Source organism: Cibotium barometz, chromosome 60 (genome assembly GCF_041138505.1).
Source record: "Cibotium barometz isolate CiBa-2024 chromosome 60, ASM4113850v1, whole genome shotgun sequence".
NCBI lineage: Eukaryota > Viridiplantae > Streptophyta > Polypodiopsida > Cyatheales > Cibotiaceae > Cibotium > Cibotium barometz.
The window spans coordinates 2,685,107-2,812,500 of NC_141105.1; the positions used below are offsets into that span (position 1 = coordinate 2,685,107).

Consider the following 127,394-nt stretch of genomic DNA (forward strand, 5'->3'; position numbering starts at 1 on the left):
AGTTGGTTAGTTAGAGACCTAATTAGAGTGATTAATTAGGGATAATTATATCATTGGATTAGCCTAAACATTGCTAATCCACCTATCAAATCCCCACCTCTAAACTCCTCATCATTAGGGAATAATTAGAGAGCAAAGATGAGGATTAAAAAGTGATTTAACAATGGGATTAAGAAGGATTAATCTTTAGTTAAGTTAGAGTGACTCTAAATTAGTTAAAAACCACTAATTTAGAGTTAACCTCTAACTTTAGTAGCCTTTTCCCACCTACCTTGCATTAATGAGGGGATCTTAGTTGTCCCCCACTCAACAATCACCTCCCTCCAAATTTAAATTCGCGCGGCGTACAGACATACCCGAAAAAAAAACTTACCAACGACTGCTCGCACCTAAAGCCATGGGCATAAGCGTCTAGGTGTTTAAAAAAATCAGGAAAAAAAATTCAAAAAAAAGCTTGCCATGGCTGTTCACACCTAAAGGCATGGGCGTACGCTCATAAGCATCCGAGTGGACCTTCCCAGAAAAAAATAATAAAAAAACAACCTTGCCACATGACCGTTCATACCTAAAACCATGGGCGTACGCTCCTAAGCGTTCGGACGGACCTTCCCTGAAAAAAAATTATCGCTGTTGTTCACACCTAAAGCCACGGGCGTATGCTCATAAGCATCCGGGCAAACCTTCTTGAAAAAAAAAATTTGTCATGGCCGTTCACACCTAAAGCCATGGGCATACGCTCATAAGCATTCGGGCGGACCTTCTGGATTTTTTTTTCAAAATTTCCAAATCTTTAAAGGTGCTTATGGTCTCCCTCCCCAACTCACTAGAGTCATTTTTACAAGCACAAAACCCCTCAAAAGACCATTTTCACCTTAAGGGTGCGTTCACACGCGAGGCAAAAGATAGCCAAAATCCTATTTCAGGTCTGTACGCACACTGCACACCATGGAAACCTTTCGGTCATAGTTGCATGCCTTAAGTTGGCCGTGAGGGCAAAACGATTTATGAAGAGCCCTCATCCCACTGGTGCACCTCCATACATGCACCCCGACGTGAATAGATGCCCCACGCACACCCATGTATCTCCCCCTCTAATAGCGGATCTATTCCCACCCCCCACCCATGTACCACCTCCCCTTGAGCTACAACTTGACATTCCAAGTTTAGCACAAGCTCTAGGAAGGGGAGGGTTCCAACAATTACACCCACAAACATCACATACACAACCCATGTGGGCAAAAACTTTCAAACTTATGCTGAAATTCCACGGAGTTGGAGACCTCGTATTACACCTAGAGGTCTTTAACCAAATTTGTCAGGCATTTAAATTTTTTTATGATGCAACCAAAGTCCATCTCCTTGGACTCAGCCTTGAAGGCAAGGTAGTGTAATGGTTCCAATCCTTGGACCCTAGGCACAAAGGCACTTTCAAAGTTAGAGAGGCCTTCATTCTTGGGTTTACACCCTACGGGCCCAAATGGAGCCCTGTAATCCAACTGTTCTAATTGGAACAAAAACTAGAGGAAACCTTACGCGACTATATCGCACACATCAAGTACCAAGCTTGATTCACATTGCAAAGCAAGGCAAAATTGAGTGACAAGCACTTAATGAATCGTTTTCTCTTGGGCTTACACAATCCAAGGCTTCACGACCACATGTTGGTCAAGGATCCCTCCACCTGTTGGTCAAGGATCCCTCCACCTTTGATCAAGCCTGCAAAATGGTGGGTGATCTTTCTTGATGCCATTCCACGCAATTGGCCACCATGCCAATGCCAACCCAAAGCTCATTTGTAAACAATACTCTCCTCTCCTCCTAGCAGGCACCATGCATTACTAGTGGCACCACCCCCAACTAAACACCCCCACATAGTGTGCCCATACGAACTTCTCTAGTACCCATCTTTTCATCTTGACCGTTGTCTCTCAAGGCTAACCCCATTGATCATGGAAAGATTCAAACTGGGTCCATTGCTAAACCCCTGGAGCCCATGTGCTCGCCACCCCTGTAACACCCTTAACACATCATCTCCCTTTATCAGTGGCTCCCATGGACCCTAACCCAATTGTGCACACGATAGGTGCACCTCCAAGGAAACCACCTCTTCAGTTTTTCCTCTGCCAGGGACCCCATAGAGTGGTTAAATGCCCTCAAAATAAAATCCTTCCAATGACACCACAATGTAACAGCTGTGGATTCGACCATTACTTCAAGGATTTCCCTTTGCAAATCAGTTTCTCACTCCACAGCCGAAGGCATACCATCCCTCAATGTGTTGACCATTCAACATGGTAAGATATCTGTTGTCCCATTGAATGTCATCACATGGTTATAGGCCAAACTCAAGAAGGCTAATAAACCCAAGCAATTCAACACCTTAGCTACTGAATGTGCCCCATCTAAAAAGAAACAACATTCTAAGCACATTGGCCAAGGTGACGATCAAGTTAGCATCCACATTGGCTCCACACAAACCACATCCTCTTCCTTTGTGAGCAATGATCGTGCCGAAATGTCACCCCTCAAAAACTCACCAAACGGTAAAAACAACTAGCTATAACAACATTTTTCTAAGATTTATTAAGTTCAGCATACCAAAGGTCACTATTCACTAGAGAGTGACTTTTCACATCCCAACTTATAAAAAGACATGCCCTTTACAAATTTTGGAGACTCGTGAATGTGCCAAGGAGAGAACAAGAGCACCATAGCCTGCCCTACAGCCTCATACATCCACAAGAGCCCATACATAGCCTATATACCCTCATGCTATGAGGAATACACGTGCATGTACGTGAATACATGCATAAAACACATTCATTTAATATAAGAGAGAAGCAAAAGATTAGGTTTTGTTATCATTTGTCTGTTATAATTGATGATTAAAATGAGCTTGTTGATTCTATGATGATTGTTATGATTAATTATGCAACTTGTCATGGTTTGTGTGTATAAATCCGTGGGAGGATAAACCTTGAAATGATAAATATTTTCCTTGTGTTTTTGTCTCTCAAATCTAAACTCTTTGATTGATTAATAAGATATAAGATATATTTTCTTGCATAAGTTCCCCTTGTTTAGTGGGTCCTCGAGAGGGTGCCATTTTTGGTGCGTAGCTAGGGAATATGCACTCATCAACCAATCAAAGAGGAGAAGACAAAGCATAAGGAAGGGCTTGAACACCTAATTTGGATCAACAAAGAACAATTGGGGAAGTGATAGAATCATGCTCCATTGACAATCTCCTTTGGTAAGGTTTCCAACCCCCTCCATGGTACAAAAGCTCTTCCAAGAGCACTCTAAAGAAACAAGTGTTGGAAAGACCTAAAACATGCTTGATGGAAGAGAATTTATAGAGAATTTTGATGAATTCCTCTTCTTACTTTCCTCTTTGAAGACTCTTGAAGAGGAAAGGGAAGAATATGAAAGTAAATTCTTAACCACTTATCTTCCCCACTTTCCCCTTGAATTGTTATGATCATGATATAAAAAAGAAAGTTTGAGGTTCCCCAAGCACCCTTTCGTATAGTCAATGCACCATATTCTCAGAAATTTTCATATTTACAAAAATTAGAAGACATAGTGCACCCATGCTATCCTCAAAATAGGTTATCCCTAACCCACTTCCTTGTTGGAAGAGTTAATTACTACAAGACTTTCATTCCAAACCTTAGCCTCCTAGTTCCACCTTTGAAAAAAACTTTGCTAACTCAAACATTTGAGTTTCCTGTATGGTGGTGTAAGCTTTGCTATTACCTTCTCAAAGCATCCTTAGATGGACTTGGGTTGGGTTCATTTACTACCTCACATTGTTAAGTCAATCATAGCTAGAAAAGTGATTACTACCTGTTATGTAAGCATTCAAGAGGAGCAAAAACCTCCCTAAGAGAATCTTGTGGTTCCCTTGCCAAGCTCAAAAGAGGAGCCACCAAAGTTAAAACTAGAAGTTGATGTTTGGAACTTGGAGTATTCAAATCCTTGTATAGATGACTTAGTAGCAATTCAGTTAGCCACATAATAGGGTCTTGTCGATAGAGTAAATTTATGACAATCCATTTTCATATTTGTTCAAGGGAGTAGACCAACAAGTTTAAGGAACCATAGTTACCAACTCCTCGAAAAGTGTATTTTGACCACTTCAAGTACTTTTTCCTATGCAGTAGAGCAAGAAAATGAGCCTATGTCTTGAAACCAAAATAAGCTTGAGGAAGTGGAAGCCCTGTGGAAAACAAAATACACTCGATAAACCACTAATCAATGTAGAATCCAGAGTAAGGATAATGTATGCATAGAGTAGAGACCAAGTGAGAGCTACAGATCAACGAAGAATGCATGTTGTTTGCATGCCATAATAACTTGCTACCATCATGATGTTAAAAACCCCCCTTAACATTTATGTGGATTAACATATGAGTCGGCATTCTTCACCTTCTTTTTGTCCAAAGTCCATCATACTCATGAAAGCAGAGGGCCACAAACCTTAAAAACTATGTGAATAATTCTTAGTTTTCATGCCAAGGGATGCTACAAGAACTGGTATTCCTCCCATTTATTAACTCATTCTCCCCCCCCCCTTTTACGGAACCAAGAAAATCACTCCGTGCAAAACTAGCCTGGTTTTTCATGATAGGCTGATTTTTTCACACCATAAAAAACTTTTCTATTTCAACGAAAAATTGGTATACACATGGTCAGACTCATTCTCTTGAACTCATTTATGTATTTTTCATCCACATTCTTAACAAAAGTTCATGCATGAATAACTTGGGATATTCACACCATGTGAAACTTATCTGGTTTTTCATGCCAAGATGAAGTCTCAAGAAATGTCTGATTCACATGTCACACACCTTCTTTTGCATTTTGCATTTTCACCTAAAAACACCAATCTAACACCATCTTGCATCAAAATACTAACTTTCATTGGACGTGTTTCTCCCAAATTCATGGGTGAATACCCATCCTGCTAATTTACGTCACAATTCACTTATGTATGCATGATCCAATAACCCCCACTAGTGTAAGTTATCATAGTTATCCTCGCATGTATGAAAAGGGCCAAAATCACTCAATGTATCTTGGACGTGAATATCTCAAGATATCAGTAGTCCTCACATGCATGAAAATGGCCAAAATCACTCAATGTATCAAACATGAATGTCAAGATATTCATGTCGTGAAAAAGACCTGGTTTTTCACCCTTTCTTGTATACTAACAACAAATTATATGACTAACTAATACCTATTAATTTCTAACCTAAAAAAGGGTGGTCCAGGGAAGAAGGAGATTGGAGGAGTAACCCTACCAGCCATGTTTTGGCTAACATAAGTGGATGGTTACTTTTACATGATGACTTCATAGAAAAGGGAGGAGCAAGTAGACTCTGACTATGCAACAATTGATCCAAAATCCTTATTAGAAGACATGAGATCCATTCCAACCAAAAAGAAAGGAAAAAATAAGATATTTAAAGCATAAAAGCTAACACATTTAGGGCCTTACCTGAGGAATGTTTTTGGCCAGATTATCCACAAGGAGGTACCAACCACCAAGGGGAAGGTTTCCTTCTAGTACCATTCCCCTAAATGCCTACTATTCTTAGAGACCCCATAGGTGAAAACAAAGCTAGAGGTAATAGGAGTGGATTAATATATGCAGAATAGTTCTCACACATGATTAATGCTGGCATGTCTATAAATTTCATCAAATATTATGACAAAAGGACCAAGACATGAGAGGTCACTCTACAAGATGGGAACAAAGAAAAGAGTCATGATTAGAGAATATGAAAACCAACAAGCCATGTGACTGCCACCAGTAACAAGGACACACAGGGTAGAGGGCGCAAGGATCTACCTTTCAACACAATGTTTAAGGAAAATAGGGTCAAGTATATGAACATAAAGGATAAGGAAATGAACTAACATGGAGGGGCATATCGTGTAGGTAAAACCAATCGATCGATATAATAGAATAGGCCTCACAAGTTGCAAAAGATCCACATGAATCTTACTGATGAGATTGGGCCTATTAATTTACAAAGAGCTCAATGCTTAAGGTGGTGAACCCCTATCTTCTCACAAGAATATCAAGTAACATAATAGGTACTTTCTTTGCCTACATTAGGAAGAAGTGTTTAAAGACCCATCTAAACTCAACAATTAAGAAGCAATAGAAAATTTGGAAGAATTTGATGCCCTGATCACCAAAACACAAAAGAAATCTTAACAAGTGTGAAGAACAAAATGAAGGCATTCGCTCTCACACCAAGAAGACACCAATAAGGGCATTGTCCTTGTGATGCATGTGTGGCATGTAGAAGATAACAGATGATAAGGATGAAGAATATGAACTAGAGAACCTACATGGGTCCCCATAATTGGCATTGAATTCATATCCATGATAGAGGCACAAGCAACTCTAATAGTCACGATACCATAGCAGGTGTCCATGCTAGAATTGATACAAGAACAATTAAATAAAAAATATTTATAGGCAACAAATGAGGCTATGGTGGAGAACTTTCAAGAACTAAAAGTCCCCGTGCAACCAAAAGTTCATCACAATAAGAAAAACCTATAGAGGAAAAGATAGAGGAAGTGATGAAGGAAGAGGAGACTCCCATGATAGAACATATAATTTCCCCTGTGTCCACAGATATTGAAGTAGTAGGACCTTCAAGAACATACAAAAGAGAAGACTCTGTGAAAGAGGTTGAGTAGCGTCCAAGTAAAATGTAAACAAGGTTACCATTAAAGGATGTTAGTTTAAGAATGCCGGCACCATCTTTTCTCATAGATCTCCTACTCTTATCTCCATGCCACATCAAAGAAAAAAATTTGAGCTACATGGCTACGATATTGCATTACTACCTTGACAGATATAGAGATATAAAAGTATATATTGAGAATCCCGATAATAAGGAGGATGATGTTCATGAGTATTTAATCTCACACTGCCATATGTTAGCAAGCTACTAGACCACAACAACTAGTACCTCCACCAAAAGAAACTTAAGGTTTGTCAAGAAAAACTAGAGATGGCCTATGATGACAAGATGGTCATTGGAGAGATCCAAAAGAAGCAATGCTGAGCAAAACAACAAAACAACTACATGAGGGTAAGCTCAAAGACGATATGGATTTTTTAGCTTCTAAATATGCCTTAAATCAAAGAGAACTCCAAATATAGATTGAGGCATCCACACAACTAAAGGCCAATGTTACCCAGAAAGAGAGACACGCATATAGGAAACCAAAGCAAAACATAAAAGGAGGCTGCAAAGCTGAAGATAGAGCATTTCAATGAAGTAAAGGTACAACTACAGTAAACAAAAAAAAAGATCAAAGCCTTCAAGCAATAAACTAATTGCGTTACAAAAGGCTGAAGACATTCTCAAGCAACAAATAGCACACTTGAAAGGTGAGCATGATGAGAACTTAATAAACCTCATGCACAACCTCTTCCCTCCATGGTAAAGTACAAAAGGGCAAAGAACATATTGGATTGACAATAAAGTCACCAATAGATGGTAACCCATCTAACCCTAATACTCTCAATGAAGCAAAAGTAGAAGTTAAAGCCAAAGACAAACCCAAGTCTCCAACGAAAGCTATGCTAGTCTCCTTCAAGCAAGAGAAACATGCAAAGTGGTCATCATGGCACTTACTACTACCAAAAAAGATGCAAAGATTGTAGAGTTAGAATAAAAATTGTCACAAAAGAAAGAGACATAAGTCATTGAGCCAAATGAGAAAATGAAACAACTCATAGCTGCCTCCCTGCTAATGATTCCAAGGGCCCCTCCTCAAACCTTCACCTCATTCTTTTCATCACTAACTCTCTCTCTCTCTCTTATAGTATGACATAGATATTAGTGAAGATATAACAAGGGGGGTATAGGACTAATACAATAAAATTAGTGAAGATTTAACAAGGGGGGATATAGGACTAATACATCAAAAATTCAAATAGGGATGCAAACCTTAATGTAATCATGGCTATATTCCATAGTGATATTTTATCTTACTACCTATACAACCATGTACACTTATGTCAGTATCCAATGGTCCTTAACTTTAGATCCTAGTGTAGAATGCTCATGAACTCCACCATACTAGATGATAAGGAGAAAATGTTAGAACTCTTTATGACTCTTTATGCCACCATGTCACCTCCACACCAACCAATTTTGAAACAATAACTAAAAATTTTGCACAATTTTAGACACAAGATTAGCTCGAGGCATATGATACTCATAAGTATCTCATTTTACCTAAAAGTACCATGTATCATGCATATGGGATTCTAAAGCTCTATCAATAAAGTACCATGTATCATCCATATGGTATTCTAAAGCTATCAAAAATATGTAAAAACATATAGAGCACATCCTTATATCTGTAATATATGATTTTACTATTGAGCATATCGAATATTCATCACTAATAACCTCTAAAGAGATTGCAAATATTGATATGCTTCTTAGTACAACTAAGCCCCCACCACCACCCACTTTTGAAGAAGATAGAGAGGGCGATAATCCCTATAATTATACTTATCCATTTAATCACCCTCTCACAACTAAACTTCTCCCTTCTCATATGCCCCCAACTCAAGAGGAATGAGGTTCAATTTACTAAATTAGCGTCTTCTTCTTTTCACTTTGACTTTTCCATCGACACTCTTTCCCCCAAGGAATTACAACGCCAAGTCTAGCAGTGAGCACATCTACAGAATTACCCCCACCCTCACATGTTTTATTACTAATGCATTACTTTGATAAAGATGTTATGGAAGATCTGCATATTGTAGATTTTATGAAGATATGATCAACGTAGGTAATCCACTTCTACAACCTGAATTATGTTTTAAAGTCTTGATGCATATAACGCTATTTAATCCTAATATAAGGATCTTTCCAGAGGCCTACAGAGTGCAACGCCCTAGAAGGTACCGTACATGCTGTATCCAATAAGGGCTCCAATGCCATAATGGAAAAAACTCATGCCAATGGCAAGGGAGGGTGCATCATGGGAGAATGTAGGAGTAAGAACGAAGATTGCAAATCCATAATTGCATAACCTGCTGAAAATTTGCATGGTCACATTTATGATAGCTTACAATTACCACTGGGCCATAGTAGTGGAATAAGCCAAGTGGGATGGTAGGGATGCACAGGCACATGCATTGGTGGCACTTTCTATGAAAAAGAGAATTATTTCTCATATTCACTCATGTAAAACTACCAAGCAATCTTGGGATGCGCTTTACCAGATGCTTACTTACACAAGCAATTAGTGTCCGGGCATATGAATGAGAGAGACTTAATTAATGGATGAATTTTTCATGAGGATCAAAGATCTCAGAGAGTAGCAGCTTACATGTATTAATAAGGCCTATCTGGTGGACAGTTTATTAGTGTCTACTGTTCTCACAGCTTTACCAAATTCATACAAGGGTTTTGTATCCACACTTTGGCTCGTGTGATGAAGGGTAACCCCAATGCCCTTATGTTTAATGAGCTAGTTGCAGTGCTATTATAAGAAGAGAAATCTCGCAAAACAACTAGACTAGTATGTGTGTGAAAGATCATGCATTCGTTTTACCAGTCAAAAAGATAAAGGCAAAGCTAAAGGCTTCTAGAATCAGCCTAATCTTCTAAGAATGCCAATGAGGGGTGATCAGTCTAATAAAAGAAAGGAAAATACAAATATTATCAAAAGCCATGCCATTATATAAATGAACGTATACATGTTAGTGGTGGACAAATCAACATATCTAGTATTTTGATAGTGGTGCTAGAAGCAACCACATTACTTCTTAGCATGTGATTCATTTTGCTCCTTTGAGTCTGCTCCTTAAGGAGGGACAATCACATGTACAATATAACTCCTCATATCAAGTGTGAAAGGATTTGGTAAGGTTATGCTCATTACTACAAATGAAGTATTGTTTGTTCCAGGCATTAAAAAGAAAATTTTGTTAGTCTTAGTCATTGCCAAGGTAGGCCTAGTAGTTATATTTATTGATGAAAGGTGTACATTTCATGGCCAAAGTGATGGAGACATCACTATGGTATCTGGTACTCTAAGCCATGGGTTTTATAGGTTGGACAAGTATGAGAGATTGGCACATTATGCTTGCTCAGTTACTCTACTACATGTGCTTAAATTTTGGTAGTTTTTTGTGCCTCAAAAGGTAAGAGATGGTGCCAGAGTTGCCAAATCTTGAGGTCCCTATTAAACATGTATTTGAGGGGTGAATTTTGGGCAAATATGTCATTCCCAAAAGCAAGATTGATTAGTAAGGGCTATGTCCCAAATTACATCTTATATATAGTGATATATGTGTCCCTATCAGGACACCATCGATGAATCTACTTTGTGAATTTTATTGATGACTAATTCAAGCACACTTTGATGTACTAGTTGAAGGTAAAGTGAGAGGTTTGTACATGCTTTAAACACTTCGTTTCTATGGCTAAAAATTTCTATGTATGTAAAATTGGCACCCTTCATATAGATCACGAAGGAGAGTATATACCTTAAGGAGTTTTGTGCATATATGGTTGAAAGAGGCATAAAATGTTAATGCATGGTGCTTTACACACCTCAACAAAATGGTGCGATTGAGAGGAAGTATAGATATCTCATGAAGATGGCACATTGCATGGTTAAAAGCTAAGATTTGCCTCATGCTTCTTGGTTGGAGGAAGTTATATGTGCTACTTATGAGCTAAACAGATGCCCCACCAAGGCCTTGCAGACAATTATCCCTTATGAAACTTGGAATGGGAGGAAGCCCTCTGTGGCTCATTTGCATGTTTTTGGTTGTCTTGTTGATGCTCGCGTTCCTGAGCACAACAATGCAATAAGATAGATGATAAGGCGATAGATTGCATATTTGTGGGATACAGCTTAGAAAACAGACTCTACCATCCAATATAAGGTATATTTTGGTGAGTAAAGATGTTGTCTTTGTTGAGAACTACTTAGTTCAACCCATGCTTTTATGGAAAAAATAGAAAAATTTATGCTTAAATTACATATTTGATACACGTTTGCCTTTGTTGTACAATGTTGGACAGCCAATGTTGGACAGCCATATGTGGAGCAAATGAATACTTAATAAGGTGCCACAAATCAAACCATATCGGCTCAAAGTTTAGCCCATAGATTAGCTTATTGATGAGGAAATTATGGATGATGCAGTGGATGAGGAAAGGGCATCCATACAGGCATCCAAGAGTATGCCAAAATGGTTGGCACAAACATTGCGGAATAGTAAATTAGCTACTCCTTTACCTAGCAAGACACATATAGTTTCTCATCATACATCTTATTCTTTTGTGGATTATTCTCTCATTGCCAGTATATATGCAATGAAGAGAAACATGTTTCCTTTAAGGAAGCACATGAAAATGATCATTGGATGCAGGATGAGTAGTACGACTTAATCTTGTATAGCCTGCATATATGCAATGAAGAAGAACATGTTTCCTTTAAGGAAGCACATGAAAATGATCATTGGGATGTAGGCTATGTAGAATGAGTAAACTCAATCCTCAAAAAATGATATTTGGTATTTGGTAGATTTTTTTAATGGTTAAAAGGCCATCAATGTGAAGTGGGTTTATAAGATTTAGTGTAAAACTAATGGTAGCATTGAGACTGCTACCATCAAGGCTTCTTGAAAAGGGTTATGCTCAAGAGAAGGGCATAGATTATGATGATACCTTTTTAACAAGCCTTGTTACCACCATCAAGGCTTATTCTCAAGAGAAGGGCATAGATGATGCTGAGACCTTTGGCCCCACATCTCGGATGACTATAATCCAATGTATTATTGCATTGGCAATGCATCATTGGATAGAATATATATCAATTGGATATCAAGATTGCCATCTTGAATGATGATTTACATGAGGAGGTTTATGTATCTTAGCTTTGTGGTTTTGTTCAGAAGGGATAGGAGTCTAAAGTACATAGGTTATGAAAAGCTTTATATGGCTTTAAGGAGGCTCCCAGAGCATGGTATGAGGATTGCTTACAAGGTTTGGTCTTAAAGATTGTAAATCTAGTGCTTGGCTCTTAGTCTCTAGGATGCAGGTGAACCATTTGATGCATCAATTTATCATTAGGCTAATAGGTGTATCATCTATCTATGTAATACAAGGCCAAACATTCATCTTAGGGTCTCCCAATTGAATAAGTTTATGCACAATCCTATAAGTAAGCATTTCAATAATTATAGGGCACTCAGTCCCTTGGGTTATTCTCTACTAAGGGGGGTGATATTTAGTTGTATACTTTTATTGGGCTTGATTTTATAATATGCGAGTGTCCACACTAGTGACTTTTGCTTTTAGTGATTTTTATTGGGCTTGATTTTATAATATGGGAGTGTCCACACTAGGGACTTTTGCTTTTAGTGATTTTTATTGGGCTTGATTTTATAATATGGGAGTGTCCACACTAGTTATTCTCTACTAAGGGGGGTGATATTTAGTTGTATACTTTTATTGGGCTTGATTTTATAATATGCGAGTGTCCACACTAGTGACTTTTGCTTTTAGTGATTTTTATTGGGCTTGATTTTATAATATGGGAGTGTCCACACTAGTGACTTTTGCTTTCATCTTGGTGATTTATATATATCATGGCTCAGAAAGACGTAGCTAGATGGCGAGCTATGAAGCTGAGTATAGGGCAGCTTTTACAATGATTGTGGAGATTGTATGGCTTAGATGCCTTTTAGTAGATCTTGGTGTTGGACAACAACCTCCATCTTCACTAACAACCAAAGTGCATTGGCCATTGTCAGCTGGGCCCCCGAGGTTGACGAGCCGGATAGATGGATTGGATTGGTTGGCTATTAGGCTACTATTCAAACCCAATGTTTCATGCTCACACAAAGCACATTGAGGTGTATTATCATTATTTCCCTGGCTTATGTCTCTACACATAACAATGGGCATATATGTTCACAAAGGCTCTCTCACGAGAGAAGTTTGAGGCTTTTTGCAAAGCTCTGGGCTTATTACCATTGACTAGCTACATATGATCCCTATACATGTTCACATCATCATTTTAGGGGGATTTGTAAACCATTTGAGGATTGATCAGCCACATGATCTTTGTACATCTTAACATCATCACTAGGGGGGGTTTTAAACCATTATATAGTAGTGATGTGTGGACATAGGCTAATAATGGGTCGGGGTACTTTTTCCCTCCTTAGGAGGTCTTTTTCTCCATACTCTTATGAGTGTGTGTAGGTGACCTTATCATGTCACTTCACTTATACTTCACTCATTCTCATCAATCTACTTTGAGTGTTGTGCTTCTCTCTATCCATGCTTGCTAGCTACCTTTGTGTTGCTACCTTTGAGTGTTGTGCTTCTCTTTATCCCCACTTGTTAGCTACATTTGTGTGTGTGTTGTTATCTTTGTCCCCACTCTAACAGGAGGCAAGAAGAGAATGGCCTTCATGTTGGGTCTCTCTTACAAAAGGCAGATGAAGAGAGGGAGAAACCTACAAAAGCAAACCTATTCATGCAAGCAATCTATCTAGTATGCAAGAATGAGAGGGAGAAACCTACAAGCAAACCTATTTGTGCTGTAAGCAATCCATTTATTAGCATGCTATTAGATTCGTGCAAGCAAGAATCTAGTAGCATGCAAGCAAGCAAAAGTAAGGTAGTTTTATATGTTCCAGTTTCATCTTACAAAAGATAAGTGCTCATTCGAGCGTGTAAGATGGCAAAGCAACGTATAGTAGGACAGGAGGGCAAAACTCTATTGACTTAAGAAGTGGTTAACCTCTACCTCAATGCCTACATGCATACAAAGAGAGTGAGAGAGATGGAGAGGGAGAGGGAGAGAAGCAAGAAAGCAAACCACTCCATGCATACACCATAATCCACAAGCATGCTATAACAAAGAACAACCAAGCAAGCATGCAAGCTACTACCACGAGAGCTCAAGAGAAACTTAGACTCAATTATGATAATGAGATTGTGTCCTTTCTCATTATTGAAAATATCTTATTCACATGACAAATTTGTGGTCGCCCATGGTATATCTTGGGCCCAAAAGGTAATCAACGAAGAAGAACCAAGCAAGCATGCAAGCTACTACCAAGAGAGCTCAAGAGAAACTTAGAATCAATTATGATAATAGGATTTTGTACTTTCTCATTATTGAAAATGTCTTATACACATGTGATAAATGTCTCGTTACCCATGGTATATCTAGGGGCCCAAAAACTAATTAATGTAATATATAGGCTATGTATATACAAATTCCATTTCAGCTAGCAATACACATGCCATAGGCTTGAATAGATCCCATAATCAATTATCATTATGTGCATGTCATAGTTACAAATAGCGGTACAAAGTTCTATGCATCTTATGACCTATAAATATTGCCTCGCTCTACGTTCTTCGCTTATAATGCATTCTTTCTTGTCCTTCTATGCAAGAGAGAAGAATTTCATAGCACAGGCTCTCATTTTAAATTTCTTTACATCATTAATAAGAGATTAAAAGCGCATAAGCGTGGTTAAGGGAGATGCATGGATTTAAGTGCATAAAACAAATGAGTCATATTGAGTAGATGGGCATGTTGAGAGGAAGAGAAAAGGGGAGGGGAGAGGGTGCAAGGTTCCATGTATAATGGTGACGACCAATGTGTCCAACCAATTAGATGGATGAGGAAGAAATGAGGCTAAATAGGGACAAGAAGAGACTCGAATATTCCTTAAAAGTGCATAGGCATGGTTAAAGGAGATGCATGGATTTAAGTGCATACAACAAATGAGTCTTGTTGAGCACATGGGCATGTTGAGAGGAAGAGAGAAGGGAAGGGGAGAGGGTGCAAGCAAAGGAAAATTCCATGTATAATGGTGAGGACCAATGTGTCTAGCTAGTTAGATGGATGAGAAAGAAATGAGGCTAAGTAGGGTTCGAACTTGACACACTCTCTTCTCCCTATTAAAAATCATAGTGGGTGGAGGTATGAGAGTCTTTAATCCTCTTAGAAGCCATATAATTACATTCACAAAATGTAGAATAAAACAAGCAAGCAAGCAAGATGACAAATGAGATATCTCATGCGTGCTGAATTGCTACATAAAATAATAACATATTCTTAGCCTTGAGAAAGGCATCTTTCCTCTTATAATTTTCCACCTCTCCTAAATTAAATTCACTTAATCAAACTTCCTACGAATATTATTATAATACGTATTCAATCACACCTACTACTATTACCAAATAGATGCGATCACTAAAAGGTTTTACCCTCTTTAGAACCCATAACCTTTTTTGGTCCAACGGACTTGAACACATGGATACAATCGGGCAGATACGAGGTTGAGATCCGGAAGAGCCAGCTCACATCGCCCTGTCTTGTCTTCGCTTTTGCTTTCAAGAGAGAGAGAGAGAGAGAGAGAGAGAGAAACGCACGTTTTGCCTTGCCTGAGAGTTTCGAGCTCTGTGCATTGAGCTTGCGACAGGCAAACCCTCGTTCCATTCTGAAAACAGTAAATCCTAATTTCCTCCTCAAGCTTTCCACCTTATTTCTTCCGCAGGCTTCTCCTGTAGGATTTCTGCAAGAGGGGAGCATAAGCTATTCCGCAAGGTAACCCTAATCTCTCCTGCAGGATTTTTGCAAGGCAGGGTTTAATTTTAATCTTTTCTGCAGGATCAACAAAGAAATGGCCACGCGAAAACGAACTCTGCTGAAGGTCATCATTCTCGGAGACAGCGGGTATGTTTTTCTGTACTAATTTTTTCCTCTGCGTTTTACTTCATTTTCTTCCCACCGATCGGCTGTATTTTCGCGTGGCAGTGTGGGAAAAACGTCTCTGATGAATCAGTATCCTTTTTTGGCTTGAGAAAATTAAAGGGTTTCTTTGAAACCCACCTTTCTATCATGTGGTGTTCTCCTTGATCGCATTACCATAGATACGTGAACAAGAAATTCAGCAATCAATACAAGGCAACCATTGGAGCAGACTTTCTCACAAAGGAGGTTCAAGTAGAAGACAGGCTGGTCACCATGCAGGTATGTGGGAAACAGTACTCTGTTGAGACCAGGCTTGTTCTCAATTTGAATGCTATATCTGCTAGGGTTTTTGCATTTAGCTTAGGCTTTTTTTAATTGGGAAGTAGTTGTAGGCATTGATTTTTCAAGGTCAGGGATTGCTAATTTATGTGGGGTTTGCAGATTTGGGATACATAACCTTTTGAGATCATATTTCTCCTGTGTTTTATGTGTCTTAGGGCTTGCCGATATAGCATATAGATGGTTTGTGGAGGCATTGAGAATATAGTCCCTCACAAGGCTGAGTACGTGGAAATAGCATCATAAACTCAACATGATGATATTGCTATGAAATCTAACAACGAAAGATGACATTGCTTTACACTTGAAACTGCACCTGCCACCTACTTTGAGGCATGCTTATGTTGTGATTACGGATGAACTTTTAAACGGCTATATAACCACCCTCCCCCTAATGTGTATGTGTACACTAGAGTTTGCAGATTTTGGATACATGTCTTTTGAAGGAATTGAACTTTGAGAAAATATTCCCCAATCAGGCAAAGTGTATTTGGGTTGGCTGATGTGAGAAACACACGGTTCCTAGGCTGAGTATGGGATATTACTTCTCACTTGGGCTAATAATGCTGCAGATTTGGGATACAGCTGGACAAGAGCGGTTTCAGAGCCTTGGCGTGGCCTTCTATAGGGGTGCAGACTGCTGTGTTCTAGTGTACGATGTGAATGTCATGAAGTCGTTTGATAGCCTGGCCAATTGGCGAGACGAGTTTCTCATTCAGGTAATGAACTCCTGAGTCACCTGTCTACCCATGGGCAAGCTTTGGTCGTGTGCTGATATTCTGTCATGGCAGGCAAATCCATCTGACCCAGAGAACTTTCCATTCATGGTGCTGGGAAATAAATTAGACATTGACAGCGGGAACAGCCGGGTGGTACATATTTTCAGCATTTTTAGTTGTACAGAATTTATCTTATATGCATTTGTAAACATAAAAAGTACAATTTTGTGGCCTTCCTAGGTATCAGAAAAGAAGGCTAAAGCTTGGTGTGCAAGTAAAGGAAACATTCCTTATTTTGAAACATCAGCCAAGGAGGACCTGAATGTGGATGCGGCTTTCCAGTGTATTGCAAAGAATGCCTTGAAAAACGAGACAGATGAGGAAATGTAAGTTGAGCTTGGATTAAACAAATGCTGTTCAAGCAAACAATGAGTGTAATTGTGTGCTTTGATCTGCAGTTATCTCCCGGATACAATTGACCTTTCAACAGGAGGAACACAGCGATCTTCTACATGTTCATGCTAAATTCACCACACTGCTGGTAAAGTAACATCCTCCTCTGTGGATGGGGGAGTCATTTGGGTGGACTCCGCACTGCAAGAGCTGGATAGGTTTGATTGTTTCAGTGGAGTTTAGGCAGGCATATATTAAAAGTTTTTGTAATAGGAAGAGTCTTTTGCAGTATGGAATTGAAAGCAAGGAGAAAGACTTGTTCCCTGACAATTATTCAAAAGTTGATTGTTCTGGATCCTCTTCAACATGTGTTATCTGCTAGAATCACATATTCTTTGGAACCTGCCCCAGCTGTTATTGATATTGGTTGAGAAGATTTCAACAGATCAACTTCTATATTGCATATGTAATTTCTATTATTACATAAATTTTTGTATATGCAATAGTATGTGAAGCTCAAGTTTTATATTCTGTAATAACTTGAAAGATTTGTATTTTAGATGTACCCATCTTAAAGCATTTTTTGTGATCATCGATAGCTCATTGTATTAGAGTTCTAGCTTTGTATTTGTTTTTTAAGTCACAACATCAGCCCAAGTATAATGATGTGGTAGTTTGGATAAGTGTAAATATTATAATCATAGGCTATGGGCCAAATAAAGAGAGGACAAGGCCATCAACTTTTTAAGTTTACTAATCATCATTAATCACTATTAATTACAATTATAGCTTTCAAGCTTCCATGGCTTTCTTGGTCTGTTTTTGCTCAAGGATGGTGACCTACACCCATGCCAACTCCATGCCTTGAGTAGCCCCTCTTGCAATGGTATAGGAGCTTGCCCTTGATTCATTTTTTCTCTAGTTTAAACGAAAATTTTCACACATTTTCATGGAATTTTCAGCCCTTATTTTGTGCTTGGAAATCCTAGATATCTTGACCAAATAGCTTGAACCTCTGCACATCAACTTTTTAGGGCTTTAGATGCTTGTGATTAGGCAATATTGACATGCTTTGCACCTTCCAAAAACCCTAGAAATGGTTGGCTATCTCTCTACAAGCGGTGAAACTTGTGGATCTCCATGAATAGGAAGTTGCAAAAGCCTTCAATGCTCGCCATTGTTGTTTGCTATGGCTTCCTTGGCCTTTATTAAGGTGTAAGCAAGCTATTGTGAGCATCTACTTCCCTTATTCATAAAGAGGGAAGGGTGCCTATCATTTACCTTTCAAGGAGTTGTTCATCAATTTTCAAGCATTGAAGCTTTCCTCTTGCTTCCGATGAGTTACTACATTCATTTTTCTAAGATTTGATGGATTCTTCATGTCTGACTTGATTTGGAGTTTTTTCCAAAGAAACTCGAAAATTGGGCATTTAAACATGCTATTGGCTATGTACACTATGGAACGCTTCAATGGTGTCATAATGCATACTCATGCATCTGATAGTTGCGATGGCTACATACATGCCTTTGGAGATGTAGCATGATTGAAAACATGTCATTTGGATACTCTACAACAAAGAATAGTAGGGCATATCAGATTCTTACTGTTTTTGCATATTTAGATAGTATGCATCTAGAGCTTCCCATAGAACCAAAAAAAATCCAAAATCCAATAAGATTGAACTTTTCATGCTCTGTTTCCCATTGCAGCTTGTCATGCCAAAAGGGCGACCACACAAATAAGCCTTGGTCTTTCAAGAGCTAAAAGACACGGAGAATATGGAACATGTGGACATGATTGAGGATGGGTACACTAATCCCAAGGTTGGGAGCTCGGATCCAAATGAGGATCAAAGGGCATATCAAAGTGGTATGCCAATGTTGCTAATACACTGAATCATGGTGGGGAACCTAATGCAAATGCAACACTCCGTATGAATAGTGACATGGCACAAATGATGATGCTAATGCGTGGAATTATGGAAACAATCATGAAGCCAATGGTAGAAGAAATCAAAGGGCTTCGCAATGATTTGAAGAGTCAGTTGTCACAATGCATCAGTCAAGGTCATGTGTGCCAACCCATTCATGGATGTACTCCAATGCATGATTCCTTTATGGAAAGAACCTTTCATGACTTGTGTGGACATCATAGTCAATCAAACAATGTCGAAGGATCAAGGCAAACCAAAGGCATTATGTTTAGTGACATGGATCAAGCCGCATTTGGTAACAAGGAGAACAATCCGAACTTGCATTCTTCCCTTGGAGCCATGCGCAATTTGATGTATGCATCCACACCAAGCAATGCAAAGGGAAAAGGACATGTATACCAATCTTCTTGGGACGATGCTTGTGTACCCAACAAAGGTCATGGTCATCATCAAGGTTTCACTTCAAGGTTTCATGGATATGAAGATCATTACAAAAGATAAGATGACAATGTTAATGCTTATAGGGATTAACATGTGAATCAAGAAGAGTTTAGAGGAGTGAAAGAAAAAATTGTGCTTACCAAGTTCAATGGTAAAGCTACATCTAACAAATATTTTGAAGAGTGGATTAACAAGATGGACCTTTGCGCTTCTGATTTGACTGGCTGGAGCACGAATGAGTTGGCTATGTTGGGCTAGAAGGGTTTGGGCAATGGTTTAGCCTACAAGGAGAGGGAGCTCCTCCACTGGCTAGGGGTACAGAAAGCTTCTTGAAAATAACTAAAAAATTTTGATTATTTTTTAATTATCTACTAATCTTGATTAACTAGATGATGGGCTCATAAACTTGATGGATTCTAGGCTTGGCTCTGATACCATGTTGAAATTACAGCAATGTGATGAGCTATGGTGGATCAAATGCTAGAATCAACATTATTAACAAAGTGATTAGATGATAATTAGGACGTGATTCGTGAGTAATTAACTAATAGCTTAATGTCGGCATGGATAATAAAAAACCAGCAAATTCTCATTAGGCCAATGCCTCAATTTATAGAGTTTACATCCAAGCATCTAATCCCATTGATTTCTCCTTGATTCACTCCACCTCTTTTGCTTGATTCTCTCCATCTCTCCTAGAATATCTCCACACTTCCACTTCGAGATGAATCCTCGAAGTGAAAGGGCCAAGATATTACGCTACCTTGCACTTGGAAGGCTATGCTCATGCTTGGTGGAGGCATCTCCATTCACAAGAGTATAAAATCACAACATGAGATTCTTTCACAAGGAGGACATGAAAGATGAATTCACTTCTAAGTTGCATAAGGACAAGCTTGTTTGTGAGTGGGTTGATATCCAACAAAGATATTTAAGTGTGAAGGAGTACACTCACAAGTTCCTCAAGCTTATGCTTCACGTGAAAGGGTTTAGTGAAGATTTCAAAATCGTGAATTGAGGAACAAAGGCCTATATTACAAATGCAATGAGACGTAGCACAAGGACCATGTAAAATCATGCAAGGCACGTAATGTCACTATCAACATAGTGTTCTTTGAATTGATAATGAGGAAAATGATAAGGATGTGGAATTATTTGATGATTTCTTTGAATATGTGGATGACGACAATGTCGTAGAGCCAAATGGTTAGTTTCCATTTGACCCCGGTGTGGTGCTCTATGGAAACCTTGTGATAAAGATGATGCTTTACCCACTACTTTGTGTGCTATGGATGCATGTGCACATGATGCTACTATATGCTTAACTCATATGAAGCCTATGCCGATTGCAAGGGTGCAAATACTTTGAGGCTTAAAGTATGACCAACAGAAGAGTGACATTCGTGTTGGTGGATAGTGGTTGTACACATAGTTTTGTGAATCTACAATCATTGTGTAATCTTAAATTGTATCCGGATGCCTTGAAAATAATGTGCAAAGTTCAAGTGGCAAATGGGGATGCTATGGATTGTACAATAGTTCGTAAGCATGTGGGTGTATTGTTCTCAAAATATTACACTTGCAAAGAAAATTTACTAGTATTGGACATGGGGCCAATTGATATGGTTTTGGGTGGTTGTCCATTCTTGGGACCTTCTCCATGAATTTGTAGCAAGGCTTCATGAGCATTATGCATGGAGAAAAGAGTGTCACTTTGCATGGATTTTGTAGCTCAAAGTTGACTTTGATTAATGGCACTCAACTCAAGAGAGAGTTCAAAAAAATGGGACAAATGTATGTACTACAGCTTTGCAAAGATGAAGACCATGTGGAGGAGAGCAAGAATGCACATAAGGAAATGACAAAGCTATTAAAGGACTATGAAGATATTCTTCAAATGCCTAAGTGCTTGCCACCCAAGCGTGATGTGGATCATAGGATAGAGCTTGAGCCTAATGCTAGGCCCAAAGCCTCCATATAAATTGTCAAAAGTTGAGAAAGATAAGGTGGCAAGGCAAGTCAGAGAATTGATGGAAATGGGTTGTTGGGTGGAGCCAAGTCAATCGCTAGGTATCCAATCCCAAGGATAGATGATATTTTGGATGAGTTTAAAGGGGCCAAATTCCTCACCAAGATTGACTTACATACCCTCTTATATGTGTTTGTTATGCATGACCACCCTTCAATTTTGAGGACAAAATCATTATAGGAGGAGATCGTTTGCAATAAAGTAGTAACTTTATTAGTTAGGTCTAGGGACTATGGTTTCATAATGAAGTAGTAACTTTATTAGTTAGGTCTAGGGACTATGGTTTTATAATGAAGTTGTAACTTTATTAGTTAGGTCTAGGGACTATGGTTTTATAATGAAGTTATTTAGCATGCACATGCACATGGGGCTTAGGGAATCTTTGTGTATGTGGGATTTAGGAACATGTGGCCTTGGGACTATAAAAGGCACATGGCCTATGTACTTTGGTACCTTTTGATCTTTTAGACATATTACTTTTGGACAATCTTGGAGCCTTTGGCTTATGGAAGGCTATTTCCATCCTCTTGGTGAGAGACTAAAACAAGTTTAAATCAATGTACTTTATACTCCAATTATAGAGTACATCAATTATTAATAACACGTGCATCCAATTTTCACTAAAATTTGGAGGGAGAGACACATAAATCATATGTCCTCTTTTCCAACACCTGGAATGATTTTTAGTTTACACACTTGAATTGAAGTGGTTTAGTTAGCGGTCACAATGACACATTTCTACAGAGGTTACCCTCTATTGGATGAGTCTTCCACCTTTGTAGGTCTACCTTAACTTGGGCATCTTAGATTTTGTCGGCCCAATTATGCACCAAGCTGGCTCTCTCATGAAAGGTCTACCAAGTATAACATCATACAAATCTCTTTGGTGCAAGAAATTCATTACTAGGAGCGTGTGATGATATCAGAACAAAAAGATTTCTTTTTGAACCATTGTAAGACTCTCACTCATGGGTGTTGCTGATGTTCCATCAGCCATCTTTATGACAAGATCCATTTGATCTAAGGTAGATATTTCCCATTTTTCCAAGCATTTCTTTGTAATGATGCTCACTCTTGATCCCCCATCTAGGATTAAAGTTGTATGACATCCATTGTGGTGGATCAGAATGAAAGCAATTTGTATAAGCATTTTCATAGTAATAATGTCTTGACTGATTGACTGGAATCTGGATGAATCTAGGATTATTTTATCCTATCTGAGAGGTTATAAGACATCGAACTCTAGTTCATTTCTCGATTTAGCATGTGGTTTTGAAATTCTCTCCACCAATTCTTTCACATCCCCCTAAAGGGTAGGATTGCTACTATGGAGCAAGGTCCCTATTGGCATTTTCAGCTCTGACCACCCACAAAGAATACATTAAGCTAGCATTTTCATAGTAATGTCTTGATTGATTGACTGGAATCTAGATGAATCTAGGAGTATTATTATCCTCTTTGATAGGTTACTTAATAATGCTAATGTCAAGGCAATCAGTGATGATAGGGTCTGGGTACTATCGTGTCCAATATTATGAGGACTCTATCAATATTGATTCTATCAAGAGGATTGCACCAATTGAATGGGAAATCAAGGGGGTGCATCTGCTATTGCTGTGTGTTAGGGGTTACATGCATCTCACCTTCATCCAAGACCTATGGTGGGAGAATGGGGTGGTTAGCTTGCAAGGTTGAGGCCTTGTTGAGTCTATTGAGGATTTCCAAGAGAGAGGTTTGGTGGTGGGGCTAGCTTGAGAGACGAGGGGGGTGACAGAGGAGTTAGAGAGAGGAAGGTGGGGATATCCATGGAGGAGTGGTAGGTGGTGAAGTGAAGGCAAGAGAGGTGTAGCTAAGGTAGGGGGTGGGTCAAGGGGAAAAGGCACCAAGGATTGTTCCTTCTCTTTACCTTTGGATAGAGGGGGCCGAAGTAGGTGTACTTGAAGAGGGGATGCTTGAATGTGAAGGGCCCTAGAAGGTACATTGGGACCACCTCCTTCTTATGATGGGGGCCTTCTTGGAACATGTTTTTATTGCTGCAGATGCACAATTATCTTTGTTATCTCTAGTAGTGTCCATGGTGTCCTCTTCCTCATCCTTGACTTCAAGTGTAGACTTCATGGGGACTGAGTAAATTCCAAGGCCTCTCAGGAGTCCTTGTTAGAGATGCCCTGGCACATGTTTTTTGTTGAAAATGTGGCATTTGGTGGTACACATCAGCCTAAAATTGCTTCAAAGATGCGATGGTATAGTACAAGGATTCCAATGGGGGTGGTATAAGCAGTGCTTGCCTTGGTAGTGATATGGCAATAGACATCGTAAAAAAGCATGCTAGCCATGTCTATGCATCCATTGGATTGCATGGCTATGATATCAATGGAGGTGTGGTATGGGAATAACTATTATGGGACAAAGAGCTCTATGAAATCCCCCTTGTCCAATAGGCGGTCAAAGAAGTTGACGATGTAGCACCAAGCTTAGAGGTTGAGGCAAAGGACATAGTGAGGGAAGCAGAAGATGGTGGAGGGCTCGGTGAGGGAGCTAGAGTTTTGGAAGAAGAGCATGATGAGGCTGGTGTGGGAGGTGTAAGGGAACTTGGAGAGGATGGTGAAGAAAGTGGTGGTGGGAATCTCCTCATCAAGAAAAATGTTATGTTGGAGGAGGTTGAGTTAAAGGGTGTGGTGTTGTAGCTCTAGAGTGAGGAGGCATGAGGGTGGTTGGGTAGGGATAGTGAGGTTCAGGATTGCATCCATCAAGCAGTCCACCTTTTCTTAGTGGTTGTCATGATCTTCTGAGGTTAGGGTCCAATCTTAAGCTCTAATAAAAGGTGCTTGAATTGAGAAATGGTGGCATCCTTGGCATCTAGTGCCCTGTAGTGCTCGGACATCTGGTTGTGGACTTTGTCCATGAGCTATTGGTAGTTACGGGCCATGGTTTTAGCTTTGTGAAGTGTGATGGTGGTGTGGATGAGCTTTTCTTGGGTTTTGGCTCTTGTGGCTCAGGTCCCTTCTTCCTCTGTGTGTGTGAAGGGCTTCTAGTTCCATGCTGTAGGTGAGCGATCCTCTGGAGCCTAGACCTAGAGCGTGGACATGTAATCTATTGTTAAGAGGAATGGCCACACCTTTCTAGGTCTCCAATTGGGAGAGGTTAGTGTGTGCCGCCAGGAGGAGGGCTTGATGGGCGAGGTTGGCATCCACCAGGAGGAGGGCTTGCTATGCCGTAGTTTTCTGGGCCTCTAGTTGAGCGAGGTTGGTGTATGCTAGGAGGAGCACTTACTGTGCTACATTTGTTTGATCCTCTTGCCTAGCCATATAAGCTATCATCTTCCCTGCTAGGTTCTAGAGAGAAGAGGAGAAGGCAGTTGAGAAGTCAGGAAGGCGGCCTTGTAAATGGAAAAGGGCATGTGAAAAGCTTTCGTCCACCACCGAGTCTAGGTTGTCTTACTGGATCTAGCGGTGTGTCTCTGTGATGTTTGACACCTCATGGCCTACTTTTGAACTAGATTGTTCTCCTATTGGCACTTTCAATGATGTTGTGGGATGGGCCACTGAACGAGGCACGTCAGTACAACCATGACTAGCACTTGGCCTACACTGCCGACTTGGTAGGGGTATCCATGAGGCTGCTTCTTATGGGTTGGAGAGTCGGTGGGGTAGGGGGGTGCAAAGGGTACCTACTTCGAGTGGCTACACTTTTTGGTAACTACAAGTCTTGGGAAGCTCTTCTCAACCAGCGGCATAGTAAAGTACTTTGGTGAGGATCATAACTGCCCTAAACTTCCAGGCTGGGTTTGTGCAAATGCTATGGAACTAATGATGGATCATAGTTGCCTTGAACTTGCTGGCTGGGTTGGTGCAAATACTATGGAGCGCTGATGATGAAAGTGGTCAGCCTAGTTGACAGCTTGACCCTACTTGAGGAGGCGGGTGAGAAGGGAGAGGTTAGCGGCTATACCTGTCCATCCAGTGGAGGTTGGCCAGTAGGGTAAGGGCATGAGTAAGGGTGCATAGATCCTACCAGTAGGGGTAATATCTTCCCACTTCATGTTATCCTTGTTTATTAAGCTTTGCTTGATGATGTCACAGACCATGCCTTGTGTATGCGAGTAGCTCGAGGCAGGTGCAAGGCCTTGCGAACCACATCAAAGGTGAGGGCTAGGGTTAGGTCAGCCCTTGTGGTATCACTGACTATGTTTGTATTGAGATGTATATCATAGGAAGATATAAATCGAAAATAGGTGGTGAGGTGGGGGCCCCAAGTGGGAAGAATAGCAAGTTCTCCAAGTCCAAGCCTGTTAAGGTGCTCCATGACCTCTAGGCTCCTTGCGATCTGGTAGCACTCTTGTGTTAGTGGGTATGGTAGGTAAGTTTGTGTTTGACCTTCCTATTTGACTGGATGCGGTTCTGATCGTGTGGATAATCGACTTCTTGAAGTAGCTTCACACCAAGTGGGAAGAAGTTAGTGAGAAAGTCGCAAGTATGCGTCTTTGACTCCCACTCCTTAGTTGGAATGCCTATGATGATATTTCTAATGATGTCTACTACAAAACTCCTTTGAGTAGTTATGGAGGAGTAAGGGACTCCAACTTCTTGTTCCATATGTCTCTAAAGAAATAGGTTCCCAAGAATATGCCTCACTCAACGTAGCATCCTCGTTATCGCGCTCGAATGCTCAGTTTTTAGGGTTGTTATGGTTACTTGGCTCGTGTCGGGTTCCAAGGATTGCAAAGATTCCTCTTGATTGATCTTGATTCAGCATCGTTCATCTTAGAGCAACTCCCCCAGTTGTTTGACACAAGTCAAGGAGTGGTCTTGTATATTTTGGATTCATGTAAATTTTTTTTAAAGTTTTTGTCTCTATTGGACTTATAAATGTGCATTCTCAAGTTGAGAATGTGCATGGCTAGTGGGAACGTATGTGGCTAATAGATACATGTTTGATGAGTGGATGGATACATGTGTGACCAATTGTACGAACATGCATGGCCATTTGGGAACATGTGTGACCACAGTGGGTACATGTGTGGCCAGTACGTGTGTGGGCAGTTGGGAATGTACATTGCTAATTGGGAATATGTGTGGCCCAATATGATTTGTGCACTTGTTTCAAAATGTGAACGTGTGTGGCTAGGTGTGCTTGCAGATTTGTGAACATGTGTTCAAAAGTGAGAATGTGTGTTTCCACTTTGGCATGTGTGTACGTAATTCTAACAGATCTGACACTTGCAGTGGTGGAAATCAAGGCCACATGATGATCAGTTTTCAACCCGTTTTATCATTATAAGCATGTATGTGAAGATTATTTTTTTACCCTTTCTTAATGAGAATATTATGCAGATCTTCTTTGTTAGACTTGTAAACATGCATTCGGACTTGCAAACGTGCATACCCAGGCCAATCAAGCATGTATGTAGGCAAACCAGAGAGTTTTTAATTGCAAAGTATAGCAAGGAAGTCCTAAGCAAAGGCACTTCTCTGACAATGGCACCAAAGATATTTATATAGATAATACTCAAGCCTTGCAAGATAGAGAGAAGGAGAGGAGTCATACCGGTTTGCACCTCAAGCCACTGTTGGTGGAGTAACTCTCTCTTGTGGAGATCTAGGAATCCTTAACCTTGCCTCCTTTGCTTGTCACCACAAATGAGTTTGCAATTGGGTGGGGAGAAGAGAGAGAGAGAGAGAGAGAGAGAGAGAGAGAGAGCTATGGAAAGATCAACCTCTACTTCTATGCCACGATGACTGAAAGCATGTGAGAGTAGACAAGGGAAGGAGAGATAGAAGAAAGCATACATACTGATCCACACAATCCCATGCATGCAACAAAGAAGAAAAGAAAAGCATAGAGGCAACTTAATCACAAGAGCAAGAAGACTCCAACTCAATTGTGAGAATGGGGTTATGTCTTTTCTCATTAGTCAAAATGTCTTATATACAATACTCATTTGTATAATGTATGGCCACCCAAATAATAAGCTATTCTAGGCTAATATCCTAGCCTAAATATACATCCCTGACATTACACAAGTCGTAAGCTTGGTATTTAACTATCTTTCGATATTACACAAGTTATAAGCTCGGTGTTTGACTATCTTTCGACATTACACAAGTCGTAAGCTCAATGTTTGACCATCTTTTGGCATTACAGAAGTCGTAAGATCAGAGATTTTCCATAATCATTTTACATGAAGGCGCATTTTGTGCCATACAAAAATATGGCTTGAAGAAGTTATCACACATGGAAAAAAATGAGTGAGATGGTTAGGAAAATTAAAAGAATAATGCCAAACTTAATTTGAATTATTCACTTAAGGTACTTTGCTTAGAAAAGTTATAAATGACTAATATTGGTGCCAATGAGCCTATGTGCACATGTGCATATGTGAAGAAGCAAAGTGACATTAAATGAATTTAGTTCATATTTGAAACCAGAATGTGGAGTTTACCCTAGGGCTAAGAGCATGGACAAAAATACTGTCAATAGATTGGAAAAATAAATTAAATTGGTTTAGCCTAAGTGTGTGTACCCTTGGATAAATTAATTAAATAGTATAAAGTTTAAAGGCTTGGATAAAAACCATGGTTTAATGAAACCAAGGTGGATTAGAGGGGAGTGGAAAGTGGATTGGGCACACATGGTTTTTTGGGTAAGTGGTAAGTGTACGTGGTTTTGGCTAGTGGTTTGGTGTATGGGTGGTGTCGAGATCCTTCAACTTGAGTTATATTGGTGCATGGTGGGCTCATACTCTAATAAGCCTTAGTCTAGCCCCTTTCTGTGGAGTTAGTGGGTGTGGAGTGCATGGTGGCTGGAACTCCTACACACCACATATGGTGGATTTCTTGCATGGGGGATGGGTGAGGGCTATATAAAGGGCTCCCATTTCCTCGATTTCTCGATGTTTGCATAAATGCACCCAATTGCTAGTAAATCCACAAAGATTTATCGTATACAGACTATCTGGACCATCTAGCACATACATCCCTCTCATTAAATAAGTACCTCAAGGCATCAAACCTTCAAGCTCCCACATCCAACCATGGCATGAGTATGCTACCTTGTTATAATATGAAGTTGACGAATGAGGATCTAAAGGTCTAAGCCTCCTAGTGCGAAAGCTATGTATGGACTCGACAAAAGAAATGTTATCCAAGAGATAAAATGATAACTCGCAATAATGAGTGTAGAGCTACGATGACAAAGCATGAGAAAATCTCCTACAATCAAGATTTGACAGGGTGACAAAATGATGCCGATGATGATGATGATGGCATGTAGCATGTCGATCCAATGAAGGATAGTAGTAGTAAATCATAGCTATGTGAATATACCACCCAACACACCCGAAGTGGCCAAATCAAATGCTAAACCACTCGGAATATGAAGCACAAGTGAAAACCCTCCACAAAATACAAGGTGTGTGAACACCTAAACATGGCATGTGAACGGCCGATATAATGCAAATCTGTCCATCCACCATGAATATGGATATCAAGGAAATAGGATTTAAAAATGTGAAAGGCCGAGTGTAGACCAAAGCAAAGCTAATGGCCAAGGTGTAAATAGGCATGCCTAAAGATTGAAAGGATGGAAGATGTGAAACAGGAAAGTGTGAAAGGTTGAAGAAAGCCCTAAGAACAAGCACCCCCCCTTCTTTTTTAATCTCTCTCTCGAAAAATGTGCTTGCCTCTTCTTCTTCTTCTCATGCTAGCGACCAGCTAACTAGGCTGAGAGCTCCTAAGAATTGAGCTCAATGATGCACTGAGACCCCTAGCGCGGCCACCTACTACTACTACTACTACTACTACTACTACTACTGAGTTAAGATCTCCTTGAGCTCAATGATGCGCTTGCTTGGAGCTTGATGAAGCTTATGTTTAAATCTATTATGTGTTATGTTTGGCAATGTTGAGAGAGCACTCACTGCTTTTAGTGATGCAATGCCCTGCAAAATAGTTTTCTTTTTAAATGCGTCAACTACCTAGACCACTTTGTAAGAATTTTGTTGTCTCCTCCTCGTAGTACCATCTTGCACAGTAAACTATTTAAATCTACAAAAAAAACTATAATTGTACATAAATCTGCTCAAATCTGCAAAACAAAACTATAACCTTCACCTTAATATGCTCAAATCTGTAATAGGACTACAATTCGTATACTTTCTACACCAAGATTTGCACAGAAACCACCAATACATCCCAAATTAGCAAGGATCTAAAGAAACTAGAGTATACATAACTTGCACTATATAGCATGGAGTACACACATGTACTCCTCATCATAGAGAGTAGCCACCTAAACATGGAAATACTGCCATGATTCAAACATAATAGTTTGGGCTAGAAGCTCCAAGAAAGGTTGAGTGTATAATATGTCAAAAGGTGGTACAAAGTACATAAGCCATTCTTTTATAGTCCCAAGGCCACATATACCCTAATCCGATATGCCTAAATGTACCTAAGCTCCCATGTGCCTAGGCCATGCCCCATGTGCATGTGAATCCTAAAATCACTTTTTATAGGAATGGTTACCTTAGAGGATTGAGAGTAGAGGAAGGGTTCAAACAAGAGGGATTAACACTCCTCTTAGCTTGTTTTGCCTCTCCTATTGGGGCTTGCATGATCAAAGATAAGTGGTTTGGCCACTATATACTATGATTCCTTGTTGTAAGAGGGCAAGAAGGCTCTTTGACATGAACATGAATACACACAGACTCCTCTCTTTGAGGTGATGTCTCTGAAGGAAACAAAATGAAGTCATCAATCACTCTAAGAGAACAATGTATGCTGACCTACGACCTTCCTCTGAGTCATCCTTTTATATTCCCAAGGCCTTATATAGCCTAATCCCTGCCTAAATGTACCTAAGCTCCCATGTGCCTAGGCCATGCCCCATGTGCATGTGAATCCTAAAATCACTTTGTTATAGGAATGGTTACCTTAGAGGATTGAGAGTAGAGGAAGGGTTCAAACAAGAGGGATTAACACTCCTCTTAGCTTCTTTTGCCTCTCCTATTGGGGCTTCCATGATCAAAGATAAGTGGTTTGGCCACCACTATATCCTATGATTCCTTGTTGTAAGAGGGCAAGAAGGCTCTTTGACATGAACATGAATACACACAGACTCCTCTCTTTGAGGTGATGTCTTTGAAGGAAACAAAATGAAGTCATCAGTCACTCTCAGAGAACAATGTATGTTGACCTGTGGCCTTCCTCTGAGTCCAATTACATTAAGCATTGTTCGGTTTGATTAGATTGGTTTTAGAGCTGGAGGCTCCAAAAATTCACTCCTTTCTAGGATGATACTCCCAAGCACCAAGTAAGAGTGGTTCCTCTCAAGATGGAGAACAATGTGGCCTTTTCCTCTATGGATGTTGTGCTTGCTCTCATATAGGATTTGAGGGTATTTGGAAAGATCGTGGGTCTCTATCTCTTTGTTCAAATGAAATAAGTTTTTTGTAAGTAACTAGCCTCAATTGAGAAATTACTGTACTCTGCCCCTTTCTTTTCACTTGTGTGTGTGTGTGGTTATCCCCAAAAAAAGTTGGCTCCTTTTTAAGATCCTTCTAGGGGGAACTCACTAGTTCTCAGCATGACTAGGGCTTTAATCTAAGGTTTCTTGATTGGTTCTAGAATTGGGTCTATGATGCAAGGTTAGTGGTTTGTATTTAACCACTTGCTCAAGGATCGGTTCTTATTTAGCTTACACTTTTATTACAAGCTCTTGAGTCTATATCGATCTTTCATTTTTGATTTCTCCAACATTGGGTTGGGATATTCTTTTAAGTTTTTGGAAAGATTGATATAATCTACTCCCATTGTCAAGAACTACATTAAGTGGGAGACCTCCTACTCTCTATAGGGTTAGTGGTTTGTATTTAACCACTTGCTCAAGGATTTGCTTCTTTTATGTAGCTTACACTTTTCTTACAAGATCTTGTCTTTAATTATTTCATTTGTGATTTCTCCAACACTGTTTTGGCATATTCTTTTTAGTTTTTGGAAATATTGATTAGTCTATTCCCATTGTCGAGAGCTACATTGAGTGGGAGCCTCCTACTCTCTCACCAAAGAAGGCTATTTAAGAACTCTCATTTAAACCATTCTCTATCGTGACGATGTCATAACCCTTGACCATTTTTTAAACAATTTTTTTTTTCTTTTAGGCTTATTGTTTCTATCCTTTTTAATGATTTTGTAGCTTCTTGAGCCTTTTTTTCTTGCACTTCAAGCTTTTGAACTAGCTTGTTTGAAGTTGAAGATTAAGCTTTCTGCTTTAATGTACCCTTGGTAAATTCTTTATAGCTAATTGCCCTTGACTTTGCTCACTTATTATGGCATTAAGGAGGATTGTATGGATAAGTACTTCTTGTACACTTAGTAAGTTAAGACTCATGGTGGCACAAGCGAAGCTTCTACCACATTGGGTAAATGTCACTTTGTTATGGCAATACTTGTAAGGATGCTCAAATCTACATTTGTAGCATGTTTACCTATAAGGGATAATGTTTAAATTTGGCATAGGAGTTGGAGCGTTTGGTGCTCATAAGGTAAACTCTCTTAAGGACAACTCGGGTATACTAGAAGGAGTCCACAACTCAAAGCACTCATCAAATCTTCCACTATGCATGATGGAGCAAAATAACTAGTTGTGCATGTATTTGCGTCAATTATTTGGGCGTATTTTGAGCTAGTTGTTGCTGGGCTTCATCCAAGGCTCCTTATTAAGTGCTTCAAGGCCATAGTAAATCCCTTTCAATTTCATCTTCTATGAGCTCAATTTGAATGCCCAAATTCTATTACTATTAATCACTATTTTGAATTGTTAATCATAATCATTAAAAATTTATTAATAGAAATTGAGAAAAACGACCTTAAAAATTAAAACCTTTGGGTTGCATTAGCCTTTGTATAAGCATCAAGTCTCATCATTTGACATTTGGGATGTTTTTTTAAAGCATATTTTATTATTGTATAAGTGACTAGACACTACCTAAGTGTAAACTTGGGTAAGACCTTCACAAGTGGCATTGAAGCACAATGAGTCAAGTTGAGATATTCACTGGGAAAGGGTTCCATACTTGGACTACACAAATGAAGTATCTTCTCATACACAAAAAGCTATAGAAACTCATTGAAGAGAATGCTATCAATACATATGAGATGAGTTGAGTGAAGTGTTTGGGACTAGTAATGAATGAGTTAGTTGTAGATTCAAAATGTTCTCTTTGAGACTATAAGGATGTCCCTCTCAATGGTTATGTACACAACACATTAGCGGATTATTTGAATGATATGTCTTCATGGGATTATCGTGTCAAGATTTGAAGTGTTGTGAGTTTGACTTTGGTGTGTGGTTAATCTTTGCAATGCTCTATTTTTCCTAATAGATCTTTGCTTAATAAATAACTCAATATCACTAAGAGAGTGCTATGTGAGAATTCACTCAAGATATTGAAGCACTTTTCCTTTGGAAAACACTTGTCAAGTGATGGTCTCTATAAGATTGTTAACGAACACTTTTGCTATCAAGCGATGGTCTATATAAAGTTGTTAATGGGCTAGATGTTTTGAGATTCATATAAAATCAACTTGACAGAATCTAGACAGTGACACTTTTACATTGACTCCTTTGTTGGAGGATTTATTATTTGTAAAAACCTTGCATAGCTAGAAAACAGTTCTTCATAAATATCTTACCTTAAAATAGTTGAGTGTGTGTATCTTTGTGATCTATAATCTCGTGTATAACTATTAAGGATAGATCTTTTGATTTCGCAAATGTGTATAGAGAGTTCTATGTTAATTTCTTAGAAACAAAGTCTCGAGTTTAAATGTTTCGGAGAGAAATCTTCACAATTTATCTTTGGAGGAAGTGTATGTGCATGTGTGTGTGTGTGTGTGTGTGTGTGTGTGTGGAAGTAAAAACAGAAATACAACCCAATAGTAAGCACACAAAAAATAATGAGAGAGACGAAGAAAGAGTGACACTAAGTAAGATTAGAGATACACCACATGTATTTTAAAAATTGTATATTATTTAGCAAAAACATTTGAGATAAGAAAGATATTTCGAGAAAGCCAAGTCTAATGATTATGCATCAATTTTACAGGTAGAGTACACTTGCCACCATCCAACACCAAATAAAAAATTATATAGTATTGGGAAGGCAGGTATCAACAAAACTCTACACTTGTTATTGATGACACAAATCTCTAGCATTATGGAGATGGCATGCCCATACTCATCATGAAAACTCAATCTTCCAAGGGTGAAACCATGAGGTGTTTGCCTCTCAATCACTGGTGTAATGTCTCGACATTCTACCATGATCGTCCTTGGTTCTATTGAAGACCAAGATATCACAAGGAACACAATGATGAATGTTTCAAGAAGCTAAAAAATCCGGGCCATCATGTTGCTAAATGTGTCTACGGCATTGGTCAACCCAAAAGGTGTAATGAGAAACTCATAACAATATAAGCAAAATCTTGATGGATGCAAACCTAATCCTTGTGTGTTGATCCAACAAGTCACTAATGTAAGCAACAAGAACTTATTCTTGATAGTAAGCTTGCTCAACACCCACTAGTCCACACACACATACATACTCTGATTCTTGGTCTTGACCAAGAGAACTAGAGCTTTAAATACTGAGGAGCTCGGACAGACTAACCCTTTGCTTAACATTTTCTCTAATGATCACTTGAGTTCCATGAGCTCCGAAAGGCTCGTCTAGTTACACTACTCTTAACAAAGGCTCTACACTTGTAGATTGGCCCGCATAAGGGTCAAAAGGTCTTTGAATGGTTGGCTTCAAAATTAATAAGGAAATAACATCAATTTTGGATAGCATTGAAGTTGATCGAGGCTTATGTCAAAATTGTGACTCCATTAGCGCAGCTTTTGAAGGGGGTGAGAAGCAACAAAGGCAAGATAAGTCATCAATCATTTGGAATGAGACATTTGATCAATGTTTTCAAGCACCGTAGAAGCTAGTTACCCAACACCTATGTTGCTTCTTGTAGATCCAAGTATGCCCTTTGTGGTTAAGACGGATGCTAGCAATTCTGCAATAGGTGCGCACTTGTTCCAAGATGAAAGACCCATAGCCTTTGAAAGCAAGTAGCTTTCTAACACACATGAGGTATTCTACCCCCAAAAAAGAAACTTCCCGAAGCAATGTGGGGCGAACCTCTCTGTAATAATACGTCAAAACCAGAACAAACCTCTTAAAAAGGGGTGAGTTTGCATAATTGAATGTGTGTCCAGAAAAAAGCGGAAAATTAAGATAATAATTAATGCAATTAAATACACAACTGCTCATATATGCTATCAACTTTCACTTTTACTCGTGTATGAATACAATGAGCCAACTGCTTAGCTTTAACCCCCTTAAACGCATCTCACGCTTCCTCATGCAGCACTCCATATGTGCTAAGAAGACTTTAGTTAGGTTAATGAGCCTGTGCCAAGAACAAGATTGGAACAAAACCATCGCAGCCTTGACGCATATAGGTTGACTACGCACAACCCAATCAATGAGTAAAAAGTCCTGGGAGCACTGCTTCCTGCCATCAGAGCCCACTAATTATAATGACCCTCTGCTGTAGCAGACATGGCTTCCAACAGATTTTCTTCTGCAGTGGGTAGCCACAACATGACATTCCTAGAGATTTACAATTACATAGACAATCAAGGAGAAAGATGAAGCCAATTGTTGGTCTTGAATCCAAGAAGGTTCTGCAAGGTTGAAAAACTTCATTGATGTTGTACTGCGTGCGTCACCGGCTACCAATAGAGATACTTAGCTGTTCAATCTGCAAGAACAAAGATTGATCAGAAATCATTGATTTTCTTTCATCCAGTATATCCTTGTCCTTCTCACTGAATAACTACCTGATTTACAAGCATATCAATTTGCTCTCTGTACATTTGTTTGACATCTGCAAGGTCAGCCTTCAACTCTTCAACCTGTCAAGCACAGATCAACATATGCAGTAAGATTGTTTCTTTCATAAGGGACCTCTTTGGAAACAAAAAAACACATTAGCAAGAGTTATCTTGCAGAGCCAGAGCTTTTAGATTGTGTGATGCAATGTCAAAACACTTCAAATGCATACAACGATCTTCCACAGCAATTTAAAAGGGACTGAAGCACATTTTGCACTAGAGAGAGAGAGATGGGAGATGGAAACAATTAATTGCTGGAACGTGATGTAAAAGCTGCCAAGTTCAGTTGCAGCACACTCTTAATAAGAGCCTGAATGACGAGGATGATGACCCAAAGACACAGGCAGAGTGCTTGCTAAAGTGGGAAGTAGGCCGCACTAATCACAGAAAGGGCCTCTGATGAAGGATGTGTGGAATGAAGGGTATGGGTTCTTCAAATTGGCCCCCAGTCTACAGCCCAGTGCATAGTCACCTGAAGCCCGTATGCTACTAATAGGCAGCACAAGCTTACCTGGACACCACCAGCAGGCCAGAGTCATGCATTATTTGCCTTGTCTGGTGCTGCACCAGTTTGCTGTCACTGCCCCAGTGGTGGTTGGTTTCTAGAACGAATCTTCAGTAACTAAGAGCAAGATGACTAATTTTAAGCGATATGTATCCCTCTTAAGGGAAACAATACAATATCACATAATTGACAGCTAAAATGTGGAGTCTGAACACTTTAAAGCCTCATCCTGCCAAGTTCTTGTCCTCGTCTTCTCTCTTGTACTTTTGCAAGGGTCTATCTACAGAGTTTCAGAACACCCAAACATAGGTAAGAGTGAGAAACAAGGAGAAGCAACCAAGTTGATGGAGATCGCTGCTGCTGCTTCTCAACTGCTGGCTGCCCACTGCTGATTCCGGCCTTCAGATGCATGCTGTGGCTTCAATAAGCCACTTCACTGCTCAAGTAGAAGATGAAACAAGGTGGCACACGTATTTTATAGGGCCATTTAGGGTCCCTTCTAGGGGTCGGGCTTCTCAGCCATAGTTGCATGAAGCGGAAATGGCAAGGGAAACAGCTGACGTCTATGCAACAAAAACAGCTCCACAAACACTTAGGAAATGGTGATTCTTCAACATAATATAGTTTACATGAAAGGTAAAATTGTAAATGAGGTAATACATTCTCTGCTACCCCAAAGCAAAAAAACTCCGTCTGTTGTTGGTACAATCTCCAAGAAATCTATTCCTATGGATGCCTGCTCGCATGGACAGCGTTTGACTGCACAAAGACAGTACCACCCATTACAAATGGCATACGCCAAACCAATGCTTCGCATGCATCTGCTCAAGGTCAAAGTGTCCTCTGCATAAGTTAAAGTCTCCACGAACTGTACCGAATACAGCCTTCTACTAAGGGCATTAGCGATTGCGTACTCCTTGCCCAACACATGCTGAATATTTAAGGTAAATTGCAAAAGAAATGCCACCAATGAAATTGAAGGGAGAGACAAAGCTTGTTAGGACTGGGTAGGCATATTCTTGAGAGACTGGAGGTCACTGTCGATCCGAAACTCAACACCAACTAGGTAGTGTGACCGTTTCCGAAGAGCGAGCATGACTACAAGAAGCTCTTGACCATATGTGGAATACCGTAACTCTACACAACGGAGCTTCCAGCTCTCATAGGCAACCAGGTGCCCTTTCTGCTACAACAATGCTCCTAGGCCACCACCAGCAGTGTCACATAGCACAGAGAATGGCTCATTCAAATCTGGAAATTGGAGAACTAGAGCAGACAACTTCAACTTCTCAAAGCATGCATGTTTAACTCAGGTTCAACAAAATACTAGATCCTCCTCCATGGAATCATTAGAGGACCTGTCAATACTGGCCACATTACAATGGCTTCAACCTTTGTAAAATTCATCAAAATCCTATCTTCAATGATAACTTGATCCAAAGCATAGTCACAAGAAGTGTTTCGAGGTTTTTTTCATTTTGAGGTTGAAGTTTCGCCTAGAAATGTTGTCCAGAAATTTTTAAAAAAATTGGGAAGTTTCAAAAACTCAAATTATTATTGAAGCCTTTCCTCAACTTTTACTACACATGTTGCTCCTTGTCATTAGTGGCCATTCTTTGTGATCCAAAAGTCATGCACACACCTCTCCCTACCTCAACTTTTCATGAGCAATATCCTCCACTCCTCTTCATCTAGGTGCCTCCTTCTAGGCTGATTACAGCTCTATAAATTCAGATTCTCAGCCCCATTTCAACACACTTCTTGGCCTTTGTGTATTGCTCTATCTAGTGCACCTATTGTAGAGTATTTTTCCAGCCATACCATATTGTTTTCTCTCTCCAAAAACACTAAGAAGCTGGCTGAATTCTGATCTTCAGAAGTGGATGTCTCCATTCAAGCTTGCAAGAGAAGAAGAAGACTATTCCCAAAGATTGAAGCTGTGGGAGAATCATCTTGGTTCCGGTTGCTACTACTTCTACGCGGGAGAACCTTTGGGAAGTGTTGGGCATTCTCCTAAGGCTGATTTTCAGCCACTAGCTGGTTGATCTTCTTGAAGCTAAGCTACAATTGCAGAAAGCTAGGCTTCTATTCTATTCGGGATTGCTGGGCAATCTTGGTGAAGGGTAAGAGAAGGTTAGGATTCTAAGGTAGCCCTCGTTTTATTGTCACACTCCGGAAGGAGGTACCAACGGTTTCAGTGGTAGTATGTGTGTTGGAAAGACCTTGTGGCCCTTCTGTCCGTGTAGGGGCACTGTTGTACCCTTGCGGTCTATTCTGTATCATATTTAGATGCGAGTAGAGATAGGTCTTGGGTATACATAATTGTGTTGCAAGCACAACTTTGTTTTGGCTAGCTTTGACAGTGTTCTTGAGTTGTGTATTAGTTTGCTGCATAACAATGCCATCATCTGTATGCATAAACTGTATGCCGAGATAGTAGTGTAAAGGCCCCAAATCTGACATATCAAATTCAGCTTTCAAATCAGCTTTGAAACCTGAAATTTGTGCTTTGCTAGTAACTGTAAAATGAGCATGTCATCTACATACAAGATGACTATGAGAATATCGGCATCGGTTTTCTTCACATACAATGTGCTTTCAGCTGGACTATTCTCATAACCTTGGCTCGTTAGATGAGCATGTATCTTATCATACCAAGCTCTTGGAGCTTGCTTTAACCCATACAATGCTTTGTGTAACCTGCATACTTTATGTTCCTCACCAGGAACTACGAAACCAATGGGCTGATTTACATATACTTCCTCCTGTAAATCCCCATTTAAGAATGCAGTTTTGATGTCCAATTGATGCACTTTCCATCCTTTATGTGCAGCCAATGCAATCACTGATCTTATTGTGGTCATTCTCGAAGTAGGAGCAAAAGTCTCTTCATAATCTATTCCCTTTTTCTAGGAGTAGCCTTTAGCCACAAGTCTTGCTTTGTACCTGTCAATAGTACCATCAAACTTTCTTTTGACTTTGTACACCCACTTTGTTCCAATGACATGCTTGCCTTTAGGCAATTCCACAAGATCCCATGTATTGTTCTTCATGATAGAAGAAATTTCAGCTTGCATAGCTTGCAACCAATGCTCATTCTCATGTGCTTCTTCATAAGAAGAAGGCTCTTCTGAATCAAAGAGACCACCCATTGCTAATGTAGACTCCCCACGATGTATATTCAAAGCATGGCTGGAACTAGCCCTTGTTCTACCTGTGAGTGGAGCTGCAAGTTTGCTTTCTTGCAAAGTTTTCAGCAACCATCTTGGCACTGACTTGGCTGTGTCTATGGCTGTTTGCTCTTCCCTGACAAGATCTTCCACTTCTTCCATAGAAGGGGGCTGAATGGTTGGCTGTTCCACATGTTCTACATGAGGATTTTCTTGTGTAGGGACTGGCTGATCTGAATCCCCCCTAATTGCAATGGGTAAAAGTCCATCAAACATGTCCTGTATGCCTGTATCATTGCTTTTATACAAGCTGTACATGGGCTGTTCTGAATTTTCAGCAAATACCACATCTCTACTAACAAAAATCCTTCGTGTAGTTGGATTATAAAGACGGTATCCTTTGCTCTCATTGCTGTAGCCCACAAAAATGCATTTGATTGCTTTGTCATCTAGCTTTGTTCGGAGTTGTTATGGCACATGTGCATATGCCAAACACCGAAATGTACGCATATAATCCACTGTTGGCTTTCGGCTATACCAAGCCTCAAATGGTGTTATGGTTTTCAAAGCTTTTGTTGGACACCTGTTCAACACATGAGTTGCACACATTATAGCTTCCATCCAAAATTTGTGAGGCAACTTTTGTGCTTTCACCATGCATCTTGCCATCTCCATGAGAGATCTATTTTTCCTTTCAGCTACACCATTCTGCTGCGGTGTATAAGGCACAATACATTGGTGTTTGATGCCCTTTTGAAGCATATAATCCATGAATGCATTTGACATGTATTCTCCACCTCTATCTGAGCGGAGTGTTTGGACTTAACATCCACACATATTTTCAGCCATTGCTACGAAGTGTCGAAAGCATGTAAACACATCTGCTTTCGCTTTCAAGGGGTAAGCCCAAGCAAACCTGGAGTAGTCATCAATGAATGTGACGAAGTAAAGATGCCCCCCTATGGATGGTGTCCGCATTGGACCACATACATCACTATGTATGAGCTGTAATTTACTTTCAGCTCTAACAGCTCCATCTTTGGGGAATGGTTTTCGTTGCATCTTTCCCAAAATAGACCCCTCATATACATGTCTTGGTGGAGACTCAAGAGGCGGCATATTATCAACCATATGATGCTTCTGCAAAAGCATCAAACTCTGAAAATTTACATGCCCAAAACCAGCATGCCCTAGCTCTGCATCATGCATAGCAGGAGTGTGGACAACCACTGTATTTGCATCATAGCAGCCAGGTACCGGACGGGACGTATAATACGGCAAAGTATAATACGCGTATTATACGTCTTTTCCGCGGGGCCAAAATAAAAAACGCCGTTTTTTTTTTAAAATAAAAAACACTAGTTTAATTACATTTGGTCGAGACATGTCACATACATGTTTAAAGTTGAAACTTGAAGTGTTGAACTTTAAGACTCAAGACTGGAGTTATAACTTATGAACTTATGATTTATGAACGTTTAAACTTTAAACTTTAATTTTGAAAGACAAGGAGAGACTTGAGTTATGAATCATTATCATGCTTAAAGAGATTAGAGAATACAAGATAATCATGAAATGTACTGAGTACTCATGAATCTAAAATCACAAAATGGGAATCTTGAATCCTGAATCCTAACATACATAAGGACGAAGCCGCAACATAATAACAATGAACATATGTCATACATAAAAATGAGCCACTAGTCTGCAGATACTGGAATGTGGCATACAAAATGTGACTCATGAGTCATTCATCAGAGTCAAGACTCGGACTCTGAGCTAGAATCATCCCCACCATGGTCACGGTCATGCTCATCCTCCTCACTAACACTCCAATCACTAATGCTGGCCTCTCCCTCTGGCTCGGGCTGTGCCTCTGCCTCTGCCTCTGCCCCTGCCCCTGCCTCTGTCTCAAGGCCCCTGCCCCTGGCTCTGCCTCTGCCCCTGCCCCTGCCCCTATCCCTGCCTCTGCCCCTGCCTATGGTGCCGGTCCTCGTGCGAGTCTGATGTGCAAAAGAGGCTCTCTTTGCTGCAAGGAAAGCCCACACTTCATCTTCTTCGTCACTCACGAGGGTGCACTAGCTCCTCCATGCGAATCTCAACCTTGAAAGTGTCGGGATTGATCTCATTGATTGCTTTCATTTTTTCCCTCTTTCGAAGAAGCTTCAGATTGGAATTGACAAAGACAAGACGCTTTAATTGTGCAGGCAACAAGCAATTTCTTTTCTTTGTGTGTATGGCCGCAAACAAGCTCCAATTTCTCTCACAAGCGCCGGAGGAGCAATCTTGTGAGAGAACCCTCATAGCAATGCGCTGTAGCTCGGCACAGTCACCACCATACTTCTCCCACCAAGTCACCACCATACTTCTCCCACCAACTGACAGGTTTAAGCTGGGCATCTCGAAGACTAGCTCGTGGTGAGCCAAAATCAACATCATGCATGTCGCGAAACCGAAGAAGCTGGGTCTCGAGAAGATCTTGCGTTATTGGGTCTCTCTCCACTTTGGTGGTGTACTCTCTCCATCCCACATTTAGCGCGCGATCATGTCTCTGAGCATCTTGTCTCCAAAGTGGATGCAAGATGTGGCTAACAGCATGAATTGGACGATGAAACCAATCCCATCGTGTTTGCCATATCTCCTTGATTTCATCCATCCTTTTGACATAGAAGTTTAGAACAAAAGACAATAAATTAGAATCTAGAATACATTATAAGAAAAAAGACTCAAGAGTTAAAAGCAAAGAACGACTTACATCCTACAACTTGCAAGTAGCATACCTATCATCATCAAAGAGGTTGCTTGCATTGAAGACCGCGCCCACCTTCTCCATGAACTCGTAGATGAGGCCCATGGTGCATCCCTCCGAGTCGCTAAGGCGTAGTGCTGCGATCAATGGCTCCATGAATGCTACAATGCACTCCGCATCATGCCAAAAGACTGCCTCATAGATGAGATCCTCAAATCTTTTGCCCTTTTCGGTGCGGCTACCATCCCATGAAATCCATCTGTCATCCGTAATCATACGCCGCAAACCACGTCGACATTTTACCAATTTTTGGAGGACAATGAAGAGGTAGGCAAAGCGGGTACTTGAAGGCTTTGCGAGCTCTGTCTCACAATTTGCCCGATAGATACCAAGAGCTCGTTGCTTTCTTGTCACATAGTTTACCATAAACTCAGCCTTCTTCACCACATCCGCCACCCATGGTATGGCTCCCACATCTTCAATTAGAAGATCAATCGAATGCGAAGCACAAGGAACCCAACTGATTTGTGGATGGTCTCTCTCCACTAGTGCACCGGCAGCCTTGCAATTGGATGCATTATCTGTGACTACCGCAACCACATTCTCGCTTCCCACTTGTTCTATTGCTGCCTTTAGATGCCCATAGATAAATTCAGTTGTATGTGCCTCCCCGGAGCCATCTATGACAGTCAAGAACATGGTGCCGAGACAACAAGAGACAAGGATATTTAAGAGAGGGCAGCGTTTGGTGTCCGACCACCCGTCACACATAATAGTACACCCATACCTTGCCCATGCCGCCCGTATTGGTGCTAGCTCCTTCTCAATGTCCATGACCTCTGCCTTCAATTCTTTGGTGCGAAGAATCTCATATGATGGAGGCTTGAATGTGGGCCCCGCATCCGCCACCGCACTAAGCATGTGTAGAAAAGCCGGCTTGCGAGCATGGTCAAAGGGCACATTGCACTCGAAGAAGTATTGCCGAACTCTTCGTCTTGCATTCTCATGCTTGATTTTGGCCCAACTTTGTTGAAGAGACTTCTTTGGCACATTTGGAGGTGGAGGGCTTGTGGTGAAAGATGGATGTGCACCACCGCTATGTGGATGAAAAGAGGCTAGAGCTCGAGAAGAACCGGCAACTGATGATGCGGGAACATCCTGTTGTGGTGAAGTCTGGGAGGAATCTATGATGGAAGGTGCTGTACCTTGAACCTCAACTTGGGCTCTCTTTCTGGCACGAACAACACTTGGATCTTCACCCAATTTCTGAATGACATCGTCGGGAATGTCACTGGGACACACATCAACTCCCTGGCCAGTAATGTGGAGAAGGTGAGCTCTAACACGCGGTGCACTGCCGGTGTAGACAATGTTGCAATGCTTGCACCGCCAATTTTTGTCAGCCTTGTTCTCGATCACTTCATCCCATACCGCTAATTTCTTTCTCCCCATGTTGCGTCTCACACGAGTGCCGCCGCCTACGTAGCCTCTAGGTAGTAATAAGTATGCGTGTGTGAGTGTGTGTGTAGATAGTATGTAATATGTATTGAGAGAGAGAGAGAGAGAGAGAGAGTTATGTTGCTGCCTTGGGGGCCTGAGCAAGGGTGGGTGGGGAAAGGGGGGCGAACGACCAGAGATGAGAAAGAGTACCGTACCAGCGGCCAGCACAGCGAGGAAGCGAACGGCGAACGAAGGGACAGAGAGGGGGAGCGGCGAGCAGGGGCGAACGAGCGGAGCGGAGATGAGAGAGAGAGAGAGAGAGAGAGAGAGAGAGAGAGAGAGAGTACCGTACCGGAGAAAGGGGGGGGCCAGCACAACGAGGAAGCGAACGTGTGAGGTTGGAACTTGGGCGTGCAGGTTCGGGAAGCAACAGAGCGCACCAGAGCGCACGCGGATCCCAAAAAAGCCCAGGCATAACGTTAAACATTAGCCTGGCAAATTTTTTAATTAAAAAAAAACTTCACGTTTTTTTTCAAAAGGACGTTTTTTATCCAAAAAAACGTCCCATCGAGTATTTTTTATAAAATACGCGTTTTATAGCTGCCATGATTTGCATCATAAGTGCGCTTGTCATAGCTGTCCAGCTTATACAAGTCTTTGTATCGTGTTCCAGAAGTGACTATTTCATAACCCTTTGATGAGTCTTTTACCAAACACTTCCCATCTTCAAATTCAACCTTTAAACCTTGGTCGTTTATGGCTAAGACGGAGAGCAGATTTTTCTTTATCCCTGGAACATACAATACATTTTTCATACATATATTGGCACCATTGGCTGCAATAAGTATGACATTGCCAATTCCCTTTACTGGATATGTGGTATGATCTGCACATGATACAGTGCGGCCATTCGAAGCATAAACCAAGTGCTGAAATACATCTTTGCATGAAGTGATGTGGCTCGAAGCACCAGGAACACACAACGGGCGGGCCAGGTGGAGGCGCGCCGAATAAGCGGCGGAGGTGGAGGCCTGCGCAGGCGCCGGCGGTCCCTGTGTAGCGACGTGCCGGCTGAGCTGGGTGTCGGCGGCTCACTGCGCACTAGAAGCGTCGGTGCGGTTGGGCGTTGGCGGCGAGCAGAGGACCTAAACCGGCGGAGCTGGGCGGCGGCGACGAAAACCAGCGAACGCCCCAGTGCTCAAAAATGGATGGTTTTTCGCGGGGTTTGCTGCAGATTCTCCACAAACACTATTCCAGGGCCAGCTCCCAGCTCTGATACCAATTGTTGGGTGTTGGACTCACAACACTCACACACACAAACCTGCACATTAGGGTTAGGTGCAGGGTAGAGAAGCTCACACACACAGAGAGAGAGAGAGAGAGAGAGAGAGAGAGAGAGCCAAAAGTGTGGCATCCACAAAATGCAAGTCAACCCTTGCATGTGTGCCACATCCATATAATATAGAAGTACAAAATATTATACAGAGTGTCCTTTCACACTTGATGTCCATGGGAAAAAGTACCCTTGGTTAAGCCCTGTTCACACATAGCATTACCATAAGTGAGCATATGCCTACATCTTGAATCTCTGAAGAAGAAGCATACAGAACCAACACTTCATGCATCTCAAGAAGCCTCTTCAAGATCCCACACCTGCTCTCACTCTCATGCCTATAACCGTTCTCCTTCACCTAGCCACAATTCTTCTCCTCTCACAAAAGCCATTCTCGCCATCATAAAAGCCATGCTAAACCCAAAGCGTTCTCCTGATCCCACTGAAAAGCCTTCAAAGAGATTGAAGACCTTCAAGGTTGGGGATAAAGATGTGAAACGGGATATTACTAAAACACTTTCTTTTATTAGACAGTTTGAGGTTGCATTTGTGAATGGCAATTTTATTGAGAAGTCTATACTTCGTCATGTGGGAATGTATTTGAAGAATACGGCTAGCAATTGGTGGCTAGGCAAGATTATTGAGAACAAGGATCCAAAGTCTTGGGAAGACTTTAAAATTCAGTTTTATGAGCAGTTTCTTCCTCCCAACTTTAAGAAAGATGTTAAGAAAGTGGGATTGGTTGTCATAAAAAGAGCATGAAAGTGTCTGCATATGTAGATAAGTTTTGGGATGTTTTACTTAAAGTAACCCCCTTTATGAAGATTGCTAATGATGAGAAGATGCAGAAGTTTGAAAGTGGTCTCCAACCTATTATTAGGATGAGCCTAAAACTCTATCCTAATAGTACTTTACAACACATGATGGAGTCAACAATTACTGCCGAAAGCTTGCATACAAAGGTACCCCCCGAAAGCAAGAGTTTAGCTTGTGTACAAAGCTAAATAGAGGGCAAATCAAGAGCTATCCAAGGGTGGACAGCAAGTTAGAAGTGGAGAAAGAGAGCAAAAGAAGAAGGGGTTCAACAAAAAGAAGCCGGTGAGTAGAAACAAATCAAACCGCCTTAGTTCTGAACAACTTAAGGAGTATTGGGGGCAAGGTAAATGCTTCCAATGTGGTAGCAAAGACCACATGAAGAGGAAATGTTCTCAACTCGTTAAGGATGAAGGCACTCATGCAGCCCCACCCTCTTCTAATGCAGTACTAGATGTTCAAGGTAATACCTCAGCTCATCCAAATAGCTACACTTTGCTAAAGGCTTGGGGTAAATTGCAAGACAAGAATGCTTTGTTTTTGTTGATCCAGGTTCTGCTGACAATTTCATTTCTATTGAGATGGCAGAAGCACTAAAATTGCATCCGGAGCAGTTGGGGTTTGAGTATGCATGCAGAGTCTGCTTTTTTTCCCCCCCCCCGGGAGAAAGATCCTTCAATTAGTTAAAGAAAAAACAGTCACAAAGGGTTGGATACAACTACGAAGGGCTAAATGCAAACTCACCTCATTCAAGGGCGGGCAAAGTCTGCTTTTGAAGGATTGAATGTACATGTAACGCCAGTAGTTGGCAAGCTTCGCATTCAAATTGGCAACTATGGTGATCATGAGGAGTTCCTCATACGTCCAACCTCTTCGGGATTTACTTACCATGCCTTGGCATTTTCGCATGCTTCCAGTACCAGACTTTAAAAAGAAGATGCTTACCCTTATTCATAAGGGCAAGCAGTATTGTATTCATGCAGGCACTACTAGTGCAAATTAAGTGTAAAGATAAAAGCATGTCTCATCTAGATAAGGCTAGGATAGATTTTTTATATCATTATAAAGATTTTTTTGCAGATGCCTTGCCTGGGCAACTTCCCCTCCAACCTCCGGAGAATCATTGCATTGACTTGATTCCTGGGAGCCATAGTTGCACCCGGTTCGCGCACCGCTGCCACAATTCGATTCGATATGGTACGGTTCAGTGTGATCTGGATCTGACTTTTTTTTTTCCCGCCGTTTTTGGACCGGTTTGTACCCCGTTTTTTTGGCCGTTTATGACCATTTGGAGATCCGTTTGTTGGGCGTTTTTTGGGGCTCTTGCTTGCTTGCCTTGAGGCTTGGCAAGTTAGCCCTTTGGTTGCCAACTTGCCTTTGCTTCAGGCTTGACTCTTGAGCCTTGAGCCTCTCCCTATTATCTATATAATAGGCCCTCCCCCATCCCCATCCTCACAAGTTCTCATTGCTCAACCCTCCCCTCACAAGTGCTCATTGCTCAAGTCTATCCTCTCCCTTGAGTCCCCTCTAGGCTCTCTCCCTCTTCCTCAACTTTCAAGCCTCTAGGCTCTCCCTCTTGAGTCTTGAGTCTTCCTTAAGCCTCTCCCTCCCTCTCCCTTTCCTTCTCCCGGGACCCTTCTCTCCTCTTTCACCATGAGAGAAAAGCATGAAGCCTTTACTTTGCATGCCATTACTCATGAGAAGAACGAGGGGAAGTCGAGGGCATGGAAGTGGACTTGCAAGTATTGTGGTAAGGCCTACACCAGTAGTGCCACTAGGCTTCTTGTACATCTCTCCAAGATGGGGGGGCAAATTGTACCTTGCAAGATGATCCCTCAAGAAGTACTCCTTGCTTGGCAAAGCAAGTGAAAGAGGAAGAGTCCCCCCGCCGTTACCGCCACTCAAGACGAAGTCATCCCGCCGGCAAGGGATACATCCTCTTCATCCTTCTCCGCATCCTTCTCTCCCTTCACCAACTTCAACCCCTCATCAAAGAGACCAAGTGAGTTTGAGGTTCCACACAAGAGGCAAGCCACTCTTGGATGCTCCATTGAAGCAAATGTGGCCTTTCTCTCTTGGGTCCGAGCAAAGCAACAAGACGCAAATGTGGAGATTGCACGCACGGCATTTCGTGTTCTCAAAACTCCTCAATGGCAAAGGATGGTCAGGGCCATTGCCGAAGTAGGACCATGCCATGGTCCTTGGCATGGTATCACCTACAACGACATGAGCACGAAGGCACTTGATGAAGAAAAGGAGAGAATCAACAAGACCCTCGAGCCCGTCCGAGCGAAGTATGGGTGTTCCATCCTCTCCGACGGATGGACCGATAGAAAGAAGAGGGGCATCCTCAACATTCTAGTATCTTGCCCTCTTGGCACATACTTCTTGCAGGCCGTGGATGCCGGAAAGGCAGGGAAGAAAACCTCACACAAGTTCATCTATCGCTACATTCGACAAGCCATAATCGAGGTGAGATACAATTTTAATTTTTGAGTTTGAAGCTTGAAAGTTTAGCCTTTGCCTTTTACTCAACTTTCAAGTCTTATTTATTTTCCTTTTTCATGCATCCATCATCCTTTTAGGTTGGCCCCGAAAATGTGGTTCAAGTGGTTACGGACAATGCGTCCAATTGCCGCAAGATAGGCCGCTTGCTTGAGGAGGAGTTTAAGTCCATAGTATGGACTCCTTGAGCCTCTCACTGCCTTGACTTGCTTATGGAGTACATAGGCAAGTTTCTGTTATGGTACGATAGATAAAGTAAATCCCGGATAAACATTGTTCTATGGAAAAGAATCAACGGCTATGCCTCTCAACAATGAGGAAAAAAGTGTTGGTCTCTATGATCCAAGTGCAAGTTTTTTCCTTGATCTGACCATGATACTTACAGGTTTGGTCAGATCAGTTCAGTTAGTTAAGGCTCTTGACTACGTTAGAGTAAAAATATCATGGAGGAATCGCTCGTGCTTTCCGAGCGAGGGAAGCATGCTTGAGAGAGGAGTTCTCGCGCCAGGTCCGCACCCTAGTCATTGCGGTTACTCCCTTGTATAGGGTTTTACGCATGATAGACATGGAGGGGACTACTATGGGGCTCCTCGCTCACTTTATGAGAGAGGCCATTGCCGAGATTACCCGCACCACAGTCCTGGACGAGCTTGATCCAGAGTATATGCTAACAAGGTAAATAAGATTCAAGAATAAGTAATAAACTAAAATAGAATGTTGAATCTAAATACTTGTTCTTTCGTTTTTCTCATGGAACATCTTCTCCCCTTTATTTTAAAATTCACAGTGATCTTCTTGAGGCTACTCCTCGACGCGATGCTATCTTGGCACTCGTGGAGAAGAGATGGAAGTGGATGAAGAGGCCTATCCACGGCCTTGCTGCTTTGTTGCATCCTGCCTACAAAGCACTCTCACTTTTCACTGATCAAGAGTTACTTTCAGCTAGGGATGCTTTCTTACCGAAAGTATTACTCGATGATAAGAATGGACAATTTCAGTTCTTACAAGAGCTCATCAACTATAATGATCAGAGGGGCCCTACATTCGCCAATGTGGTATGTTGAAGAAGGAATTCTATGTGAAGCCTCTCTTTTGGTGGGAGTCATTTGCTTACCAACAACCTCACCTACAAAGAGTGGCTTTGAGGATTTTAGCCCAAGTAACCACTAACCACTTGGCACCAAATTACTAAATTGTGTATAGATACTAGAATCTTGAACATTGTTTATTTTTATTGTGGATTAGGATTGCTCTTCGGGTGCATGTGAGAGGAATTGGAGTTCCTACTCAATTATACATACGAAGTTACGCAATCGATTGAGCACGAGACAGTTAGAGCCGCTGGTCTATTGCCGCAATAACTTGCGCATGGTGTGTGCAATGCACGATATGAGTCAAGCTAGACAGGTATATTGTTATGTAACATGTTAGACTTACATAACTTTTAATGTTTTATTATTTAGCCCCTAATCAATTATAAAACTTGTAGATAAACGCCGACGAATTCAAGTTGACGGTGGACACTCTTAAAAGTGTCCACAGGGAGCATAATGTAGAGGAGGAGGCCATATATGCAAAGCTCTACAAAGAGGGAGATTGATAGACGAGTCTCTCGCACTCGTCGTGGCCGCCAAGCTAGAGGTGGAGTACAAGTTCAGCCTATTCTTACCTTTGGCTCTCGAGGCTCTGATCGCCCCGTTGCTACCTATGTCAGACGTGGCTCCACAAGTCGGAGCTCTACCCCCGCAGCGATTAGAGTTGAGGATGCTTCCATTGCGGAGTCTTCTTCGGCAGTTCATGGTGATATTAGAGATCCCGAATATGATGATGAGAGCAACGTTCTTAGCAATGGGGATTTTGGTGGGAGCTCTTGAGGTGTCCTCCTCTAGTGAGGATATTGAAGAGCCTAGCGATAGCTCTGAGTCCTGACTCCTGACATAGATGGTGACATAGCTTTTAGCCTCTATAGTCCTCTATGGGTTTTTTGCATTTTTTACTCACATTTTTGTACTTGCCCATGCGGCATGCCGACTTTTGCGGCTTTATATATATTCATAACTCTTTGACATGTCACATGTACATTCTATGCAACTTGCAAGTTGTAACATTCTAAATTTTTATGTTTTGGGTAAATTGTAAGTTGTAAGTTGTACGTTGTAACTTCTCTAAGTTTTGCATCGATATTTATATTTTAAGTATTTTTTCAATGGACCGTACCTCCACCGTATTTTTATTTTCAAAATTTAGCAGTGCGTTCCGAGACCATATTTGAACGTACCGTATCGAATCCAACTTTTCATACTTGACAACTATGTTGGGAGCTCACCTCCAAATCAACCCCCTTATAGGATGAGTGCAAGTCAACAAGAAGACCGTACCTCCACCCTATTTTTATTTTCAAAATTTAGTGGTGCGTTCCGAGACCGTATTTGAACGTACCATACCAAATCGAACATTTCGTACCTGACAACTATGCTGGGAGCTCACCTCCAAATCAACCCCACTGTATTTTTTTAATGGATTGTACCTCCACCGTATTTTTTTCTTCAAAATTTAGCGGTGCGTTCCGAGACCGTATTTGAACGTACGGTACCGAATCGAACTTTTCGTACACCTGACAACTATGCTGGGAGCTCACCTCCAAATCAACCCCCTTATAGGGTGAGTGTAAGTCAACAAGAAGAAATCATGACACAAGTCAATGATCTTCTTGAGAAGGGTTTGGTACAACCAAGCTCATCACCTTATTGCCCACCCGTTTTGTTGGTACAAAAAAAAGATAATTCATATAGAATGTGCATTGATTACAAAGCCTTGAATAAGATAACCATCAAGAATCGGTTTCCAAAACCGAGAATTGATGATATCTTGGATAAACTCCAAGGGGCATCTGTTTTCAGCCGCATTGATTTGAAAAGTGGTTATCACCAAATAAGAGTAGCTCCTCAAGATGTACACAAGACAACTTTCAAGACTACATTTGGATTATATGAATATTTAGTGATGCATTTTAGTCTTACTAATGCTCTTGCTACTTTCAATCGCATGATGGATCGTATTTTCAGAACTCACAGAATGTTTACAGCAGTTTTCTTTGATGATGTGCTAGTTTTCTCCAAGTCCGAGGAGGAACACAAGCACCATTTGGCTATTTTTTTTCAAGAGCTCCACAAGCATAAACTTTATATCAATCCTAAAAAGTGTGAAATTTTCTTGGCTGAAATTCACTATCTTGGCCATATTGTTTCTAAGGACGGTATACACATGGACCCCGCCACGATTCAAACTATTGTCGATTGACCTGACTTGACTTCTGTGCATGAAGTTAGAAGTTTTCTTGGTTTATGTTTATATTATCGCAGGTTCATTAAACATTTTGCTCTTTTGGCTAGTCCATTGCATGATCTCACAAAGAAAAAGATTGCTTTTGTTTGGGATATTAGACAAAAGATAGCTTTTTAAAAGCTAAAAGATGCCATTAGTCAACGGCCAGTTCTTACTGTGCCAGATTTGCATAAACCTTTTGTTGTGGAATGTGATGCAAGTGGTGATTGCATAGGAGCAGTGTTAAACCAAGAAGGCCATGCTGTGGCTTTTGAAAGTCAAAGATTACAAGACACAGAGATGCATGGTACCATCTATGAGAAAGAATTAATGGCTATGATTCATGCTTTAACCAATTATCTTTTAGGTGTTCAATTTATGGTCAAAACCGATCATCAGAGTATCCGGCATTTTCTCACACAAAGAAAACTCTCAGAGAAGCAGATGCGGTGGGCTAATTTTCTTTCCATATTTCATTTTCAGATTCTACACACTTCTGGAAAGAATAATTCAGCAAACTGATGCATTATCTCGTAGACCCAAGGTGAATGCTATTACCACTGCCTATCATGAGAACCTTTCATCTATGCCTCAAATGTATAATTCTGATGAAGATTTCAAAGAGATATGGACTGATTTACAGGCTGCAAAATCAGTCCATCCTTTCTCTATTAAGGATAATTACTTATATCGGTATCAAGCCATCTCTGTAGTCAAGAAACTTCGTTAAAAAGTCATGGATGAAGCGCATGCACCTCCCTATGCAGGCCATAGAAGTATTTTGCCCACTACTCAAGCTTTGGAAAGATATTTCTATTGGCCCTCTATGCGGGCTGATATAGAAAAATATGTTAGTGAGTGTGTGGTATGGCAAAAAGTATGACAGGCATAAGTCGCCTGGTTTACTTCAGCCTTTGCCTATACCTCAAGCACCTTAGGATAGCAATGAGTATAGCAATGGATTTTAGCACAAATCTTCCTCGATCTGCTTATGGTAATAATGCTATTTGGACTATTATTGATCGCTTTAGTAAGCAAACTCATTTTATTCCCGTACGAAAGACTATCAAGCCCAACCATATGGCTCGACTCTTTCTTTTTCATGTTTTCAAACATCATGGAATGCCTAGTCCATTGTGGGAGACAGAGATCCAAGGACTACGAGCTTATTCTGGAGAGCTCTATTTGACAATATGGGTACTAAGCTGAGTTTCTCTTCTGCTTATCATCCCCAAACTGATGTGCAAAGTGAAATAGCTAAATCAGTGGTCCTCGATCTACTCAAATGTTATGTTGATGATCAGAAGGCAGCATGAGAGAAGTATTTACCCTTGGTCTAGTTTGCATACAACAACACAGTGCATTCCTCAACTGGCAAAGCTCCCTTTGAAGTTATCTAAGGTAAGGTCATACTTCCACCCATTCTTCGCACTAAGGATGAAATTTTTGCTGCTGATGAATATGAACTTGGATACCGCCTATGCACAAGTTCGGACAGCCATACAACACTCTCAAGCAAAGCACAAGAAGGCTGCCGATCAGCATCAGCGTCATAAGGACATCAAAGAGAAGGATTGGGTTCTTCTCAAGTTTGAAAAGGCACGTCTCCGCAAGAGGTCAGGGCAAGAAGGCAAGGCTATCAAACTCACCAACAGGTAATATGGTCCATTTCAAGTTATTCAAAAGATTAATGATGTGGCTTTTAGGTTGGCTTCGCCCAATCATTGGAAGATATATAATGCTTTCCACATCAGCTTGTTGAAACCATATATTGTAACTCTGCCTTCTCAACTAGTTACAAAAGATCCACCAGAAGTGGATGATTTAGAGGAAGTACTTCAACCAGAACAGATTGTCTTCCATCAAGAGCGCAAGCTTAAGGGAGGTAAGGTCATACGCAAGTTTTTAGTTAAATTCAAGAACTATTCCCCTATGGATTCCAAGTGGATTCCAAGTGGATGCAAGAACAAGATCTCAAAGAATATCCCGATCTCCTCAAGAATTATTTGGAAGTTTTTCACTCGAGGACAATAGTTTAGAAGCTGCGGGGATGTAACTACTCCCTAATTTCTCCGGGATTCATAGTGTAAATTCTCTATTATCCATGGACATGGGTGTTGGACACTACATGTAGCCATGGAATGTTTTATGGTTATGCTTCCCATGTATGTGTATGCTAGCTGTATCTACGAGCTCCTGGCTGAATAGAAGCATGTTAAGCATTTGATGGATCTTGGAGAACCAAATGCAATACATAATGCCATGGATATTTGATGGATCTTGGAGAGCCAAATACCATAGCTCTTGCAAATATCAAGTACATATGAATAGATGGGGTTTCTTCCAAAATATGTGTTTAAATGCATACATTTATGTACATAGCTTATTTTTTATCTATTGTTTTCTTTGTTTCGACAGAAACCCCCATGCATGTGACATGCATGGTTAGAAATCCCCGTGCATGCAACATGCATGGCCATAAACTTCCATGCATGTCACTAGAAATCCCCATGCAAGCTTTTCCAGTTACATGCATGCATCATGCAATGCTTTATCCTTTCATACACCTAAAAATGTGCCATGCAAGTTCCAAGCTCACTTTTCCTTATAAGAAGTCATGCAAGTTAGTTAACTCAAAAAGAAAAGTAAGAAAAGTAAGCCTTTCCTCAACTTTTACTACACGAGTTGCAGCCTTTCCTCAACTTTTACTACACGCGTTGCTTCTTATCATTAGTAGCCATTCTTTGTGATCCAAAAGTCATGCACAAACCTCTCCCTACCTCAACTTTTCATGAGTAATATCCTCCACTCCTCTTCATCTTGGCGCATCCTTCTACGCTGATTATAGCTGTATAAATTCAGATTCTCAGCCCCATTTCAACACACTTCTTGGCCCTTTGTGTATTGCTCTATCTAGTGCCCTTATTGTAGGTATTCTTCCAGCACTACCGTTGTGTTTTCTCTCTCCAAAAACACTAAGAAGCTAGTTGAATTCTGATTTTCAGGATTGGAAATCTGCATTCAAGCTTGCAAAAGAAGAAGAAGACTATTCCCAACGATTGAAGCTGTGGGAGAATCATCTTGGTTCCGGTTGCTACTGCTTCTACGTGGGAAAACCTTTGGGAAGTGCTGGGCATTCTCCTAAGGCTGATTTACAGCCACTAGTTGGTTGATCTTATTGAAGCTAAGCTACAATTGCAAAAAGCTGGGCTTCCATTCTATTTGGGATTGCTTGGCAATCTTGGTGAAGGATGCTGGGCACCATATTGCTAAATTGTAGCTGGGCTACTTGTGGGCAAGTATAGTATTTGTGAATTTGTTTTCATATTCAATTATTTTGGAAGAAACGGTGGTGTATGGCTGGGCCAAACCACCCATTTTATGTACTTGTGAAATTCTTTCTCCCTTAAGGCAATACAAATCCTTCAAAAAGGTGAGGGGGGGGAGGGGGGGGGGGGACCAACCCATATTCTGGTCCCTAGTGCAGTATCATTTCTTTTCAGTATTTCCAAATTGTATAATCAATTGTTATGGCTATGTATGTGGGATATGGCAATGATGAAATGATGACAATCTTGTGATTTCAGTGTTAAATTCTATATAACCACGCACCAGTATGTGAAACCTCGACTCTCATGTCAAGCCTGATTAAGAGCTTGACCACAAATGACACCGAACATCAATCTATCAGGACAACCCCCCCTTGATCCAAACACGGGTATCTTTTATAAGATTCAAGGCTTATTACACACACATAGAAGGAAAGACTAACACACAACATTTATTACAATCAGTTTTGTGGGACCACCCAGGCAAACAACCCATGACCCACACATATTGGCTTTTAAAAAGCCCAATTATAAACTCTCATTTAGAGAAAGATTATCCATGACAGTAGCTGCATTATCTGATGCTTCTGCTTCATGGACTTCTTCATCTTCTGCCACCAGGTTTGCATGCACCTTCTCTTGCTCTTTGTGCATCTTTTTGAAGCATCGGTCCTCTATGTCCAAGCTTGTTGCAGAAGTTGCATCTGATTCTTTTTCCTGTTTCCTTTGTGAACATGGCCTTATTTGACTCAAAGGAAACCTCAAATTGTTCTTTGCGGCGGTCTTCATCTATGAGAATTGTATTCATCTCGTCATAAGGCATTTCCCAAGCCACCCTTAATACAATCAAGGTTTTTGAAAATTTTGAAACCTCTTCTATACTTGATAGAAGCATAGCTTTCTTGTCATCCTCATCCACTGTAACTCCCAAGGCAGAGAGTTGTATTATAGAGCCGATGTTGCTCAAATATTCTCCCAAAGTTTCTTTTTCATTCATTTTCAAGCGGAAATTCTTTTGCTAAAGGAAGACTTTGGAGTTAAAAAACTTGTTTGGTAATAAAATCATTAAGTTGGGTCAATGTCCATTTTTAGATGGAGAAGCCACGAAGTGATGCGCTAGCAAATCGCTTGAAGGAAAAGACTGTGAAGTTGGAGCTTCCCCCTGCGCACCAGCATCTCATTCCCCCCCACCCCATGCTTATGTGCAGCCCCTTCGCCTTGCTACCTCCCACCTGCACTCCTCGCTTTTGCCCTCCCTCATCACACCTTCACCTCCCTTCTGCCGGTTCCTCCCTCATCACGCTACTCCCCTGCGGCCCCCTCACCTTCGCCTCTTCAATGCCCCCTCCCTCATCGCCTTCTCTTTTGCCTCCCCCTCCATTATGTTCCCTCCCCCCCACCCCGGGCCCTCAACCCCCATCTTAGCTCCTTTTCGACCTCAGCCCCCGCCTTTGCCTCCCTCGCCTCAGCCACCGTCACCTTATAGAGCTCTCGTACTATTTGCATGACCTGTGTATCACTGATGTGCTTACCCACCTTTGGCTCAGATGGAGTTGGGTGGCTCAAACCACAAAGATCAGGAAGGGGAGATGGTCTCCTCTAGCCAGGAGGTGCAGCTTTTTGTGTTTCTTCATGTTTCACTAGCACTACCCCTACCCCCCTCCTACAAATACCTGCATTGTGACAGGTGGAGTCCAGAGTATGCACACTCCAGGGCTCGAATGGAGTGGCTCCACACGTAGGCCAAGATTCGTGCCCATCTGACGTGGCGTCCCCCCAGGACCGACAGTGACTACTCTCCATTGAAACCCACGCCCAATACTCTTAAGTGGAGGGCAGTTCCAACAGTTCTGCTTCCCACAGATCTTACTTATGTGGATTGACTAAATGGAACATCCAAGGTTTAGAGGGCCCACAATGCTTTCAAAGGCGTGGTGTCCTTAGACAGAGCAACAGTTGGTGGACCCGCTGACATTCTCTTCATTCAGGAACACCATCTTTTAGAGGGACGTACCCCCACCAATGCGGGAAGTTCCACCAAGGCGAAAGTCACACCTTCTAGTCCCGTTCATTTGGCCCCTCCGAGACACGGTGGAGTATGCATTCCATCAGTGAGCAGCTATTGCCGACAGTGGTTGACTCTCGCACTCGACGAGACACGGTGGAGTATGCATTCCATCAGTGAGCAGCTATTGCCGACAGTGGTCACTCGACGAGCTTAGTGGGTGACCATCAGGATTAGGGAGGACTGTGTGGGCTTTTTGAACGTGTATGCGCCAACACTCCAGTAGGCAGGAAAACCTTTTGGAGTATAGTTCGTCACTTCCTACCGCAGGCGGATTTTTGGTGTATGGGTGGGGATTTTAACATGCTAGAGTCCACAGAGAGGACAGACTCGGAGGTGGCATGGCTACAGTTTTTGACACAAAGTACTCGGCTTGGGAGGAGCTGTTTTTGGCTCTTAGGTGACAAGACCCTTTATTGACCCCTCCATTCAGAGCCGTGCCCTTCTTGGCAAGTTGATTGTTCGAGCTTTCTTCCGCATGGTGAGCCTTGGAAGGACTTCCTCCTAGCTAGGATCTCCACCCGCACCCCAATTCTAGGAGGCCCTTGGCCTCAGAGCATGAGATGGATTTTCACAAAGATGCAAGCTCGTGCCTTTAGCCCAGCATTTGAGCTTAGATTCAAAGCCAATCTCTTGCATGCTTGGGATAATATGAGGCTAGCCCTTCAGCAATCAGCTCCAACAACCTCCAAGGAGCGTCTCCAACAGCCTTTGATCTGGCACCCCATGGTCCGTGAGCACGGGCCCCACTAGGTCACTTGGAGATTGGCTTACATTCATACAGCGCCCAAGAGAAGCGCCTTATTGGGATCCAAGGCAAGGACAAACTTAGCCTCAACATCGACGACTCCATCCCTTTGGAGTTGTTGCCCTGATACCAGACCCTCCTCCATCTCTTCGGACTCCGGAGTGGCTGGGAGTGTTCATCAAGCATGGCATCCCCAAGAGCCCCAACATCATTGTCTTTGGGATTGCCCAAAGGCTCAAGAGGTTTGGTAGCGGATCCTATGGATTTTCACTATGGATCGGGACCCGGGTCCCCTCCCGCATTGTTATGTGGGCATAGTTGCTTGGGCGGCCACTAAGGCCATGGTCGTCATGCCATATGAGGAGGGTGGACTAGCCCTTCAGGTCTCTCACCTTCGTATTTCTGCAGTGCCCGTTCCAGCTCCACCTGCAAGTCAGTGGACTCCAAGTTCTAGCCAGAGATGGGAGATTCGCAACAGTATTGTTGTGTGGCACATCTGGAGAGCTCGATGCAGTGAAGCCATCAAAGGCACCTTCACCCCGCCAATGGAGTCCATCAAGAGCATCTGGCCATTCATACCCTCCATGGTCAGTGGAGAAAGCTTCAAAGTGGCTTAGACCGCATGTGGAAGTGCCGAGAGGACTTCTTGAGCATCTCCCGTCTTTTTCCCTTTCTTACTGACAGTGGTGGCGAGCCTATTTGGCACTATAGATGACCTATGTGGTTGTTTCCCCCTCCCCCCGTTGTATGAGATAGCCTTCTCCTCCTAGAGCGGCCAGCCGGAGGAGAAGATGCTTCTAGACTCTCGCTTCCCATTTAGGGACGAGTTTGTACTTAGCCATTATGGCTGTTTTTCTTGGTAACTAATAGAAGGATCTTTTTGCCAGCCTCCTTTGAGCCCTTAGTGAAATCCACGTGATGAACCACGTTGTCAGACAACCCGAGCCCGATAAGCGCTATGGCCTTGTCATTACAGTCATTCCATGTGCAAATCTTCTCCACTCTGTCGCTTGGCTTGGAGTCTGCACCATTGACCACGTTCCCGACGCCATCTCACTTCACGAGAAGACACATCTTTATTGGCCACGTTAGAAAGTTGCTTCCATTGAACTTTTCAATGGCCACGCTAGCTTTGCTGGTCTCCATGACGCTTTACTTGAAAAAGCCCAAATGTTGTAAATGTAGAAGTGGGTATTTAGACATATATCACTCCTAGTAACAAAAAAACCTATTTCTAGATTTTGAAACCTCGAAACCTCGAAACTTCAAAATGGTTTTTAAAAACCTCAAAACCTCTCCAATACGGCAGTTTCACCCAGATTTCAGGTTTCGTTTCCCCCCTCCCCCTTCCCTCTTCTTCTCTTGCCTCCCTCCTTCCCTTTTCCATCTTCTGCTCCTTCCCTTTCATTCTCTTCTTCATCTTCCTTTCTCTACTTCTCTCCCCTTCTTCTCCCTTGCTTGTCTTCTCCTTTTCTCTTCTTCTCCTCTCTTCTTTCTCCTTTTTCTTCATACACCATCCTTCAATGTCTTAAATCTTTCCCAATTTCTACCTTCTCTTCTTCAATTTCTTAACAGTCCTTCATTGAACCACTTGTGGCATCTAATCAGGCAAAATTGCTATAATGCCTCACCAAAACAAGGATAGTTCTTTGAGATGTGTGAGAAGACACCATTTTTTCATCATTACACTATGTTTTTAGATGGCTACTATAAGTTCTTTCAGTTGTTATACTTTATGAAATCATTGATTTTTCGAAACCTCGCGGTTTCTTAGCCGAGGGACGAAACCTTTCTAAACAAAACCCCAAAAACCTTGAAACGAAAAAAACCTCAACACGTTTCTTGTGACTATGATATCACTTGATCTTTGGAAATCCCCAAATTACTGTTGAGCTCCATGTTTGTGATTCCTCCAGGTACAGATGTCGTCGAGGGAGGAGCTGCTGATGGTGCTCTTGAGGCGGAATCAGCTGCAGCAGCAAGTGATGGAGGCGACGAGACCCAGCTGCTACAGTAGTAAGTACAGCGGTCAGGATTGACGCCGCTGATGGCTGGCTGCACAGTGCACAGAAGCTGATGCAAAGAATAGGCGCAGCAGGTGGTGCTGAGCTGAGGGCAATGGCTCTGTGCAAGAGGCAGGCAGCTGGCGGTAGTGACTGCAGCCAAGAAGGAAAAATGGCGATGGGAGGTCAAAAAAGAGGGTCCATCCGATAATCCCTTACTGGGATTTTCTTCACCACAGCTCAGCCAGGCTGGTGGAGCACCCTGTTCAGCTCAGCCGGCAGCTCTATCACAAGCTCCGCCAGTTCAGGTAGCGGAATGGTGGAGCAGCAGAGGAGATGGTGATGGCACAGCCAGAGGCGCCCAGTGACGACGACTGCTGCAATTGCACGGGTGCCAAGAACAGCGGTGGAAGCAAGTACGGGAGGTGGCTCCGATACCATGTACAGCTTACATGTTGACTGCAGGAGCTGTGCAGACTGTGAGGCAGATATGAGAGAGAGAGAGAGAGATGATAAGCTCAAGAGAGAGAAGGATTTGCACAACTCAATGATAGTTATTGATTGATGATCAAACCCTTCACAGTACATGCTTTTGTAGGCTGGTAGCCTTATCTTCTGACCATAGAAATCACACACACATTATACTACTGACACATGGCACACTTGTCCTATCTTCTCATAAGAGGGTGTTCACACCTTAAGAGGTTGTTCACACACACTAAGCTCTGAATCCTAATAAATCCCTCATCATCCCTATCGGCCGGGCGAACTACCAACTTTTCCCAAGATGAGCCCCAAGTCCTCCAGTGTGATATTGAACAGGAAACACAGAAAACCCTTATCAGCAAGATTTATGGCTCTCATCATACCGCTCTCAAGTACGGGGTTGGCTTCTGGCGGCTGTCCCACATGAGCTGACAAAGCATTTCCAAGATACTTCTTACTCGTCTAGTTGTTGGTAGAGCTTCCAAGTAGACTTTGATTCTCTGGAAGCCACATCTCAGGTTTCTAGGCCTCCCACGGGCCTTCTGCAAGTTGTTGAGATCCATAGGTCAAGTTAATGTCCTTGTCTCTGATCCATCCATTTCAGATGGCCACATCACGTTGCAGAGACCGGATGGTTTGCATTTCAGACAAAGGATGGGACACTTCACCCATGCTATGACATAGAAATGTTCTCTCCCGAGGACTTTACTCACCTCGCCTTCTCCCAGGTGTCTACTTATGAAAGAAGTTCCGTCTCCTTGAGTGGTGATGCATCATCATTGACCACAAGGTCTAGTCGCACTTTTCTTTACTCATGAAGATATGGAATATACGGGGGTTAAGCGGTATTTTTCCTTGCTACCGGAGATAGAGTCGTGAGGGGACAACTCCACCCTGCAGTTACTAATGACATTCTGCTCATGTAGGAGCACATTTAGATGACAGCCAATGTAATTGTTCTAGTGGCCCTACAGAGAAGACGGGAGATTATTGATCATGAGAGGGCTATCAGACGCAGGTTGGCAGCCTTGCAGAGAGAGCATGAAAAGCATCTTGATGCCCTTTCAATTACACATACTCTTTGCACTGTCAGGACTGAGTTGCACATGCCATGGAGCAGGATACCATGCACAGGAATCATTCTGGATCGAGATGGGTGTGGCAAATGTAATAAACACTTCTTTGCAACTCATGGTCCATCTCTTAGCAAAGAAAGTGTAAGAAAATTGCAGGATGCTCACAGTACTATTCACTCGGATTGAGACACCTTGCACTCGACTTTTATTGTCAACTACTCTTTGCTGAATCTCATTCTCCTACGAGAGATAGAGAAACAGAAAAAGGTGTGGGCCACCATACCACAGCTAATCACGAAAGAGATGAGGATATTCCTTGATGCCTCAATTTCAGCTAATGAGGTGAGATGGCCACTCCTTGCACTACCCCATGGTAAGTGTCTAGAAGAAGATGGTTTATCGCCCTCCTTTTTCTTGGCTTTTTGGGATGACTTTGCGGAACAGATTACTATGGCCTTTTAGTGATGTGGAACATAGGAAATATGCACTCTTTCTTTCCAGAGAGTCTTATTCATCTCATCCCAAAAGAAGAGGATAAGACATGTATCCTGTGCACATACACTTTGCTATTTTTTCTATGAAAGATGGGCTGAACTAAGTTCTCCACAAAAACCATATCTGTACTCACCAATATCCCCTTTGTAGCTAGAAAGTAGAGTCTATACCCCTTGCTTTCTAAACTATATCCCACAAAATGTATTAGACTGCCTTGTCATCAAGCTTGCTACGGTATTGCTCAGGCACAAGAGCATACGCAAGACACCCAAAGACATGCATGTGAGCCACTGAGGGCTTCCTGCCATTCCAAGCTTCATAGAGCGTCAATGTCTACAAGGCTTTGGTGGGGCACCTGTTGAGCACATAAGAGGCACACATAACGGCCTCCAACCAAAAATCGGGGCAAATCTTGCCATTTCACCATGCATAGTGCCATCCCCATAAGAGACATGTTTTTCCTCTCTGCCACACCGTTTTGACGAGGAGTATAAGGCACTATAAATTCGTTACATTTTACCCAAAATTCACCCCTCACACACATGTTTGATAGGGACCTTCAAGCTATCGCAATTCTCACACCATCTCTTGCCTTTTAAGACGCAACAAACTGCCAAAATTCAAGTGATCGAAGTGGGCATGCCATAGCTCCATGTCACTCATAGCACATGTGATAGTAACTAAGCATGTATCATGTGCCAATCTCTCATATCTATCCAACCTATAAAGATCATGGCATAGTGTACCGGATGCAACAACAATGTCTCCATCACTCCGATCACGAAGTGTATACCTGTCATCCACATGTACTCGAATAGTCAGTTGTAAAATTCTTGCACATAGAATATATAGTAGGATTTAGGTATATTTGCAAAAATGCTTATGGTTATGATTTCGTTGCTCTCCTCTCTCTCATAACTCTTGCACCATAGCACGAGTAGTCCACGTACTCCCATCCTTCTTGACCAAGATGACCAAAGTTCTAAATGGCAAGGAACTCACACGTAAGCCAACTCTCCTCAAACTGCTGCTTGAGCTCAATTAACTTAGGAACGCTCATCCTGTAGGAAGGAGACGTGAGGGAGACTTATCACATGGGATGAAAATAATGCAATGATTCTCAGGCCTCGAGGACGGTAACACATTTGGTAACTCCGTACTGAAGAGGTGACCATACTGATCCAAATCCCGCTTCCTAGCTTTTGGGAGTCTATCCAGCTCATCGGATGCCATAGCCCAAACATACATCATACAAGTATGACCGTCTTTGCATACCACCCGCTTCATCTAAAGAGCGGAGACGTAAACATGAGTCCTCTGTGAGAAGGAAAAGAGTACCCAATAACCTCTTCAACAAGTGACCGGAAACATCCTGGAGGGTCAGCCAATGTTCGATGTGGTAGACCACTCCCTTGTGATCAAACAACCAAGGATGCCCCAGAATCATGTCCACCTGATCTAAAGGCACCGCTTTGAAGGTATGGCACCCACGAAACTACCCAAAAACCTGCTGGGCATCCTCCAAAGACTTTCCCCATATTACTTCGATTGCTTCTGCTTGCCTCACCTCATGGTGGCCAAGACCACAATGCTGGTGTCCACCACTGTAGGCAGCTTCAACCACCTCCATCAAAGATAATGGACATGGAATCGTACTTGGCACATCACCATATCATGTGAAAAGAGAAGAACTCAGATCCTGGATCAAGTCAAAAGAGAGAAGCTGTGATACTTGTGGGAGTGAGAGGGGGAGAAGGCAGTGCTGGTGTTGTCAAGACAGCTGCTGTGGGAGAAGGCAGGGTGATGTTGAGACAGCTGCTGTGGACGAGTCTAGCCCTTATTAGTCCAATTCTTCGGGTTCCTTGGATTCTTCCCAATGTGATTGGTGGAATCACAAAAGAAACATTGGCCAGCAGCTTTTTTGGCTTGGCATTTTTCAGGGGTGAGGCAAGGCACCAGGGCTCCCCCACGGAGCTTAACCTTACCTGTAAGAAAAGTCTTCTATAAAAATGTTGTCAAACCTGCTCATCACGTTCTCCCATGAGCTCCAAGGCTGACGTGTGTCGGCGCCGCAATGATTCCAATTCAGAAAGTAGGCCTGGCAAAGACCCAACTTCTATCCGAAGCTTTTCGCACTGCACAAAACACAGAGTCCATTTTAAAAAAAAATTCAAGTTCAACTGTGCTAGCATAAAGAAAATGACAGGGCTTAAGTAACCTGTGTAGTAGCCTTCACAAGCTCCTCTGCTAGTGCATCCCGTGTCGATTCCAAAGAAGCCTACAAGGAATGCACCCTCATCACTGTTGTTAAAAATAAGGACATACTTTTCACCCTTGTGAGGTGACACTACTATCAAGTGATTGACATACAGCACATGTGAACCCAACATAGTAACTTCAAATTTCGCATCATATCACTAAAGGAATTTAGTCAAGAAGGCAGTTCTCTACTTACCAACCGGGATGTATACAGAGCTAGTTCACCCTCTTTTTGGGATAGAAGAGCCTCTAGTTGCTCCACAGGTGCATTAGGAAACATGCCCTTTGCAGCATAAGGTGGCAGACCTGAACTGCTATTTCGTCGATCACCAACCATTTGATCTGATGTAGAATCCAAGGACGCTTGCAAGAAATAGCTTTCTTCCAGACTTCCACCAGAAGCACTTGAAAACCGTCTTAAGCTCTTGCTTGGACCTGCAAAGACATTACATTGATAATAGGGTTAATCCATTGCTCTGATGCATTGTTATTTCTGGATGCAAGCACTTCTATATTTATAAGTCATACTGGATTCTAGTGGAGCTTGTGCATATGAGACATTTGCTTTATCCATAACGGGCCAGTTTCCATTCCCCAGCAATGCTTCGTGTTTCATTGCCTTTTGCTTTTCTTGCTCTACCTCCTTCAATGCCACAAACAAACACCTAGGCATGGTAAGTTCACTATCAATAAAACAAAAAAAAAAGAGCAATCTATACCAACCTACCTTCTTAAAAAAAGACATGATAAGCCTCTTTAAAACAAGCAGTCACACAGAACACCTTCCTGCTACCACGATACCAATGCTTTCAGAGCCATTTCATTAAATGTGTACCCATAAAGAAACCCTTCAATGCTTTGTGTGTTCTGAAGATGGTTTAACCAGATAATTGGCATTTGAAAACACAAACTGAAAAAACCAACTTCATGCCTGTTGTAATAGCTCCCGCATTGTTCTCTCTTCAGCAAGTTCCCGCTTGAATCTGCTTCGAAGCTCCTTCAAATCCTCCTCGAGCTGCTTTGCATGGCCCTCGTGGGTTGCAGCTGCTTCTATTGCTGCCAAATATTCCTGCCGGTTTTCAGATGCCCTTTGGCGTTCCTTCTCTAGTGATCGAGTTAGCTGAGCATGCTCAGCTTTTAGACATGAAACCTTCACATAAAGCAAAACAAAGAGGTAAGATTACCCTTGTGAACACTGAATCACCTAAGGTTCAATAATTGACTCTGCAAGATTATGCAAACCTGGGCTTCAAGGACAGCCATTCGTGACAAGGTTTGAGTTAGTCGCTCATTGATAGCTCGCTCTCTTTCTTGTGAAGCTGCAGCCTTTGCTTCTGCTTCCTTTAACAAAGCTCAAACAGAAAGTATCCAGTTTAGTAAAGCTCAAACAAGAGACCTCAGCCCAAACTAGAAAGAATGTTTCTAGGCCAAGCTTCAACATACTAGGGTTGGATATACACAACCTGCCCTTGCCAGTCATTGGAATCCAGGCCACCCGTCAGGGGTGGACGGCAGGCAATCTTGCCAGTCCTAACTCCCGCATGGGTGGGGAAAGTTTTGCATCTAGCCTAAGAACCAAAAACTATGCTGGAACTCTTTGTTTTAAAATAATTATTTTAAAAAAAAACTTTTTCGATAAGGAAGCTATGTGGGAAAATCACTTGCAGCCGAGCATTCAATGCACGCTCAACACCACTCCATGCTTCTGCACGCACAGCCATAGTTTCCTGTGACAAAATACGTATCTTAGATTTTAAGATTCAAAAGTTAAAGACCTTGTGCATGGATAATAAACATTGTAGGGCTCCCATAAAAAAATGAAAGGCCACGTGAAACCATACACGCATTGCTTCAATTTGTCGCAGCAAGGGTCTAGTTGATTCCGGTACACTTGCCACAAGCTCTTCATACCGCAACTCTGCAGCCTGCAGACCAAACCATTTTTTACTTTCCTGATGCCTTCACTGCCACAAGAAAGAGATAAAGACTATCTTTCTGCCGCAAGGACTCGACGACAAGTGGAATCAAAAGGTTCTGACGGTGGATGACCTGGCATCGTTTTTCAAGGTCCTCAACATCCCTCTGTAACATGTCTTCCCTAGAAGCAGCCTGTGCCATTGAAAGAATACAGCAATTCCACCCAACTTTCAGCCAATACTGAGGTTCAAGCAAGCAAAAGCCTTCAGTTGCATTTCTCAATCAGTTTCATTCATTAAAGGCACCAGTGTCTTGCCTGCTGTGCTGCCCTGCTTAATGCCTGACGAAGCTCTTCAAGGTTTTGTACAAGTGCTGCCTCTCGGTCCCCAGCTTCACGCAGCCGACGTTCCAACTCTAACTTTGCTTCAGTATCAGCACGGACTTCAGCCCGAGCTTCGGCCTCCTTGGCATCATTCAATGCATTGGTGTAGAACTCTTTCTGAATCGCCAGTTCTACTTGGGTCCTTTCAACAGCTTCTTGCAATGCTTTTTCTGTGGCTGCTTTGTCTTTTCGTATACTTTCAACTGTTGCCTCTTCTACCTGCATCATTCCACATCAGAAAATCAGGTGCAGCTATGGAGTCAAAGCTGTCTTCTGATGGCCAACACTGGTTCATCAATTGATCGATCAGGGATAAAAGGCTATGTTGATGAGGAAGGGAAGTTTCTGAAGTTCTGGAATTCCTAAATCTATAAGTGCAAAACACAATCATTGCCCAGATCATTCATAAAAATTGTATCTTTACCTGAAGCTTGGACTTGAGGCGCTGCTTCTCTTCCTCTAGTTCCCGAATCTGAACACCACAACCAGCCACCAAAAAACCTAATGATTGATCAAAAAAGGTTCAAAATGCCTTCTCAAAGCAACAAGCTACTAAGCTTTTCATCAAAAAATTTAAACAAAAAGAAAGTGCTTATCAATCAATGTCAAAAACTGAACATGGCAATCACCTGGGCTCTTAGTTTTCTCATCTGAGCTTCTTGTGTTGCTTGTTTTTTTGACAGTTCCTCACCTGCAACATATTGAACATGGAAGACAAGGATAAAGCATTTCAGAGCTTACAGCCAAAACAGACTTACAGCATGAGATAGTATACCATATGGCAGAAAGAGTGTAAGTATGGGAGACGTAAATATCAGGAATGGAACTATGTTTGAGCTGCATGGAAAATGGCTTGTAATGTCTCTGTGTGCTAACTTTAATGCAATAATCAGCTTAAGCACATGGCTACGTGATACATCTCATATACCTAATGATTGATTAAGATAAATCATGAAAAATATGAAGCCTAGTCTTGGTAAGTACAACTATGAAACACTATGTAAGGTCCTACTTATACAGTACAGATCAGGGGGTTAGGCACAAGTACTGAATGCAACTAAGGAAGGTAAGCAACAAAGAATGCATAAGGGCCCAAAGAGTTAGTTGCACTGCTTATGTCTTTAACTCTCATATTACAAGGGAGCCATACAATACCACCTAAGGAGAAGTTGCATGCCCCGAATATTTTATGCAGGCTCTACAGGTTCTTGCCCCTCAATTCAAATCACATCATTCAGCAGTAGACTCAGCATGAGAGATTATTCAAATTTTGAGAGCTTTTGGAGATCAAAGATGTACAAAGGCTGTGAGGGTACACAGACTGTAGAACACTCGTGCGTATGTGCTAGGGTTTGGACTCTGGAGAGGAGATTGAAGCGGAAACAAACATAGACCGCACACAGGAGTCCTAAAAACTACTGCTCTGTATTATGTACAAGAAAAAAATAATACAACTGAAATTCAGGTACAAATGGTGGCTAAGAGTGAAGAATCAGCTATAAAAAACGTGTCACTGGAGAAGGTGAGCTTGCGCTGCTGATTCCCCTTCCGCCTCTGCCCCAGCCTGCCCCTTTGCTGCCTTTTTACTGCCCCCACCTGCCCCATTGCTGCCCCAGCTGCTCCCGCCCATCTGCTCCCACCTCTGCCCCCCTTCTTCTGCTCCCGCCTCTGTTGCTCCCACATACTGCTTCCGCCTTGCTGCACCCGCCTTGTCCGTTTTCCTTTCTATTTCAGCAGCATTTTTATTTGGATTCAAGTCGGCCGCCCACACTTTCTCGATTGGCTTTATGGCTTCTTCTGCCGCAGCCAATCTTTCATCACCCCCACTGGCCGGGAGAATCATCAATTTTCCACAAGAAGAGCTCACCTCTCTTCAGCACAACATTGCCCTTGAGGTCCAAACCACCCTTGTTGTGAGAGTTTATGGTTCTCACCCCTCTCGTTCGCAAACCCATGAATGGCTTCTAGCAGCCCCTTCGGAGCTGATTGCGCACTTCCAAGATACTCGTTTGCTTGGTTGAGGCTTCTTCCAGGTGGACTTTCATTCTTCAGAAGCTACTTCTCAGGTTTTGGTTGGCAGCCCCTTCCCTCTTGGCCCTAGGAAAATTTTCTTCTTTTAGTACCAGGTGGGCTTTGATCCAATGGTGGAGGATTAGCGCCTTACCCCGGTCTCACTACGGTTCCCTGCTCTTCCTTGGTCCTATTGGAAGCTTTTAGCTTCCATAGGGCATCCTTTGGCAAGGTTCTAGAGGTACCAGTCCTTCTGAGCTCTCCCGCCTCAACTGCCACGGCTGTTACTGCCACTCTTGATAGTGTACCCCGGGTCCTTGTGCTTGTTCCTAATCCATCGATTACTGACAATCATATTATGCTTCAGAGACCTAACGGATCTCATTTCCGCCAGAGGATGGAGATTGCAGGCAGACCTAACCAATGTCAGATTTGTTGTCGACAGGGCCACATTGCTAGAGATTGTCCCAGATCGAGGGGCCATGCTAGGAGGCAGCGTGGTCCTACCCATCAGATGCCTTCTGCAGTTGCCGAGACTCCAGTTGCTCCTTTACCACAACAGACCACACAACGTTGGGTTGTGGTTAGGAATGGCAGGCACCCTCGAGCCCCGTACCTGCCCCTTCACCCACACCCCTTGTGGAGCACCCTAACCCTTACGCAGCTCTTGCCTCACAAGATGTTGATCCTTCTTTAGAGGATGAGGCTTTGCAGTCACATGATCTTGATCCTTCACAACAGGATGCTGCATTACAGTTACAGGATGATTGTAGCCTTGAGGATGATGTTGCGCATTCGCATTGTCATGGTACCTCTCCAGTTTGAAGGACTAGCCCTTCCCCCGGAGTGGGAGAGAGAGGTAAGGTTTACATCGTCAGATTTTCCCTCCCTTACCTATGCAAGACGTACTTCCGTCTCTAAAGGGGGTCCTTCGTCAACCACGAGATCTAGTCATTCCTACTCTAAGTCCTTATGAGGATTGTCTCTTGGAACATTCAAAGTCTTGGGGGTTTGTTTCCGCGTCGATTGAAACAAATTGTAAAAACCCAGCTTTATTGTGCAATTACAGGTGGACCTATGGATGTATTGCTCTTGCAAGAGCATAAACTGGATGCTAGCCAGCGTGGGAGATCAGGCAAGCTTCTCTCGGGACACACCTTTTGGTCACCAGATGTTGGTACCAAGGGTGGTGTCTGTATCTCAGCTTTGATCTTGCCTTGCATCATTGGACATGGTATCATTTTGCCTGCAAGAGCGCAGTGGATCCTTCTTATGCACGGTACTACATGCATTGGTATTCTCAACCTCTATGCTCCTAACCATAGAGATGAGAGGATTGTCTTCTGGAAATCTCTCACTACATCGGTGCCTCTTGCCGACCATTGGATTATTGATGGGGATTTTAACATGGTTGAGATGCCAATGGATAAAAGAGGTGGACATGAGGGCTCTTGAAAGAGCATCTTGGGAGAGGTTGTTGGCATGAGGATGACATTTCTAGGAGACCATCTACTCTTCTTTATTTATGGTCTAACAGGAGAAGGGATGCAAGATGTATTTATGCACGGTTAGACAGAGTTTATGTGGATGATTGGGTGCCTGACAGAGGGGGGCAAACTTTTATTGCTACAAGCACCTCTAAATCGGATCATTGCCCGGTGGTTTTATGTATTAGAGATCCGAATTACCATGGATCAGCACCCCATGTACACATCCCTGATCATTTGTTTTCAGATGCAGAGTTATCACGTTGTATGCTTGACATTTGGAGATCTCATGATTTCTCACAGGCCCCTCAAAGCCTGGCCTCTGCTCTCTATGATAGTAGTGACTTTTATCACACATGAGCCCTGTCTAAGAGGCAAGAGGCCTTGGATTTAGAAGGGGCTGTTAGAGGTAGATTGGCTGCCTTACAGAAAGAGCACGAGAAACATCCTCATGCTCAATGGATTGCAGATTCTTTATGAATTGTTAGGGCAGAACTTCATCACTCTCTTAAGCAGCGTGCGGAGTACCATTTCCATGCCCAGGAATCCTTTTGGACACACATAGGGGGTAGATGCAACAAACATTTCTTTGCTACTCGCCCATCTCATGCCAGAGATAGTGTAAGGCGGTTGCAGGATTCACATGGCACTCTTCACTCAAATCCTCTTATGGTTAGACAGATTGCCACTGATTTCTGTTGCCAGCTTCTTAGTGTTGAGCCGCACTCTGATTTGAGACACAAGGCACAGCGGAAGGTTTGGAATGCATTACCACATTTGATCACTGAGGAGATGAGTGCCGCTCTGGATGCCCCTTTTTCTATACAAGGGTTTAGTCATGCTCTTCATGCCTTACCTCATGGTAAATGTCCAAGAGAGGATGGACTCTCCCCTGTTTTTTTCATTACTTTTTGGGATGAGATTGGGGCTGAGATCACATCAGCTATCCAGGAGATGTGGGACACAGGTTCTATGCCTTCTTCTCTCACTGAGGGGCTTTGTGAACAAGGAATTTCTTATTCAAAAATGTTTACCATCACAGTTCATTCAAGGGTTTAGAGGTGATCACAATCACAGCATATAAAGAGACACGTGTTGGCCTTGTTCCACTACAAGATATAGAAGATAAGGGGCTTATTTCTCTTATTCCTAAGAGTGGGAATAAGACATTGATAGGCCAGTGGAGACCTATCACCGTACTAGGGACTGCATATAAGATTCTTGCTAAGGCAGTGAGCATCAAATTGCAGCCAATTTTGCAGGATGTCATTGATGATACTCAGAATGGATTCTTACACGGCAGGAGCATCTTTGATAACATTTTCTCATTTTGGGAGGCCGTCAAATGGGCTAAAGCGAGCAATCAGCCCTTAGCCATTCTACTCTTGGATTTTGAGATGGCCTATGATAGAGTGAATTGGGACTTCCTTGAGGGTACTCTTAGCCATATGGGCTTCTCCCAGAGATGGATCAAGGGAGTTTCATGCATGTATCGTGATGCCCACAGCAACGTGCTCGTTTGTGGTGATAGAGGAGAGCGGTTTAAGATTTCTCGCTCAGTACGGCAGGGTTGCCCTTTAGCCCCATTATTATATATCCTAGTTGTAGAGGCCATGAGCATCTTTCTCCACTCCACTGCTGGTATTTCTAGATTAAGGTTGCCTCTTCGTAGTCAAGAGGAATTGGTTGACTCTGAGTTAGCTGATGACATAGCCATGTTCTTGGAGGCTTCACATATATGCTTATGTTCTTCCGGGTAGCACTAGAGAAGTTTTGTTCGACAACAGGGACACTCATTAATTGGCACAAATATGTTGGTTTTTGGGTTAGTGATTCATCGAGAGTTGCTTGGGGTGCAGAGCTTGGTTTTACTTGGATAAGTAGAGGGTGCATTGCTAGATATTTGGGATGCCAAGTTGGGATCGATATTTCTCCTGCACAGCAGTTTGCTCCAGTACTTATGAGTATCCGGAAGAAGCTCCTTCATTGGAGCTCCACGAGATCAAATTTAGCTTCCAGAGCTTTGGTGGCTAATCAGGTATTGCTTGCCTCAGCTTGGTTTATTGCCTCTTGTTGGTGCTTCTCTCGTGTGTGCATTGGGCAATTGCAGAGATTGATCCGCAATTTTCTCTGGTCAGGTTTGGATGGCACCTCGGACACTCGTGTTAGGGTAGCTTGGCTCACAGTTATTCAGCCCAAACGAGAGGGAGGCTTGAATATTATGGATTCCGATGTTCAGTGCAGGGCCTTGCTCTGCAAACTTGTGGTCAAAGTTTTCCTACCAGGCACTGAGCCTTGGAGGGATTTTTTCTTGTCTCGGATTTCTGGATGTACACCCCGGGTCGGGAGAGACTGGATGCCCAGCACATGATTTTTGTTCAGAGAGGCTGATATCAGGGCACCATCTTCCCCTTTTATTGCAACCATTGTCAGAGCATGGAGAAGCATGATTTTTGTTCAGAGAGGCTGATATCAGGGTACCATCTTCCCCTTTTATTGCAACCATTGTCAGAGCATGGAGAAGCATGAGATCTTTTTTGCGACAAAGGCTTCCTAGGTCTTTGGAGGATGAGGCTGACCGACAGCCTATTATGTGGAACAAGCTCATCAAGGATGAGGTCGGTCGGCCACTTGGTGCATCTCGTTATATGCAATGGTCAGGATGGGAGAGAGGTGCATACACAGTTCTTGCTTGGAAGACCTTTGAGAGTCTTCCGGAGGATCGGAGAGCTGCATCCATTCAGCATCTTAGGGACTCTCGCATTCGCATTGATCAGATTGATGCAGCTATTCCGCATGAGTGGCTCTCTAGGACCTTTCATGGAGACTATCATCCGAGTTGGCTGGGAGTCTTTTCGAGGATAGGCATACCTCTGCAGGTCATTGCTCTCTCGGGCCAGGAGGCTACAGATTGCATCATTTACTCTATCATCCCAGATACTAGGCTTAGTCCAGTGAGGATTGTTGGTCGTTCGAGGAAGCACTGGTTCATTGACCCTTCTCCTCAGATAGTGACTCATGGCTCTTGGTGTTTGTGGTTATATGGTGGCAGTCCTATCAGATATCTTCATTGGGATCCAGGAGAGTGGGAGTGGATTGATGTCTTTAATCCTTTGAAAAGCCTTCCTTTCTTCAGTTTCACGGTCTGGAATGCCAGGCTTCTCCCCACTCGACAGATGCATAGGATCCCTACTCTCAGGCCTCATTGGGAGAACTATGATATATCTCCAGTGATACAGCGCAGATATTGGCATAGACTTTGACATTCATACAGAAGGAGCCAGATCTCTCATTTCTTTTCGTTATTCTTACATGGTGGTCTCTCCACCAATAAGTGGAGATCGGTTTTCGGTGTAGCACCTCCCTGCCGTAGGTATGCTGCAGATTCTGAGACTGTACAACATTGTTTATGGGGATGCAGCACTGCATAGCAGATTTGGGGTTCTGTAGCCCAACTTATGGGCAAATTGAGTGGTCGAGCCATGCATCTGACCTGGGGAGCAGTTGCTTGGCTCTCCCACTCCGGTCCGCAACTCTTTTATGAGGACAATGTTACAGATCCTGCTAATTTCATTCGTAGAGATATTGTTGTCAGAATACGCAGCGGAGATGATGACCAGATCTGGGAACACAAGAGCAAAAAACGCATGCAGAAAAACAGCACAAGAGAGAGAGAGAGAGAGAGAGAGAGAGATGTAGACATGTAACTCTGCTCTGATATACACAAGAAGATCCCGATATGATACCATGAGTGGTATGGGGGTGGGGGCCTATTTATATGCCCCCATAGCAGCAGTCGGCCTGCTGTAGGCAGCCGTCTGGCCCTGAAAACTCCACGACCAGCATCACATCCAGTCGGCCAAATCATCAGCAGGCCAGCTCTGGCATGGAGTCGTGGACCAGTTCAGCAGTCGGACAGCAAATGGGTTGCCTCCCAAGCCACAAAAAATGGAAAAAATAGGGGAAAAATGCGGGGAGTGAGGAAAAATGATAAAACACCTCATAAGGGCGGGCACACCCACAACAAAGGCCCTGGTGTATAAATCTAGACAGGAGATGACTTCTAACACCCCCTCTCAGCTCCTGGCTGTGAAACCAACCACAGGGAGCTGGGGTGCCGCCTGAGCAAATCCTGAGAGAGCGACTTCGTGAAGAGATCCACCGTACTGTCCTCCGTCGAACAGCTTCCTCTGACTGACGAACACAAGAACTACCAACATCAGTACTGGAAAGTTCCTGCCAACTGCTGCCATCTACTGGCAGGTCCCGAAAAGCCCGCACCTGCAGCGTATCCACACTTAAGTGGCCATTACCAGACTGCCACTCATCACAAACCTGAGGACCTGGGAGAGAGAGTGCTGAAAGCTTGTAAACTCCATTCTCCACTCCGCCTTCCCAAACTACCTGGCCTGTTGCTTTGTCCCGGAGAGTAACAAAATGCTCATCAAACTCCACCCGTACGCCAGTCTTGCAAACCTGATGCACTGACAACAGATGAAAACCAAGTGACGAGACATACAACACCTGGGAGGAATGCTTCCCCCCTCTGCCATCGGGAACTATCTCCATCCTGCCCTCACTGTGAACTGGGATAGTGGACGTATCCCCAGTAAGTATGTGACCAGAAAGCCTGCAGAGATCCTGTAAACCGGAACGGGAAGGAGTCATGTGCCTGGAAGCACCACTGTCTAGAATCCACTCCCGAGTATCCGTTGCGGAGAGTCCTCCAATCTCCTCCCTTCCTGAAGAAAATGAAACATCGATGTCCACCACCTCCAGGTGCACAAAAGCCGGAGTCTTCATGATTGCTACTGAGGAATCTTCACCCTTCTCGGTCTTCCGCTTGGGACACTGCCTCCAATAGTGGCCTTTCTCGCCACAATCATAACAGGTCCTCTCTGCCTTCAGTTTCTCTTGGTTAGCGTCGGACTTCTTCTCAGAAGACTTCTCCGATGAAGCCTTCCCTTTGCCCGAGTTACGGCCTTTCGACCGTTGGCCAGTTAAGGGCTCCGAACCTCCACCCTGAGGAGGGTTCGTGAATCGTTCCTCCTGGTCCAGGACCATGGGCACAAGCTCCTCCCACGTGATGGTGCTGAGCCTGCCACTGGTAATCAAAGACGAGTAAAATGCTGAGTACGAAGAGGGCAAGTGTGACAGCAACGTTATGGCCATGTCCTCTGATGATATCTCCTTCCCAGCCTGAAGAACCTCCTGCTGAAGAGCCTGCAGCTTGTTAATATGCTCCCGCATCGTCGACGACTTTGCAGGGCTCATAACCCGCATCTGTACTTCCAAGGAAATCCTCTTCATGGGCGATACCCTGTTGTAAAGAGAAGCCAAATGCTGCCATATACCTCTGGCCATCGTCATGTGCTTTACATGATTGATTACCTGCGGTGTGCAGTTGAGAAAGATAAACGAACGGACCCTGGCGTTGACACGATCCCACATGTGTGTCTGAGCCTCCCGGTCCTTCCGAATCGACGGTAACTCCCCTTCCTCTACTTCCGGCCGTGGAACACCAACAACGACGAAATCTGCGAGGCCGTAAGACTCCGGAACAGATTCCATCATAACCTTCCATATGCCGTAGTTGCTCCTGTCCAACTGACGGTCCACCGAGAACGTGGGGAGTGTCGGGATCTTCACATGTGTCTCGGCCATCTCAAACAGATCTCCCATTGCGGGGATGTACTCTGAAAAGGGTGGGTGGGTGGGAACAAAGAAGAACTAAAACCTGCAAGTGGCTGTCCAGCAAATCAGCCCACCGTCCTCTTGCTTCTCCTCTTCCCGAACAGTCCAAAACAGTCCACCAATCAGCAACACAGCAGTCCCCCTCTTGCTCACACAAATCCCAAGACCTATCTAGAGCCTAGGGCTCTGATACCATGTCAAAATACGCAGCGGAGATGATGACCAGATCTGGGAACACGAGCAAAAAACGCATGCAGAAAAACAGCACAAGAGAGAGAGAGAGATGTAGGCGTGTAACTCTGCTCTGATATACACAAGAAGATCCCGATATGATACCATGAGTGGTATGGGGGTGGGGGCCTATTTATATGCCCCCATAGCAGCAGTCCGCCTGCTGTAGGCAGCGGACTGGCCCTGAAAACTCCACGACTAGCATCACATCCAGTCGGCCAAATCATCAGCAGTCGGCCAGCTCTGGCATGGAGTCGTGGACCAGTTCAGCAGTCTGCCAGCAAATGGGCTGCCTCCCAAGCCACAAAAAATGGGAAAAATAGGGGAAAAATGCGGGGAGTCAGGAAAAATGATAAAACACCTCATAAGGGCGGGCACACCCACAACAAAGGCCCTGGTGTATAAATCTAGACAGGAGATGACTTCTAACAATTGCCCAGCATGGTTTACTGCAAGATGTCCCTCACTCTGATTATACACCCCCCAGACAGAGGATTGACACCAGTTGGGAGATTGTTGCCAGTATTACAGCATGGCAGATCTGGAGAGCTAGATGCACGGAGGCTATTGAGGGTGTCCAGAATTTTGGGTCTCAGTGCATTAGTACTATATGGGGTGATATCATCCATACTCTTATGGCTACTTGGGCTCGTATTCAAGGGTCCTCTCGTTCTGCGCAGGCAAAGCGCATTATATTTATGCGGGACTGGGACCATGGCATTTTCTTTTCCTCTAGTCCCACAAGTCTTTCATTGCATCATGATGCTCCTCAATGGTTGAAATCACCTTACATATTGGGGTGATTCTATTCTTTTCCAGCTTTTAGTTGTGATTGTTGTATGTCTTTTTCATACTTAATAGACGTCTCTTATTGGGGAGAAACCTGCTGTTAGGGTTTACAGCTCATTCATGGGAGACATACACAGAGAAGCAAAGGGAGAGAGAGAGAGAGAGTTGTGGGGATAAGTCAACTCATGAAAAAGCATGAGTGTGTGACTCCCCTATCACACATGTATATTGCACTAGTACACATAGTGCACTTAGTACATTAAAAGTACTAAGTGTACTATGTACTATAACTTATGGGCTTGTACACACTATAAGGGTGGGCATAACGCCTTTACCCCAACAACCTCCCACTTAAAGGCAAAGTGCCCTTAAGTAAAGGAAAAGAAAAAATCAGCATGTACATGATAATATACAAGGCCATATCAAGGCTGAAAATGGCCTCATCCAATGCCCATCAAGTGTCTGCAATGAGCAAACCGCTCCGGAGGCAAACTCTTCGTCAACAGATCAGCCGGGTTGTCATCCGTGTGAATCTTAACAAGCTGAATTTGCTTGTTCTCTATCACCTCTCTGATGAAGTGATACTTCACATCCACATGCTTCGTCTTTGCATGAAAGACAGGGTTCTTTGCCAACTGAATGGCACTCTGACTGTCACAATGCAACAATGGAATATCCCCTGTATAACCCAAATCAACCACTAACCGAGATAGCCATAATGCCTCCTTGCAAGCCTCTGTGGCTGCAATATACTCGGCCTCTGTAGTAGATAAGGCAGTGCACTTCTGCATCCTGGATATCCATGACACAGCACCTCCTGTGAATGTAAATACATAACCGGTAGTAGACTTCCGGTTATCTGGATGACCGGCATAATCCGAATCCGTATAACCATGCACTAATGCATCCAGTTTGCCAAAGCAAATGCACAAATCCTGTGTGCCCTTCAGGTATCTCATGACACCTTTCACTGCTTCCCAATGCTTCTTGCCAGGGTTGGCCATGTATCTAGAAACCACTCCCACTGCAAATGCAATGTCTGGCCTAGTAGCAACCATGGCATACATGAGACTGCCACAAGCTGAAGCATACGGAATCTTGGCCATATCAGCCCTGTCACTATCCGACTGTGGGCTGTCCTTAGCACTGAGTTTCACATATGGAGGCAAAGGAGTACTAGCTTTCTTCCCCCCGTCCATATTGAACCTCTGCAAGACTTTGCCAATGTATTCCTTCTGAGACAAATACAACACATGCTGATTTCTGTCCCGAAGTATCCGCATACCCAAGATGTGATTTGCATCACCCAGATCCTTCATATCAAAGGTCTCATGCAGCCTCTTCTTCAAAGCATCCATCTCTTTACGAGATTTCCCGGCAATCAACATATCATCAACATACAAAATGAGAATCAATAGACTGCTATCCAAAGCTTTCTTGGTGTACAAGCAGTGATCTATGTCACTTCTCCTGAATTTCTGTGATTTCATGAATGTATCAAATTTATGATACCATTCTCGTGGTGCCTGTTTTAGCCCATAAAGACTCTTTTTCATCTTGCATACAAGCTTCTCCTTTCCACTCACTGCATAACCCTCTGGCTGCTGCATATATATCTCCTCATGGAGATCACCGTGAAGAAAAGCAGTCTTCACATCCATCTGAATCAAGTCCAGATCATCATGCGCAACCAAAGCCAACACAGCTCTAAGTGTGGTCATTTTGACCACTGGAGAGAAGATCTCATCAAAGTCCACACCATATTCCTGCTTGAAGCCCTTAGCCACTAACCTGGCTTTGTATCTTGGCTTAGCATCTGATGCAACTTTGAGCCTGTATACCCACTTGCATGGCAAAACCTTCTTGCCTGCAGGCAAAGGCACCAACTTCCAAGTTCCATTTTTGTGCAGAGAATCCATCTCTGACTTCATGGCACGCTCCCATAGAGCTTTGTCTGCCCTCTGTAAAGCCTCTTTATAACATGAGGGCTCCCCACAGTCAGTGAGCATCAAGTAGTCAACCCCTGGAACAAACCTGTCAGGGACTCTGGAGGGTCTAGTGGACCTCCGTACCCAATGACCATCATTTGCAGGTTGCTGTCCAGCTTGCATATCACCCATTGGTGGCTCCTGTTCCATGCCATAAGGCTGAAATATCATGCCCGGTATATCCTCCAACTGTGGTATATCCATAGGGATATTTTCTGCCATATCTGGCTGTCCATTTGGACCATTTTCAGCACCATTTAAGGGCTGGTTTTCCTGCTGTAATGGCTGATTTACAGCCCTTTGTTGTTGTCCATGATGTCCATCATCATCAAAGATGACTCTGCCAGGCTCCTGTTGCCTTGCAGGCTCCTTATACATGCATGTTTCATCAAAAATGACATCATTGCTGCGTATGATCTTTCTATTCATGGGATCCCAAAGTCTATACCCCATTTCACCTCTGTCACCATATCCTAGGAATATGCATTTATGAGACTTAGGATCAAGTTTGGTGCGCATTTCCCTGCGTATGTGCACGTACGCAACGCAACCAAACACTCTCAAGTGCTTGTATGACGGAGGCTTCCCTGTCCATACTTCTTCTGGCACTTTCCCACCAAGCCTCGTGTTAGGTGACCTGTTTATAAGGTGAACAGCTGTCATAACAGCTTCAGCCCAAAAACCATGAGGTAATGCAGCATGTGACAACATAGAACGGACCTTCTCCTGAATGGTCCTATTCATCCTCTCTGCTGTCCCGTTTTGTGGAGGATCATAAGGAGTAGAGAGCTCCCTCTTAATGCCTTTAGCATCACAAAAGTCCTGAAACTGTTTGGACATATACTCTCCACCATTGTCGGAACGCAAAGCCTTCAGTGTTTTGCCAGTTTGATTCTCAACATGAGCAACAAACTTCTGGAACACTGAAAATGTATCACTCTTCAAACGAAGAGGATAGACCCACACCTTGCGTGTGGCATCATCTATAAAAGACACAAAGTATTTTGCCCCTCCCAAAGAAAGCTGAGGCATCTCACATACATCTGTATGCACAAGCTCTAACTGAGCATCTTTCTGTCCAAGAGCTTTCTTGTGGGGGCACTGTAGTTGCCTACCATAAATACAATGCTCACAAAACTGAAAACTTGAAAACTTTAGAGAAGGCAAGTAACCCAAACGAGACAATTGCTCCATTCCCTTGACACTCATGTGTCCCAACCGGCTATGCCACATAGAAATTTCCGGCAGCTCGGTTGCATTTACATTAGCATGGTGACAAACACCTGCATGCATAAAGTAAAGAGTGTCCACTTTAGAGCCTCTGGCAACAACCAGTGAGCCCTTACTAATTTTCCACTTTCCACTACCAAATGTGGTAACATAATCAGCATCATCAAGCTGTCCAGTAGAAAGCAGATTCTTCTTGATCTCAGGCACATGCCTGACATCATGGAGCATAAGCTGTGAGCCATCTGAAAATACAAGCCTTACATCACCTCTGCCAAGTATCTTGCATGCATGGTTATCACCCAAATAAACCACTCCTTCATTGCCAGCAGTGTACCTAACAAACAAGTCTCTGCAACCTGTGACATGAAAGGAGGCACCTGAATCAATGATCCATGAGTACATACCATGACCACCTGTAAGAAGTGAATGGGCATCAAGTGAAGACGTAAAGAGGACCTCATCCTCACTGCCACCTGCATGTGACACATTGATTTCTTCGATCTTGACTCCACTTTTGCCCTTCGGCTTTACATCTTTGGCTTCATCCTTCTCTTTGTCTTTGCCTTTTCCTTTTTCTTTTTGATCATTTTTCCATTTGTAGCATTGTTTTTTGATGTGTCCCTTCTTGCCACAATAATGGCATTCCAAATCCTTTTTGGAGCGAGACTTGCTCCTTCCCCTTTCTTGGCTTTTCCCCCTTTGCTGGGATCTCCCACGTGCATTCATTGCATTGGACTTTCCAACAGAGTTGTTCTTCCTTTTCTGTTGGCCGCCTCTTCTCAGCTGGTCGCCTTGCTCCTGGTAGCCTCTTGAGCTGGTCGCCTAGCTCCAGCCAGCTGCCCCAGCTGTTCAGCCAGCCCACAGGGCTGCCCAGCCAGCCAGCGCAGCCCCATAGGGCTGCCCAGCCAGCCCACGCAGCCCCACAGGCTGCCCAGCCTGCTGTACGGCTGCCCTTGCTGCCCACCAGCTGACCACGACACCCCCCCAGGTGCTGTCCAGTACACAGCAGCAGCATTCATCTAGGCAGCAGCATTCATCAACCCCACTTTTCCTGCAACAACAAAAACTCGCCTGCAAATCAGAAAATCAGAGGTATTTTTGCTTCAATTTTGCGAATTTCTTATCAATTCAAGCAATTGAGCAGGTACAGGTGCCCAATTGCTCAATTTTTGAGCAAAATTGGCAAAATTGGGTGACATTGGTCACAATCAGGATAAATTTGCAGGAAATTGGTCAAATCAGGATCAATTTGCAGGAAATTGGTCAAATCAGGATCAATTTGCAGGAAATTGGATGTCGAAATTTGGGGCTTTTGATGTAATTGTGCAATTAAACACTCATACATGCTGTATGATGTGAAAAATCGCACATTTGGGCAAAATCGCAGCAAATTGCAGTGCAAATCAAGGGGCTTTTGTGCCGATTGAGTTGATTTGCATGCAGGCAATCGCATTTGATGCTGTGGATAATGTGCTGATGCCTTACAAGCACTCAATGTGCCTGTAAAACAAGGGGCTTTCATGTATTTGATGTATATGTGGCCAGGGGGAAGCATCGTGAACACTCTGGATGCCTTCATGTGCGCCAATGTACCATGCATGATCAGAAATTGATCTCAAATCAAGGGGCTTTTCAAGTTTGTATGCTTGTTGAGCTTGGCAAAGCAGCAGGCAAGACATTTATGCCTTGAATCCTCAAAAATCAGCTTGCAGTCAAGGGGCTTTTGCCCAATTTCTGTTCGGGACTGTTTTATGCAGTGTTCGTGACTGTAAAAATCTGATTTTCACTCATTTGGACAGCCAGGAGAGCATTTATTGCTACTGTACCTGCTGGTACAGATTTGGCACAGCTTTGTGCATGTTTTGGCATGGCTGTACACTGTTTTGAGTGATCAAAAGGTTCAAATTCAGCTGCTGAAATTGCCGGTACAGGTTTGGTACATCATTGGTGAGCACTTGGTACTGCTGTACAGTACTTTGGAAAGGCAAAAGAGCACATTTAAGGTGCTGTCCAAAATCTGCAGCAACCAGATTTTGGTGTTTTCATCACAAAAAGTGGGAGAAAAGTTGCATTCTTGCTTCCGCAGTGGGAGATAAAGCTTGGGAGAACATTTGTGAGCACTTTGTGTGCTTTGGGTGCAGTGTTTGCACATCTTGAGTGCAGTGTTTGCACATTTGCAGGGAGTCAGGCATTGACAGGTTGCATTTTGCTATGGCAACCACAGGTGAGAGCTCTTCATTGCTTCACATCAAGAAGCTTGAAGGCTCGCATAATTATGATATTTGGCAAACCCAGTGCTACAATGTGTTGCTCCAGAAAAAGCAGCACAAGCCTATCAAAGAAAGGGGTGTGATGCCCGCTTCTCTTACAGCTGAAGAGTGGGAAGATATGGATGAGCTGGCAAGATCTACTATCATGTTGTCTGTGTCAGACTCATTACTTTTCAGCATTCGTGAAGAGAAGACAGCTTGGGGAATGTGGCAGAGATTGCAGGACTTGTATGCCCAACAAAGTGCCTCAAGCAAAGTGTATTGGTTGAAGAAACTCATAGGTCTTCAGATGAAGGAAGGGGCTTCTATGACAGCCCATCTAAATGAGTTTAATGGTATTGTCAGCCAGGTCATCAATCAAAAGTTGGCAATGGACGATGAGTTCAAAGCCACTTTTCTTTTATGCACTTTGCCAGAGAGTTGGGACACATTCAGGACAGCCACTAGTAATTCGCATGCTATGCTGTCATATGCAGATGTTGAGGGTGCTCTTCTTCAAGAAGAGATGAACAGGAAGAACAACTCTGTTGGAAAGTCCAATGCAATGAATGGAATATCCCCTGTATAACCCAAATCAACCACTAACCGAGATAGCCATAATGCCTCCTTGCAAGCCTCTGTGGCTGCAATATACTCGGCCTCTGTAGTAGATAAGGCAGTGCACTTCTGCATCCTGGATATCCATGACACATGGTATCCACCCTTATAGTGTGTACAAGCCCATAAGTTATAGTACATAGTACACTTAGTACTTTTAATGTACTAAGTGCGGGGTAAAGGCGTTATGCCCACCCTTATAGTGTGTACAAGCCCATAAGTTATAGTACATAGTACACTTAGTACTTTTAATGTACTAAGTGCACTATGTGTACTAGTGCAATATACATGTGTGATAGGGGAGTCACACACTCATGCTTTTTCATGAGTTGACTTATCCCCACAACTCTCTCTCTCTCTCTCCCTTTGCTTCTCTGTGTATGTCTCCCATGAATGAGCTGTAAACCCTAACAGCAGGTTTCTCCCCAATATCTCTTTCTAAAAATAAAAATACAAAGAGTGAAGAATCAACTCACAGCCCAACGTTGCTTAAAATCTCCTTGGCCAACTCACACTCTAAGAGAAACGCATTGTAGAGAGACTAGCCCTGAGAATGATATATGAATTTGACGCATTCCTTGTGCACATATATAAAAACACCCGAAGTACTAGTCGGCCAGTATTAAATGATGTTGGCCTATTATTATTGCCCACGACTTTATTGTGGCTGACATGTCCAATGATCGACTGCCACGTGGCACCTGCGCGACGATAGGCCAATCTGGTGCACCTACTGTCCGACTCCTACAAGCTAGCCACGTGTATCTAGAGGTGAGAGGGGTCACATTCTCCCCCACTTGCATTGCAATTGCCCTCATGTGCACGTATTTCGAAGTTAGTTGGTGTGAATACCCTCATTGGATGTGAACAACCTTTATTTGGTTTTGGTCAAAAGACAAGGCTTGATGCCTATATAGGCATGTACTTGGGTAGTTCTAACAACAAACACCATCATTTGAGCTGTGCAATCTCTCTCCCTTGTTTGCTATCACAAGTCTATCTCTCTCTCTCCCTCTCCCTCTCCCTCTTACTCTCTATATCTCTCTATCTCTGTGCACCAAATCGTCATTGCTTGAACCTCCATCCCTCTCTTTGCACATGCTCCATCCTGCACCATGAATGCTAACATGGTATCGGAGCCAAGTTAGCTATGTTTCATACGCCTTCAATGATGTGTTTTCCTGCTGCGTTTTTCTCTTGAACTGTGCCTTTCTCATCACTATTGCATTTTTCTCTTGAGGTGTGAAAGAAACTCTTCCTTATCTTGTCAAAGGTCTTGTAGAGACCAAAATGTCCCGCCATAGGGGCTGCATTCTTCATCACCTTGGCCTTGTATGATGAAGTAGATACAAGATAAACCTTGTCCCTATGGTACAAGAGACCATTTTTGAGCTCATAGTGTGGCAAATCTTCATGGATACCACCTGGCTCTAGTTTCTACACCATTTGAGACACCTCCTTATCCAAGAGACACTCCTCTTGAATGTCCATGACCCAATCCTTATGCAATTCTGAAATTGAATACAATGAGCAAGCCCACATCCGTGAAAGAGCATCGGCCATTAAATTATCTTTCCCTTTTATGTAAGTGATTTCAAAATCATAGTTTTGTAATGTCGCCATCCACCTTTGTTTTGGAAATAGGTTAGGCTGAGATAAGAAGTATTTAACCACCCTATGATCACTTCTTACATTAAAAACAGCTTCCATAGAGATAATGGTGCCACCTCTTGAGTGCTTGTAAAATTGCAATCATCTCTTGATTATAGACATGTAATTCCATCTCCTTGTCATTTATCTTGCGGCTCTCAAATGCAATAACCCCATGATCTTGATACAACACGGCACCAATACCTCTTCCACATGCATCTGCCCTAATGGTAAAAGGCTTCGATAAATCGGAATACACCAACATAGGGGCTAATGTAAGCATCCTCTTAAGCTCTTCAAAGCTCATATTTGCAATTGCATCCCAAAGAATGCTTCCCTCTTAAGCTTGTCTGTCAAAGGTGCCGCTATGTGTCCATACCTCTCATTGAATCGCCTATAGAATGAGGCAAGTCCCAAGAAACCTGTGTTGTGTTTGTTGGAGTCGGCCACTTTTGCACACACTCAACCTTCTTGGGGTCTACCCTTATGCCATCTTTGCCAGCAGTGTGACCAAGATATTCCACTTCACTAGCCATGAATGTGAGTTTGCTTCCTTGATATACAAGTGGTTGGCACGTAGGGCATCCAATACCATGCGCACATGCATCAAGTGCTCCACTTCACCCAAGCTTGCTATACACCAATATATCATCAAAGAATACGAACACGAACTTGTAGAGGAAGGGCTGAAGCACTTTATTCATCAATGCTTGCAAAATGGCGGGTGTATCACATAATCCAAACGGCATAACCATGTAATGATAGAGACCCCTCTCGGTCCTAAATGCCGTTTTATACTCATCACCACTCTTCATCCTTAGTTGGTGGTAGCCGGATCTCAAGTCAATATTTGTGAAGAAACATGTGTTGGGATAAACCGGAGCTTGTGTGTGTGTAATAGTGTGTGAACAGCCCCTTAAAAGGCTGGTAGTGTCTTCATGTGAACCACCTCTTAGGAGGGTGGATAAGCATGCATTAAACAAGGGTCAAATGGTTTTGTGTGAGAAAGGCCTATATAACAAGGGCTTGTACTTCATTTTATATCATCAATCAAATCAATACTTAAGTCGTGCAATCATCTCTCTCTACCTTTGGCTCTCTCTCTCTCCCCTTCTCTCTCTACAGTCCTTTCTCTCTCTGCCCATTATCTTCACCATGGTGGTCTACCACCCACCATAACCCTTCTCTGAGAACCTCAAATGGTATCAGAGCTTAGTGGTGCAGCCTTCAAACAATTCACCCGCCTCCCAGGCGGCACAGGCCTCCGCACGACCTTTCCGGGCCAGGCTCCTTTTTCGTCCAGTGCCAATGCATTTCCAGCCTCGACGTCCTTTTCCCCTGCAAACCTCTACCCGCTGAGTGGAGCTGTCACTCGCCTCGAGTCTTGCCAGCCTGTGAACCTCTGCTACTGCCACCGAGTCTCTCTGCAAGTCCCACCGTCGCATAGACGCTGCTAGGTCTCTGCCACCAATTCTTTCTGCAGATCCTGCCGTCGCACAGTCACCGTCTGCTCTATGATGACCGCCCAAGTATTCCCAACTGCAGCCACCCTGTTTCTCTATGCTGGATGCCTTCAGCTCATATGCAGCCAACTGTGTGCACATATCTACCCATTGTTTCACTACAGTGAGTAGTAAGCCAAGCCTCACCATTTCCTCTTTATTCATGTTATAGCTTGAAACGTCATAAAGTTGGGGTGCTTATCAAAAACCTAAACTCAACATCATGGCTCTATCAGCACCAGCAATAGACAGGTTCTCTCGCAGCCGGTTCCCAACTTGGCAGACCAAGATGCAACTACTTCTCATGCAAGGAGTGTGGGGTGTGATTTCTGGAGATGATCACAATCCTGGAGCAACCGAGCTTGACAAACAAATACAGTGCAAGTATCAAAATGAAAGAGCTATTGCATTAATCGGCCTCAGCCTCGCAGACGCTCTCGCTCATTACATAGTGTAACAAATGAGGAACCCAAAACAGAAGATAAACACTTCAAATATGCAAACAGAGTATAAATACAACAGGAACCCACAAAATAGGAATAGAGAGCACACTAAGCCGGAACAGCCAGCCCCCTGTAGGAACTTCTTTACCCAATAGAAGCTTTACAAGAATTCAAGGCGAGGGTGCACCCAGCATCAGATTTTCTACAGCATAAACAAGTCTCGGACCTGGCTCTCTCCAAGGACAAAACAGTCCTAGTAGCTGTCCAAAAACTGTGTCCCAGAATAGTCCCAAAATCAGCCCTGTAGGCGGCCAATAAAAGAAAACACTTCACCACTGCGACCACCGGCTTGAAGGCGACCGGAAAAGAGAGAGAGAAACACCAGTCACACGTGTGGAAGCTGTATGGCTGTCTGTACAGCCAGTAGGCCGCCACAAGAAAGGAGAACTCACACTGCTGGACAGCCAGTTCAAAGGCAGAAGAAGAGAGAACAATGGCTGCTGCCGGCCTGTGCACCTCTATACGGCCAGCGCTGAGTGAAGACAAGGACAGCAGCCCTCTGTACAAACACTGGGTAGAGAGGAGTACAGAAGCCCTCTGTACAAACACTGGGTAGAGAAGAGGACAGAAGCCCTCTGTACGGTCAGCGACTCAGCGCTGAGTGGAGAGAAGGACAGCAGCTCTCTGTACAGCCAGCGCAGAAGAGAGAGAAAACAGCTGCTAACTGTGCGCATACAAGACAGGGAGAGAGAGAGTCAAAAAGCTGCTGCCCGCCTGTGCTCTCATGCGCATGCCTCCCAAAAAGACAGCCTCTCCTTGCTTTTTATGGAGTCGACCAGCTCTTTTTATAAGATAGTTGCTATTCCTTTTTGCCAAAAGTGGCTGTGCTTGCTTATAATATCCCATTTTAATGCTTTTTTCAACTTGCTCCCCAAGCTTGCACCTAGGCGTCCCTTTTGTCCAGGGGTTCATGCCCAAATAATAATATGTCCGGTCAGCCTTTAATGATGTGTGAACACATGGACTTATAAACAATATAACTCACTTAAATGATTAAAATCCCATGATGCTCATACCGTGTGGCCATCTTTCAGGCCAATCCTTGCCACTGAATACTTGAGCTTGCTTTTGTGGAAAATCCCCACTCTCACGTATGTGTGGGCTTGCCTTAAAACACTTATCAAGTTGGTGAAGGGAACAAATGCTGACATCCCCTCCGCCTTATAAGTAAGCAGTTGTCTGCAACTATATAAGCTGGGTACCACCACGATACTCGTCTAGCGTAGCATACACAGTGCCAATCTGTAGTATCCAACCACAGGCTTACGACAGAATACTCCCACTTGAAGTGTTTGTAGCCACAACAGACACCTTTCATACTCGGAAATGTCCATTCTGGTGACATCCTCGCCAGCTTTTTTTTTTTCGAGAAAAGATCCTTTCATTAGTTATAAAAAAGCCCACTGGGCTACAAAACCCCTCTCCTACTCATAAGAAGGCAGAGCAGAGATCCAATCAAGGCAGCTAGGGAGACTCTCCCTAGGTGCAGAAAAGTACAAATAAAGGTACAAATAACTGAGAGGCTATATCATACAATAGGAGGGGGAAAAATCCAAACAGGTGGCCTGTAGTGCCAGCAGGGGGTACCCGCGTGTAGAGTATAGAAAGGGCCGCTGCGCCAAGTGGTGTGGAAGGCCTGGCGCCGCAAGATCGCTCAATCCGAGTCGCCCCGGATGCGGTCATACTGTCCTCGCAGGGTGTGGATCAACTCCTGCCCGATAGCCCGAACAGTCTTTGCTGGTGGCTCCAGTCTCCCCTCAAAGGCCCTGAAACAACGGGCTCTCCAGGTGAACCATATGGTGAGGCTGCTGAGGAGCTCCCATCGTAAATCCCTCTCCTGTGTCCAGCCGGCTGTCGAGAAATCCGGTGAAGGAACAAGGCGAGGCTGGCCCCCAATGAATCTGATGGCCTAGCTGCCCTGCTCCGTCTCGTATCCCAGAGCTGGCCCTGACGAAGAAGACCAAGCAGCGGCCCCCCACGTATACATGCCCTCTGGAGAGAGGGGGGCTTAAATGCGCAGCATTCTCATCCAAATCTGCTGCGCCTGTGGACAGTCCCATAGGCAATGTCTCTGTGTCTCCAATGGGTGGCCGCATCGGACGCAGGCCGGCGGAAAGCATCTCTTCAATGTGGCAAATGGTGACTGGACACACTTTGTCACCTAGGCAGTGGGTATTTGGACATGATGAGCCTGTGGGGGGACAGTCAGCAACATGAGGTCTTCTTTGTTTTCTTTCGCAATTTGGGACAGCTTTTGAAGGCCGTAGGGAAGGCAAGCTACCCATGGTACAAGAGGTTTCTCCCAAGGTAACACATGAGCATTGGCTCATGCGAAATACTTTCATCTTTGATTCACAATCGGGGGTGAAAGGTCATGTCCAACGCATTCGTGGTCTATTGTGGCAAGTTTCTTCTTTGATCGATGCACATTATGTTATCACCAAGGCGCAAGTTGATCCCTAGTTACATGCTCTTTGTATAGTGGGCATGCCTCATGTGGCCTTTTAGTGTGTGCGGTCTGAGGACCTCTATGTACAGGTTTGTATAGCTGGTCATGTAACCTTTGCTTTGTACTACATTTTTGTAATCTAATCAACCAACCTTTACCGAGAGAGAGAGAGAGAGAGAGAGAGAGAGAGAGAGAGGGGGGGGGAAGTATATATGCGTGTGCAAGAGGGTATGCTGTTCAAGTGACTGTAATATGCAGAAACCCTAAAATGCGGAAATCTGTTGCACCAGGTTTCCCTGTGACTGCAGTGTGCTTTTAGGCTAGTATATGGCTGTGGGTCATGTGCATGGGGGTCTATCTATGGTTGGGCATGCATGGATGCAAATGCGGCGGCTGTGATAGCACGGGTGGCTGCAAGCAAGGCAGCCATGGCTGGGCACAGTCGGGCTGCACCTGTACTGGCCATACAAGCTGGTACGGTGGCAGCATAGGGTGCCACATGGCTGGACCATGAGGATAATCCTCAATCCGAAGGGGATCAAGTGGAATTCGAACAGGATGAGGTCGAAGGGTAGAGAGAACTTACTTCGAGGAGCAGATAGCGAAACCCCAGACTGATTTACAGGCTGATATTCAGCAGTTATGGGATGAGGTGTTACTCCTCTAGAGGGCAGTCGTTGGTTCAGCCACTACTGCACGTACGGTTGCAGTGGCTCCTTTGTTCACACCAGATGCTTTTGTGGGTGAGAAGAAGGAGAGAACACAGGAGGTCGTAGACTTTTGCCTTAACTGTTGGAATGTTCGCTTTGAGTTTCACTTTTTCTAGATGGCTGAAAAATAGAGATCGTGAGGGTCTCCCAAAGGGGGAAAGCCCTTACTTGGTGGAGAGAACTCAGGGATAAACCCACTACTTGGGTGGATCTTGAGACTCGGTTTCGAGATGAGTTTCTTCAGGGGAGGATGGGTGTCCAAGTTTGTAGACTTGGATATGTGGAACATGTCTTTTGACTCGTATTTACAGGAGTTTAGAGACTTGCAGTCTCGAGTGTGGCACATGGAATGCCACGACTTTGTGTAGAGTCTTTATCCATGGGCTGGCACACGATCACAAACTTCAGGTGAGAACAATCATAGCAACATGCTTGAGGATGCCATTGTTAGCATTCATGGTGCCAGGAGTGGAGCATGTGCAAAGAGAGAGATGGAGGTTCAAGCCATGACAAGTTGGTGCACAGAGATAGAGAGAGAGAGAGAGAGAGAGAGAGAGAGAGAGAGAGAGAGAGAAATGAAATTCACTATCCAAAGATGTCTCTCATCGGTCGATGGCGGATATCCTCAATGTCCTCCATGGTGAGTACTCTGACTGGACGTCTCCCATGCCGTGCTAGTATGGTCCTGATCCTCTGTTGTAGTCTCCGCCGATGTCGAGATGGGCCTCTCATCTTGGGGCGCCTGGACCGCCCCAGCTCTATAGCCCGATCAATCAGTGTACCTCTGGTGCGGCTATACTCTGGGGCTATCTGCAATGCCTACTGGCCTGACTGCTCAATCTCTGGTCGAAAAAGTCTGTAATCTGCCTCTGTAGGTGTCTCTCCCTCTCTGATCCCCTCCCTCTCAAGAGACCCTCTCTATGTCTACGAAGCTCCAGCAAGTATAATCTGAGGCATCTCTGATCCTGGTATCTCATGACTCTAGAAAGTGGTCCGAAACCCTCTCTAAACAGGCACTAAAAACGGCCTCGTATCTCATAATATACTGGACAGTGACATATGTAATGTAACTCTGTCTCTAACTCCATCTGGCATAGCTAACAAATCCTGGCCTCAGCTGGTACTCCTCTGAATCTGCCACTCTCAATCTCTAGCTGGTGTGAGGATGTGCGCATCTGACCAATAGCACTCCGTACCCCATGAGAAAGATGAGTGTCCTTGTAGCTGGGTCTAATCACAAACCCATCCTCCGTGAGCTGGAGAAGATGATCTCTATAGAAAGCCATCTTCGTACCAAGCTCGTGTGTCGGCTGTATCCATGTCCTCCTAGTGTCCAGCTGAATCAAGTCCAACCTGATAAGTCTGGTAATCTCTGCCCGTGTGAGAGAGAGGGAGGGTGCATCCAGGGAATACTGAAATGGAGGTAGCCTGTCCATACTAAAGCCATGCAGCCGGAACCAAGCTGTCATCTGTGCATACCAACATGATCCGTCTCCCTGTGATGCCAACTGTCGTGAAGACTCCAGGGCTAAGCGAGCATATCTGTCTCTAGGGAGAGCCCAAGTGCTATGTATAAAGGAGACTAATCGAGTGAGTGCCTCTACTACCAATGGGGGGGCAGCCATCTCTGCACGGATAATATCATGTGGTACGGAGGCCTTGGCCCTAATCATCCGGGAAATCATAGAAACCAAGAGCCTCTCCATACGTCTCCATCCATCAGTGCTACCAGCTCGGCTGTGGTGATCCACTGAGGGTCCCCATATCTCCACTCCATACAGCATGGCTGAAGTGATCAAAGTGTCAAAGAGCCAGAGCTTTGTTCAAGGTTAGCTGTGCTCCTCTGTCACCCTCCTGCTCTACATAGTCCGAAACCTCATCCACATACATCCCAAATAAGGTGGGAGAAAGGGGGCAGCCCTGTTTCACCCCAATAGTGGACTGAACCATCTCAGATATACCCTGAGTAGTACGTACCTACCCCACAACTGTCCTGTATAAAGCCATGATTCCCCAAATCAGCTCTGTGGGCACTCCCATCTCCTGTAGTCTGCGCATCAGTCTGGCTCTCGGTACTGTGTCAAAAGCTTTGCGGAAATCCACAAAGCAACAATAAATCCTCCTGCCATATAATCTGCCCTCCTCAATAATAGCTCTGAGTGTCGAGATATGATCAAGAGTGGAGAAACCTCTCCTGACCTGGTGCACGTATGTCCTCTCTCTCTGCCCATCTACTCAACTCTTGCTCAAGAATAGATGCATATAATCTAGCCAATGTGTGACCAATCATGATGGTAAGATAATTCCCAAGAAGCATGGGATCCCCTGACTTGAAGATAGGCACAATCGTGGACATTTTCCAAGTCTCAGGAAAACCCTCACACATGGCTCGGTTAAACATCATAGCAATAAGCTCTGCAAGCATATCTCTAGCATGAATAAAGTGCTCTGCTACCAAACCATCATGATCATATGCTCTCCCAGTCCTCATCCTGTCAATAGCTTTCCTTACAATCTCAGCAGTAAAGAAAGCACATGTCTCTGGGCATGGCTCCGATGGGTCTGGCAGGGGCGGCTGTCCTGGTGCTGTGTACAGGGATGCTGCATACTCACCCCAAATCTCTGTGGAGGTAATGGCTGGTGATGGTGAATGCTCATGGAATAGTCTCCATGCCTCGCCTGAGTCCTGACTCATAAATAACTGATACAAATCCCTCTCTAACTGAGCAAGATAAGCCCTCTTCTTCCGTCGCACTAGGTGCCGGAAGGTAATCCATGACTGTCTGTGAGTGGTAACACCCATGAGCACCTCTCTCTGTAATCTGATCCTCATCTCTCTACACTCCTCATCATACCAACTGTTCTGGGGCATGTTCCCAGATCGTCTCCATGTAGGCTGACTATGGGGATATGCCTCTGATGCTGCAGCATGAAGCGTCTCTATCAATATCTGAGTGAGCTCATCTAATGGCCGTCCCGGCTCCTCGGCACATAGGCGTCTGTATATCTCATCCGTGTACACGGTGTCAGTCTCCCTCGTAAAGGTATAACGAGTGTGTGTGGAGACCTGTCCCAACGGAGTGGTGCTGAACTGAAATGTGAGAGTGAAGGACAAGATAGCATGATCCACTGCTATTCCAACCAGCCTAGTGCCTACCATAAAATCCTGAAAAGAGGGAATGAGACTGGGGAGAGAGAGCGGGAAAAGGGGGGCGCAGGGAGGACAGGCAGCGAAGGGGGCGCAGGCAGCGAAGGGGGGGGCGCAAGCAGGCAGCGGGAGAGAGAGCGAAGGGAGGCGCAAGGGGGGGAGGGGGGGGGGCGCAGGTCGACAGGCAGCGAAGGGGGCGCAGGCAGCGAAGGGGGGGGCGCAGGCAGGCAGCGGGGGAGAGAGCGAAGGGGGGGCGCAGGTCGACAGGCAGCGAAGGGGGCGCAGGCAGGCAGCGGGGATAGGCAGCGAAGGGGGGGCAGAGAGAGAGAGAGAGAGAGAGTAGGAGCGAGAGAGAGACAGAGATGTGATAGCAAACAAGAGAGAGAGAGATTGCGCTACTCAAATGATGCTAACACAATGATGCCAACACTCGAACTCTTATGTCGAGCATGATATAAGAGCTTGACCACTAGATGACAGCCTACATCAATCTATCAAGACAAAACCCCTTGCTCTCAGCAAGAAGGATAAAAAGGGAATGATGGAGCATTACAAAAATGGAAACATGCACAAAACATTTAATTCAGATTTTGGGAGACTTCCCAGGCAGAGAACTCGCACAGAAATAAGACAATTTTGAAAGTTTTAAAACTTTCCCTTGAATGTATGTCGGTGAAGAGTAATCTCTTTCGATGACTTTCCATGCCAGTGGCGATGCAAATTTTGTTGCAGAAGGCAATGATGCCTATTGTGGATGATTGGACCTTCCATTGCATTGCAAAAGCTCCAATTCGATGTAGGAGGCTTGATTTTGGAAAAGCCAAATTTCTGTGGATGCAGAGGCTTCAATTTGGTGTAGGCGGCTCCGTTTTGAAAAAGCCCCAAATTTTTGTGGACGTTGGAGCTCCAATTTGATGATTTTCTTCATATTTTCAATGTTCACCTTGGTGTATGTATTTTTGCATCATCATGAAGTGGAAAGATGGAAGCAAGAAGCATATTGAGAAGCACATGCATAAGCTATTAAAACGTGAGTGGTAGTCATGTGTTGGTCTATGTGGCAACTGGACTAAGGAAGCTAGCATGATTGGAAGGAGACATGTACGCATGAAGCGTGTCTACCACGAGAAAGGATTGGAGAAGTACGAATATGCAACCAATGAAGCCAATGTAATGAAGAATGGTACATCTAAATCCCATTTAAAGATTGTCTTTTACAAGAAGATGGTTTCATCAAAGCGAAGAAGCAACAAGGATGTTGCACGAAGCCACTATGGAAGAGATGGTACCAAAGATGTCACTAAGGTTGAGGGGAATTTTGTTTGTTTCTCACATGCCAAGGAACTCTTCTAGTTGAGGAGTGAAGCATGCTTACTAGAATTGGGAGTGAACCATATTACTCTATAACTCATCTCTTTTGTAAAAGCCTAACATATAAAGGCTACCTACCTTATCTTCTATCCTATGGATGAGAGGGGGTCTTTTTTGAGCATGTTTGTCCAATGCTCCACCTTGTCCTATGGTGGCATTGAGAGGGGGTGTTGAAATATACGATCTACAAGGTTAAGGATGAGAGGAAGAGATAATGGAGGTGGGAACAAACTCAAATAAAGTGGGTATATGGGTGGAAAAGGGATCTAGGGTTAGCCCAACCTTAGCCCTTGGTAAAGCCTATATAAAGGGCACGAGATCCTACTTTTTGTAACAACACATGAAGAAGAAGGGTAAGCCAGCTTTGGAGTGGCTGAAATAGAAGGTAATATAGAAGCTTTCTATACATCTTGTGTTCTTGCTCTCTCTCATATATATGTTGCTCTATCTTGCCATCAACTATTGCTTCCGTTGTGCATACTCCCCATAATTTTGACATGAAATACCATCAGTGATACACTCTTTTGAGTATGAATCTTTGCAAAATATATGCGCGTGCCTCAAGATCCACTGGTAACCCAACTAGTTTCCCAACATCACTTAGAACAGGCAAAACATAATAGCTTCACCATATCAATGACGACACAAAGAGTTTCACCACCCCAATCCTAGATCGAATCATAGATGCAATCAATCCACAACGGCACTCCAATCATTTGGAATCCCCTATCCGTTTTTCCCAAAATCAACTAACACCCAAATAGAAATATGGATGCATCCGGATATCCTATGTGCAACATATCCTAGCGTTCAATACCATCAAGATATACTCCATATAAGACATCCTTTAAACCTATAAATCCATGTTAGGATGATCAATTCCTTCCTCGACCTTGTCTTGACACAACAAGACTCCTACCTAAATGTCAACCACTTTCAGGTTAGACTCCCACATCAATTTGCCAATACAAGATTCCCAAAGACCTCCGATTACCATAAGAGCTTAACACTCAAAAATGACAAACTATGTCAATACCCCACCAACTAACACCATGTCTATAGCTACTCACTAGCACCGAGCACAACCATAAATGGCTAATTAGTCTCCGAGTACTGCTACCAAAACTAAGTCCTACACAAGGATCTATGAAGAGCACCAACATCTCAACATTCCAATCAAAGGACCCATGGACAACTATCCAGATAACAGGAGAAGAATCCTAGAAAATCCCAAATACTACTCAGAACAGAGTCACACTGCTCCACACAGCACAACAAAGTTCCCCTTTCTTACAGATAGTGGTGGCAAGCCCACTCGGCATTATAGACCACCTGTGTGGTTATTTCCCCCTCCCCCCATTGTATGAGATAGCAGGAGGAGAAGTGCATCCTCCCCTTTGTTCATTCTTGACTCGCGTTTCCCCTTTGGGGACAGATTTGTACTTAACCATTTTGGTTGTTTCAGATTTGTACTTAACCATTTTGGTTGTTTTTCTTGGTAACTAATAGAAGGATCTTTTTCCCGGAGAAAAAAAAAACTTATTCCTGCGTCCATGTTTAGGATTTCTCTAATACCTACTATAAGATCCACCAGGATCTCCCTAAACACAAACAACCACTTTAGTACCAAATAGAAGGGGTGCAGGAGGCTAGCTCACCTCCCAACCATAGATTCCATCCAGAATCACCCCCGAGCCGGAGGCTAAAGCTCCAATCCCATGAACCATGCTAGTCAGCACTGGTATACCACCAACGCCTACCTGCTAAGGCCTTCGGCATGAATGTTCATGATCCCTCAAATCCAATCATGTTCCCGATGGTAATCCTGGTCCATCACAGACCACAGAGTGAATAACTCTATGAATAATAATAACCCAAGTCTTCCTTATATAGTGGCTACTACGGCTATAAATAACTATCTGGTAATAAATAGCCAGTATACTTGGTATTATTAACCATGAACCTTAGCCACCTATATCAGCCTCCTTTCCCTAATCTGAGGGCTCCTCTAACCTTGCCGGATTAGTCCACTAATCCCAAGGATTAGCATTAGGTACGTAACACATGTGGTGCAGGATATCCACTCTTCAGCACCTTTGGGATCTTGGGACAGCCCTTTGGTACATGCCACCGCATAAGCTACACTATGATGCAAGGAGGAAACCCTTCTAGAGATTAACACGTTTCCACTTCTTTAGGGTGCCGCAAAGGAGACCAAACCACCACAAACCCTCATCATCAAGACACAATGGCGTGCACTTAACTGAATCCAGCAAGGTGTTCCAGTCAAAACCCACAAGGGCAGTAAGGACCCGCATCAGTTTTACCATGGTCTGCTACCCAACCCCCCTCCCTCCCTCTTACCTTCCTCCAACAAGGGACTCACTCGAGGAGTCTGTTGCCTACTGGGAGCTAGAAGAAGCTATTAAGGCACACCCCAAAGGAAGTACCATATTTACAATAAGACAAAATATTGTATAACAGTGCAACCCACACAAAATCCAAAATGCTTGGACGCAACCTTTTCCATCATTGACACTTGATAAAAGCCCTTCATACAGGCCAGTACTACGCACACAGATACTAAAACTTGTCTTAAACATCATAGACAGTTCCTTACTTTTTTTTCTTTGATTGACAAACTTTCCAAAGTGGGATACAAAACGTTTACCTTCTGCCATAACCTGCTTAATAATTTCATCCTTCTCTTTCAAGAGAACAGAAGAATCTCTCCGGCCCTGTTCTCTTCTCAGCATATCTCTTTCCTTTGTCAAGGCATATACCTGCAGGACAGTTCAAAATTACAGCTGCTACACAGTTACACAAATGCATTGATAAATAGCCAATATTTTATAAACTAACCACGTCTTCAGTTCATCAAACCAAAAAAGAAAACCATTTCCTGCCACAGGATAACTAGAAAGAGGAGTGTACACATTCAAAGAGTCTATCACACGAGATAGAAAAGAGGGCAGACAGAACTTCATGGCTATGCACTTGGCTTCATTAGCGCATTTCCAAACATGGGACCACAAACACCCGGATTGACCAACTAGAAGCAGAAAATCACAGATGACCTCTGGGAGTTCCACAACTACAAAACATGGGTAAAGCCTGCCATTGTCTCATCCTGTCAAGCGCATCTCCACCCACACATGTAATAAATGCAAGTGGACACAACAAGCTAGATATGTGAGATCAAAACGCCCAATTTGTGAGACCTGAAATCGAGGAGTAAACAAGCAATGAGAGTGTGAGTTGGCAATGCACACATGTAGACTGCAGGATGCACTACGAAGGATAGGAACGCCTGGGCAATAGCACAAGCCCATGAGAGTGTGGGGCCAGGAACAAACAAAGTAAGAGGAAAAATGACGACCTGAGGAAGAGCACAACCAAATCAAGCAAGTCCCATCAATTTCCAATAGGGCAAACAGTCCAAAATCGATGCGCAAATCTAGGCATCCCCAGTCAAGGAGAACACCTATCTCAGGAAACAGTAGGATTCCCGTAAATACCAGTGTGTCGTGGCTAACCTGCAACTGAGGCTTCCAATGAGCCTGAGCCTGTGCTTGTGTTTGGGGATCAGGATTGAATTGCTGTTGGTTAATCTGTGTGTCTGAGCCTAACTATGGTTTTGAAAAGAAGCCATTGTGGGAACAGATAAGCAAGAGAAGGTGAAACTATGATTCAAACTAGTGTTCATATATTTGGAAAATGTTAATCTCATGCATGCCTTAGGAGCATTTAAGCGGAAAGAAAGATGCATGTGTGTGCTGCATGTGAGAACAGAGACACGGATGCGGACACACAAACATGTGTACACCTGGGGATCTATATGTCACAAGGACAAGTGCATTTCCATAGTTCAGAGCCCTAAAAGACTACCTGTGACTCTTTAGAGAAACAAACCATCCTTAGCAACACACCTTACGTTCAGCAGTATTCAGCCGTTGTTGAAACTCTTCCCTCAAAGCATCCAGCTCTGCATCACTCGATTTCTTCTGTTCAACATCCAAAAAAAAACAATCCACTTTCTAGCTCATCTTAGAGAACACATTCAAACAGGATGAACATCAAACTTAAACATTTCAAAAGGGCTCTTTTGTCCAACCTTTCACTTTGCTTTGAAACAAACAAAGAAAACAAAAGCACATCCCCTGTTACATTTTGGGATCAATCAACCATGTTGAAGGCAATGAAGTGTTAGGGTTAGGGTTTACAGAAGCTTCAAGCAGGCGTGGAAACCAACACAGAGAGAGAACACGACTTCAGTATATGCTTAATGAAAAAGTGAAGTACAATAGCCACATAATAGTGACCCTAAAGATAAGTGTTCACATGTCCGGCCATAAAATGTGCCGGGTGGACCAAAACACTTATAAACTGCATATAAGTGAAACTGAGCTAAACTGGGGGAAAAAACCTCCACTAACTGAAGTAAAAAGTGCCCCAGTAATCTACCGATGATCACTAGCACTCCTCTGGGTGCATACACAGCATAAAACCCAACAAACCCCCCTGGAGTGATATGTGATCACTGTACATCATCCACCAAAATAAAACAAATTCAAAGCACTGCGGAATGCTTCAAATTTCGGACGTGGTAATGCCTTGGTGAAGATGTCTGCGACATTCTGATCTGTAGGACAGTAGATCAGACTGATATCTCCTGCCTGGAGTCTCTCCCGAACAAAATCTCAATGTGTTTCGTGAGAGCATGAAACACAGGATTCCTGGGCACAACAATGGCACTCTGACTATCAGTATAGATAGGTGTAGGCTCCTCCACTGAAATATCCATATCAGTCATGAGACGACGCAGCCAAACACACTCAACAGTAGTAGTGTAGGCTGCTCTGTACTCTGCCTCACAAGACCAAGTGGCCACTGTGGTCTGTTTCTTGCTTAGCCAAGAAATGCATGAAGAGCCAAGAAAGAAACAATTTCCACTAGTGTGAACAACCCAACCACGATGTGCAGCCAATGCAATGACACACCTAAGTGTCGACATACGGGATGTAGGAGCAAATGTCTCCTCATAATAAATGCCCTTCTTCTGTGCATGCCCTTTGCAACTAGACGGGCTTTGTACCTGTCAATGGATCCATCTGCATGTCTTTTCAACTTATAGACCCATTTAGTACCAATTGCTTTCTTGCCTTTGGGCAGATCAACCAAATCCCATGTTTGATTCCTTTTAATAGAATCAAGCTCATCCTGCATGGCTTTGTTCCAATGCACATTATCTCGTGCATCCACAAATGAATCAGGCTCATCATCATCCTGTAAACTGGCTGCCATAACCAGATTCAAATCCATGATGTGTGCATGCTCATTGGTCCTTGTCTCCCTACGAGTACGACCAGCAAGAGGATTCTCTAAATGACTGTCCTGTAATGTCCTCAAATACCATCTAGGTATGTGTCTGACCTGTGGTGCCTGCTGCCCCATATTTGGTTCAACTTCTGGCTCATTTTGCTGCTGAATTTCTGCACCACCTACATCATTTGCTGGCTGTCCTGTACCCTCATTAGTTGGATCACCAACTGTGGAATGAAATTCCATAGGTAGTAGACCTTCAAACACATCATTTTCAGCCTGATTTGCCTCATAACCAGCCATGGATATTTCTGATTTTTCATCAAAAATCACATCCCGACTAGTGAATATCTTCCTGGATAGTGGGTCATATAACCTGGAGTGTAAGGAGTAGTATACTGATGTTTTATACCTCTACTCCCAAGAAAGGAATTCAGCATATGTGACATATATTCCCCCCCTCGGTCAGAACGGAGAGTCTTGACCTTGCATCCCAACTCTGTCTCAGCAAGTGCTACAAAGGCCAAAAATGCATCATATACCTGTGATTTCTGTGTCAAAGGATAGACCCAGCATATACGAGAGAAGTCATCAATAAATGTTGCAAAATAGAAGCAACCACCTAATGACTTCGTTTGCATGGGACCACAAAGATCACTGTGTATAAGTTGCAACTTTGCAGTTGCTCTTAAAGCCTGATCACGTGGGAAGGAAAACCTGTGCATTTTTCCCAAAATACATCCTTCACAAATGTGATCTGGAGGCTTCTCCATGAGAGGTAGATCTGCAAACATGTTTTGTCGCTGCATAAGCATAAGACTACCAAAACTTACATGCCCCATGCGAGCATGCCATAACTCCGCATCAACCATAGCTGGAGTAAGAGTGAATGCATGATAAGCAGACTGATCCACTGGCTGAAATGCATCCAACTGATAAAGTCCATGACATAATGTACCAGTAAGCATCAAGGTCAAGGCATTAGCTTTGTCTCTGACCATGCATTTATCATCATCAAAGTGGACTTGCATACCACAATGTGCTAAAGAAGAAATGGACAACAAATTCTTCTTTATCCCTGGTACATATAAGGCATCTGTAAGGCGGAGAATGGAGCCATCAATGGCTGTAAGCTGAATCTCCCCAATGCCTCGAACTGGATATGAAGCATTGTTGGCACACTGAACAGTTTTGCCAACAGGGGCAGGGCCAACATGACTAAACAAATCCCTGCGAGATGTAATATGCTTTGAGGCACCACTATCAAAATACCAAGTACATGCATGCTTTGTCAAACTGAGTGCCTGTGAAGACCAAGAGGCATCATAGCTGCATGTATAAAAACAGTAATCTCTGTCCTCAACAAAAGAAGCAGTCTCTGGAGGAGCTTTAGAAGCATCATTAACAGACATCCCAGCTTCCTTTGCCTTCTCTTTGGCAATCCTCTTCCTACATTCAGTGATGTAGTGACCTGGCTTCTTACAGTAATGACATTTGCCCTTCTTCTTGGGCTGTCCATCACCTTTCTTGGTATCCTGTGAAGAACCACCATCACCTGAATTTTGATTTGAACTCTTTGGCTGAGTTTTTCCTTTCCCCTTTTGACCTGTAGTAAATGCTTGTTCAGCATTTGTGTTCATATTCATATTCTTCCTCATTTGCTCCTCTTGTAGTAAGAGAGCAACAAGTTCCTGATACTTGAGGGGTTCAACAGCATTCCTCATGCTGAGGTTCAAAGAGGTATGAAAAGCCAAGTAAGATCTTGGCAAAGAGTGCAAGATGGTGGACACAAGCTGTGTCTCAGGAATAATCTCATCCACATTGATGAGTTGCTCTCTCAAATCCTGCAGCTTGTTTAAGTGGCTGGACATATCATCTCCTTCATTCATTTTCTGATTTTCCAGCTCTCTTTTCAAAAATGAGATCCTAGCCTCATTACGAGCAGCATACATCTGCTCCAAAGTCACCCATGCATTCTGTGAAGAGCCAGCTGAACGAATATGAGGTATAATGGACCTCTGTACTGACAATGCAATGAGTGACAAAGCTTGTGCATCCCTGGCATCCCATGTCTTTTGAGCATTTGTTCTTTGAACAGGCAATGGCTGTCCTGGAGCCTGTACCTGTTGTCCTCGTCCACGAGCACCCCCTTGGGGAGGAGTCTCTGGAGCCAATGGACCTGGACGTGGTTCATCACCACTAACAAAATCCCAAAGACCTTTTGCCACAAGCACATTTTTCAGCATAAAACTCCACAAGGAGTAGTTCGTGCCATCTAATTTGTCTTCCTTAGACAAATATGTGAATACATCACTTTGCTGTTGATTTGCCATTATGCTTACGCACAATGTTGTACCTGTTTATCAAAAAACCCAATAGCAGAAACCCTGAAAATAACTGTACTCCACTGAATACAGTTCACCCAAATATGCCTGCACTCTCAATCCTCTGAAGGTGCAGCTCAATGCACCAAAGACTGAGTCAATGCCAAAATGCCCCAAAAATGCCCAAATTTACTGCACCCAAACTGTGCAAAAAACCTGTATAGTTCTTTGCTAGAAAATCTGCCTGTTGTGCCTGTATATTTTCACAGAGAAAATAAAAATGCCCAATATTCAAAACTTTAATGCTTACCACAGTGTGATGTTAGCAGGTACAAGTTGACTTCAATGCGAATGACTGTTATACTGTGCAGGTACAGTTTACTGTACGGAGCAGACTGCAGGTACAGTTGAAGTACAGTGGATGTACTCTGACGGAGCACTGTACTGAACAATGCGAACAGGTACTCTGCAGGTCATGAAGTCGTATTGGGCACAGCAGGTACAGTCGAAGCAGGTACAATCGACTGGTACAACAGAAGGTACGCAGCACTGAATGCTGCACGACAGATGCTGAAGTCGGCGCTGATAGGTGTACGGGGCAGGTACAGTACTTGAAGGCGGCGCAGTCTGGGCAGGTACAGTACCTGAAGGCGCTGATAGGTATACGGGGCTGGTACACGTGCGCTGACAGCAACGAACAGGTACGGCAGCTGCTGCAGGCGAGCAGCTGTACGAATACTGCAGGCGGCGCTCAGGTGTACGGGCAGTGATGTACGGGTGCTGTACGGGCAGCAGCAACAAAAACTTGGCAGTGTACGGGCAGGGCAAGGCAAGCCTTCAATGCTCTGATACCAAATGAAGGCAATGAAGTGTTAGGGTTAGGGTTTACAGAAGCTTCAAGCAGGCGTGGAAACCAACACAGAGAGAGAACACGACTTCAGTATATGCTTAATGAAAAAGTGAAGTACAATAGCCACATAATAGTGACCCTAAAGATAAGTGTTCACATGTCCGGCCATAAAATGTGCCGGGTGGACCAAAACACTTATAAACTGCATATAAGTGAAACTGAGCTAAACTGGGGGAAAAAACCTCCACTAACTGAAGTAAAAAGTGCCCGAGTAATCTACTGATGATCACTAGCACTCCTCTGGGTGCATACACAGCATAAAACCCAACACATGTTCCAGTCTTATCAACAGAAAATATGCTGGTAGTATGGAACAGGCATTCACAATCTTGGGGAGGCAGCGCTGATGGAGCTAGGGAAGACAACAAGAAACAGACACGTCAGCATTGTGCAGATGTCAGCATTCACAGGCGGGCGCATCACACGTCGCTAGGTGCCGAAGGTTAATTGTGATTTTAGGGGGGTGTGATAAGCAAGAGGCACCTGTAAATTCACCAGTGGGGCAAGCAAACCTTGGCTCGTGCTGCAGAATGTGCTGTCATGATGAGTACCCTTGTCAATGCCATAGGGAGGCAGACCTAGCTTGCGTGATTGGTCACGACCAGAGTCTCGTGACTCTCGCCCACGCTTTGATCAATATGGTTGATCTGACTGTTGGCGCAAAGATCGATTAGAAGATGACCCATTTATGTGATGAGGTTTTTGAAAGTTATTCTATGAACTCGGACGATTTGAGGACCACCATAGAAAGAAGATTTGGCTACGTGATAAACGAAATGACTACCATTGCCGGAATTTGAAGTGTTAGGATGAACTTGTGAAGAGGATATCCATGGAGGCTGAAAGATATCTGCAATGTGTTAAGCATAACAAATAGCATCAAAGAAGGTGGGTATATTTGAGAACATCTACGCGCATTGTGGGGTAAGTCCCTTGATAAGGCATGTAGCATGCTTCTAGGGACAAAGTGGAAATCTCCAATGATAGACTAGTGAACTGGGATATATAGAATGCCAGAGAAATGGCACAAACAAGATCATGAATCTGCATTGGCAAGAACAACAAATTGCTTATAGATGGCATGCTCGAATTTATCCCACGTGGTATCAGGCTTCCCATCCTCCAGTCACCATTGCCACCACAAAAATGCAATGTCCATAAGCAAGGATGTGGCAAAGGTAATCTTCCATGTGGCGTCGGAAAGGTTCATTGTGTCTTAAGTACAAGCAAAGCTTGTACACTTTGAGTGTACAACTAACTGATCAAGAACATTCCGGCTTCAATAACCCATGTGTGGTTCCAAAGCCTTTATGTCTGGATTTTCGGTAGTATTTGCTTGTAGCAATCAATAAACAACTTTAAATCGTCAATTTCTACCTCTAGAGAGATCGTGTTGGTGTCAAGAGGTGGTGCATTCATAAAGGAAGCTAAACTCACACGAGCACATCAGTTTGTCTACAACCGCTCGAACTCAGTAGTTAGTGCGTGAACTGAGCCTAAATAGCCACAATCTACACTTGAATGTCACATTGCCATGCTAAGAGAGGAGTAGTTGTGTGTACCTCATAAATCCACGTGTTAAACTAGCATGGCTAAGGTTGCGGTGTCTCTACTTGTATCCTGTAGTGATATAGCACCTAGAGAGAAGGTACTGGAGCAGGATCCGCAAAAAGTTTGAAGAGGGAGTCCTGCAAGTAACTAAACTCGAAGGGCTCCAAGGGCTCCTCTGTCATACCCTACCACCACTGAATGGAAAAATCATTGGGCTATGGTCAGGGACACCAAGTGATTCCACCAATAATTTTACGGCCATAAAAGGTGGGCTAAAGTGAATATTTGAGCAAGATGCAAGCAACCAAAAACACTTGCTTGAAGACCCGTGTGCATGGAACCGTTGATAGGGAGGATGCAAGAATCAGGCCACGGAATGCATAGGGCGGCACCAAACAAATGCACAAGGATGAAAGTAATGAAATTTCTTGTGTTACGTGGTTTGAAGGTGAAGTTGCAGTTTTTGCTCTTGTGGCCGTTCTTTTAATTGAAATGGAAAAAGGCATGAACTCATTAAAAAAATAATTCAAATTTTTTATCTTGGGTTTGTGTAGGGGGTCGTGAGGCAGAAAGCACCCAATTGGGACTCATGTGGACCATAGTAGTTAGGGGGTTGTTTGAAACGGGTTTCCTAAAAGTTTCAAACGGGTTTCGTAAAATCAGCCCAAAGTTTCCTACAAGTTTCCTACCTACAGGTTTTTGCATGTACAAAATTTCAAATATATACTGTATAAAATATGTAAAAATAACACTAAATGCATAGAATACATGGAAACATCAATTTGAAGCCTATAGTCTTTGAATCACAAATAACAAAAACCATATAATCATCCATTATCAATGTCAAATGATCAAGATTCAAAGACCACATGGTCCACTATCCATGATCCGTGATCCAATCATCCATCATTCCATGCCATAACAAAAAAAAAACCCCATACATGAACCTACATAGGTTAAAACTTATAAGTGTGAAGTGTTAATGTCACATGAATCATGATGAATCAACAGTCATGGCCCGCCGCCCAATGCTCATAAACAATACAAAATAAATCAGCCTTGATGAGGGAAAGCCGCACACAGAAACCAGAAAAAACTTTATCAAAAGAGTCGCAGAGATTTCAGCGTTAGATTTGGGGGGGGGGGGGGGGAGCCAAAAAAAATTCTTGAAAAAAACGTGTTTCCTAACTACTATGATGTGGACTGGTCAATTAGAGATACAAAAGCCAAATTTTTTTTGCTTAGGATGGGTGCTAAACTTAGGCTTATTTGGGGCTGATTTAAAGGGCACCCAATTTTGGGTTAACAAGACCAATTTTGCTTAAGTGAACAGTTGCCTCCCTTGTTTTTTGTGGATCATTAAATTGAAGAGGCACGCTTGATGAAAATGTCACCAAAGGAAGGGGAGACACCATCCGAGCACCTAGGACTGAAGATTGGGAAAATTGTGGGTAACCTAGGCTAGGGAATACCCAAGTTTGTATTTCATCGGTGTTTTGGATTTATGGTATAAGTGAAAGTATTTTGCTTCAAGTGAGTTTTTCTATCACATATGGCATCTTGAAGACCCGTTGTCACCATTTGGTCCATCTCCATTTCTGGAGCCACTTCTATGGGACTGTCACGCCATAGAGCGGCCAGATTTGTACCATGTTCACATGTGGCCACGCCGGGGTCAGTCATTTGGTGTCACATGGACAGGAACCAATTGTGTGCCACCCGTGTGTGACCATAATTGTGCCATATGGACGGAAGCCTGTTTGCTGCCACCCATGTATGGCCAAGACTGCGTCTTATCCATGGGACTATCACTCCATGGTAGGACTGATATTTGTGCCGACCTTGTCTTGGGATTGTCACTCCATAGGAAGGCCTGTGCCAGGACTTGTGTTTTGCCCTTTAGATAGGACTTCACATTTCTGTCGCGCCAGTTTCATGCCCGACAAGAAATCTTTGTACAAGCTTCATGAAAGGAGATTTCGTCCATTACATGTGCGCATGCATTTATGTTTGCATGCATAAACTTGTTTTCGCATGACTTGTTCTCGTGTGTTTGCCTGCTATGTCGTGCCACCAGTACACTGGAAGGGGACACCCCCAGTGTACCGTGGGTGTGCTGTTTGCTTGCTGATCAGTTGGTGTGGCGTGTGAACAGGTGGTAAGTATTACCCTTTTTGGCTTTTTCAAATAAACCTTAATGTTTATAAGGTTGGGTGTTCACACACATTTAAAACCTTGGCTGGACATTTGGTTTATTGAGGGTGCCCAACATTATTAATAACATTATAGTTATTATTGCATGAGGTATTTCTTTTCCCCCACACGTGGATGGTTGGTGGGAGTGTGATTGAAGGAAAGTACCCACCTTGTTATTATCAGTTGTACTTGCTTGTTGTACTCGACTACATATATATCAGTTGTACATGCTTGTTGTACTCGAATACATATATATCAACTGTACATGCTTGTTGTACCCGATTGCATCTGTACCAGTTGTACCTGCATGTGTACCCGACTGCATCTGTACCAACTCTACCCGCCTGTTGTACCCGACTACATTTATACTTGATGTACATGGTGTACCAACAGTACCTGTTGTACCTACAGTACCTGCAATACCTGTTGTACTTGCTGTACCAGCCTAGTCTGCCTACAATTTGAGAGTGCAATAAAAAGAGAGTGAGCTTCTCTCCTGGAAATTGAATTTGAATATTTGTCAAGTATTTATCTTCGTATTTTTCAGATTCAGTAATAATTAAAATTAAATGTTGTTTGAATAAGTTTTGTCAGGCAAAATATCACACCCTGTTGCCTTCATTAAGTAAGGCCATCAAGATGGTGACTTTTTTCCCATGACTACCCAGACCGCACCCTCATATTTTGAAGGAGCCAGTGATGGTCATTTGGGGTATGCAAGAAAACTGGGAGCAAAGCTGATTCAGGAGCACCAAGTATTGCTCCCCCCACGGTGTTTTACCTTGCCAAGCGTTGGTACGAGCGTGCCTGTTGGTGCACGGTCCCGGAAGACCAGTGAGAGCAGGTGCTCACACAATAAAGGTGGGAGAGATTACCTGTGTGTCTTGGTCTACACCGATAACATCTCATTGTTTACCAGTTGTATTCACTCCTTATTACGGAGAAATCTAGCCTAGGGCCCATGAACACTTGTACAAATAAATACTCCAAGAAATACAACAATATTGAGGGGGGAAGGGAGGGAGGAGGGGCGGCCCTTTCAAGCCCCAGTGATGGTGTCAAGTATTCTTTGTTATTTTTTCAGTTTTAATGTTGCAAGTGTTGTCCATTGTTTGACTTAGTTAAGTGATCTAAAATATGTGTATTCTATCTTCCGATTTGTCAGGCCTCCAGTAGGGAGCGGTTACATTGATATCAGAGCCCGGTCGTCTCTCTTTCTCGAGAGGAGACTGTGTGTTTTAAGATCGGAAGAAAATACAGACACTTGACTCAATGGACAGCCAAGGCAACCCTTTGGAAGTGCCAAATTCCAGAGACCAGTCCAGTGCTTCTCGTGATTCCAATGCCTTGCTTGGAAGGCACAAGCCTCTTGAGAGAGGTTATGACAGTGCATTCATAGGACAGCCATCCATGGAAAAGAGCCTGTGCGTGAGGATGAGCCCAATGCATTGAGAGCTGAATTGGAGCACATGAAGAAGCTTTTGCAGGCAAAGGAGCAAGAGCTGAAATTCTTGCATGAAGATCCCCATGTCCAAAGTTGTCACGTGCACACCAGTCAGGTGTACAGTGACATGGCATCATTCTATGGCATCATTAGCATCATCATGAGTCATCAGGCATTATTCAGGCATTTATGCAATTTTATAGGCATTTATGAGGCAGCCGACTGGCTTTATTGGTATTTTATGGGAGATATGTACTGGCCGACTGCAGCCCATCTGGCCGACCAGCCCTCTCACCCATATATATTCAGGCGCCTCTCCATTCAGTCAATTAGGGATCATCCTCAGCAGCATAATCAGCAAGGGAAGCGCATCCTCATCTGGATCATCAGCGTTTCAGCCCCTCATCTCAGCAGATAGATCAACGCATCATCCTCAGCATCATAATCAGCAAACGCCTCATCCTCAGCATCATCATCAGCAAACGCATTCAGTTCAGCCCAACAGATCTGCGTTTCATCATCAGGTCAGCATTCAGCATCTGTTCCAAAGCCTCCCTTCAGCGTTTCCTTCCCAGGATACAAGGGAAAGAGTGGACAGCAGTTCATCCCGCATTTTCAGCATATAGGCAGCATATTCAGCAGTACAGATCCATTTGGATCTCATTGTAACCGCATTCATTCATCTAATATAGCTGCATTGCATTGACACATATTTGTCTATCTCTTGAACATCATTAAGTGCAGTTTAGTTAGACTAAGGTTGTGATTACTACGGTCTTAACCCCTCACATGTCACATTGGTATCAGAGCGTTACAGGGTAACCAGCCTTAGAGCATGTTCATTCCATCAGTCATTCAGTCAGTCATCATTTTTATCGCTTCCGCACAGTTAAACCCAGTTCTCAAAATTTTGCAAGCCACCCTCAGGGAATTTCCCTTAGGTCTACATCAGTAACCCATCCATCTGCATTCTTGCACAGCATATAGGGTTGCACATGGCTTGCATAACAGTCATCTTAGCAGTCAGTCCTGCATACATGTTACCCATGAACTCTCAGGGAAGAAGGACATCCATCATCAAAGAAGCACATAAGTTTTGGGCTTCAACTGGCAGCAGCAGCAGGGGGTTTCTCTTCCACAGAAGACGGAAGTTTGCTCCAACATCGCCTCAGGAGGTTCAGAGCTTCAGGTACGACGGAGATGGTAGGTGAAAGGTTTCCAGAGGCAGGTCAGGGGTGACTCAGGTATTTGCCATTCAGTTCCCGCAGTACATAGAGTCATGGCTCAAAGGATTTCACTCCTGCAGACGGCTTCAGTCCCAGCAGAAGACAGAAGGGGGCAGTGGTTCGGAGGAGAAGGATCGCAGAGTAGTCGAAGGTTGCCAGGTTTATCACCCAGCAACAGTTTAGCAGCGGGGAATGTCACATGCACACCAGTCAGGTGTACAGTGACATGGCATCATTCTATGGCATCATTAGCATCATCATGAGTCATCAGGCATTATTCAGGCATTTATGCAATTTTATAGGCATTTATGAGGCAGCCGACTGGCTTTATTGGTATTTTATGGGAGATATGTACTGGCCGACTGCAGCCCATCTTGCCGACCAGCCCTCTCACCCATATATATTCAGGCGCCTCTCCATTCAGTCAATTAGGGATCATCCTCAGCAGCATAATCAGCAAGGGAAGCGCATCCTCATCTGGATCATCAGCGTTTCAGCCCCTCATCTCAGCAGATAGATCAACGCATCATCCTCAGCATCATAATCAGCAAACGCCTCATCCTCAGCATCATCCTCAGCAAACGCATTCAGTTCAGCCCAACAGATCTGCGTTTCATCATCAGGTCAGCATTCAGCATCTGTTCCAAAGCCTCCCTTCAGCGTTTCCTTCCCAGGATACAAGGGAAAGAGTGGACAGCAGTTCATCCCGCATTTTCAGCATATAGGCAGCATATTCAGCAGTACAGATCCATTTGGATCTCATTGTAACCGCATTCATTCATCTAATATAGCTGCATTGCATTGACACATATTTGTCTATCTCTTGAACATCATTAAGTGCAGTTTAGTTAGACTAAGGTTGTGATTACTACGGTCTTAACCCCTCACATGTCACAAAAGTGTCATTGAAGCAGGGAAAGCTGATGTCATGGTGGATATGACCTTTGAGTCTATGGCTCGTGAAGTGGGCAAGAAGCCAAGAGAGTTGGCACTCTCCTATCTTATCCGCAAGGGTGATCTCAAAGAAGGAGAGAATGGAGAGTTAGTATTCAAGAATCCACCTCGTTTGAAGCACGGAGACTCAGCATCTCAACGATTGAGGTCTTTTATACACAAGAAAGAGGTATCAGTCAATTCTCGTCATGCATCTACTCCTCATGGGACAAGAGGCAACAAGTATGTGCATGTTGGAGCTAGTGGGTGACATGATGGCCTCGTGGATTCAAAGGATGTATATCATGGAGAGAGTGGTTGGCATGGAAGCCGAAAGACACTGCCCATTGAGTTGTCTCCTGGTGAGACATTGCATCATTTGGGGAGGTCACATGCATCCGGGCCACAGATTCATAATGCACATGCCACCGTGCCTCGTGAAACATATTTAGCTGCCCATGAAGCCCATGCAGAGAGGGCTGCCCTGTTGGATAAGGGAAAGAGAAAGAGAGAAGAACATGTATCACGTCCCAAAAAGCTCAAGGAGTTCAAGCCAAGGGACAAGTCCGTGAAATTTGATGACTTTCATGGAGAGTATGATGCCTCCAAGGTGCTTGCTTTTGTGGCACAATTTGACATTGCTTTTAGTGATGAGGACTTCACTGAGAAGTCTAAAAATCGTCATGCAAGCATGTTTTTGAAGGGGACAACTGCCCATTGGTGGATCACTGAAAAGGCCACCAAAGATCCCATTTGCACTTGGAAAGAGTTCAAGGACAGATTTTATGCACAATTTTTGCCTCCCAATGCGGAGCAAACTCTCACCCAAAAGTGGAATAGACTTGAGCAAAAAGACAATGAAAGTGTGCAACAATATGTCAACAAATTTTGGAAAGTGTTGCTTGAGGTAACTCCCTTTCCGCCAAAGATGAAAGGAAGAGGAAGTTTCGCTCCGGATTGCAACCAACTTATCGTTCGGGCATTGAATTGCACCCGAAACACACTCTTCAGCAGCGCATAGCATCTGCTCTTACTACGGAGCAATTGGTGCTTAAAATTAAGCAGGATCAGGAAAGTTCTAAGGGCAAAGAGAGGGCTGCCCCAAACTTGCAAAAAGCTGGACAACCACCTAAAAAGAGCTTTCGGGAAGCCCAAAAGGGTGGTAAAGCTGAAAGTACCCCATCCAAAGACATTGCACCAAAGAAGAATAAGTTTGGCTTGACTCCCGAGCAAAGAGAGCAATATGTCAAAGAGGAGAAATGCTTTTCTTGTGGTAGTAAAGAGCACATGTTTAGGCGATGCCCCACCCGCAAGCAAAAGCATGAAGACAAGCCACCCAAGGCAAATGTGCATGCCATACCCGATGTGCAGGGTAACACTAAGCATGATGGCAAAGAGAGAGTGGTATGCAAAGCTTGGGGACAAATCAAGGATCAACCCACCTTATTCATGTTTGATGATTATGCAACAAATAACTTCATCTCTACATAGATGGCAGCCGCCCTAGGCATAGAGATTCGGGACATGGGACCCCAAATTGAGGCAGAGGCAGCTTTTGTTGGCAAAGAGGTATAGGTCACTCCTCTTATTGGAAAGTTGCGCATCCATATCCTGGGTTATTTGAATCATGAGCATTTCTTGATTGCCCCACTCAATGGATGTGATGTATTACTTGGCAAGCCTTGGCATCATAGGCTTGAGCCCCGCAAAGAATATAAAACCAACAGGATCACCATTATGCATAGAGACCGCATGCATGTCATTGATGCTGACAAGGAAGGGGATTCTATCCTAGTTGTCTCTCACATCCAAATTATAAAGGCAATGAAAAGGAGTCTTTCTCCGTACTTGGTTTTTGTTCGTGACAAAATTGAACAACATAATGTGAATGTGGATGTATTGACTCAAGAGGCTGAATTTTCTTAATGCTTATAAAGATTGTTTTGCCGATGCATTGCCAGGAGAGCTACCTCCTGAGAGACCGGAGGATCATAGTATAGATCTTGTACCAAGAGGAGATCATGACGCAGGTTAATGAGCTTTTAGACAAGGGTTTGATTCAGCCAAGCTCTTCACCCTTTTGTTCTCCTATGCTTCTTGTGCAAAAGAAGGCATGTGCGTCAATTATCGAGCTCTAAACAAGCTCACCATCAAGAACAGGTTTCCAATCCCACGCATAGATGACATCTTGGATAAGCTTGATGGTTCGGCTTGTTTCAGCCGTATAGATTTTAAGAGTGGTTACCACCAGATTCGTGTGGTACCCCAGGATGTCCATAAAACTGCATTCAAGACAGCTTTTGGATTGTATGAATTCTTGGTAATGCCTTTTGGCATTACCAATGCCCCGGCAACATTCAACCGTATGATCGACAGGATATTTCGACCCCATCGTAAGTTCACAGGTGTATTCTTTGATGATATCTTGGTTTTCTCCAAGAATGAGCAGGAGCATAAGACTCATTTAGCTACAGTGTTTGAAGAGTTGCGAAAGCATAAACTCTTCATAAATGCTAAGAAAAGTGAGTTCTTGCTCTCAGAGATACACTATTTGGGACATATCGTATCCAAAGAGGGTGTAAGAATGGATCCTGCTAAAATCGAAACCATTCCGAATTGGCCAGAGTTGCAAAATGTACATCAAGTGCATAGCTTTCTTGGGTTGTGTTCATTCTATAGACGATTCATAAGGCCTAGTCATCTTTTAAAAAAGGCGTGTCCTTTCATGGTAACCCTTGTGACAAGGTGTGACTCTTCAATAATGTCCATTCATTTAACACGATGATTAAGAGTTAGTCCAAATCATGACATGATTCGTTCCAAACAAGCAGCTATTCCCATCAAGAATATGGGGAGCAGCAAAGCTGCAGCATACGTTTCAGGGAATGGCCAACCTACCAACATTCCCTAGCGAGCATCATGATTGACCAATGGGGAGGCCAGGCCAGAAATCATTTCTTGATGTGATGCATCTTGTACCGTCCCATTGACAAGTCAGCATCCGCTACTTGAAGTGACACTTCCGATACTGTGCAACTGACAAATCAGAAAACAGCAACGTGTTCCATCAATGCTGACTTGGCGAAATCCCATTGAGATTCTGTGCACAAAAGAGGCTGATTGCACTGGGAGGTTGCATTCTGTCGTGAAGCAATCATGATGCTTCAGGCATGCTTTATTGGCTTTAGAACTAAAGGAAACCAGCATGCAATTGGTACTGATGAACAAAATTTCCCCACAAAACACAGAGTTCCATTCAATAAAAAAGCTGCACCTTTATATCTTCCAAAGTAGATCGGAGATTATCATTTTCCAACGACAGCCTTGATAACTCATCTGCCTTCACCTGCAAGCATCCACCATAAAAAACAACAATACACATACCATTCAGATATGATTTAATGCTCAAGCATATCAACCAACATCTTTCAAGCCTGCTAATGCATTTTGAGAGTTGCAAGGTTGCCAATCATGTATCAGTGGTTCTCTCATCAAGATGATAATAGAATTCAAAACATGGTTTTCTGTGTTTTTATTTAGTTGAGTAGATCTAGGGTTTCGAGTCTAGTGTTAGGGATCTAATGTTTATGGTTAGGGTCTAGCGTCTAGGGTCTAGGGTTTAGGGTTTGGGGTCTAAGGTCTACGAGTTTAGGGTCTACAGGGCATACACAAGTGATGCAGGCTAGACCCATCCACCCGTGAGGGGGAAGGGGAGGGAAGGTCATGCTGACGAGCTGGCTGGTCACACCTGCTGAAGCCCTGAGACTTGGAAGCATCTCCTCCTCATCACTTTTGCATGCTGGACATCCTACATTTCCTGATTATCTAATACATTGTGGCACAACAAATGAAAAGGCCTCTCAATCATCAATTTTGAGGCTTTTCTGAGGCTTTAATCTGCACATGCTCGATACACTTTTTAGTAGATTGAAAGAGGGCTTGTCTGTTACCTTTGACTGATACGCCGCACCTTGCAATGCATCCTCCAGCATTTTCACCTGTGCCTTGAGATTGTCAACATAACCCTTATCATGTTCAGTCACAGGATGAGAAACCTGTGGAATTAAGGAAAGAACAGTTTGGGTAGAGATCTCTGTATTGACTGTCTCTTGTTCATTTTGCACAAGAGAAACAGACTCATTGGTGTCATCCATCATTTTTAGAGTTGGAACGGCAACATCATTGGCAGCAGTTACTGGACCATCAGCAAGCTCGCAGCTTGTTTCGATGCCTTGATTGATATCAGCAGCCTCAAGTTGAGCATCCGAGGGGTCAGAGCTTACTCCACCCTGGTAATTCTCGTGCAGCGGCACCTCCTTTTCCTTGTACTTTGCATCAACAATTCCCACAGCAGTCGTATTCCCCTCCCTATCACTTGCTTTCACTGTTTCTTGACTTGCTGTCTCTTCAGCACCTTCTTCTAGCTGCTGCATAGAAGGTAAGGTTTCACTATCCAAAACCTGCAGTCGCTCCATCTTTTCCTCATTACTCAAAGTCCCAATATCAGACTCAGAAGGTGCTTCATGAGTTGTTGATAACATCTGCTTGTCTTCATCAAAGAGACTCCTCACATCCTTTTCAACATCAGCTGTGACTGTCTCATAGGAAACAAAATTGTCTGGACCTGGTTTCTCTGTTTTGACTGGACTAGTTCTCGTTTCTGGAATATCTGATTTGCTGAGGTCCTTTGGTGCATCTCTCTGACCAACAAAAGCAAAAACAGGTTCCAATAATGTTCTTCTCTCTGCAGTGGAAGCTTGAGCTTCTGCCAAACAGAAGATAAACCCAAACACAACTTGCTCAACATGAGAATATAATCGTAATTCCTATGTGGCAGTCAAAGGAGGAACAATTCCAGATAAAATCCAATACACATAGAACCAGAGTCACCAAAAATTGTGTCCAAGAAACCTACCGTTATGGACTTTCCCCTTTTCATCGAATCCAAGGGCAGAATCAAAATTCTTCTCAATATTCTTTACACTTTCGCTTAGCTTTGTGACAGCTCCAGCAATATCACCGAAGTTCCCTAGTGTGACTTTCCCCAGCCATGCCATTGTCTAGGTGCTACAAGATGAGCACAGGCAATTTCCTCTTTGCCTGTTTGAGCCAGCATTCATGTTAGACGCAGTGATGAGAACATAGAGGACCCACAGTTAATAAAATGACTGCATAGAATATCAAAGGAGAGGCACACAAATGATTTAATAGAAACTCCTTATGACACTACGTTTATCTTAACTCCCAAAAAAAGCTCCTAATCTCAACAATTCAATGGACAACCTATGGTTAGGGTAACACAAGGTTAGGGGCATGTGCTAAGCCAAGACTAGAGTTAGGGTTAACCCAGGATTAGGGAAGGCTTAGTAAAGCATGGGGACCTAGAGGGTTCACACATAGGGTAGGGCGCTAGTAGGATGAGGTATGGATTGGACATTGGTCAATAGATAATAGCAAGGGACTAGTTATAGCTAAAAGCTTATAAATAAAGCAAGGTTATAAATAAAGCAAGGGCCAATAATAGTTGGGTTATTGCTATATAAGTGACCATGGGGGAACTTATGAGTTATTAGAGGTATCCACACGGCTGACAGGAGAGCTACTAGGGACGTGCTGGACCTCACGGCCAGGAGCTACAAGCGGGTGGCTTGGCCTAGTGGTATGGGACACCAGGTTGGGGTCATCTTGGCACTAGACCTCACGCTCACGGGTGGTTCGAGGTCCTAAACCTACGATTGGGTGGTGACTCACTAGCCACAATTTCTCGCGTTCATGCGATGTGTATTTAGGTGAGTGGGTCTAAGCTTTGATTCTCAGTCGGTTCTCTGTCAGCAGAGACTAGGGTTTGGGTCCTTGAGACCTTACAACACTATAGTCTTCAGATATAGGCTTTCATTTGGCACAAAAGTTTGGCTTCCCTTAAATAAAATTGCTTGTTTTTTGTTGTTAAACAGCTTGTGGATCAGCCAGAGAGCACTTATGTTACAACGAAAGGTTCCAAACAACTGTCCTAGACTGTGAGTCAATTCTAAGTGCAGAATTCCCCTAGTTACACCTATTAAACTGCTGATTTTTGCTTCTTCTGTTCCCCTACTCAGTATGTTGGTATGAAAAGCCTTTGCTGTGAGCCACATGCATCATCCCCATACGTGCCATGTCTACGAGAGAACACTGAGGTTAGGGTTTGGCAGAGAGTTTCAGGCAATTGTGAGCCATTTAAGAAAAGGAACAGAGGCCATAAGTGTAGTAAGAATAGGTATGCACATGGCATGATACTAACTGCATACTGAAGAGATCTCCAGAACCTGAAGGCATTTCGCCCATGAGAGTGAGGTCTAGTGCCAAGATGACCCCAACCTGCTCCATCTTGGTCTGCATGAACACAAGACAGGCACTTGGGCCCAGTTTCCGAATGGCCCCTCTTTTTAGAGTATTTTGTTTACAGATATGAGAGTGCAAAAGCTAGGGAATGGCACCAACTCAGTTGCAGCAGCAACAGGCCAAAATGTAACTGATGGGAAAGCATCAGGAAGTAGAACAGAAACTTTGGGCAGAGACCAAGAGGCCATGAAGAAGCAAGCCCACGCAGAGCAGACACCGTCGAAGCAAGCCCAGGCCCAGCAAGTTGCCATGGCCAAGTGGCAAGTTTAAGTTCAACAGGACAAAGATGAAAAAAGCCACAGCAGCTCTTCCTCGACAATGGGAGGAGGCTGAGGACTCATCAATATTTGCAATGCAAAGAGGCCAAGGAGGCTCAGCACTTGCAGAACCAGATCACCACCAATAACGAGAACAAGAACAGGGTTGGGATAGTGCAACCGCACTATGTAAGGCTGATTAGCATCCAATGGTGGCATCATTCTGACATACCAAACAGCCCATTCTGGATGCACCCTGGAATGTGTCTTACAGCAAATTCACACCTAAAGCATATCTAGATGCACTACTTGGTTGCTCAATCAGTTTAAATCAAGGTCCCTGATAAAACCATTCACAATCATGTATGACACAAATCGTGGCAGTCTTGGTAAGCAGCACAGTCATAAGGTAGCAGGCAGGGCTGGTGGAGCCTTGAGGCACCTAATGGCAGTAGGCAGCCAACCAAGTAAAGATGACGTGCATTCAGAAACATGTAATGATGATCCTGAGATACATGTTTTCAAGAGCACAACACGTTATCCCCCATGGTTGGGAATTTGGACAGAGCAATCGCAACCCTGCGATCTGCAGTCAATCCTATGTATTGATGCTTTAGTTCCTTGCGGTATCAAAAATGCATGAAAACATCTCAGCAGTTAATTTGCTTTCCCATCCACTCTAGACTCTCTCTGCTCTGCACAGACATTGCTGTCCTGTCTCCATCACTCACTTGACACATGAGGGTGAGGAATGGCAGTAGTCAACAAAATAACTCGCCAAAGCTTGCACACAATCCTCATCACGGAAATGGTCGTTTCCCGTTTCTTAAACACATCAAGAGACCATGCTAACACATACGCAAGACCACGATTGTGGTTAAATGCTGAAAATGAAAATGAACTGCGGTTTTTCAGGAATTATCTAAATTTAAGATTTTATAACTTGATTGATTGCGAGTTAAAAACATCTTAATTGAGATTCAAAAATACCTGGGTTAGGGGTTAACGCAATAGAGCTGCTGGCAGTATGGATACAAAGATGCTCAGTCCTCCAACGGCAGCAGCAACAGATCACAGTGTATATATGCTATAGCCCAAAAACAAAGAAAACAGTAACCCTGATGATTTCTGATCTGCAAAACCATCCATCCCGCCGAGCAGCTCGCCGTTAACCTGTCGTGGTTCTATTGTAAACCATGTTTCTTGATCTGTTCAAAAAGCAGATTGGCGAGCCCATATAAAAATGCTCTACAAACGAAAGCTGCCACTCTTTAGAGACTGCACCCTCTGTACTCCTGATGACTTCTGATCTGCAAAACCATCCATCCCGCCGAGCAGCTCGCCGTTAACCTGTCGTGGTTCTATTGTAAACCATGTGTCTTGATCTGTTCAAAAAGCAGATTGGCGAGCCCATATAAAAATGCTCTACAAACGAAAGCCGCCACTCTTTAGAGACTGCGGTGGATCCTACGTGGCAACTTTATTATATGATCCTCCTTTTTCTTTAATTTTTTATTTATTTTTTTCCTTAGTTCTTAAGGCTCCTTCACAAAAATAGAAGCATATATAAACCGTCCAAAAGAGCACTTCACTCGTATAGAAGGTTGTCATGTAGCAAAGCACAAAAGAAACACCTAGTCTTGTAGAAACCTTTCACTGAAATTGTCAAACAACCACCATGCATCCTATTTTCAATGATTCAGTCATACGACTTTCAAAGTTAAGACCCCAAGGACAAATTGAGACACACACACAAATGGAGGAGAGAGAGAGAGAGAGAGAGGGAGAGGGAGGGAGAGGGAGAGGGAGAGGGAAAGAGAGGGGAGGGGTTACAGGAATGGGTAAAGTCCCCTCCTGCAAGATAAAATGTTTCTTATATTACTAGATACATTGTGTGGGATCATCCATAGGAGAAGGATCCTTTGACAAAACTATAAAAAGAAAACCTATTAGCATAATCCAAAGCCTAACTTTAAGTGTAGGCATGGGAGAATCCTTGGACACATAGTCTCCAAAAATGGGATCGCCCCATTAATGAAGGGAAGAGTCAAGTGATAGTAGAACTTGAGATAATAGAAAGCCCAAAACCTATCTAAAGATTTGTGGGACACATGGGGTATTATAGAAGGTTCATATTGATATATGCTGAAATTGCTACACCTCTATATGTTTGTTTTGTATGGATAGAGGAATGCGAGGAAGCATTCCACAAGCTAAAGCAAGCTTTGGTATTAGCTTTAATCCTAAGAGCTCCAAGATGGGACATTATTTTCCATGTGCATATTGATGCATCAGCCTATGCCATAGGGTGCGTATTAAGTCAACACAAGAAAAGTACATGAATTTGCTATGCTGGTTGGTAGCTAAATAAGCCTAAGAATAATTATGTGACCACTAAGAGGGAAGCAATTTGTCAAGAAGTTTTGCCATTACCTTTTGGCAAACAAAGCATACGACCACTCAGTGTTTATGCTGTAAAGAAGTTTTGCCATTACATATGTTGACCATCAAGTCTTACTCTATTTGGCGTGAACAAATCATGTATAATGGGGAGCCTCATATGGTGGTTATTGCTTCTTCTTGAGTTTGATTTCACTATCTTAGTGAGAAAAGGGTCAACCCATGTAAGAACCGACCATATGTCAAGAATCTTTTGTGGAGAGCCACCAACGAGAGTTGAGGACGATCTCCCAGATGCTCTCCATTTCAAATCAGGTTAGAGCTAAGATGGAGCTATGGAATTGCTCGGTTCTTAAGCCATAGATTCCCCTTGGAGGAATCGATGTCCTAAAAAATGAAAAGATAATTGGTCAGGGTTGCAGCCCCTTACATGCTTATTTCGGGGCAACTTTATAATTAAGGGAGAGACGACATCCTAAGACTCTGTGTGTGTGAGGATGAGTACGTTGATATTCTTGAACAAACTCATGCAAGAGTCACTTGGAGGAGGACACTTTGGGGGTAAAATCATTGCTCATCTTAAAGTCCTCTATGTAGGGTTGTAGTGGCCACCAACACTCTTTGGTGATGCCATGGAATATGTCGAACCCTTTAGCCAAATGGCCAAAGACTAGGGCAACAGTGAAGGCATGCCAAGATGATCACAAAGTTTCTTTAGAGTACATCATCACCAAGTTTGGATTTCCCCTAGAACACATAACCGATCAAGTGACCCATTTCTTAAATGAAGTGGTGGAGTTCCTCTTAGAATAATTTATAATTGTCCATGGTAAGTCTTCCCCTTGCTATCCACTGATAAACGGACAAGATAAGATCACAAATAAGGTCTTATGCATAGTACTCTCGAAAACAATTGAAGCTTCCTCGAAAGTTCTACGGACCTCTCTCTTAAGAACAACTTGAAGCCATCCACCTACAAGCTGAGGACAAAAAGAAATAAAAAGGAAAAAATAGGCACAACGAGAAGTTAAATCTCATGAGGAGAAAGCTAAATTGAGGAGAGGCATTATACCTATCCACATGACTAAGGTAAATAATGGCAATGGAGAAGAAGATGGGAAGCCTACAAGGCTTTGTTTGGACTTCCCCACCACCACTATAAAGAGTACAACCAAGATTGCTCTATTAGATATCAGAGTGGGAAGAAACCTCATATCCTATGACACATGGATCTCATTAGGCAAACTCCCACAAAGGCTTTAGTGAAAACTATCTCAAGGCTATATAATGAATGTGAAGGTGTTGCAAAACTTACGTTCCACATGAACTCTTGTCCCGTGGAAGGTAGTTTCTTTGTCATGACTATAAGAACTATGGCGGAAGAAATCATCCTTGGAAGAGGGTGGACAGCTAAGCACGAATGTACCATTAACTGGATAATAAGAACCACAACTATCAAATTTGAGCAAAGAACCACGAGTGTCGTTCTTGTAGAAGGAGAACCAAGACGGATCTCCTGAGAGATCTAGAAATCGCTCAATCTATTTACAAGCAGGTTCGATCGAGTCAATAAGTTCTATCAGCTGATGGATAACCCCAACCCTCCCCATATATACCACAAACAACAGCCAAGAAGCCAAAAGCCAAACCTAAGGTAAAGAAGCCCAAGCCTAAAATCAAGGAGGAACCAAAAAATGGCCCAAGAATTACCAATCCTTGCTCTACCTCCACTTTGCCACCAACACCTAAGAATAAATTTTGATAGGCATGGAACAATTCGAACGGCTATATCCCATGCATCTCTAAAAGCCAAAGTAAACCAAGAAAAATAGGCATGGATCCCAAGAGCCAATATGCTAAACCTACAACAAACCTTATACGACGAGCTGGTATGGATCCCAAAGCGAGGAAGAAACACTGGGCGAAGAATTGATCTAGCCACCCAAGGATAGATAACCACGGAACGCTCTCTCGAGGCCCAAGGATATTATCAAGGATAGGGCTTGATCAAGTTGCTAAAGATTAAATCCACAAAAGGGTGACATCACCAACAACATAGCATTGTTGGAATTAGGGTTAGGATTGCAATAATGCACACACACAAGATAGAGAAGCTTGAGAGCACACAAACTCACTAGATTAGAAGAACGAACAAATGTGTGCCAGATACAAAAGATAAGTACACACCCCAAGACAAGTAGATAAGAGGGTGTACATACGCAAGGGGAAAAAACCTCCTAGTGAGGAAAAAAGTACCCCGGTGGTCTTAATTGTGTTCACACACATCACTACCATATAATGCTACAAATCCCCCCTGGAGTGATGATGTGAACAGGGTATGGCCGATCAATTCTAAAAAGGTAATAAGCCCAAAGCTTTACGAAAAGCTTCAAACTTTTCATGAGGAAGAGTCTTGGTGAATAAATCTTCCATGTTGTCATGTGTAGGCACATAGACCAAGCTGATCTCTGCTGGCAGAGAGTCTTTACCTGACATAGTGGTAATGCACCTCAATGTGCTTAGTGCGAGCATGAAACATTGGGTTCCTCGCAACTGCTAATGCGCTCGGTTGTTAGTGGAAATCATAGTTCTAGACGACTGTCCAACACCCAAATCAGCCATAAGACGTCTGAGCCACACACACTCACCTGTAGCTATAAAAGCTGCCCTGTACTCAGCTTCACAGCTAGAAATGGCCACTCTAGGTTAATTCTTGCTAAGCCATGATATACATGAATCACCAAGGCGAAAGCAAAACCCACTAGTGGACACTCGTGTGTCATAACATTCAGCCTAATATAAATCACTAAAAGCATGCAGCTATGACTCACCTCCTTTTAGATAAAACAATCCAAAATACTGAGTGCCCTGTAAACAGCGAGAAACCCGCTTAGCAGCTGCCAATGCTTCATACTTGGGCTATACATAAATATGCTCAATTGTGAGACCGCATACTGTATATCTACTCTCGTGTTGCATACATAAAGAAGGTATCCAACAGCCTACTGATACAAGAGAGCATCAAAAGAGTCTCCTGCATCTTGAAGACTAAGTCGAGTACCTGTCTCCATAGGTGTAACCACCACAGGTTTACAGTCTTCAAGATGAAACCTCTTCAATAGCTTTTGAATATATTTAGTTTGTAGCATAACAATGCCATCATTGTGCTGCATAAACTAAATCCCCAAATAGTAACGGCCCCAAATCTAACATCTCAAACGATGACTGCAAAACAGCCTTAAAGGTCGAAATCTTAAATCTTATCTATATCGGGTCCCGTGAGCAGCATGTCATCAATGTATAGAGCGATGACCAAAAATGTGTCCTTACTCCTCTTCACATAGAGGGTACTCTCTATTGAATTGTTGCAAAAATCATTTGCAAAGTATGTATGAATCTTCTCATACCATACTCTAGGAGCCTGTTAAGGCCATAAAGAGCCTTTTTCAACCTCCATACTTTAGACTCTTCTCCTTTCACAAAAAAACCAGAAGGCTGCGATACATACACCTCCTCATGTAAATCACCATTCAAGAATGCAGTCTTAATGTCCAACTGATGTAATCTTCTCATACCATGCTCTAGGAGCCTGTTAAGGCCATAAAGAGCCTTTTTCAACCTCCATACTTTAGACTCTTCTCCTTTCACAAAAAACCAGAAGGCTGCGATACATACACCTCCTTATGTAAATCACCATTCAAGAATGCAGTCTTAATGTCCAACTGATGTACATTCCACCCATGATGTGCTGCCAAAGCAATGAGACACCTAATGGTAGTTATACAAGATGTGGGTGCAAAGGTCTCATCATAATCAATGCCCTTTTGTTGGGCATACCCCTTTGCAACAAGTCTGACCTTGTATAGCGATTAATGCTACCATCTGCTTTGCATTTTAACTTGTAAACCCACTTAGTTACCGATGGCCTGCTTGCCCCATGAGGTAGATCTGCCAAATACCAGGTGTCATTCTTGAGTATAGAGTTATACTCATCTCGTATAGCATGCATCCAATGATCATCATCATGTGCTTCCTCAAAGGAAATAGGTTCCTCCTCATTACATAAAGTAGAAATGAGAACATGATCCACATGAGAATAATCTACATGATGAGAACCTGCACAAATTTTGCTAGGTAAAGGAGCTTCCAACTTACTATCCCTCAATGTCTTCCAAGCCATTTTGGCATACACCTAGATTCTTCTATGGCTGCTCTCTCCTCATCCACTACATTCTCAATACTTGCCTCATCAAAAGGCTGATTTTGCACCTGCAAAGGCTGAATTTCAACACTTGGTTGAGCATTCAATTGATCTACATATGGCTGCCCTCCATTAAACAAAGGCAGGAGCGAATCAAACACGTCCTGTGAGCATACATTCTGTTATTTTTTGCATGAAACATGGACTGAACTGAGTTTTTTTTATAAAAACAACATCTCTACTTACCAAAATCCACTTTGAGGCCGAATGGTAGAGTTTATATCCCTTGCTTTCTGAACTGTATCCCACAAATATGCATTTAAGTGCCTTATCATCATTGTTGCTCAGGCACAAGAGCATAAGCAAGACAACCAAAAGCACGCAAGCAAATGAGCCACAGAAGGCTTCCTGCCATGCCAAGCTTCATAAGGAGTTTTAGATTGCAAGGCCTTGTTAGGGCATTTGTTCAACACATAGTTTGCGTACATAGTTGTCTCGAACCAGAAACCATGAGGTTAATCTTGGGCTTTCACCATACATTGTGCCATTTCTATGAGAAACCTGTTCTTCCTCTTAGCCACACTATTGTGCCGAGGTACGTATGGCACTGTACATTGATGCCTTATGCCTTTTTTCAGCCATATATGCATGAAATTCCTTGGACATATACTTCCCCCCTCGATCTGAACGAAAGATCTGAACGAAAGGTGCCAACTTTACATTCACATGCATTTTCAACCATGAATATGAAGTGCCTAAAGCACATAAAAACCTATGACTTCTGCTTTAATGGATACACCCAGCTATATCTTGAGTAGTCATCATCAATAAAAGTGACGAATTAGCGATATCCCCCAATAGATGGTGTCCTCATAGGAGTGGACATACATCACTATGTATAAGCTATAATTTCTTAACAGCTTTCACAGATCCATCCTTTAGAAATGATGCCCAATGCATTTACCAAGAATACACACATACATGTCTAGTAGGGGTCTCAAGAGAGTTGGCAACTCAGACACCATATCATGCCTTTGAGGCGTAACAAACTGCCATAATTTAGATAGCCAAATCGTGTCTGCCATAATTCTGCATCACTCATAGCACGAGTCGTAGAGACTGAGCAAGCATCATGCTGTAACTTCTCAAATACATCCATCTTGTATAGACCATGAAACAAGGTACCTGAGGCAATGATAGAATAACCATTATTTCTATCATGAATTGTACATCTGTCATCCACAAATTTTCCCGTCAAGCATGACAAGGCTAAGGCTGAAACTGACAGCAAGTTCTCCTTAATACCTAGCACATATAAAACTTTAGAAAGAGTAAATGCATCCCCATTTGCATAGTAGTGAGCACAACTCTACCAACTTCTTTGGTAGGATATGAGGAACCATTTGCACATGTGACGGTTCCTGCACTTGGGACGACGGATTCCAGAGATGAGAATAATTTTTTTTGTGAAGTAATGTGCTTACTGGCACCACTTTCAAAGTACCAAGCCTTTGATTTTGCCACTGACATGTATACATCATGAACAGAAGGGTCATAACTGCAATGTACATTCCATGTCCAATCATCTTGAGAAAAACTTACAGATTCCTTCTTCTCTGCACTTGGTGTGCAGATGCATCAGCCACCACAGCCATGCCCGATTCTTTCTTTTTCTACTTCTCTAGCCTTTTCTAGCACTCATTTATGTAGTGCCCTAGTTTCCTGCAATAGCGATACTTGCCCTGCTTTTTAGGCTTATCACCTTCTTTCTCTGCATCCTTACCTGAGGATTCTGATTTTAGCTTATAGCCACCATGCGAAGAAGCTTTACCTTTGCCTTTCTGATTAGCAACAAAAGCCTGGTCACCAACTCGCATAACAGATCTGTTTTGCCTAGACTCCTCTTCTTGCAAGAGTACTGAAACGAGCTCATCAAATGTAAGGGCATTTGGATTTCCCTTCAACATGAGTCTAAGGGTAAAGGCAAAACTCTGATAAGAATCCACCAATGCATTGAGAACTGTGGGCACCAATATACTATCAGGATATATCTCATCCACACTAGTAAGCTACTCCTTAAAATCTTTGATTTTGGTCAAGAAGCCGTGCATTGAGTCTCCCTCATTCATGTGCTTAGACTCCAAGTGTTTGCGCAGATATGCAACACGTGCTTCATTGCGCACCTGGTATAATGTAACAAGTACATCCCATGCCTGTTTTGAAGTCTTACATGACCAAATATGAGGAATAATGCTTCGCTTCACAGAAAGTGCAAGCAATGCATGTGCCTATGCATCTCTTCCATCCCGTCTTGTTTGAGCACCAGTGGTGGGAGGTACTAGTGGTGCATGTGGAGGAGTCCACATCTATATCAGATTCTACTTCAGATGTTCTTGCAGCACCTGGTCGCACTGGTAGTTGTGAAACAGGACAAGTTTCACTACCAGTGACCACATTCTAAAGGCCTTAGCAACCAGTACATGCCTCATTATATAGGACCACAATGGGTAGTTAGTCCCATTAAGTTTGTCCTCAGTAGACAACATATTGAATACATCACTACTGCTAACCATGACTTTTTATCGAATGCAAAATCTTTCAACACACTACAAGTACTCTGTATTCACTTAATGTAACCCTGGATGGCTGCCAAAACTGACTGAATCACCTGCAAAGTGTATGAAAAATAACACAGAGTAGAGAATAGAGTGTTATTGGCGAAAGTATGATGGTCGATGTTGTTGAAGACATTGTAGATGCTGCTGCACACTAATTTATAGAAATTTTACCATAGCTCCGCTGCTATGACTGATAAATCTCAATTATTTTAAAGGATAAAGCTTATCATTAAGGAAATGATTAGAATGATCCCTAATTAGATCATTAATCCATAATGGATTGAATCATCAATATTCATGAAATACATAAACTAAAAGTATAGAAAAAAGCCATTAATTTGGCCTCAAGCATAGATTAATCTTGGATTAAGGGATTACATAAAAACCATTAAAATTAAGCATAAATAAAAATTTATGTAATTCTTTATTACCATTCATCAATTAACTTCAATAGCATTCAAAAACCATTCCAATTAAGCTTCTCAAGCTTGAGAGGGGTTGAGAAGAGAGAAACATTGAGAATTTATACAAAAGATCAAAATTCACCATTTACCTTACAAATTGCTTGATTCTTTGTTCCACGGTAGAGGCCCCCAACCAATCAATTGGTTTGGTGTGCTGATGGAGTCACCAATGGAGATTGAAGAAAGAAGGAAGCTCCAATTTCTTTAATTTGGAGAGAATTTTAGAGAATAGTAAAAATTAGCATTATTTCAGCATAATTTTGGCATAGTATAATTCTCTTATTTTTTACAAAGACTCATGTTCATCTTGGATTAAGAAAAAGCTTTATGAAAAGCTTCATTTGGATTGAGAATAGGTCATGAGAATGACCATTCTTTGAGTGAGAGAGAGAAATTATATAAAAACAATTAAAATTAAGCATAAATAGAAATTTATGTAATTCTTTACTACCATTCATCAATTAACTTCAATAGCATTCAAAAACCATTCCAATTAAGCTTCTCAAGCTTGAGAGGGGTTGAGAAGAGAGAAACATTGAGAATTTATAGAAAAGATCAAAATTCACCATTTACCTTACAAATTGCTTGATTCTTTGTTCACGGTAGAGGCCCCCAACCAATCAATTGGTTTGGTGTGCTGATGGAGTCACCAATGGAGATTGAAGAAAGAGGGAAGCTCTAATTTCTTCAATTTGGAGAGAATTTTAGAGAATAGTAAAAATTAGCATTATTTTAGCATAATTTTGGCATAGTATAATTCTGGCATAATTTTAGCATAATTTTGGCATAGTATAATTCTCCTATTTTTTACAAAGACTCGGGTTCTATTTATAGGAGAGGGAGGCTCTAACCAAGACCAACTGATTTTTAGAATTTTCTAAATTTCAGTTTGGTTGAATTTGGACTAGATTTGGACCTAGTTTGGTTTCTTTTTTATTCGGTTTGATCTAAGAGAGAGGAGAGATAAAAATATCACATTATTTTTGAGTTTAAAACTCATTCAAGCATGTGAAGTATGCACCTCTTTGAAGGGACTCCCCTTCCTTACATATGTGTGAAAATGGAATGATTATACCCAAAATATATCATTTTTTTTAGTAATACTCATAGTTTTTTACTAATAACCCTTGTACATAGTCAACTCTTCATCTTATGTGAGCATTTACTCATTTTTGGGTAATTTCTTTTACAAATTGGATTTATCTTCTCCCCACACATGGATTGATCTTATTGGCCCATAGGAACCTTAATTTAAAATTTTGAAAAAATCTTGACCCTCAGGATAATGCCTCTTGAGCAGATTATACTTGATTTCTAATGTACCTTGTGGAAATCTTTT

General features: G+C 43.1%; 3 protein-coding genes across 5 annotated transcripts; 1 reads left to right on the forward strand and 2 right to left on the reverse strand.

Moving 5' to 3' along the window:
* The first annotated feature begins 15,434 nt into the window (after positions 1 to 15,434).
* LOC147604873 (ras-related protein Rab7-like) lies at positions 15,435 to 17,752 on the forward strand. 3 transcript variants are annotated; one of them, XM_086793844.1, is made up of 9 exons: positions 15,435 to 15,553; positions 15,715 to 15,780; positions 15,862 to 15,888; positions 15,978 to 16,077; positions 16,710 to 16,856; positions 16,929 to 17,009; positions 17,097 to 17,242; positions 17,315 to 17,397; positions 17,539 to 17,752. In XM_086793844.1, the coding sequence occupies exons 2-8, from the start codon at positions 15,728 to 15,730 to the stop codon at positions 17,379 to 17,381; spliced, it is 621 nt and encodes a 206-aa protein (XP_086649970.1). In that variant the 5' UTR covers positions 15,435 to 15,553; positions 15,715 to 15,727; the 3' UTR covers positions 17,382 to 17,397; positions 17,539 to 17,752. The 3 variants fall into 3 exon arrangements, with proteins under 3 accessions (XP_086649970.1, XP_086649969.1, XP_086649968.1); XM_086793842.1 differs by having other exon boundaries at positions 15,446 to 15,651; XM_086793843.1 differs by having other exon boundaries at positions 15,438 to 15,553; positions 17,315 to 17,752.
* Positions 17,753 to 34,924: 17,172 nt separating this feature from the next.
* On the reverse strand, positions 34,925 to 117,831 carry GC5 (golgin Putative 5). Its single transcript, XM_086794014.1, has 20 exons — positions 117,363 to 117,831; positions 114,650 to 114,834; positions 113,685 to 114,499; positions 113,009 to 113,080; positions 97,758 to 97,832; positions 96,500 to 96,611; positions 66,829 to 66,890; positions 66,624 to 66,671; positions 66,134 to 66,418; positions 65,950 to 66,009; positions 65,742 to 65,825; positions 65,562 to 65,627; positions 65,143 to 65,241; positions 64,832 to 65,050; positions 64,429 to 64,543; positions 64,097 to 64,335; positions 63,860 to 63,919; positions 63,663 to 63,776; positions 35,547 to 35,621; positions 34,925 to 35,467 (listed from the first exon to the last, which is right to left on the reverse strand). The coding sequence occupies exons 2-20, from the start codon at positions 114,789 to 114,791 to the stop codon at positions 35,432 to 35,434; spliced, it is 2,778 nt and encodes a 925-aa protein (XP_086650140.1). The 5' UTR covers positions 114,792 to 114,834; positions 117,363 to 117,831; the 3' UTR covers positions 34,925 to 35,431.
* On the reverse strand, positions 41,452 to 43,603 carry LOC147604875 (uncharacterized). The gene is made up of 2 exons (XM_086794015.1): positions 42,056 to 43,603; positions 41,452 to 41,932 (listed from the first exon to the last, which is right to left on the reverse strand). Exons 1-2 carry the CDS (start codon positions 43,474 to 43,476, stop codon positions 41,605 to 41,607), a joined length of 1,749 nt encoding a protein of 582 aa, XP_086650141.1. The 5' UTR covers positions 43,477 to 43,603; the 3' UTR covers positions 41,452 to 41,604.
* Positions 117,832 to 127,394: the final 9,563 nt, after the last annotated feature.

Coding starts and splice junctions, on each gene's coding strand:
- LOC147604873 (XM_086793844.1), top strand. CDS start 15,728: ATGGCCACGCGAAAACGAACTCTGCTGAAGGTCATCATTCTCGGAGAC. Junction 15,781..15,861: donor ATCATTCTCGGAGACAGCGG/GTATGTTTTTCT, acceptor TTCGCGTGGCAG/TGTGGGAAAAACGTCTCTGA. Junction 17,243..17,314: donor AACGAGACAGATGAGGAAAT/GTAAGTTGAGCT, acceptor TTTGATCTGCAG/TTATCTCCCGGATACAATTG.
- LOC147604875 (XM_086794015.1), bottom strand. CDS start 43,476: ATGGGGAGAAAGAAATTAGCGGTATGGGATGAAGTGATCGAGAACAAG. Junction 41,933..42,055: donor AACCTCTTTGATGATGATAG/GTATGCTACTTG, acceptor CTATGTCAAAAG/GATGGATGAAATCAAGGAGA.
- GC5 (XM_086794014.1), bottom strand. CDS start 114,791: ATGGCATGGCTGGGGAAAGTCACACTAGGGAACTTCGGTGATATTGCT. Junction 65,826..65,949: donor ACCTTGAAAAACGATGCCAG/GTCATCCACCGT, acceptor TTTGGTCTGCAG/GCTGCAGAGTTGCGGTATGA. Junction 35,622..63,662: donor TGGGAGAACGTGATGAGCAG/GTTTGACAACAT, acceptor TGTGCTTGACAG/GTTGAAGAGTTGAAGGCTGA.